The sequence below is a fragment of the Thunnus maccoyii genome, chromosome 11, assembly GCF_910596095.1.
Source record: "Thunnus maccoyii chromosome 11, fThuMac1.1, whole genome shotgun sequence".
Classification (NCBI taxonomy): Eukaryota; Metazoa; Chordata; class Actinopteri; order Scombriformes; family Scombridae; genus Thunnus; species Thunnus maccoyii.
Genome location: NC_056543.1, coordinates 10532278 through 10662917, shown reverse-complemented (window position 1 = coordinate 10662917; position 130640 = coordinate 10532278). Strand labels below are relative to the sequence as shown.

The 130640-nt window shown below is 39.2% G+C and overlaps 5 protein-coding genes and 1 pseudogene across 5 annotated transcripts; 1 reads left to right on the top strand and 5 right to left on the bottom strand.

Moving 5' to 3' along the window:
• The first annotated feature begins 30581 nt into the window (after nucleotides 1–30581).
• cdk5r2b (cyclin-dependent kinase 5, regulatory subunit 2b (p39)) lies at nucleotides 30582–34885 on the top strand. Its single transcript, XM_042426488.1, has one exon. It carries the CDS (start codon nucleotides 32070–32072, stop codon nucleotides 32952–32954), a length of 885 nt encoding a protein of 294 aa, XP_042282422.1. The 5' UTR covers nucleotides 30582–32069; the 3' UTR covers nucleotides 32955–34885.
• An 8307-nt stretch (nucleotides 34886–43192) lies between these two features.
• Nucleotides 43193–46371, bottom strand: fev (FEV transcription factor, ETS family member). The gene is made up of 3 exons (XM_042426846.1): nucleotides 46319–46371; nucleotides 45556–45627; nucleotides 43193–44308 (listed from the first exon to the last, which is right to left on the bottom strand). Exons 1-3 carry the CDS (start codon nucleotides 46365–46367, stop codon nucleotides 43767–43769), a joined length of 663 nt encoding a protein of 220 aa, XP_042282780.1. The 5' UTR covers nucleotides 46368–46371; the 3' UTR covers nucleotides 43193–43766.
• A 4914-nt stretch (nucleotides 46372–51285) lies between these two features.
• On the bottom strand, nucleotides 51286–64095 carry cryba2b (crystallin, beta A2b). The gene is made up of 6 exons (XM_042426585.1): nucleotides 64039–64095; nucleotides 59220–59424; nucleotides 53187–53372; nucleotides 52141–52282; nucleotides 51761–51903; nucleotides 51286–51652 (listed from the first exon to the last, which is right to left on the bottom strand). Exons 1-6 carry the CDS (start codon nucleotides 64052–64054, stop codon nucleotides 51505–51507), a joined length of 840 nt encoding a protein of 279 aa, XP_042282519.1. The 5' UTR covers nucleotides 64055–64095; the 3' UTR covers nucleotides 51286–51504.
• Nucleotides 64096–66456: 2361 nt separating this feature from the next.
• On the bottom strand, nucleotides 66457–73291 carry umps (uridine monophosphate synthetase). Its single transcript, XM_042427161.1, has 10 exons — nucleotides 73045–73291; nucleotides 71112–71265; nucleotides 70643–70767; nucleotides 70325–70512; nucleotides 70069–70166; nucleotides 69667–69827; nucleotides 69461–69578; nucleotides 69152–69327; nucleotides 68935–69049; nucleotides 66457–68047 (listed from the first exon to the last, which is right to left on the bottom strand). Exons 1-10 carry the CDS (start codon nucleotides 73204–73206, stop codon nucleotides 67869–67871), a joined length of 1476 nt encoding a protein of 491 aa, XP_042283095.1. The 5' UTR covers nucleotides 73207–73291; the 3' UTR covers nucleotides 66457–67868.
• Nucleotides 73292–78075: 4784 nt separating this feature from the next.
• Nucleotides 78076–113585, bottom strand: fn1a (fibronectin 1a). The gene is made up of 49 exons (XM_042426075.1): nucleotides 112829–113585; nucleotides 111702–111827; nucleotides 111442–111579; nucleotides 111016–111147; nucleotides 110692–110829; nucleotides 109677–109835; nucleotides 108954–109151; nucleotides 108615–108797; nucleotides 107646–107822; nucleotides 103828–103983; nucleotides 102554–102682; nucleotides 102018–102161; nucleotides 98545–98666; nucleotides 98280–98448; nucleotides 97705–97890; nucleotides 97382–97510; nucleotides 97051–97140; nucleotides 96729–96923; nucleotides 94182–94460; nucleotides 93378–93641; nucleotides 93040–93134; nucleotides 92481–92649; nucleotides 92260–92346; nucleotides 91695–91886; nucleotides 90730–91002; nucleotides 90025–90139; nucleotides 89800–89870; nucleotides 89624–89713; nucleotides 89180–89446; nucleotides 88958–89074; nucleotides 88394–88582; nucleotides 88151–88306; nucleotides 87915–88028; nucleotides 87440–87709; nucleotides 86869–87080; nucleotides 86172–86259; nucleotides 85811–85993; nucleotides 85591–85680; nucleotides 84933–85124; nucleotides 84741–84830; nucleotides 84048–84156; nucleotides 83655–83868; nucleotides 82994–83164; nucleotides 82759–82897; nucleotides 82350–82517; nucleotides 81096–81221; nucleotides 80659–80765; nucleotides 80229–80348; nucleotides 78076–79494 (listed from the first exon to the last, which is right to left on the bottom strand). Exons 1-49 carry the CDS (start codon nucleotides 112956–112958, stop codon nucleotides 79426–79428), a joined length of 7527 nt encoding a protein of 2508 aa, XP_042282009.1. The 5' UTR covers nucleotides 112959–113585; the 3' UTR covers nucleotides 78076–79425.
• Nucleotides 113586–119226: 5641 nt separating this feature from the next.
• On the bottom strand, nucleotides 119227–120558 carry LOC121906534 (annotated as a pseudogene).
• Between the last annotated feature and the right edge of the window lie 10082 nt (nucleotides 120559–130640).

Genomic DNA, 130640 nt, shown 5'->3' with positions numbered 1-130640 from the left:
GACGTCGGTCAGCTACTTATCTTTGGACAGAGCAAGGCTAGCTGTTTCCCTCTGTTTACAGTCTTTGTGCTAAGCTAAACTGATGAGAATAGCGGCATATTTAATGTGCAATAATGGTATCAATTTTCTCATCTAACTATTTATGTTAGATGTGGTATTTTTGATGCATTGTTTTTGAAGTATTGAATTTGTATTCCTGCTATTTTCTATGTACTTTATTGAATTATTGATTGCTTTGAGATGTTTATCACCCTGGGTGGGTCAGATGGTTAACCACACCTGTCAGCGTAGAGCTTGTCAGCCTATTGGTGTGCATGATATATAAATATGGGTGTGTTTTCCATTTTTACAAACATTCTGACCTGACAAAGATTGAAATGTTGTCCAGATTAAAATTTGTTGGCTTAGAGTAAGTGTGCAGGCGTTACCTTTTTTCAAGAAAGCAAATACACATATTTCCCAAACTGTCAAGCTATTCATTTAAACCTTTAAAAAAAAAACTTCAGAAATTCAGTCATAGCTACAATTGAACTATGGATATATTTTCTTTCTTTGCATATCTTTGTTGAGATCCTGTCAACACTGCAGCCTAGCGCATTTGTGATTATTTGAGCATACGTCATGCACATGCGCATGTGTTTGCATGAGTGCATACATGTGTGGGTGTGTCATTGATTCCGTTACACAGTATTCCTGGTCATAGCATATCTTAATTATCCCGAAAAAGTCAGATCTGTATACATTAAGCAGTTCGAGCAAACCTCATAATCCAAACCCATAACAGATTAGTTTGGATTCTCTCTTTTCTGAGGTTTAATTTTCCCCAGCCACAAATTGATGTCATGCTCGTCAGCTCCCCTCCCATCTCCTGAGGAAGGCAATGGGAGATGATAGTCGGCTGTTGCCAAGTTACAAAAGGTGAAAGGTTAAGGAATGCCTCTCCCTGTGATGGTGTTTTCGGAGAAGGCCAGTGAAAGTACCTCTCACTCCTGGATACTTAGAACATGCTTGTCTTAGCAAAGAATCAAACGATGATGATCGGGCTCTGTCTGTGTTTGTCTCTTGTCTCTCAGACTATGCCTTCTCTCCCTCTCTCATGGTTTTATCTCAGTGCTCCGTAACATGTCTCTGCTTCTTCACCTCAAGTTCTGGTTTGTCTTGGTATCCCTCTGGCATATATCTGTGTCTCTGTCTTACTTTCTTCCATGTCCATCTTTGTATTTCTTCTATTAACCTCCTCACATTTCACTAGTTCAGTTGTTGTGTGCGTTAACAGATTGTTCTGGCTTAAATGGTCTACTACCGTGTGAAAGCCAACAAAACATCACTCGTCCAAGAACATGGAGACCCAGACACACAAGTCGGCACACAGCAAAGTCAGTTATACTTGTTGATTCAAACATGATCAGAGACTTAAAGGAGACTTGACGTGGTCTGATGTTAACACAGATCTTTTCATAAATGGCAAACTGACAGAAAACCTAAAATGGTCATCCAAACATCCAAGTTTCCTGAACTAAAATGATCTTAGGCAGCTTTTCTCTCACCAGAAAATGAAATTTAATCCCTACTTGGCATCATATATCGCGCACCCACAGTTCACTGATCAAGTAGTTTAAGTTATGCCAAAGCTCATCTCTGTGTCTCGGTATCGCACATACAGCCTTGTTCTGTTTCTGTCACTCCCCCTCTCTATCCATCTCTATTACCCACACACACACACTCACAAAGAACCAAGGTCATTATGGAGAGCCACTGAGCCAAAGACGATCAGAGAACACAGGGCAACTTAAGCCAAAAAACCAAAGGAGCACGATAAGTAGCCTTTACATGGCCTGATATTATCATATCCATGCCTCATTCATAACAGCCAAACTGATCAAAAACCTTGAGTTGTTCCAAAAGGTCATCTTTGGGTTCAATGTAGGTCAACCTAACCCATGAAAGCTTAGGGTCATGGGAAGCTGCAGTTCTTGGCTTGACTGGATAGGAACTTCACTGACAGGTTCTCTTGGAGGATGTTTGTAAAATAGCAGACCACTGATACCACAGTAAAGAGCAGCACTCGGTGACTGCGCCGTACATCCTGGGCCAAGGACATGGCGAGCACATCATGACCAATGATCTGAACCAGGGAGGAGGCACTGAGAAAAGAGTGGAAGAGTGTGGCCTTTACTCTTGGTTTGGAGTAGGAGAGCATGTGTGTGAGAGAAAGAAAGAGAGAGAGAGAGAGAGAGAGAGAATATGTGCCTGTGCTTTAGTGCGTTGAATTGGTTTGATTACATTTGGAGATAGCAATCAGCTCCACTCCACTCTGTGCTTTATTGTGTTTGATGTCCGATGAGCATCCACACGGAGCAACTCAACACGCATAGCCTGCTAAAGTAGCTACGCGCAGACATGCACGCACACACACATGTCGGAGAGGAATCTCTGACAGGGCACCATTTAAATGACATATTCTGGGTGAGTTCTTGTGTTTTTTTCCACTGTAATGCCAACACTTTTAATGTGATGTTGGCAGGACAGGTGTGTAATGAAAAACCGCCCTGACACCTGCTACCATCATCTCTTTATATCTCATTTGTCGATCTGTATCAGCCTTGATATCTCTCATTTTTGGTGGCAAGTGGCTTTATTTGTAAGTAAACACATTTGGAAATGCTCAGTGTGTGTGTGTGTGTCTGTGAGTGATTGTGGTGGAGAGGCACAGCTTTCACACATGCGCACAAACACACACATTACACACACATGCAAATGTTTGACTTGATGCCGTGGAAACGGGCAATGTTTGGTCCTGATAGTTTCTCTCTCTCTTTAATTGTGGGGAAATGGGTTTCAGATGTTACTGCGCGACTGATCACTTTGGGCCCTGCTCGGCCCCGTCATGTCCTCCCAAACCACATCAAGGAGCCCTGGCCTGATGTGGAACGATAGCAGCCCAGCGAGGGAGGCCCACTGTGGGGCTAAAATGCTCCTCTGGGTGCCCTTGCAATAACAAGATCCACATTAGCAGTAGCCGTGTGATCTGTCTGCTGTTCTGCTGTAGACAGACCACTGATTTGCTGCCTACCGTTCGATATGTAATACTACTTCTAAAGAACAAAAAAATCGACAATTTGGTTAAAAGATTTAAGTTGTAGTTTGCTGAATGTGGCATATTTCAGAGGTAATTTGTTGACATATTTGTGATATATTTGATTCCTGATAAGAACAACTTTTAGTGCTAAAATCAATGTTGGTTTTGGGAGCTTCTGTGTTTTCTCGCCTGCTGCACAGGATGTCGGGCGCTGTCAGGCATTTAGTGCTTTGGGAAAGAACATTTAAGCAGGTCAGATACTTTACTGCACCTTGACCATACTGCAGATTCTAGTTTAAATGGTTCAAGTGTTTACTTTTCCCCCTACCATGTTAATATTTGCGGTGACAGTCAATCAAAAGAAATCTAAAAAGCTATATTCAAAACTTTACTATCAAACTAATGAAAACTGTCCTCCACATATTTTCAGCACCTGTTGAAGAGATGGTGGATCCAGTGTGGGTGTAACAAACCCACATTCCAGTAATAGAGCCTTTTGGTTGCTTTGGTTTGTTTTCCTTGGATGACTCCTTACCCCTGGGTGAGGACTCTGGTAATTCACATGGGAGAGTGTAGGGGTTGATGTCATGTGTTCCAGCTTTAAGAGCGGGAGAAAAAGAGTTTGACACAAAGACAGAGAAAGAGGGAAATTCAGGATGCAATGCTGCCCTCTGTTGTTGGGTACAACAAGGATAATATGTGACTTATGGGCAGTGAAACAACCTTTTTTTGCAAAATGATAGCAGGCATTTACAGGTCTTACCTCCCATGCAGAAAGCAAAGATGAAAGATGCCACTGAATCATGGTGGAAAGTAATTAAATACATTTTCTCAAGTCTCTGCTTAACTACAATTCTGAGGTACGTGTGTTTTTGAATGTACACTTGCCATGCTTGTTTATCTTCTACAATTTCAGAAAGAAATATAATTTTTACTCCACTATTTTTATTTGACAACTACTAGTTAAATTTCAGATTAAGATCTTACATTAAAAAGCGTATCACTCGCTGATAAAATACAGCGGATTGTTAAAGATTAAACCAGTGGTTCCCTATCGTTTAGGCTTGTAACCCCTTTCAAAAATAACATTGTCTACTCAGATGTCTTGAGTTTTTAGCAGTTCAACCAAAGAGAGGTTTGCCTCCAAAAAAATGAATTAAAAATTTGTATAGCAGAACTTTTTCTTCTTTCATACTCCATTAATCACAGTTCGACCCTCCAGATCCATATCTTGTGAACATATGGAGGCCAATCCACAAAACCAGACTGCTTAACCTCAGCCAGCAGTAAAATGCTGCTTACAGTACATATTACATGAATCACTATCAACTATGTAAAATATAATAACTTATTAGTGCAGGGGCCATATTTTACATTGTGGTATTGGTAGTTTTTTTAAAGTAAAAATCTTAATACTTCTTTGACCACTGCTCTGTATTTTACTGTACACTATTTTGTTAATTACTAATTATTGATGTAAACTGCTGGATTTGACATAAGATCATTATTTGATTGATAGCTTATAGGTATAATTTTTGGGTAGAGATTTTTGTCTGTATTTCTTGTGTAATTTCCATGGGGACTGATTTTTATTCAGTCATACTCCATGAGTATTTATTAATCGATTTATGAGTATTATGCCATTTTGTTGCATTGGCAACAGGAGGAAATGAGCAGCACAGTTGTCCTTTTTCCTACAATCTTCTTTCAGCTCTTCCTGAAACAGCCTGGCATTCCCTGGAAACCCGGAAGATGTGGTCTTTTGTGTGTTCTGGACCCTGTGTGTGTCCTGGATTGTACTTCCAGTTGGAGCCACAGACGCTCCAGAGACAATTTTGGCGCCTGACCCATATTTTTTACGTTATGTTATCTCTTTCTCTCAGAAGATTTGTTCTCACAGATTGTCATGAGTTCATCTGCGCTTTATCTCCTCCTAAACAAAACAAATGTAACCTCCAGAAATAACAGTGAAACACAAGACTTTACAATTTTGAATCACTCATACATGCTTTCTATTGAAAATCAGACATTGCTCCGATCTGTATTATGAAAGCTTGGACAACAACAAGGGATTCAGAGGAGACCAGTGGTGATCAATCAAATGAGGATACTTTTCACAATAAAGTGACTTTTTTTTGTTTTTTCTTTTCAATTCACATTCTCAGACACACAGAATACTCGTCTGCATGTTTGTATGTGTATCTTTATGTGTGTTTTTGTGCTAATGTGACAGTGGGATGGAGAGAGAAAAGGGGGGGAGGAGGATAAAGGAGGGAGGGGAAGTTAAGATAGCCACCAGTTGATAGAAATGTATCAGCCAGCTGGCCAGCAGCCGCAGGACTGCGGAGCTCTCCCTGGTCTCTGGCTCAGAGAAAATACAACAGCCAGAGGCAAGAGGGGGGCTGAAAAGGGTCTGCAGTGGAGCTCAGAGGGCAGTTGTTTTTTGTTGCAGTCACAATGGATATTAAGAGTATTTTCTTTGTCTGTATTTTATTTGGCAGCAGTTGAAGAGCAAATGGGTTTGCTAGATTGTGAGTTGGACTTGCACCTGCAACTTTGCAAACACATTACTTTGTGTGGTGAGCCCTCAATTAATGTACACATAACAACAACATTTCAGTCACTGGGATTTACTCAGTGCAATAATGTAAATATATTGTCTCTGTTTTATTTTAAATTTACACACAGAAATTCCACATAAACCTGGACAGATCACAGCTCCTCTGCCCTGTTGGCATGATAAGCCCAGAGACAAAAACATAAAACATCTGTTACCCATATTTTGTGATCCTTCCAAGAGGAGGTTACTCTAAGAAGGTCATCATCACTTCAATCTCTGTCTCTTTCCACCCCGACTCACTCCCTCTCTTCCTCTTGCTCTCTTTCAGTAGCTCCTATTGAGCATCAAAGCCTCCACACTCTGTTCCTACGGAGCAGGAATCTCTCTACTGTGTAAACAGGGTTCCAGTCCTTTCCCACTGTGAAACAGATTGGATTTGAACCTGCGTGTGAACCTTAACATCTATACTGTACCACTCAGCCAAAGGGAAATTGGGGCGTGGGTGGAAAGAGAGTTATCTTGTTTTTGGGTCTAATTTACAGTCACAAGCAGAAGAAAAGCATTAAAAGAGAGACTGATCGTGAGTTTTCTAGACACGAATAGTAATATCCCTGTCAGTATTTTAACACATTGGCACTGCTCTGTAGCACAAGTGCTTCCAATTCATTATACGTGAATTTATTTTGGATTGATCATCTTTGTAAAATAACTTGTTGAAAATCTTGGAGTTTTTAAAGCAATCTGTTTCTGCCCTTCTGTATGTTGTTACCACTTGTCACTGTTGTTATTTTCACTTCATTTTTAAAGATTAGAAATGGCTTTTTTTAGATGTGTGCCATGGTTTTCCAGACACAGAGGAGAGGATGAGAGGACAAGGTGAGGAGAGATGGGTTTATTTTGGAAGAACAAAGAGTGGTTGGTAGGATACACAGCATGCCATCAAAGGCAGGGATTTGATGACAAGCAGAGTGTGTGTGTGTGTGTGTGTGTGTGTGTGTGTGTGTGTGTGTGTGTGTGTGTGTGTGTGTGTGTGTGCGCGTGTGCCTGTCGTGGTTTTATCTACAGTATTCAGCCATTTTTATGAAGTGGGCTTTGTCTAGTGAGGACCGGGCAATGAGAATCAACCCTGTATGTATATACATTCATGTACACTTTTCATGTTCACGTACATGCTTGCACGCACACACACACATACACACACTTTCTTACTCACAAGACCGTTTTTCCTCATCACAAAATATTGCCTCACAGCCAGACAAGGGTGCACTCTGGTGGGTATGAAGGGTAGTGTCACATAATCTGTGCTATGTATCACAGCATTTGCACTTCTTTAATTTGGGCTAAAAAGAACATGTTGCATACAAACACATTACACCCAAAACATTTCTCCCTTAAATTCCTAGAATAAGTTTTTCCAATTTGAATGACAGTATTTGCAGTATATTCTGTCTCCTCTTTTCCAACACTTTGTCGAGGGTAAGCAATGTCTGCAATCGTCCTTTTAGACACATTCCCCAGTCGTTCAGTTGCAAACTCTGGATATTTTGGTTCTGTGGATTTGCACAATGCTTGGCCATAACATTGGTTTGTCAAGATGAAACCACTGGAGCCTCTGTCTACAAAACAGATTGCTTTGGACTGGCCTGAGGATTAAACCTGTGACTTTGGGATTTCGATAAGGAAACACTAAACGCAACTAAATGAATGAGCACTCCATGTTCAAACTTAACAAGATCTGGATCTCAAAGGGAGAAAAATGGCTGTTCTTGTTATTGTGACAAATATGAACATTAATTTCAACTTTAAGGAGTCACAGTGAGCTAACAGTGTACACTAGCTGGATTGTATAATTATTTCCAGATGAGTATGTGCATTTGATTTTGTGTGTGAATATGTTCCATACACATACTTACATGATGATAATACATTAAGATATAGTGTTCTTTCCACTTCAATGTGTGTGTCTGTGCACGTGTATATGAGTGAGCGACTGAGATTAAGTCTGTGTGAGTGTCCCCATCCGCCTTTTGGCTGCTCCAGATAAGAACATCAAAGCATTTGAATGCTTATCGTCCCTTGTTCTAATTATAGCAGTGAGCCACAACAGCACAGGACAGGACTGCAGGCTGGTTTAACATGAGAGGAAAGACCTACATCCACCCATAACCACGTGTTTGTGTGTGTGTCTGTGTGTGTGTGTGTGAGACAAAGATCATAGCCTTTGATCACCTGGCTGTGTTTGATTGAATTGGTACAGCGTTGAAGCCTTGTTTTGATATTGCTGTTTTTTTTTTCTTTTGTTGCATAATTCAATAGGAAGCAGCAGGTGGGGTTGTTTAACACCAGATGCTGCTTTTGTCTTGTTACATGTTACATGTGTCTGAACAAGATGCCCACATTAGCTGCTTCAAAGCTGGCAACAATCATGTTTGTTTTTTCATTGACAAATTTTTAATATATGTAACTGTGTAGTATCATAAAACACTCAAACCTGACTGAAGATGTTCGCTTGTTGGGTTGAATTCATCCTTTTCGATATTTACAATATTGTGTTTGTGTTTTCCCACAGCAAAATTGTGCACATGTACACTTTATGATGAATATGTGTTGATGAGGCTGTTTCACTCTTTCTGCACATATTATGTACACCACAGGTTTTCAAAGTCTGAGACTGTGGCCTTCCCTCAGACAAAGCTTGGAAAAAGATGCGCCTTCACCCCCTTTTAGTTTACTTGCCTAGTTTCGCTCAGTTCCTGGATGCCTATGGGATCATGATTATGTTATTTGATCCCATAGACACTCATCAGTTGAGCCAAGATAACCTAATATTGCTATTTGACATAACGTCAGACTATACCAAATACATGAAAAAGTCAGTCCTAAGGCATTTATTAGTTTCTGACTCTGGGAAAGTTGGAAAAACAGTAAAAGTCCCCATAATTCTCTTTCTCTTTAACCGAATCACATACATTTAGGCTATTCTACTATTCTTACGTTTCATAACTAATGTAATATTTTTTCACTTCCATTCACTGAGCCTCCCCTGAAACTTTTTGGAGCACCCCTGGGGAGGCCCGCCTCCCACTTTGAAAGCCTCTGATGCACACCATTATGATGACTACAAGTGTGTTGTACAATGGGCAGTGTGCAGTTTGTTGGTTGATGGCAGTCTGTGCATGTACTGTAGGTATTGTGTTGTGCATGTCTATGAGTGACAGTCTGTGTATGTACCGTACATACTGTATGCACTATGTTATTTGAGTTTTTTAACAGCAGACACTGTGTGTGTCCAGGACAAATTTCCTTTAGGAAAATAAAGTCTATTTTATCATATCTTTAATCAAGTATCAGTTTCAGATCTCTTCCTCCAGCAGAATATGACAATAGCTTTAAAGACTGTAAATAAATCCAGTATGTTTTTCTAGTAGGGAGTTTTCAGATCTTTTACTAAGGTAGTAAAGGACAAAATTACAAAAAGCACAATTAGAGAGGAACATGTAACTAACATTTACATCACAATGAATGCATATTTATTATGATTATAATCAAATTATAATTGTATTATTATAATTATATTATTCAATTGGAGTATGTATTATCAATGTGTGAACAGATAAGAAGCATTTTATTGTTGTAGCTGGTGGAGGTGAAACTAATTGCAACTACTTTATACACTATTGGATGTGTAAAATTTTAATCTGTAAATGTAACAAGCAAATATAGCTTGATAAATGTAGTGGAGTAAGACATACAATATTTCCCTTTGAAAATTTGTGGAGGAGAAGTGTAAAGTATCTAGTTCCCATATCCACAGTGACACATGTTTGTTTTGCTGTAATCACTCCTCCTGTTCATAGTGGACATTAAGAGATCCCTTCATGATGTCATAATGTTCAATGTAAGTGATGGGTGACAAAATCCACAGTCCTCCTTCTGTGCTAAAATGTATTTTTAAGTAAGTTTATTTGAAGCTAATATGAGGCCGTCCAAATTAGTCATTCTTCTAGTCTAGTAATATCTTTCAAAATTTAGCGTTTTTGTACCAAATCCCCTCTTTTTGTTAATATCCTTCCACTGCAGCTGGACAGGAAAACACTGTCGAGACAAAAAGAGGAGATTTTTTTAGTTTACTAAAAAGACTGTATCTGTGGAAAACTTTATTTGACTAACTCAGACAGTTGAAGCCTCATTGAAGCCACATTGTAAACACTGTAAGCGCATTTGGAGGGGATCTTCTAATGGCCAGTATGAACAGTAGGAATGATTACAGAGAGCAAAACCTGTTTCAATGTTCATTTGGGCATCTGACTATTGTTTTAAGAAATGCTTGAAAAATTGTGAACCTATCCTTTACAGTCTGTGTAAAGGAAAATGAGAGATTTCTTTTCAAGCATTTTATACATGTTACAAAATAATTGCTGATAATGTGAAAAGACTGAACTATGTAGTACTGAATTGTGGAGTTAGAGCGTTTTTCACCATCTCTGTATTCAGGACCTGAAATGGTGACTCTGACGTAGAGTTGTGACTGACATGACCCCCTGTTGTGCAGCTGGGAGGTCTCTAGCCAGAGGGAGAGCATTTGCCAGTCAACACTTCATCAGAAAGCATGGTGTGAGAGGCAATTGCGCCGAGGGTGACGGCCACAATGAAGCTGCTTTTCAGCAGAGAAGGGGGTAACGTTAAGGGCACCGAACTCCATTGAAAAAAATGACAATTTAACATGCCAATGACTGGTGATGGATCGATTACATATTTACTGAACCAAGTCCATATTTACCATCAAAATATGTGCAGAATTAAACAGTGGCTCCTAACATTACTTTATTTTTAAAATATCATCCATGTTGCTTGCCTTACACCTACAAACAAGGCCTATTTTAAATTGTATATCTTTATATGGGAGTTTGGTTTGAGCGTTGTTAACCGTTCAGATGGGCCGTGCTATCTGTGGTCTGACAAACTCAGAACACATATTTGTTATTGTTTTACATGGACTTTAAGTACAGGAGAGTAAATGTACTCAGTTACTTTTCACCACTGCATGTCTGTTGATTGAGATGCATCAACTCAGCTTTATATGATCCTCATGGACAGTAAACATGCACACGATTGTATGTCCTTGATTAAAGTGTCTTATGTTTGTGCATATTATATTATTATCATTATATTACATTATATTATTATATTACATTAGAGACTTGCTAACAGCTGTTTGACAGAGCTATATATACCAGCTTCATATTTCTCAAAGAGAAGATGAGTCTTTCAGGGATATATTATAAACTGCCCTATTCAGTGGCGTTAACAATCCTGCTTTGTCATGGATGGGAAAATATGTGAATATCATGGCCATGCAGCTGCAGACAAGAGGAGGAGAGGCAGCTCTTTTACAAGTCGGTGACATTCACAGTGACCCACCTGTTTCTGTGTGTGCATGTGTGTGTGTGTGTGTGCGCGTGTGTTTGTATGATCCCACCTGCTTCTCTCTCACTCCGCTCTCTCCCTGGATTGTATTTTGTCTCCACCTGCCTGTGTCAGCCATGCTAATCCCTCCCACCGGCTTTGACAGACACATGATAAGACATGACACTTGATCCCTTTAGTACCGTTTGATCTGCCCAACACACACACACACACACACACACACACACACACACACAGTGATGTGAAGATCTCCTGTTGAAAACAAGTTTAGAAAATACAGATTGAAACTAATGGAGGAAGACTGAATACTGAAATACATGCAAAGAATGAAATTCTGCTAACAGTACTGCTAATAGTGCTGCTGCTACTTCTACTGATACTGACAGTACTACTAACACTACTGCCTCATCACTACTATATGAGATTAAAACAATCTCATTACAATACAAATACTTGATTAAAATTCAAATAAATAAATTTGCCTCTCTGCCTCTCTGCAAAAAGTAGATTGTTTGACTACATACTGTGAATGTAATAAAGTAGAAGCTGTGTTATCAATTATCGTGTTTCTAAGTTATGATTTAAACAAGATTAAAGCTTCATTCAGACAGAGTGAACATTATAGTGCAGAATGAAATATCCACTGTGCTCCTCTGTAATTGAACTCATGGTTCTGGACAGCATTTTAACCATGGGGAAATGACAGGATATGGTCTGTAAAAGACATGGACTTTCAGCAGGACAAAGCCAAAAGAGAAAGCCAAAAGCCTCCCCGGGGGGGCGCCGGAGTACTGAAGGTGAGGCAAAGATACCGAAAGATACTGATACCAAAAATCCTTCTCGGAGTCATAACTCAGTCAAATCTTAACACACAGACATGAAACACATATTGATATTGTTCAGTGTGACTTACACTTTCCTGGAATATCATTATGTCTGATGTTCATTGCCAATATACTTCCATAAATCCACTTAGAAATCATTGAAAAATATGTTTCATAACTTGCATGAGAATCATCACAATTTTAAAGGATATAGCTATCAATTTTCTATATTTTGCTTATTGTCAACAAATTTAACATGCAAAGTCAAACGAGCAAGCCTGATATATCTTCCTCTGTGCCTTAGACCTTTGTTATTGTCCAAAAACTATTAAAAACACAAATCATTGAGGCACACCGCTGCAGTTGGTGACATGTCCCTCAGTCCCGATGTTTGCAGTCCATTTAGTTTGTTAAGAAAAGTCTCCAAAGACTAATAACAGCCATCATGTTTTCAGTCTCCAGAGAGCATTTCCTGTACTATACATGTGCAGGAACGCTGTTCTGTTTACAGAGTTTCGCTAACTTATTGTGCTACATATCACAACCTCTTTGTACTTCTTTGAGAAATTTACAATGTTGTACAATCGCGTGGAAAACATGTTTGTTTCATGTGTTAATTTGAGGAAAATTACAGTCTCCTCATTGTTCAGATAAAATAGATCTCGTCTCTTCAGTGGAAACTTGAGTGACGTACAAGTCACATGCTTCATTTATATCATCATTTATTCACTGTTTCCTTTTTCTTTTTATCTTTTTTTTTTTTAGATATTTAGACTTTCTTTTACAAATTCAGATTTTTCTGTTTTTAATACGGGAATTAAAAATGCAAATAAAAGCAGGTGTATGGAAACACACCTGCAGAGAGCTGAATCATTCAATCAATCAAACTTTACACTTCAGTAGAGATTTAGCAGAATCAGAAGATCTTGAGTACATTAACACAAATAATAATGCTGATTTTGTTCACCCGAGCAGATTTTTTTAGTATAGTTCATTTATTTACACAAATAAGAAGGAACACAAAAAACTCATAACACAAAATTCTTCCCCTATTTGGTACCCACATCTGAATTGGTCCTCACAAAGAATCTTTTAACAGAAAAAATGGCACTTGAATTTTAAAATTAAGACATATAGCACAGGAATTAGCTATATGGTTCTTCATCTGCAGTCAAACTTTGCGCTGGCATGCAGCTGCTCAGGCTCATAAAATATCTTCTCCTCCATACTGACCATCCAGACATAAAACCATTTCCTAAAACAGACAAACCCTTGTCAGGCTAACTGTAGTGGGTAAAAGTAAAGAATACCACAACAACGACATACATTTCTACAAAAAAATATTACAATATGATAGAAAATATTTCTCTTACCAAGCATGATTACCCTGGGTGTGGTGGGTAAATTCATTTCCATCTCGACAGACATCTTGGTAGAATATCTCACTTGCCCCTGGTGGGGCTAATAGTTTTGTTGTGATTAAGCAAGTTTTTAAGATCTTCACCCCTGAGACTAGACTAGACTTCAGTACCTGTGAGTGTGTGGAAGTGAGTGCAGAGACCTCTTTAAGTAAAAAGAAATGGCTACCACTCTTCAATCTCACATAAGGTAGGGGCAGTCTGTCTTTTAGTCTCCAAGGATTCTGCTGTTTATCCTTCTGGTAGAGCTCTTGGTTGCCAGTTGATGCAGCCGTAACTATTCAGTTCAGATCTCCCCCTTTTGATAGCAGCATCACCACCATTTTCACTGGTAGGTCTTTTCCTAGGCTGTCGGATTCTGCTACTGAAGTTGTCTCTGCTGACATGTTCAACTCGTTTTAAATTGTTTGAGTAGGAAATAATAACCGCAACCTAACTGCTCACCGTCCACAGTCTTATCAGCAAAGGTATAATATAAGGATACTAAGATACAATAGCTCTGGCTGACTCCGCACAAGCAGCTCTGTTGGGGTTGGAGCAGTGTACTCGCATAGCTTCCACAATAGTCCTAATCATTGTTCTTGTGTCTTCTGGGTAAGCCAAGGCACCTCTTGCCATGGCCTGTGAAAGTCTTCCTATCATCTTCTCCCATGGAAATGGAAAACTGCTGATCCAAGAGGCTTTGTTAGTATATGGTTGTGTGAAAGGAAGTTGACTTGATGCTTGTGCAGAATGGAGTGAAATTTGTGAAGCACAGGGATTGGGTAGTTTCAGGTTCCTCCGGGTGGTTTGAAGAATCTGACTCCAAGAACAATTCTACATTAACTATGCACAGATGGAATATTTATAGAGTAATAAATGCAGGCTCTGAAGTTTCTGTGAGAAACAAATTCAGAGAGCTTGGGGAAATCATACCCTGGCAATGAAATCTAGCATTTCAAGATTTTTCTCTTTTTTTTACATGTTCAACACTTATGACTAAGACAGGTCTTCAACCATTAATTAAACATATGTTCTCATCTTTTCTGAATGCGTTGATGAGTCTTCGACTCTGTGTTGGAATTAGGAAAGGGTTAATGTCATCAGGTCCGACAAACAGGAGATCTTCTCTCTTTCTGACACCAATAATGTCTCTTAGGTGCCCACTAGGTACCCTTGCTGTCTCTTCATGCAGTTCAGGTAATGCCATGTTAATTTCACGTTGTAAGCTGTCATCATCCATATCTGCAATGGTTTAAGGGGAGGACATTGAATGATGCAAGGAGACAACAGTCGGGGCTGAAGATTTATACACTGGCAGAGGATATTAATCACACAAACTGTCTGCATGAACACATATGAATGTTTTTTCAGAATTTTGTAGGCAAGATCAATCAATAAGACAGACTGAAGCATGTCCAAAACAAAGTGTACTTTGTTACTGGTCAGAGTCACTGAGATTTTTCCAAAGTTATGTTCATTGCAGTTGCATGTGTCAGTACTTGTCTTTCCAAATTCCAATCAACTTGTTGAAATGGCAATAAAGCACTGAATTATCTTAATTTTAAATTTGTAACGCTTGAACACGTTAAAGTGCTTACCACGAAATGTCTCAATTATTAATTATATTATTCAATAAGGAACAGGGATGCAAACTCATCAAGGGTGAAAAAGGTGACAAAGATGCAAACCATAGGCATGCCCCTGGGAAGAATTTTTTTTTTTAAATATCAGCTTTAAAATGTGGATTTAAAGTCGATTTTAGTATAAGGATATAAGGAAAAACTCAACCTAGAATTAATGTAATCTTACTGCTACAAAAGTAACATAAGGAGGACATCAGTTCCAGGCACATAAAAACAACAAAAGCAAAAAAAAAACAGTCAAGAGAGTAATAGAAGAACAAGATTTATTTTGTCCCTATTCAGCTGTTGTGCCTGGCCTTTAAACACACCCACCCACAACCATGTGTATGTTAAGAAATTTCACATAGGCTTGGCTATGTTGCGAATTGGGCCTTCTAGTACAGAGAAAATAGATTATATAAAGCAGGGATCTCAATGATTCATTGATTATTGTTTAATTGCTGTTGTAATAATTCAACTGATTAAAAATATATTAACCGATAATGCAGAAGATGAGTGACGTGCGGTGTAACTGTCAGAAAAAAACTCACTCGGAACTAATAGCTAAAGTTGAGTGACACTCTGTGTTTAGATATTCCAGACTGGTCTGACCACTATAATCCTCTATGCTGGTCTGTGAACAATCCCATTGGCTTGTGAGAGGGACAATCTTAGAAAGGCAACATGGGTGCAGCGCTCATTGTTTTTGTGTTTTTTTTTTACACCATTGACATCCACAAACAAGAGAGAATGAATGGGAGGTTATCTCTCACTCTCTTAACACCCACTCCCCCACCCCTCAATTTCAAAAACTCATAGTATCTACACAATTCACACAAATTACCTATTTTGGATTCAAACAGCAACAAAAATGTGACAAGTTTTGCACCCCTCAAGGGATCTATATAGCTTAAGTTGTGTTTTTAAAAAAATGCAAAACAGAAAAACTACCCTAAGATAACTGATTCTGACTATAACACTAACCCTAACAGACACTCAAACACTGCATGTATGGAGACTTCTCTCCCCAAAGTCACCAGAGGCAAAGCACCTAAAGTCAAGCTAAAATCTTAAACAATAGCACCTTCGCTAACGATAATTCTGAACCAACTCAAAAAAACAACACTGTAAAAGCCTTTTATGTTTTTTTTTTTACCTTTTAACTCATTTACAGACGCAATACACTATGTTAGAGATATTGTTTTTTAAAGTTTAACTATTAAATAATATACCACAGTTGGTAATATAACAGTATTTTAGCAGGTAAAACAGCACCAGCAAGCTGAAAGCTATAGATCACGTTTAGCTGCGTCTCTAAATTTCCAGACTCTAATTTTTGACTTCAAATAGTTTTGAATAGATGAACTGCACTGGCAAAACTTGGGATGGACCATTATTTTTGAAAAGTTAATTTAACTGTATTTTAGCAGACTAACCAGCACTAGCAAGCTCAAAGCTATAGATTAACATAACGTTAGCTGCATCTGCGTACAAATTTCCAGATTCTAATTTTTGGCTTTAAATACTTTTGAATAGATGTCTTTTACCAGTTGTCTTGTCTTGTGAAGAGTTGAAGCTATGGTAGCACTCAGCACGACAGAACTGCACTGGCACTCGGAGGGAAAAAACTTGGGAGGGACGTTGGCCCTTAAAAACACAAAAAAAACAAAATAGGCACTACCTATGCTGACGTAGCTAATCTGCTCTTTTGTACAAGCTAAGACTTATTATAAACACTGATATTACTATGGTTTTACACTGAAACACCAAGCCAGACAGACCCTCAGAACCAAACAAAGCTAAATTAATTAACTAGGATGTAAAGAAAACAAAAAGACACGCCTTCTTTCCCTCTTAAAAATTAACACCAAGTCGACAGGGTGTCGGTGTCACAGCAAGGCACAGGAATGGCGTTGCTTACCGTATGTGTTGAGGTTCACACAAACTGCAACAGACGTGAGCACTCCTTCCCCTTTTCAATAAAGTGGCTATTAAAGTGGTCCAACAATAAAACAACGAAATAGTAGCTTACTAGTCCAAATGTCGACTTCTAACTTCTACCATTAGGCTTAACATTAACCAAATATCACACATTTTAACTTTAAGCTACTGCCAGTGATTAGTGCTCATAAGTTACTTCCTTTGGTAAAGCCAAGCAGTCAGGTCAGGGGAAGACATTTGCTCTTAAAGCAGGTACATTTTAGCAAACAACAGAAAACTTTCCATGTTCCTTAGCAGCTCACTGACCCTATGGTGCCTGTTCAGTTGTTTTTCTTTTTCACTTGAATGGGGCAGTTAAAAACACAGTAAGTATAGTTGACAGAAAAAAACACTATAATTAGCAATGAATAACTCACATTGAATTAAAATAAGGGTGTGTGTTGGTCTATTTATAAGATATAAACACACAAATCCCTTACTTACCTCAAACTACTAGAATAAAATGCTGGTTTGGCTTCACTCTAGAAGTTTTCTTTAGAATTAATCTCAAACAGCACTGATTTTTTGTCAGCCAGTGATGAAAAATATGGGGGGAAAAGTTCATTTTATGGTAGGTTTATTGGGCATTTTGTGGTATTTAACTGTAAAAAATACAGCAAAGGCTAACAGTGCATAACTGTGTCAAACCAGAACACACAAACATCACATACTGGATAAGTATCAGTAAATCCACTTTGAAATCATAGAGAGAAAAAATATACCCCTCATAACTTGAGATCTTCAAAAACCATCATATTTCTGACTTTTTCTCCAGTAAAAGTTTTTACAGCTATATCCATGCCTGTGTATAAACTGGAAGTGTTGAGAAGCGAATGCTGCATGTATGAATGATGTCACTAAACTCATCGTTGCTAGCTGATACAACAATTACGATCAGCAAATGTTCGGCACTACATTTCTACATGTTTTGACATTATTAAGGCTCAGAATGTCCCATCAGCATGGTTCTTATATCCTGGAAACCCTGAAAATCTTCTCTATGCCTTCATATATGGATATTTATGGATATCTACAGGAAGAAATGAAAAAAGAAAGGAAAAAATATATGACTAGGTGACACATACAGTAGTGACTCTGCCATAAGACTATAAATAAAAGAAATTCAAAGTATTAAATGTCACTGTTTGTATATCAGTGCTTTTATCATTTAATCGTATGTCTGAGATGTCAGACAGCGTTTAGCATTTCAGCAGGCACCATCTCTGACATTTCCGATACAGCAGGAAACTTGAAATGTCAGATCAGACATCATCAATACACCAGACTCACAGCAACACAAACACAGTTCATGCATGTAAAAACAAATCAGAAAGGAAATGTAAAATGTTGAAATATTTTTGACAGTGATGCAGGAAATTTGGCATATTTTAAGAGATTTCAGAAAAAAACTGAGCAGACTCAGAAAAGATTTATTGGACTTTAATAAAGATTGAATTCAAATAAGAGCAGCGAGATTCTGCAGAGATTTAATAAATCTGAAAGGCATTGATGTCTAGTTCTGCTCTCCGTAGCTGCTCTGATCTGTAGCTACAAGACAATAATCATCTTGTGCGCATGCGTCGGCACTGTGGTTGTCCACCAGAAACTTTCATGAATTGACTTTTATTCAGTTTTAAGCCACATTTTTCAGTGAACTTTTTATCTTGGTCATTTTTAACTGTATCTTTCAACCAGATGACGGATTTTAGTCATCGGACGTCTGGATCTTAAGTTATCAGAGAAATAAGCTGTGCAAACGTTAGCAGCAGCTCAGCTAACAGCCCCTCCTGGACGTCCTGTGTCTGCCGAACACTTCTTAAAAGTGGAGATTTTATGCTTCTCTTTGTTATATATGTTGTTTATCTGCCGTGCTGTTTCACACAAAATCCACAAATACAGGGAGCACCAGACTCATGAAATGTCACGTGACTCGAGTATTGTAAAACACAATGCACATATAAATGCAGGGCGATTTATATCTGTAATTCTTTATCTGTGCCTCTAATTTACAACTCATATTTCATCATTTGTATGTCAACTTAACATTTTTAAAAGGAAATGTATTTGTGAATCTCAACTTATTCATGTGGATCCTTTTGAGACTGTTGTACCACGCCATGTGTGTCACACAAAATCCACAAATGTAGGGAAGACCAAGTGCTTTCCAATAGATGGTGATAATGTAACATTTATGGATGGATTATACTACTGCTACTACTTGAATGTAGTAACCACTTGCCCATGAAATTATTTCTTGTTTCCTGGTTTTGGCATAGACTGTTCTGCTGTCAGAGTATCTGAGAAGAAAGTAACATTAAGTCACATCAACTGCACACAACTATCATGTACCAGAGTCAAGTACAGTTTACCAAAGACCACTATAATCCTCTATGTACAAGTACAGTCTACTACAGACAACTACAGTCTGCTAACAGACAACTGCAGTACCAACAAACATCTACTGCTTTTATCTTTGTTTCTCAGAACCAAAGTCTCGAAATGAAGACAGAAGAGACAGACAACATCAAGAGCTTCTAGAAGGAGGAGATGATCGCAAAATGTGAGGCAGAGAGAGAAAAACTCTTAACTGCCTCTCAGCAGAAAGAGCAGATGCTCCAGGTGAAGCTGTAGATTCAGGAGGAGGGCCTGGAAAAGGAGAAGCAGCTGGAAGAGCAGCTGGTGCTAAGGAAAGAGAGGAGGATCTCTCTGAGAGGCTCATGGAGATCTCGAACCAGCTGAGCACCAAACAGACTGAACTCCTCTAGAGTGAGAAATCTTGGCAAATCAAGTGCGACGCTCTGGAGAAGAAGTACACAAAGGAGCTAGCCAAGAATGAAGACAGGTGGGAGGCCAGAGTGAAAAAGATGGAAGAGTGGATGGATCAACAGGAGAAACAAGAGGAAGATGACAGGTTTCTGGTCTCTCAAGAAGAAGGCCAAGACCAAAACCGGTCTGGCTGAGGCACGACAGACAGAGGTGAAGAAAAGAAAGACTGAGAAGAAACTGAAAGAAAAGGAGGAGAAGAAAAAGAAGGGTTTTTGGAGCTGGATGCATAACAAGGAGAAGAGTGACAGCGACAGTAAGATGGAGGAAGCTGCTGGTTGTTTGGCACAGGCCGGACAGCAGTAACTCCGTCTTCCTCCCTCATTCACCTCTCCATACTCCCTCCTTTCCCCCTCTACCTTTCCTCCATCTTCCTCACCCCCTCCTTTCCTTATTTTCCCTCATCCACACAATCCTTTCTGCCATCTTCCTTACCCCACCTTCATTCCTTTCCTCTTTTTCCCTCACCCCCACCCTCCCTCCTTTCCTCCATCTTCTTCACCCTCACCCTCTCTCTTTTCCCCATCTACCTTTCCTCCATCTTCCTCACCCCCTCCCCCACCCTCTCTCCTTTCCCCTGTCTACCCTTCCTAATCTACCTAATCTTCTTCCATCTTCAGGGCAGCACACTGGCTCAGTGATCAGCACTGAAGACTCACAACGACACCTCCACCTCCATCTGTCCAGCTGGTTGTTTCTGTGTGGAGTTTGCATTTTCTCCTCATGTCTACGTGGGTTTTCTCGTGGGACTCAGGTTTCCTCCCACAACCCAAATACATGCAGGTTAGGCTGACAGGAATCCCTGAATTCTCTCTGTATCCATTAAAATTTAAATAAATAAATATGACTACCTCTCTACGTAAAAATATAATAGTACAATTGTTTGACCGTATACTGTGAATGTAATAAAGTAGGAGCTGTGTTATCAAATATTATGTTTCTAAGTTATGATTTAAATAAGATTAAAGCTCTATTCAAACAGAAGGAAAATTACAGTGGAGAATGAACTATTCACTGTGCTCCTCTGTAATTGAAGTCATGGTTCTGGACAGCATTTTAACCATGGGGAAATGACAGGATATGGTCTGTAAAAGACATGGATATTCAGCAGGACAAAGCCAAAAGAGAAAGCCAAAAGCATCTCAAGGGGGGGGCGCTGGAGTACTGAAGATGAGGCAAAGACACTAAAATATACTGATACCAAAAAATCGTAATCCTTCTCGGAGTCATAACTCAGTCATATCTTAACACACAGACATGAAACACATATTGATATCATTCAGTGTGACTTACGCTTTCCGGGAATATCATTATGTCTGATGTTCATTGCCAATATACCTCCATAAACTCACTTAGAAATCATTGAAAGATATGCTTCATAAATTGCATGAGAATCATCAAATCTCTGAAGGATATAGCTGTCAATATTCTATATTTTTCTTATTGTCATCAAATCTAATGTGTAGAGCCAAACCTTCATTTGCTTTCATAATATGTGGATATTTGTGCTAGATTGAAAAGTTCTATACATTAATACAACATTTTTTTTTTTTTCCATAAAAAGTATCCTAGAGCATGCATAGTATGGAATTTATGAATAGTCTAACTTGTCCTGAAAAAACAATATATGACATGCCTTGGTGACACATACAGTATAGTCACTCTGCCATAAGACTATAAATGAAGGAAATGTAAAGTATTAAATGCATTAGTGTGGAGAGAGATGCATGCTGCAAACACTTGCACAAATGCTGCTACTTACTTAAATACAGTACACAAAAAATCCTGCACAGGAAGAAATGAAGAAAGAAAGGAAAAAATATATGACTAGATGACACATACAGTAGTGACTCTGCCATAAGACTATAAATAAAAGAAATTCAAAGTATTAAATGTCACTGTTTGTATATCAGTGCTTTTATCATTTAATCATATGTCTGAGATGTCAGACAGCGTTTAGCATTTCAGCAGGCACCATCTCTGACATTTCCAATGCAGCAGAAAACTTGAAATGTCAGATCAGACATCATCAATACACCAGACTCACAGCAACACAAACAAACACAATCTATGCATGTAAAAACAAATCAGAGAGGAAATATAAAGTGTTGAAATATTTTTGACAGTGATGCAGGAAATTTGGCATATTTTAAGAGATTTCAGAAAAAACTGGGCAGACTCAAAAGAGATTTTAGAGGGATTTAATAAAGGTTGTTTTAAAAAAGAGCAGCAAGATTCTGCAGAGATTAGGTAAATCTGAAAGGCATCGATGTCTAGTTCTGCTCTCTGTAGCTGCTGATGTGTTTCCTCACTCGCATTTAACACAAACATATTATCTAATCCAGCACTCAAGATTCATGGCTCTAGCTGATATTTGACTTTTGTTGATGAATCAGTGTTGATATAGAGCCTCAGCGATCAGCCGATTAATCAATCATCAGGAAATTTGTCTCTGATAACCAATTTAACCTTTTAGTTTTTTTTAAAAGCAAAAATGCTTCTCTTTGCCATGTATGTTGTTCGGTTGTATCAGTATGTGTTCAGCACCACACACACACACACACACACACACACACACACACACACAGGCAAATTTCCAATACAAACAAATTGATTCCAGCTGTGTTTCATTAAATAATGAGTGCTACAATTTCCTTTAGAAAGTCAACCTCTTACTAACAAGACAAACAACATGAACAACAAAGCTTTTATAATTTACCATTTATTGTATTTTTATGAATGTATATATATGCATTGCTTGTAAGCAGCAGTTTCATTTTGTTTTGTTTTTTTCTTTTTTTACTGGGTGGTAAAAAATCCACATAGGAATCAATACTCAATAAATCACTGTCATATGTAAATGGCAGTAAACAGGAAGAGGTTGTTTTTACTGTAAGGTCTGTGGAAGACATTTATAACGTGCATTTAGTACAGTTTACACTGATATTGAAGACTGATTTGATCTTTGATAATACTGTAGAGATTTGTGTTACTATATTTATTTGCACTGTGGGGGAATCAATACTTCTGCTTTACATACTTGTCTTAACAATGTAATGAGTATGTATACAATACAAGGAGGCACTCAGAACAACATGAACACTTTCTGGTAAACCAAATCCATGTTGACTAGTTTCACCTTGAGCTTGAGTGACATTAAATGAAATGTTTGCATTATTTTTCTATCTCCTGTATATTATCCATGTTTGTGCCTGTGTCATATATCACAACCATGTGTACAAACATTAAAAGTCAGGAATTTAAAGCATTGCAATATCTTTTTTCCTACAGTATCAGTGTTATGAGGTGGTTTCACCATCCACTGTCTCCCTGCTTACTCCCACTGTCCTGCTGGCAGACCCTGACTTAGTTGACTGGAGAATTCTGTCACTAAAGCTAATATTAGACAGATATCTCAGAAACCTTCACTCCTTGTCTCCTCAGCTTTTCACTAGAACTAATTAAATGCTAGGATGAGGTGGTGAAGTTGCCTGCTAAAAGGAAATGTCACCAGTAAGCCCTGTCTGACAAATATTTCCACATTTGCAGATAGTTGGATGTGACTGCCCTCCAGTGGTCAACCTGCTACTTGTCCACCCTGAATAGGCCTTGCTGCTTGTCTAATAACATTAATGATAGCTCTGTTCCATGCACAATAACAGGACCCTGAAACCACAGTAGCTAAATGGAATTCAACCATCATGTTTTTACTGCTTTTCCTACTTTGTAATGTGAAAATGTCCTCAGTGAAAAAGGCATCTATACAGACAGATTCAGACGAGATTGTTTTAGACTGGCTGTTTTTTTGAAATTATGTTGCTCAGTTCCCAGTAATTATAAATGCAAAAAGGGCAAAACAGCATCTTGATTAGTCTCATTTGACTGTATGTACTATATGTGTTAAAAATATAATGTTTTGATTTGACTTTAAATAATACTCTTGTCAAATAGATACAGTATGTTTGCTGGACAGACACAAGTAGAAAAAGCAAATGGCCACACTATTATCCTATTTACATACACAGTTTGTTTCCTTGAAATTAAAATAGATAAATTAACGGGACAACTATCAATCAATCAATTTATCAATCAATTTTTATTTATATAGCGCCATATCACAACAAAAGTCATCTCAAGGCACTTTTCACATAGAGCAGGTCAAGACCGTACTCTTTAATTTACAGAGACCCAACAATTCCCCCATGAGCAAGCACTTGGTGACAGCGGTAAGGAAAAACTCCCCTTTAACGGGTAGAAACCTCAAGCAGAACCCAGCTCTTGGTGGGCGGCCATCTGCTTTGACCGGTTGGGTTGAGAGAGAGAAAGAGAGAGGGAAAGGGGGAGGGGGGACAGAAGAACATCAATCATAACAACAACAATAAGTATAAGCATCAATAGCCAGGGAAGGATGCCATCAGGACTGTGAAGGACCGCAAAGGCTTGGCCCAGAACCCAGGGTTTCCTGTGAGATGAGAAAGCACAAAAAACTCTGGGGAAGAAGCAAAGCAACTACAAGGAATTAGTTTCTAACTGCTTCGGAATCCAAAAATAAATTGATAAATATATAAAATAGAAAAAATTTACATCAAGCTGGTATTAATGGTAAGGTGGTTAAGTAAGTAGCCTAGTAAACCTTAACTAATTACACATTTTGATTCAATACGTTAAAAAACTCTTTGGTAAACTAGATAACAACACAGACAAGACTATATGTAGAACATATACTGACCTAAAAGTATAGATTTTAGGTAATATTAATGAAAACAGGTGCTTTTAAAAAAATCTGTGCTTTTTTTTTTCTGTAGATGAATTCTGAAAATGAATACATTACAGTCAGCTCAGGTTAAAATATTCAATGTGGGTAATGCAGAAGACAATAACAATTGCTGCAGCTGCCACAGTTAAACTAAAACACCACCAGGGGGCACATTACCACAGAAAGTGGAGAGAGAAATTTCCATGTCCTCCCTTCCTACATCATCTTGCATAATATGTGCACACAGCAGCTGACAGTTTTGATGTTTTAGCTTTTCCTTCCCGCTCAGTCAGCAATAGGCTTTGATAACCCAGTCATTATACTGTAGATGACAAGTTTAAGTAGCTGTTATGATTCAATCTTCTTCAACATCTATTCATTCTGCATAATATGACATACTGGATTAAATAACATTGTGAACAATGGGACAGAATTCATAATTGTATCAAAATTGCTATATTCATTATTTTCCCATGTGCTGATAGATAGTACTAGATGTTCTGTCTGTCTGGTTAATTTACTCATCAGATGTTCCCTTCATCCTGGAATGAATCATTTTAGTGATGATCATCTGGAATACAAAACAACTCCACATGGTGTGTGTTTGTTGTTATCACTACATAAAGTATTGATGTAGGAATCGCAATGTAGACGCCTTGCATCTGCACTGCCAGGCACTGTGGTTGATTGTTATTTATGGCTCTATATTGTATTTAATGTCTCACCTAGCTCCTTGAATTTCCATTTTTGCCTCCATCTTTCTCTTTGTGAGTGTCTTCACCACCGCAGGATTTTTTTTGTTAAATAAATGCTCCCATCTTCTTTCCTGAACCTCTTCCATCACTTACAAGACACCTTTCTCTTACCTTCCATTCCTCTTCTTTACACCTCCTCTCCTGCTATTTTCACCCCTCCTCTGTGACTCAGAAATTAGCAGTTATGTCAATTAATGGTCAAAATATTTGATGTTATTAAACTTCCCCAATAGTAACCTAACCAGCGCAGGAACCTTGCACAGTTAGTTGAAATTAATTTTGTTCCAGCCTGATGTACTCTTATATACTCTTATTTCCACGTTTTTTTCATATTTTTCTTCTGAGGAGAATATCTGCCCTACATTTGCAGTTGTGATATAACTTTTGCATCTTGTGAGCACAGTTGGAGTGAAAAGTCTTGTCCAAAGGGCCACTGCACACAACCTAACCTGCCCAGCAGTAAACAGCAGACATACAAGGTTAGCAACTAGCTAAAGAATCAGATCTTTCCCTCAGGAGTTTGTGTAGACCAAAATCAGAGCTAAAAGAGTAAAGGCACCTTTAGACTGTGTGACAACATTGTTCATGTAAGTGTATTGCATGTTACATTGCGTGAGACACCTTTCATAAAATCTTGGTTACAGTATGTGTCAAACTGTATGATATCAATTTGAGGCTGAAAAAGCTGAAACAATTTGGAAAACGCCGAAAGGTAGAAACCTTATTCAGAAAACCGCACTTAAGAAATGTCATGCCAGCCAGTGTATTCTGTGTCATTTCATGTCATATTCTGATGTTTTGTTTGTAGATATTGGTTGTAACAGCAGTCACATTGTGAAAATTTGCTCTAAAATTTCTGATGCTGTCCAAATTTTGCTGCAGACCGTCTTCGGTCACCAAAGTTCCAAATCGATCGTCAATGAACATGTCTCACAGTATGATCCACAGTTCTGGATTGTCGACCAAAGATTTTACAGTGTTTCTCTCATGATTGTCAGCTCCATAAAATAAAATTGATTTTCACTATTGACACATGCAGCTACGTTCAGGAACATTTCCGTCTTGCGCCTCTTCACACATAACGTGGCAATGCCAGAATAGATGGGACAAGGGATAGTCCAGCAGATGGCAGTAATGCAACACTTATGGATGTCAACCACCATAAAACTCCACAGAAGAAGAGGGCAAACCTCAAGAGGCTCAGATCAAACTTTCAAACTAGGCAATACTGATCAAATATGAATCAAGATTGTGTTACTGCATTGCCTATTTCTCACCTCAAATGTTTCCAGAAACATATTTTAACCCAACTTGCAGTACGTCACCTACACGTCAAGTGTGATTGGTTCACTTGTTCCACGTGAAAGCATCTTTCGTCAGACGGATATAACCCTTTACGTGCTTGTCCCTGCAATGTTACTGCTTTCATTCACAACACAGTCATACCGACGTTTTCCCTGATATGTTACTAGGTCTTGAGGTGGGAAATTGGCGGTGCAGATTTCCCTGAATATTGATCTTTGCTCCCATTCACACATGACCCCATGCAAGAAATGTTCCTGAACATTTCAGGGATAGACTGCATGTCTGAAAGGGGCTTTACATTCATCAAGTCATTAAAAACATGACTTCAAATAAATGCCAATGTTGCTCTGTGTCTGTTGGATGAGCAAATAGGCAACTGTTTGCCTTGCAAACACATAACAACTTTATAAGATGATAATACTGTATGTCAACATTGTGTTTACAGTTTGTTCTGCTGTCCCCAAGTGGCCTGAAAAATCGGTTAATGCAGCTTTAATCCAATCAGCAACTACCTCAGCTTGAGGCTGAAGCCAATGCAGAAGTATCTTAAAGTGCAATGCCAAAAAAAACCCTGGCTCTAATTGACTCCTACACAAAAAACGCCTCTCTAGAAACTTCTCTCTAGAAATACTAGGTCAACAAGTCATTATGGTCTCAGTCACTGAATTTTGTAATGGCATGCTTTACATTTCATATTCAAAACATATAGGCCTACTGTGTGAGGCATTTGATTACCTAACTACCCATTTGCAAAATTACATAAGCATAATATGCTATGAAAGTGTCCAGAAACAAAAATAACTAAGATTAAAGACAAAGACAAAAACCCTCCCACACAGGACCAGACCCAACTTGCCACGGCTCTCTCAAGTGTTGTCTTCCTCTCACCACCCTAATCACCCAAACCTATGATTCATGGACTCTTGTGGTTTCCTTTGGTATCTGGATAGTGATATCTAACAGAGCCAGCTTGATGCTCCATGTCTAATATATTGAAATTATGCTTCTCCTCTGTCACATCCTGCTCTGTTTTGTTTGATTGTGATGAAAGAGTGTTGTTTGATCAGCATCTGATTTATGATGTGTTGATCAAACGTTGGCATGATCAAAAGAGTTTGTGTGAAATGGGTAGCACTTTACAGTTATGGCACATTATTGTCTTTCATCGTAAACTGCTGAGTTTCATTTAAATTACCTTTCAATCTTTCATCTCTTCACAGTCACTTTGGTTGACAGTTTCAACAGACAGCTTATTGGTGATGACAGTCATGCCAGAGTTTAATCATCCTTATGATACACATAGATGATGGTGGTAATGATGATTAGATCATGCTGATGGTGTCTATTGTCTAAGTGATGATGATGATGATAATGATGATGATGATGATGATGATGATGAGGGAAAGTAGTGTATATGGGATAATTAGTAAGATTGTAGTATAATTTAACTAGGTTACTGTAGTATCCATATCTACCTTCTCTGCAGCTAAAATCATCAGATCCAAGTGTAATATTTGTGTTTTTGCTTGTCAAAATGTTTTATCCGCAAGCTTTGGATAGTTCACTGAATCCTCTCTTAACTTTTGACAAGACCTTGCAGATAAATTGCTGCAGGATTCCAGATATTTCACATTGCCAATAAATTAGCTGTATTATGCTAAACTTAGTACATTCACACTGTGATTGACTGCACTGCATCCCTTGGGCCTCATGGTTCCTCACCATTTACTATCCGAACTGACAAGAGATCAAACGCATGTGGAGAATGCCAGGAATTTAGTCAAACTCCACTAAAGCTCCTGGGAGAAGGAAAGAGAAGGAAAGAGAAGCTATAAAAAGCAACTGGGTATACTCTTATTTCTCTCTATGTACTTATAAAAGATTCACCTCTTTTTTTAAAACTTTATTTAATCAAGTTAGTCTTGTTGAGATAGAGTCAATAAAAGCAAGTACAAGTCATAAAAAAGATCATAAAGATTTAGGAGAATAAAAGAATCTAGCTTGAGTGCATTTTGCAGTTCATTCCAGTCAAAAATGCACACAACCTGAGTCCAGTTCAGCCAAGATCATACATAATGTATGAAATATCTAAGGATAAGTATCAGATTGTGTATTGTAATTACAAGATCTAAACGAGCAGAGAGATGTGAGGTAGTTTGGAAGCTTTATCAGTAAAGCTTTATAGATGTAGATGAATATTATGAGATGATTATTCCTTCCTGTCAGTAAGGAAGTTCATCCAACTTAATGAGAGTTTAACTGCTAAAGTAATGATGGCATAGCTTGACACTACAAAATATCTCCATAATAAAGTAACATAAATGTTTACTGAATAATATTATGGTTTAGAAAAAAAACTTTAATTCTACACAGAAAGACTGGTTTTAATTTGATTTTTGTGAGTCAAATGTTGAATATGAATCTTTGAATTCTTAGTATTTGTATGACTCAATAAGAGTGATATGAGTACCATTAAAGTTCTGGTTTGGTGGATGTGGGGAATAACATGTAGGTCTGCATTTAAGATAATCTGTGGTTAAAAAGTGATTACCGGAGAGCATCAAAGGCAGATTGAAGATGGGTCTGGGTTAGAATGGAGCCTGGGGCATAGGAAATCTGCGTGAAAATGGAGGTACTACTATAATGAAAATCATGATGTAAGCCCTGTGGCATCCCATTACTGATGATAAGAGGACCATCAGCAACAGGATGAGTTCTCCCTGTAAGGTCAGAGTGGAACCAATTGAGTTCGACATCAACCAGTCCTACAGATTGTAGTTTGTGATCAACAGTATAAAATGCTTTTGAGACGTCAATAAAGAGAGTAGCACAAAATTATTCTTTATCCATAGGAGAGACAATGTCATGGATTACTGAAACTGCAGATGTTATTGTGCTGGGACCCCAGTGAAACCTGACATCTGTGGCTGTAGAAAATTCAGTGAGTCAATAAGAAGTTCAGATATTGGACTGTAGTTGTTGAGATCACTGACAAATACAGTACAACCACGACACTTTCCATGAAGCTGGAATTATACTTGTTTAGTTAGTAACCAAACTGAAAGAAAACTTGCAGTCAGAAAAAGAAACTGAGGATTTGAGGCTTCCCACTGCTCGTCAGTTACTGTGATTATCTACGGATGAATCAGCAGAAGAAGAGAGAATGATCTTCAGCCCCGGGCAGTCTACAGTTTTCATTCAGAGTAGAAAAAATGCACAGCTCATATTTATTTCGCAAATGTAGTTGGCATTTCAATAAATTGGATTTGGGGAACTATAAGAAGAAGTAGGTTGGAACACAGTTTGATAGTAATTTATCCCATAATCCTCTACAGTTAACTCACTTCTGATGACTCCATGGTGTTACGCTTTCAGTGCTATTAGTATCTGTTTCCATTTCAAGTTGAATGGAAAGATCAGACAGCAGTCATGTAACTTAGTGAAGGGGTGCCAGTTCTGATTAAGGTAATTGGATGACCCTTGAGTTTCCTGAGACATGCATGCACTCCTACAGTCGCCGGGTGTGTGATTAAAACTGACCTACTACACAGTTGCTACAAAACACTTTTTACCTCAGTAATAAAAAATAAAACATCCCAAAGACAAGCCCTGATCAAAATATGTATTCAGATGTACAGAGCTGTCAGTACCTGGCAATTTAAATTGTACTATGCATAGTTCAAATACTCGGAAGCTGCGGCACAAACACTTTGTACACATTTCTTTCCAACAACTCTTCAGGGAACATTCTTTTATAAACATTAGGGAGAAGAATGAAGTGTTTGTGTGGTTTCAAATATGTTGAAACCAGTTCAGAAGAGAAGTTTTGTAACCTTTATTGAACACACACAACAGCACTGGGTTTGTTTACACACAGTATGATTAGACTGAGGATATTTCTTTGCTCTCTAATTTGTTGTTTGTACATCAGAGCACAAAGGACTTGCAATATTATGAAAATCTTGAGCTTGTCAATTCAGAAACTCCAGGGGATATGGATTTCTTATGCAAAAAGATTTATTGACCAAAACAAACTTGATCGACCAAGGATATAGCAGTTACAATTCAAAGTGCCGGTATAGACCCAGTAAAATGCCACCGCAAATCTGAAGGAAAAGACTCCAGGCGACCTTGTCCCTATCACAACATTGCTATAATATTGTTTACTTTAGCGCTGTCTCTATGGCAACAATAATAAAGCCAGGTCGGCTTGACTGGGAAGAAAAAGCTGTCTGACCTTCACAGTCTGCTTGTCTAAGGGGCATTTCATACATGGCACATATATGAAAATAGAAGCATTTCATATATGAAACATGTATGAAAATTGCTTCTCATGCAATATGTGATTGGTAATGTCTCCAGCTCAACAAATCCCTACATAAACAACACCAGTGGTGGAGCAACTGAATTTGAACAAAGGCTGCTGGTCAGTGATACCAGGAGCAAAATAACATTTATATGTATATAGTTAGACTTCCTGGTATACATGCTGGTCTAACAGGTGACACACCATGGTGTAGGGACTAGTGGTGCACCACATCACAATGTGGAGAAATCAAAAGGATGACAAACTATATATTTTAAGTGTGAACTACATAATTTGCAAGTTATAATCCAATATGAAAATGTAGGTCTTACGCAAGTTTTTGCCCAAAAAAAGTAAAAAGTAAAAAAATTTTACACTGATGTTCAGATGTCAAATAAGATGATTCTACAAGGCTTGCCAAATGATATTAAAGGTGTCCCAAATATTGTTGCTCTCTGCAGCATTGATAAAATGATTATTCTTGATTTCAATGTGTGAAACGTGTGAAATGTCAACACAGTGACAGTGTTACTTTGAACTGACTTAACTGTTGATCAACGTTTCTCCAAAGAGAGCATAGGTCAATTATTCCATAACCATAGACTATATTAATTTAAAAACAAAAACAAATACACCTATTGTATAGTAATATATTATTGTATAGTAATATACAATAGGCCAATGAACATATGCCACATCTCTCACCGTTGTTGGACCTATTTTGGTGAGGGGAAAATAGTCTGATTTATAGATAGCAACCATTTTCCAAAGTTAAGTGGACTAGTGGAGAGGGAACAAGAATAGTACTTGACACCTGTATTTAGGCTATCATCAATGGCAACCTTGTACTGAACTCCTACTGATTGGATCATTGATTGTTTTCTCTCATTGGCTGGCTCGGCTGTCAGTCAGGAGCTGCACTTGCTGGTTTGTTTAAACCCCTTGATTTACGCAGGGCGACTAATCTTCGCTCAGACTACATTCACAGGATTGTGGCGCAGCGTCTCCACGCCGAGACGCAGACAGAGCATCTGTTGGATTACAACTTCACTTTGAAGACGAGCTCCATCTTCGTTCCCTGCCGCACAGGAGTGATTACTTGGAATGAATAGACGTGTAAATGGAGTTTAAATCGTTGTCGTGACTATTCTTCACCGCCTCGCACCTTGCAGACTACTGCGTATTGAAGTTGAAGCAGCATCCATACCTTCGCGGCTCTTTCCTGTGCAGACATGGGAACCGTCCTCTCCATATCTCCGGCGTCAAAGAAGGCATCTATAATGGATGCCGACGTCGCAGGAGATGGAAAAAACGATAAGAGCCTTAAACGGCACTCTATGTTCGTATCTCTGTCTTGGAAGAAGCTGGTGACCAATTCGGCCAAGAAGAGCGCAAAGAAAGTGACTCCGAATCCGCTGCCCGCCCGTGAGCTCCCGTCCAGCCAGGTGGCTCAGCTCAACAACGAAAACATCAAGAAGACGCACCAAAACGAAGAGAAGAAACCCAAAGCACCGATCCCAGTCCCGGTGCCCACGGTGCCTACGCAAAACAACGAGGCTGTCAACCAAAACGGAAGGCTCTCTACGGTCCAGAAACAACCCAGCCGCCTGTCTCTGCTGTCCCCCAGGCGGATAGTCATCCAGGCTTCAACCGGGGAGCTACTGCGCTGTTTGGGGGACTTTATGTGCCGCAGGTGTTATAAAGTGAAAGAGTTAAACAGCGGAGAGGTGATCCTCTGGTTTCGAAACGTTGACCGGACTCTTTTGCTCCAGGGCTGGCAGGACCAGGGGTTCATCACGCCGGCTAACGTGGTGTTCGTCTACCTGCTTTGCGATGATACAATAGAGGACACCGTTGACAACCCCGCCGAGCTACAGGGCACCTTTCAGACTTGCCTCTACCTCGCATACTCCTACATGGGCAACGAGATCTCCTACCCACTCAAGCCGTTCATGAACGATACAAACAAGGACGTTTTCTGGGACACGTCGCTCCGGATCATCAACAGGATGAGTGCCAAAATGCTGCAGTTGAACGCAGACCCGCACTTTTTCACCGAGGTCTTCCAGGACCTCAAAAACCAACGGGATAGCAGCGAGCCAATCCTGGACCGCTGACATGGAAACAAACGGACACTTGTGTGTATTTTTAAAACATGAATGTTATGTGCAAAATCACATAACTGGGATGGTTTTGAATGTAAAGGCCAACGTTGAAGGCTTCTCACATCTGGGCTGAATCTCTCTCTAATGGTGTTACACAACTTCAGTAGGGTGTTTAGGCAACAGGAGTTTTCATAAATGCATGCCAATGGTAATATTGTCCTATTCTGTCTTGTCCCTTGAGTGATGCAGGGATTGACTTCGCGTTACAAACTTCTCCTTAGGTGACATTCAAATCCCCATTTCATTCATGATTAGCCCACTTTCTGGGTTAGTGAGTGGATGTCGCAGTAAGGTGACCGAGGCAGGACTAGAATAGACCCGTGTTTGTGAGGAGTGGAGAGGCGGAGCTGTCCGAGGTACTGACCTGTGCAGTTATTTCTCCCTTTGCTCCCTGCTATTTGAGTCACTTGGCCCCACAACAGAGCCAAGTGTGGCTTAAGAGGACCAGAGTCAGCCCAGTGCACCTTCAGCACATAAGCCTAAGCCTTGTAAGAAGAGGTATAGCTACAGTATATTGTACTTTTAAAAACTCTGAGCCACCTGTCAACACAGTCACATGCAACAGAGCATGTTTCTTTAAGCAGACAAAACACTGTAGATGTTCCTCTCTGGGTATAAGAAAACATCTGCAGACTTTATCTAGATGATAAAACACTATGCTGCATGGCTATCTGCATATCTGATATGTTTCAGCTCCTCTTCTATGATTAAAACCACCAATGTCTCCATAACGACCACCTCACTTTGAATTAAAACGACTTGGTTTTGCCTACCAAGATGACACTGTAATGATGCACTGTAAGTAGGCAGTGGGTTCAAATTTAGTGTAAGGGTAGGGGGCAAAAATGGAAAAGTAGTGAAGGGAGTATCTTCTCTCTGGAATGAGATAAACCAAACTAAATGGGCCTGTAGCTGGCCATATAGCAAGAGTATCAATCTAGGGCCTCTGTTGTGTATTGCTTTATAATATATTGCAGAGGCTAACATTACTAGAGACTGAGAGGAATGTACAGTTTTTCAAGAGATTTTTGCAAAATCTCACGTGTGCCAACTATTATTTAATCTTGGCCTGATACTGTATGGTTTACATGTACATATCCCACATTTACTCTTTATTTTATTTCCCTCTGCTTGTTTTGAAGATGGCTGTATATGATGTAGTTCAAGCATAAAAACAAATAGAGGTCAATGGTCAAATAGTCTTTTTTTGCCCTTTTCTGTAAATGTGTTCTAGGGCTCGTTTCGCTGGGTTCAGTTCAGCAAAGACAATTTCTCAAAATGTAAATATTGAATGTGAAGGGTGTCTTGTTGTTAAGTGACAGAAGACTATCATTTGCACTTGCGTGTCAGACACTATAAGCTAAAAGAGATTTGACTCCTACTCTGAAACCAAGCTTACAGGGCAAACCTGACAGTCACTATTCAGTATTATGGTCCTTTTAAAAGCTCATTGTGATGTTGTGTTGTGAACCCATTGCTTGGAGAGTGGAATGTAATGCTGCTATTTTGCACAGCTGTGAACAAAGCTTTGGATGTTTTGCACAGTGTTATAACATAATGGTCATGTACCAGTGCTTTATTCCAGGCGCTGGAGTGTTTGCCATTAAGTTTGCAGTTAATGTCACCAATGGTTCTAGGATGATCATCTGTGAACTAGATCTTTAGTACAGTTTTTTTTTTTTCCTGTGTTTCATCGATGGAAATTGGTATTTAAATGTGTAAAGTTGAACCAGTGTGTTGTCATAAAATAGGTTCCTTGATAATGCACTCTGGTGTTGCACCACCATTGATTTCACTCCCTCTACATGTTATGTTACAATAAAAGGTCAATACAATAATTGTTTATGGTGACCACATTTAAATAAATCCAAACTTATGTAGGATCTCTTGTCTCTCTTGCATTCACTTCATTTAGTATTTCTGTCTTAATGTAGAACATACTTTATTTATATATCTTTATTGGCTTGTGGCCCATGTTTGTACAAACCATGCAGTTTGCTGAAGCAGTAATCAACTTGGACAGCCTCTTATCCACTCACACCACCCACTAATCCTTTGATTTGCAGGGAACTCTTGAGACAGGCTTATGCAATAAAATAAGTCCATGACGAATATGCTTACTGGGATGTTACTTTAGGTTGCCATGAGACAGAAACTCAGGAGATTTCATTGGTTGCCATGAAACTGAAACTCATCAGAGAGAAGTATTTTCACTTAGAAAGGATTTTTTAATATACTGTATTTGTACTAAGATACATTTTAAAGAGATATTGACACAAAGACAAAATGTTTGGAGGTTTTACATCCTCACGGGTTTACGCGTATAAGCAAATGGCAGGTATATCTTTGTGAGACCACCTCTGTTTCTTTTCCAGATTATGTCGCAGTTCATGTAGCAGTGTGATACAATGGACACAGTGAAGCATGCTGGCACATATAAAGGATATATTTAGTTTCCTGTCTGAGTGTCTTGGGTATTTCAAACGGGGCCACATACTGAAATGGGAACACAGACACTAAACAAAGAAAAAAAGTAAGTTGTAAAAAAAAAAAAAAATCACACTTTGAAGCAAAATCTGCAACATCTCATAAACTGGGCTCACACATTTTAGGTATGTGCAAAATTGGAAAGAATTAAAGAGAAATTATGAAATATTTCCTTTAATCTTAATTGCATTTAATATTAAAATGTAACAGATTAAACCGTTTAAAAAGCTTCCTAAGATCTGAGCATTTGTACATTGATGATGTACTGTATGTGAGAATGGAGCTGGATTGATAAGGGTTTCCTCCTGTTTTTTGTGAATAAGCCATGTGGGCTGCGGGGTTCCTTCATATGATTGGCTAGAATCTGCTGCAGTCTCAGAACTGTCTGTGACTCTCTATCTCTCCCTCTCTCCCTCTCTCTCTCTCTCTCTCTCTCTCTCTGTCTATGTTATTGGAGCATATTGTATCTATTTACAGAGCAAAAACAGAGAAAGGTAGACTGAAAAATGACAAAAAAAAGAATCATGACAGAAAGAGAGCAGGAGTGAAATAGTTTAAGAAGTGTGCAGGTGGAGAGAGAGAGGGAGAGAAACTGGAACGGGGAGAAAGAAAAAAGGGGGGGGGGGGGGTGGCAAATGAGAACACAAAGAGGGATAGAGAGGAGAGACATAGACAAACTTCCTCTTTAATTTACTGCCATCTTATGTCAGTCCTGTGGTAATAAAAAAATAGGATCAAACCCTAATTTTATTCATCTGAACTATTTAAATGGAGCTATGTAAAGGTGAAACGTAAGCCACATTAAGTACTAATGCTGTACCCAACTAAGCTCTTTGATGTCTGAAGAAAGGAAGGAAGGAAGGAAGGAAAGAAGGAAAGAGGAAAGTTATGTTTTAAATAAGCCTTACATGTACCAGTTTTGTTTTTGTTGGCAGAAACATTACAAATTGTCAAATGATTGATCCACTTTTAGTGGCATAAAGACAAAAACTCTAATTTTGAAACCTGAAAAGAAAAATACTCGCTCAGTTACATGACCTGTGAGGTCTTTCTTGTCATAGTTTCATGTCATTTTTTTTCTCAAGTCTTAACAGGTTGACTTCATGGTAGACTCCTGCAGTAGTGTTATGTAATATTCTCCCAGTGCAGTGTAGCCAGCCTTCTCCTCACTATTAAGATTCAACCCAGGTCTCCTACATATCTGTCTGCCAGCCTGCTTTCTGCATTCTTCTCTGCTGTGTCTCTATAGTAACAGCTAGGTAAGTGAATGAGAGCTGCACAGAGTGAGCTGTGTGTGGTTGCACGTGGGTTGAACAACTGCACAACACATGCAGACTGATTAATAACGAGACATGCACACAATGTTTCTGAATGTCTGTCGGCGCGGGCATGTCTGTGACCCTTCCACATCCAGCCACTCTGTCACTTCTGCTTCAGCGCCTGCTGTATTTACCACTCACCTGCATTTACCTTCTTTATCTTATTACTAGTAATGAAAATAGAGCAACAGTACAATTTATCCTCTGCTTTACCAATGTCAGGCTTTCAATTACATTTCAGTGTACAGATTCTCATTATATTTTTGTGTCGTACTGACTAGAGTTGAGAACTTAGATATAGCAGACAGTGTTGAGAAGCCTGGGAAAGGTGTTATCATGCCACAGTATCCTTGGTCATATAGAAATACTCCAGCATATTCTGGTTTTCTCAAATGTCGGATGAGGTTTAATCCAGGTTGTTTACCTGCACAAACACATAACCAGAATACACCAAAAACCTAATAATAACCAGGAAACTAGATTGCTCATAAACACACTCATTGTGTGTAGGCTGCAGTCCTATTGAAGAATACATTTTGCATTCTGTATTTTATTTTCCATTACATAATACAGTGGAGTCATTCTCTTTAAAGGTCTCCTGCTTTAATATGTTTAGACCACACACCTCGCCTTGAAATAGAGCATGAAAACTGATGGTTGCATAATGCCTTATTTTATGTAGGTGTTGATCAACAGTTTCTTGATTGCGATGGCCAAATAAATTGCATGATGTAAAATGAAGATTGATGTTAAATTGTCTCTTCAGTTGCCAGCAACGCTAGTGCAAGACAAGGAAATAAAAGATGTTTTTATTGTCTTGTAACTTGTAATTTTACAAGTCTTAAAGCAATATTCAGCTGACCATATGAACACTGAAATTGGCTTTGCTCGCTGTAATCATTCCTCCTGTTCTGACCATTAAAAGATCCCCTCCAAATGCACTTGTATGAATATAAGTGATTGGGGACAACATCCACAGTCCTCCTTTTGTGCAAAAGATAATATGAGGCTTCAGCCATCTGAGTTAATCAAATCGAGTTAGTACTCTCCACAGTTACAGTCTTTTTAGTATAAATGTGTGTCCCTGTTGAACTGCAGTGGAAGGATCGTAACAAAAAGAGAACATTTGGCTCTAAAAATACTGTAACTTTGAAAGATATCTACTTGATTTGACTAATTTGGATGACTGAAGCTTCATATTAGCTTCAGATAAACTTATAAATACATTTTTGCACAGAACTGTGAATTTTGTCCCCCATCACTTACATTGTAAGTGCATTATGAGGGGATCTTTTATTGGCGGGAGGAATAATTACAACAAGAAAAACCTATTTCAATGTTCATTTGGGTACCTGAATATTGTTTTAAGACAGACAGACTAATTAAACATATCCTTTAAAGTCCCCTTCCACTCAAAAATGTGTTTAATCTTGTTCCTACCATTGAATGTTTGCAGAATGATGTAGTTTGACACTAGAAGGCTGTTTTCACATTCATCTGCTGATAGTTAACATTGTAAACATGTTCTGTCTGGTCTAACATTCATCACCTTTAGCTGAGTGGAAAAAAAGACCAAATCTGGACCAACTGTGGGAACACCCTATAGGGATTATGTCTATTTTGCCGTCCTCTTGCGACATAACCCCCCTGCTAATCTCTTTAACTAGATTACCCCAGCGTCAAGTTACACTGAGACACAGTTGGTTAACACTTTTACACAGCAGGGTGAAGTCAGGCTTAGTAGGGAAACTTAGGCCAAAGATTCTTAATTAAGATCATTGTTTGTTTCTGATTATAGTGATTTGTTTCTTGTACTGCCATTTGATGTATATGTTATATAACTATATACTGTCATGCTTATATGACACTTTTTATATTTAAATTTAGCTGTTATATAATACGTAACAGACACAGAACTGTGTACTAATTCCTTCATTCACCACACACCTACACAGTGTTCATTGTTTTGCTCTTTATTTTCAAGTGAATCATTTCACACCGCATGAATCTGCATGATTATTCATCCATTTAGTTTTACGTAACAGCCAAAATCCCACCCTGGATTTCATATAGAGGTAATCCAATCCGAGTACCATTAACCAAATTGACAAATTAACATTTCAGAAGCAAACCATCACTGGTTTCCCGTCCTCCAGTTTTAATATTTAACACAGTTGGGACACTCGCTGAATTTAAACTCATATTTCACCAAAATTGTAGCTTTCATAGCCTTGAGCCTGGAAGATTTTTGATAACGGTTTAACTCATATCTGGAAACGTCTGGAAACACAGTCTTGTAATAGAGTCTTGTAATAAACAGCTCATCAGAAGCTTGTGTTGAATGATTCTCCATCTTGCCATCTTAGCATTATCAGCAGGGAGGTTTGGTGATTCTTGAGTTTTTCACTTATTATTATGTTCACATATACTTACTATATTTTCACAAGGACTAAAGCTACCAAGCTCTGAGCAGAATATGAATTATTAAACCATTCCCCAAGTGTTTAAAGGGGATATTCCGAGTCTCATGATGAAATGGATACATAACAGAAAGTTTCTTATATTTCTTATTTTTTTAATCCCAACCTCCCTGAAACACTTCATCAATGTCATGTTTTGTATTCATTTATATGAAAAAAGCATGAACTTTCCCAAGCATGACATAAATACAGATGGGAGATTTGGCCGAGGTTATTTTCGGTTGTTTTTGTCTCTTTAGTTCACAGAATGTAGGTCTGTGTCTAGACAGGTGGGTGTCACATGCAGTGGTCCAAATTGCTCTTCTTCTACCTCTCTACTCTCTCTTTTCATTCTTCTTTTCTTTAACTCTATGATTCCCTCTCCTTTCCCCTCATCTTCTTCTCCCTCCCTCTTATTCTCAAGTCTATTTCAGAACCACACGTAGGTGTGCTGTACTAATTTAGCTGAGCCTTCATTACCACTCTCTCCAGCTGGAAGAATGACTCACTGACTTCAACATTCACACAAAACCCACTGACTGCCTTGCCCTGAATCCTAATAATGCTCTTGTGTCTAAAATAGTGAGACCTATTTTTTCACTGGATATAGGACTTATGAATACCTGTCAGGATATAATGAAAATTATAATAAAAATAAGATGTAGAAAAGTGATTTTAAGAAAAGTTACAATCTGCAGTTTTAAGTGTTTTACATGCAAATTGTCTCATTTATTTCCCTTAAGGTTCTTATTCCACACTGTTTGCCAGTGTCATGTATATTCTGTATCGCCACAGGGTAGAATTTCAGCCAAGTAAATTCCAGTTTCCGCCTACATGCACTCGAACTGAAGTGCAGGCTTGAGGACCAGCTGCCTGACAGCATAACGTTTAAAACAACAAAATTAACATCATCCTTTTCATAATGACCATTATTCTTAATTTATTCATAGTAAGATTTCACAGCAACACAGCTCATTGTCCATGAATGCAACACCGTCGCCCTCTGTTAGCTCTCAGATGTCGGAGCTTTCCACCATCAACTGAACGCACCTCCTAGAAAGCTTCTCAAAGCAAGTCATGTCTGAAACTTTACAAAACAATGATAACAAAAAGTAAAGATTGCCACATGCTCAGTGTGTGATGGATTACCTCAAGCAGTTTAAGTTGATTTTTACACTGACATGACCTGAAATCGCAGGCTGCCCAGAATATAGTATATTCATAAAATATAAAAATGACGGCATGCTTTGGAAAAAGACCTGTGGGGATGTAAACCACAGGCTATGTGCATTGTAGAAGATAGTTAACATGATGCAGAAACACCTGCATGATCCTGTATGATTATATAACAAGGAGTTATGTCCATATGGCCATAAACAATTGATAATCTGAGAGAATTTTGCACTGATTTGGTTGGCAATTTCATCAAGCAATATTTAGACATAACTCAGAGATTTTTAAACTGATCCTGTCTTAAGTCTAAACTCCTTGTCTTCATTAATTTTGACTTTTCAAAATTATTTACACAGAAATATCAAATATCATTTCTTAGTCCTAAGTAACATTAGTACCAAGATATTATCTCGTCTTTCTTTCTTCTCCTCCTCTTCCTCCTCCTCATTCTTGTTTTCATCTTGCTCCTCTGGCTTCAACATTCACACTGTTAATCCTGTGGCTTGCAGGGAAAACACCCACCAAGTTTGTTATGCAAGAAGAAGAGAGAGGATGAGTGCTGCTTAGCAGCAACAATAGGCGCAGCAGATTAGTAGCAGAGCAGTTGGCAGAGAAGACGATTACAATGTTGAGGAAGTGACTGAATCCCTGTGGAGTTTCTACTAAGCACCACAAGGGGCGAACAACATATCAGTTATACACACCTGTGTGTGCCTGTGTGTGTGTGTTTGTGTGTAGGGGTGTGTGTGTTTGTGTGTGTGTGTGTGTGTGTGTGTGTGGAAGGATAGATACTGTATGAAGATAGAGATAGAGATGCTAGTAGTCTGTAAAAGACATAGGCAAGAAAGAGAGTGAGAGAGAGAGAGAGAGAGAGAGAGAGAGAGAGAGAGAGAGAGAGAGAGAGAGAGAGAGAAAAGGTCACTCATTCACAACAACAGTCTTTATGTGTGTCCTGCATAGCAATAGGAAAGAGTTGGGGTCGCTATTGACAACTGAATCTCTCTCACTTCACTATCACTATCACTTTCAGTTGGTTCATGCTGGGGTTTCTCTATACTGATCAAAGCAAACATTACCTCTTCAGTTAGAATTGTCTTTTCAAGATTATTATACAGGTAGATGCACTATTTCCATCTTTTATGATATAGGCATAAAACTCTCGTGTCCATTGAACTGCTGGATAATGTTGAGTCCAGACATACTGTACTGTACATACGTCTCTGTGGACCCGCACTGTGATAAAATGATGTCTGGGGTTAATCTGCTATTTGCAGATGTTCTGTTCTATATTAGACCAACCCTGTTAACACCTAGTTATATAAGCAGTGTTCTGATATTGGAGGAGTTACAGTGCCCCCATGTGGCTGCAAGCTTTATTGTCTCAATTTGCCATCAATCGATGCTACATCATCAGAAGCAGCAGCAGCAGCAGCAGCAGGACAATTTCATTTATTGTTTGATGGGTCAGTGTCATTGTGTTGCTAATGATACCAACACGTAAAAACAACAAACAACAAACAAAAAAAAAAACATTTTAAAGATTATCTAGCAATGTGGTCAATTATACTAAAATATATTAACATTTAAAAAGTACCCTACATTGAATGGGAATTGTTCTAATTTTATTTTATATTTAATTAAAAAATATTACAGCTGTTTGACTTTTTTCCTGCTTTCCTCAGCAATGTAACTACAAACCTATCAAGTATCATTTTCATCAAAGTTAAGCTACATCTACATGGCATCTGGATGTCAGTGGAACATTCGTATTAAATGTATTACAGTAAATAATCATCTATATATCACTATAATCATTTTTTTAGCATTGATAAATAAAATGAGTCACTAAAACTCTGTTAGACCGTTTACAGCTGAGCTAGAGAAATTAAAAGGGCAAATAATTCAGGCTCCACTCTGCTAGTAAATCTAATAACTGCATGCCTGAACTATTACTACTACTACTACTACTTGGCAGAATTACTCACCAACACTGCATGATATTGCTCACCATGAGTGAACATTTCTGTGGTTTCTAATCTTGCCGTGTAACCTTTTTCCATCATCATCATCACTTTATTCAATACCAATCAGCACATTCAGCAACAACACATTGTCTGTGGTGTTTATATGCTTCCAGACAGAATTCACACACATGCTGACAAAGACATTCATCAGTCCATTTTTTTTATTATTTTTCTTCATTTGATTTTCATTGATGCAGTTGTTTTAGCTGAGCGCTTGTGAATGAATGCATTCTACATCACTAAAAAGCAGCTATAGTCTGAGTCAGACTCAGTATTTACAGAGCAGTTCATGAATTCACAGTTTCTGTTACTATTTATGTCATAGCCTACAGTATTTCACACAAAATACAACTTTGTACCTTTGTACTATGGTTTTATACATTTTATTGCAAGTGGGTCATGCTTTTATTTTATTTCAATGAGAGTTTTCATGAAGGACATGTTGTAACTTTATTACACGTTATCTGATTTCTACGCAAACAGGGAGTAAAGTGATAGTATATTCAGGAGACTGTTGCAGTGGTGATATTTAGTAAAAAATAAATAAATAAATAAAAATCAAGCAGTCCAACAGGCGTTTGGCCATTCCACAAGACCACGAGATGGCGCCAGTAGTCTAATAATAACTGGTGATTTGCTCCCAGGTTGGTGCAAATACATCCACCTGTATGTAAAAACGAACCACTGAAGGAAGGATGAGATACAGCAGAGGAACAGAAAAGGATGAGAACTGATAGGTATAAAACAGACAATCTGTCTTTCATTATCTTTTCAAATTATTTAATATAATTTGTTCATTTCCTTAAAAAAAAAAAAAAAGAAAAGAAAAAGGTCTCATACAAGGAAACCTTTGTTGATTTCCGATTTAATTTGACCAATCCTGGCATGAAATTTAGGAAAATCGTGAAAAATTTGGGCTCTTCATGGTTTAAATTAAACTATAACAATTGAAACACGACGCGTAAAAGTTCAAACCACTGTGTGTATTTTAATAAAAGGATGGGTTTAATAATTTGTGCGTGAAAATATGTCTTAGTTTAAAGTTTAACCGGCCTATATTATTTTCTGTTCGTTTAACTACAAGTTTTAGTCGTTTTGATTACAAATTCCAGCAGCATCTAATTTCATATGGATCATTAGTTACGTGTGTATGTCTGAAAACGTCAATATGTAACCAAATTGAGCCAAACATATTTTCAGCTAAAAATGACCAAAACCGACTTTCTCTGCTCTTTTCCATCTGACCTCGGTCATTATATCATAACTTGTGGTGTTTATATTCTTCCAGCTTATCTGAAATAGTCAGTTGTAATGGTTATTGATGTTAGTCAAAGTGTTGATGTTGTTGACACAGCTGATGTGGGACGGAGACACGGTGCCAAAGGGACCCGGAGTCTGGAGATTGTGGCTGTGATACAGGGCCGCAGATGGGGAACCCGGCCAGTAGGAGAAACCCGACGGCCCCACGCCGGGAGCAACGAGGTTCAGTTTGGAAATCCCGGAGAAGGGAATCGGGGAGAAGTTACCCTGAAACTTGTAGATGGCCTGCTCCGTGGTGGACGGCTGGCATACTTGCGCCAAGCCGTGGAAATCAAACTTGTAGGCATATCGCTTTCCGTGGACTTTGGTCATGATGTTTTTGTCATAGTAGTAGCGCAGCGCCCGGCTCAGCTTGTCGTAGTTCATGTTGGGTTTGCTTTTGCGTTCCCCCCACCGCCGGGCCACCTCATCCGGGTCGATGAGCTTGAACTCGCCGTTGGTGCCCTCCCAGGCGATGCACGACATGTTGTTGCTGTCAGAGAGGAGCTCCAGCAGGAACTGCCAAAGCTGAATCTGCCCACTGCCTGAGTGAAAATAAATGAAAACAATAACAATAAAGTAAAAAAAAAAAAAATTAATGATAATTGTCTCAAAGCAAGATGAGAAAAATAACCTTGTTTAAAGCAATGGAAACCATATCTGAGCAGCATTCAGAATATAACGGTATTTGGTGGCTTTTAACATAACATATTATCATTTTAATCAAATAATACATTTTCAACCATCAAGCTGTTTGGATCTTGTCAGCAAACTGCCAACAAAATTCCAATGCAGGCGCATATATAGGCTACATTTACATGCGTTTTTAGTTTACATACATGATCCGTTTTCTGTTATTTAAAACATTGTATGTTATATGTTAATGTATCTTATAGACATCATCATGCAATAGTATTTTCAAACCTTACGTTATTGTTGTTTCTGTTAGTTATATCTTTATTCCTTATCTATATGAGGACCTATATTGTTTATTATAAATATAAGTCCTGATCTGGGTAGTCATCTCAGTCTACAGGATACATATTTATTCACATTCCAAAGATAATATTTTTCAACAGTTTTAATTGAAAAATGTCAAAACCTGTTTGATTTTGTCTTTTGGAAGCTGTTCATGCCGGTTCAACATCATTATATCAGTGTAGGATAATAAAATGTGTCAGTGGAGCTGTGGAGGAATGACAGGTGGATTCTGCTGTATAACAGGTTTTATTCTAGTTTGGTTTTTTTTATCTTTATTTAATTTTTTATTTGTTTTGTTTTGTATGTTTTCTTGATATGATTCATTTTTGAGCCTGTGAACGGATGAGACAAAATCTAAGACAAAATGATTTGGGGAGCAGAGCGCGTTATGAAGTTACATATATTCAATGCTATAACTGAAAGAAAAAAAATGCATATTTCCATCACATAAACCGTTATTTAATACATACATACAAACATAAAGAGATGTAAAAACTCGGAGTTTGAGTGTATTAATTAAGGAAATAATATTCTTCAACATAACATCATTTTAATCCTGCTATAATAGTTGATTTATTTTAATATTATTATGGTGAGATGTATCTGTAAGCTGACGTTTTTTCTTTTTTTTCTTTCTCTTTTTTACATACTATAGTTAAAAATGGTACCTAACAATAAGTACATGTGTGATGGAATATAGCTAATTGGAAGATGCAATAAGATGATAATTAATATTAGATAACTGCGCACTTACATGGTGATAATAGTGTTTATTATATTTCCTTGCAGACTCTTGTATCCGTTTTCTTACCTTTCTGTACTCCTGTATTTATTGGACCCCAAGATGTTCCTTTGCTTTCTTTCAACAGATTTTCTGTTGGATCTGAAATCAAAACAGACACATTTTAAGCATCATCAGCTGCCTTTACCTGCCTGTTCATAAAATTATTACAAGAGGGTTTCTGGAACAGCAGGCCTGTTATCTATTTCATATCTATATCTATAAATCATCAAGACATTTATGCTGCTTTCATATTCTAATCTAAAAAGAAAACATCCACGGAATTTTCTTGTAATTCTGCCAGATAAAGAACAAGGTGAAATAAATATCTTTAAACGGATTTCTTGAAATCTGTTTTCAGGGAAATAAAAGAGAAAAAAAAGCAGTTTCAGTTGAGGTGATTTGTTGTAAGATGGTATAAAATTGCATAAGATTAAAGCTGGAATTAAATCTTTAAAATATAGAATATCTCAATAAAAGTTCAAACAGATTAAAATCCTCATTGTGTCCCCGTCCAGTCGGAGTCTAATGCGTGAAGCATGCGGGCTCCCTCTCTCATTGCGGTCTCCTCTCCGAGAAGCCAGGAAACGCGTCCAGGAAAAAGGATTTCCGATTTCCGACAAAAGAGCAGACGGGCTTTCAGATTGAAAAGGCTGAACAATGCTGTGCCCTGGCAGCGGAGCAGCACCACAGCCTCTGGACACCGGGCAGAATTTAAAAAAAAAAAAAAAAAAAAAAAACCTAAATCATAACAGGTTATTTCTATAATTCTTCACGGGACTAAATGACGAACCTGAGAGATACATGTTGAACATGAGGTTTCCTCCGCAGTCCTGTCTCATTGTGTTCAGTTGTTCAGAAAGGGTTGGATTTCATTTCGTTGGTGGCGGAGGAAAAGATTTTTATTAAACTTTATCTCATAACTGTGATCTGGAATAAATGCGGGTGGACAGATTGAAGTTTCCCGGCAACTGTCACCGGCCCCCATCTCTGAGACAATATTCAGACAGCAATTTCCCCTGGTGCATTGCTTTAATTAAAAGAGCAATTTACCTCTGTCAGCCCGCCTGGTGCCCACAATAAAAAGAGGACGATAGAAATTCGGCCCTTATCAATCCACCATCACAGTTTAATAAAGTTTCCGCGTTAAGATCTGAGTTTCTATGGTGAATTGAAGTGTTTGACATGGAAACCAGTTCAGATCCTCCTCACTTTTCCGCCTCTTTACCTCTCTGCAAACAACAAAGACCTGTTTCACGTTGGAAAAGAATATTTACCTTGAAAAACACGCTTCAGTGCACATGAGAAAACAAGAACATTTCATCCCCCTCACCCCTCCTTCTCCCCCTCTAACCTTCTGTTTGTGGGTTTAAGGTTATAGCCTCAATCTGAGGGTAATGAGGTTGTAACTCTAAAACCATGGTTTCTGATGGTCACTGATGCTTGACTCATATTTTTCTAATCATTTTGTTTTTTAGAGGCAGTGGACTGTGAGTTGCTGCCCTATATTCAGCTTTTAACCCTAGATTCAGTAGAAGTCCATTTGAAAATATTTGTCACTAATATAATATGTCACTATATAGTCTACACACCCTTTGTACATTTATTTTTAGGGCGACATTTAATAGAATTGACACAGTCATGACAGTTTCACAGCGGTCTTCCTTTCAGACATAACAACTCAACAAACATTTATTTAGGTGCAAATAATGAAGACGTTATACACACATAACATGAGAGTGATGATACAGCACAACACAGTGTTTAAATGTAATTTGAATATTTGATTAAATACATTAATTGAGTATTCAGCGTGATCACTGCATACCTGTATTGTTACAACTGGTGAAAACTGCAGTGAAGACAAACTATAGCTGAAGCACTTTTAAGGTGTTTAAAAGTAACAAATACAAAGTTAAAGTGGAAATTCTTGTAATTTATGAGCGTGTCAGATACTCTGGTATGATAAAAGCTTGCCCATAAATATCTAAAAGGAGGGGGTGTCCTGGTGACTTAGGGTTTTTAGATGTGTATCATGTAACTGCTTCGTCCCTGGTTTAATTCTGGAGACTTTTGCTGCATCCTCTCCCTATGTCTGCCTGTCTACATGTCACTGAAAGCAATCTATTAGAGGAAGAAAGGACAATGAAATACACTGTCTAAAGAGAAAACTCTAATGTGCAGTTCTGCTGGGCTTGTGTGTGATTTGGCATCTTGTGTTTCCTGCTGTAAAATGTAGTTTACGTGTCATGACATAAGGAAACAGAGCAGGTTGATCAGTAATATGGCAGGTCTGCTATCACGGAATCAAAAAGCATACAACCCTGTGTTATGGATTGTAAACACATCAGAATAAATTCACTTTCTGCTCTGTGAGATCACTTGGATTCTCATAGCGTTATCTTGAAAAAAGTCTTGAACATATTATTGTTTCATTAAGTCTCACCAGAGACACCAAGAATAACTGACAAATAAAAAAACTTGTGTTTTACCTGAACCACACCCAAACAATAAATCCCATCTTTTAAAACTAAAATTCTGAATATCTTGAAATTAAATCACCACACATTTACCCAACAGCGACTATCAATCATACTATCATACCCTTTGTATGAGAAAAACTTACTGTCAAACAAAAATTAAGTGAACGCAGCATAAAAAGTCTTAGTGCCAATCATACTTGGCACATTCAGCTCTCTGAAGCGAAAGTGAATCATCCGCTAATCATTCATCATCTATATGACGTGTCACCTGACTGAGCACAGACATGCACAAATGCACCTACAGCAGAAAAAGTAGAGTATAAGGCTTTATATTCATATGACAAGGTATTGTGTTTTCTCTTACTACATAGTCAATAACAGCATGAAGGTTCTTACATAATATATGGCCTCATAGGCCTTTGATTGTCATTTTACAGTAGTTTACAGAATTTAATTGTAACATATTATTACAAGGTTTTCTGCCCCGGAAAAGGGGAGAAAATGCATAAACGGTCAATAATAACCTAACCAAAGTAGGAAAAAGCACATTTTTTATGGTCCATCCTTATGGGCAGACAGGTGGATTTCAGTCATATGGTGGCGATTCCTCAGGGTTGGTTAGTGTGTCTCTGGCGTCCCAGACTTGCTTTAGCTGCCTGTGTCAAAGTATAAGTCGCAGGCAACTTAAAACAAGCCTCGAAAGCTGGACAGTACCCATTGACGGAGACGTAGATAAATCGGTGGGTAAACTGCAGTCAGTGATCAGCATGAGGGAAGAAATCCGCAGACAGGAAGAAGAAACAAATACATGTTTTCAGAAAAGAAGTGATTTGTTTTATTCCTTTGCAAACTCTATTACTGTTATCTCATTTATATCAATTTGTTGCTGCATATTAATCTGGGTTTATAGAAGTGTTTACATCATAAAGAGTCAAATCAGTAGCCTGCAAGTAAAACTAAGACATTTAAAAATTGAAAGCATATATCCCAAAAATCTTAAATCCACATCCAAGAGTGTCGTATCCAATTGGTTTGCCTTTGCTAATGGCATCTGTAGTCATTTTAAGACCGGATGGATGTTCAGCCACATTTCTACGATTAGAAAAATCTATTATAATTCATATTAGTGGTGTAACCAATCATAACAATGCCATGAAATTATAGCTGTCACCAAAGTTCCCTTGTAAAGCCTGGAACTTACCTTGCTGCTCTGAACTGTGTGGCCAAAGTACCTCAACTTGCAGCTCACCAGACTACTCAGGTGTCACTCCTCTATAAGCCATGGTGCAGCTGTTTTAATCAGCCTGCAGAGGAATGTATGTTTGAGAAAGGTGTGTGCGCACAGTTACACATTTATCAAAAGATCCTGGTCTTTTGGGTGTGGGACTGTGATCGGGTGCAGGCTTGTGGGTGTGTAACACGGAATCCCACGTCCTGGACAACAGGAGGAGTGTGCGTGGAGGTAAACACACTCCAGGATCCATGATGGTGTCATATTAGAATAACCAAACAAACGCTACGCTGCTTGACTTTACTTATGAACTACTGTTGTTGTGAGCAAGGTTGTGGCTGGTGGTTAAATCATTAAAATATATAAACCATGTTTTATACCTAAATCAAAAATCATTACGCTGTAGAGTGGAAAGTCATAGTGTTAAAAAATGTTCAGAATGCTGAGGGCCTCTTCAGGGTTTAGTAATTGCAGGTAAATAATGTCTTTCTGCATCTCTTTATTACATCTACATACAGTACTATGCAAAAGATTTAGGCACTTGCTCTTTAATAATGTTTAGATTCTTATCCATAATGCAATACCATCAGAAATGTGTCTGATTGGTCCCAAATTTATTGTGCAGCATGACAATGACCCCAAAGACTCCTGCAACAGATGGTTTGGGCCCCACAGAGCCCTGATCTCAACATCATGGAGTCAGTTTGGGATCACATGAAGAGACAGAAGCAACTGAGACACCTAAATCCACAGAAGAACTGTGGTACATTCTCCAAGATGCTTAGAACAACCCACCTGTCAAGTACCTTGAAAAACTATGCATAAGTGTACTGAGGAGAACTGGTGCTGTGTTTAAGGCAAAGCATGGCCACACCAAATATTGATTTCATTTGGGTTTCTTCTCTTTACTGAACATTGTATGAAGTTAATTTATTAATTAAAAAAGTACCTAAGGGTTTTCCACAGTATATCTACATCCCCCCTTTGTGATTTGTATAGATACAATGTAACTATTAGTATAAACTGATATATAGACATCTACAAGAGTTAAGAATGATGACTGTCACTTGGGTTAACCCAAGTTTTTTTCCACATTCACTTTCTTATAATAAGTCGTATAAACAATATTACTGAGTATGCCTTCACAGAGGGTCTGAGGGTAAGCTGAATATTCAAACAGGGTTCAGCACCTTGGACAGTGCTTGTGCACCTCCTTTCCGTTAATAATTAAAAACATCACATTGATGTCATTTCTTTCTCAGAGGACCTCTGTTGACCTTTTTTTTTTGAACGACTTGAAGAGTAATTAAACAGTTCAAGTAAGGACGGTTGCATGTGTGCTAACACCATGGAGCAGCAGCCTGTACAAACTATAATGCCTCTGGGTTTGTTGATATTTTAACTCTTAAGGCTGCACAGTACTCTTGTGACATCAAGTAGGATAAGCACGCAAGAGCAAGAGAATGTCAATTTGAGTTCATTCTATTCTATTAATTGTATTTTTCTACTAAAAAGAGGATTTGCATGCAATATGTCCTATTGAGGTGTATATATCTTGTTGAGTGCTTCACAAAGGCCAACTTCTGCTTATCTGCTTTTCATACAGCTCTTCACTTAATGGGTCATTTTTGCAAATTATAGTCGAATAGTTGAACAACAAATAATAGAAACAAATGTGATCTCGTGCTCTTGTTTATTGGAAATAAGAATACAGTCTGACAAGCACAATATTACACATCCTAAAGCCTATAACAGAGAGATTTTAATCAAATCTTTCCATGTATCCTCATTATAAGGCTAAATATGTCGTTTTAAGAACTATTTCTGATAATAGCCTGGTCTATGTAGCTAAAAGAGAATAAGGGACTCTGATTTTGCAATACTTGTGCATCTGTGGTATGTTTCTGCCATAACCAAAGGTGCAAAATGATTGCTAGCTCAATGTAGCCAATTATTGCTGTCAGTTTTTCTGAGCTTTTGATTTTGTCTTATTTATTTGGGATGATCATTTTCAATGTAAAAAAAAAAATAACAACAAACAGTCTATAGTTTTGAAGAAAAGCCTTTATTTCCTATTTCAAGAACATGCCTTAGCATGGTAGTAGAAGAAGGTACTTAGATATCCATACATGCAAAGCCACAGAGTGATAGAAAGAGTTTGTCCATCTACTGGTCTGTGACAGTGGTCTGTCCGGGTTCAAGTTGAGGAAGGAGATCAGGAAAAGTTCTTTTTTTCAGGTTGAGTCAGACAGGTAGAGTGGAGGCTTAGTGCTGGATCCTACGAATGGACTGCACCTGGTTGGTGTGAGCCTGGGTGCTGTACTCGTTGTAGTTTCTGTACTCGCCTTGGTGTCTGTCTCTCTCCAGGATGTACTGGTAGCCACGGTAACCGGGGAACTGGTAGGCCACCCAGCTGCAGAGAGAGAAGAGGAAAAAGCAGAATGGGGATGAGATTTTATGCTGGAAAAGGGGGAAATAGGAGACACAGACCAATAAACAGAGTGCAAGGTGCATAACTTACGCTCCGGAGTTGATTTTGATGGAGGGCACCTCCTTGCTGCACCAGCCCATGGCCTGTAGGGAGGGGTAGTCATCGCACATCTCGAACTTACGGCCCTGGAAGTCCTCACACTCGTACAGGGTCACCTTGCTGTCACTGTGGTTCTGTGGAAAAAGAGACAAAGACTGTCAGTGTGGAGGCTTATATCACAGCCAAATCTGAGGGAGATGGGAGACATTGCAAAAGCTGCTATTAATTAAATAAAAATAAGTGTGCAAATATATTTTCACAGTGATGACAGGAATAGGCGGTGGTTCCTGTGAGGAGGGGTGGGGCAGGAAAATAAGCCACTTATGGTAGTTGACAGAGGGTGACTTAGGTGGAAGGATGTAGGAACTTACGGCGCACTTGATGGGTCTGAAAGACAGCATGTGCTCGGTTCTGTAGCTGCTGTTTCCACTCCAGGCCTCGTAGCGGGGGTAGTCTCCCTTCTCCAGGATAAACTGCTGTCCCTGGAACTCGGGGTACTCATAACCCACCCAACTAGACATAGTAAAGATGCAGAGGAGAGAGAAAGAAGGAAGAAAAGGATAGAAATGTTTAGGTTAGGTGAAATCATTAAAACCAAAACCAGAGAAGCTCCCAAATACTCTCATAAAGTAATACTGAATCACTAAATGCAAAGTAGTTTCAGTGTGACAAGAATAAAACTCTCAAATTTGTTAAACAGTACCGCCCAACACCCACAGTATGGCCTCGAGTGAAAACAGCATGCAGCTTCTTTTGTCAGTGGAAGCACAAAGCAAACATTAAATACTGCTGCTCCTGCCTCCACCGCCGCCGCTGTTGCTGCTGCTGCACCCAGGGCGTTTTATCTGATCGCCAGTCAGTCAGCCAGCCATTCTGGCTCACAGCCGGCAGCTGCACACAGCCAACTCATATCGCAACAGGGTCACACTTGGATGCGTGTGCACGCACATGCAAGCCGTACATGCCAACCAGCAGTGTAATAACACTGAAGGCTGTAATTTATATTGTGTTTTGTTTTTTCTGCTTCTTGATCATGTGTGCTTTAATCAGACTTTATCCAAGCAGATAAAACAGAACTGGAAGAGAAATAAATAATATGGCATTATTAGATATTATTATGGCAAATAAATGGGTCTTTGTTATACACAGTTTTGTTTTTTTCATAAAAACCAAGAGGAAGACCACAGATCAACTTGCTGTAGAAATAAACTCACTCTAAACTTATTCTGATACTATGCCTGCATTTAAATCATTCTTCATTCTTTATAAAGATAATATTCATCAGCTTTACTTGAATATCCAAGTTTGCAAAAGTCAAGAGGTCAGGAAGTGAAAGTGATCATGTATGGAAGAGTATATGCAGAACTAAAGATGTCATGATCGAGAGAAAAGAAGAAGAAAGCCAAGGTTGACTTACGGTCCGTTCTCAACCTTGATGGAGCGGATCTTGTTGAAGCCCCTCTCCATGATGTTCTGGCACTCCAGCATGAACTCGCAGCGCTTTCCCTGGAAGTTCTCCTCCTCCCAGACAGTGATCTTGAACTGGCCCATCTGCTCCATCTGTTGAGTGTTCATGGCTGCTGATATTCCCTTGGGAGTTAATCTGAGGAAAGTAAAGAGTTGGGTTTTTTAAGTTCAGAGATGGAAAATCAAAGCAATTTATCAGTTTATCAGGATAGTTCCTGACAACCCTCATCTTGATTAAAACAGATACAGGTTAATCAGATTTAACCAAATTTGTCAATCATGTTTTTACTATCTTACAACTACAATCTTTGTATTTTAGCTAAATAGATAAAGTACTGGTTAATAAGGTTCAAATGTGCTATGCCAGTGCCCTTTTATCATGACTTTGCTCTGGAGAGGAATATCTGTTAAGGTCCCTCTCCAAAGATGTCACAAGCAGTGAATAATTCTACTCATTTGTCATTTTCCCATTTCCCCACAGTACAAATGGTCTCTGTTTTCATTGAGGAGATACACAGATGTGTCTCCTGCCCATAAATTGTACTGGATAACTGTACTGAAGCAGTTCTACATAACAGCAAACCACATATCTGCAAGTGAAAGCCAGAGGGCATTTCATTTCTAACAAGAGTTGAAAACTATCCCAAGCCCAATTTGTTAAAAAAACATGAGCTGGTTTGAGAAATGTTAGCATAATGTTTGTAGGCCAAACACCAGTAAGGCATCATATTGCCAGCTTTCCCTACTAAAAGGGCTGGTGAGGTTTAAACCAGTTAACCCCAAAAGCAGAGTATGAAGTGGCTTCTATGTTTTTACTCTCTGCAAACCGGTAGCAAGTCAAGCCTAGTTGTTTAAATGCACCCATAGCTATCTATCTATCTATCAAGCAGGGTTTTTGCGGCATCTTGGTGGCTGTTGGGCTCCACCCCAGTACACATAGCTGTCACCTGATTGCAGTCTCTTAGCTGAGTCTGAGGCAGTGTGTTGATATACTTACAGACAGTACTGAGGTGGGACAGATCCAGTATAATCAATGTCGGACAGGGGACCCCTGCATGTGTTTTTATAGGGCCAGGCCCCCTGGACCTACGCCACTCCATTTGCCCAGCAGCCTTGCACACTCAGCAGCTGAGCGGCCTGCTGAAAAGGGAGCATTAGCCTCGTGCTTTGTGGAGGCTTCAGAGCACCATTGTCCTCAGAGCCCCAAACTGACTTAGTCATCAATATGGCAGCCATGGTCAGTGGCAACCTGACCCAGGACTATACAATGGTAACGCACTGACACAACAGTTTGATTGGGGTGGCAGGATAATAGACACATTCTGGGAGCTGATCCCCTCTCTCTCTCTCTTTCGCTCTCTCTCTCTCTTCCCTCATACACACACACACACACACACACACACACACACACACACACACACACACACACACTGTAGGTAAATTGGAGGAGAGGTGGGCAAAAGGGACAAGACATCCCACAAAGTAAGCTCCATGACTTGTGCCAATCTTATCTAGAGGGCGTCCTTATAATTTTCTATTCTATCTTCCATGTTCTCTCTTGGGCGATTTGGAAAGAGTCAACTGGTTGAAGTGCTGCAGTAAAATAAAAAGCTACAGTAGCTTTGTCTGAACTTGTAAAACAAGAACTTTCTGACCAGGTCTGTTTGGTCTGTACTTTTTTTACATAACTACATATATTTCAGTCTTTGAAAGACAGCAAATACACATAATTGGATGTAGTTTTGGCTGCAAATATAACGAATATCATCCTTTTTCACATTTCATTGACTTTTAACATCAATAATCATGAGAGTTAAATATAAAGACCGAATGAGGGAAAAAATAGTCTTAAGAACTGAGAACATTTTCAATATAGAAAATTAAAACATCACAAGTCTTTAGGCTTTTCAGCCTTTTCAACATTTTTCTCAACTAATCATATTTAAAAATGATTTTCTGCTGTACTTACAGATATGTGTTATTTAAAGAAGCCATTTACACCATCAGAAAACATGAATGATTATACAGTATGTACTGTATAATACTGTATGTTATACAGTGATATATTAATAGATCTGTGAATTAAACTGGGGGTGATACTAGGTTCCAATCCTATGTTTTGAATCTTATTGTTGGGGCTACTATTTCTACAGTGATTACAGATTTGCCTTTGTTGTTGCATTTTAGCAAACAGCTACTGAGAAAGGTCACATTGGCACTGTTAACATTACAAATGAAAATCATTTCATTTTCATGTACACTACCATCCTCTTGTGGGCTCATTTACAGTCTGTCAGTATTGTTTCTTTGTCTTTGTGTAAAGCGAAATTCTTGCTGATAAACATTTAGACACACATCTTTATTTCTATAATCCAATAATTGATATACATGAATGCATTAAGGAAATTTGAAAAAACAAACATTTTATTTATACATATGTTGTTTGGTCTCTTTCATTCACTGAACGCTGGTTCTGTATCACATATAGGGTTTAAAAATCAGGTATTTCTTGTCAGAGTAGTCATGTTTTTTTCTGACTTTGCCTTGCATATTTTGCAAATGTTTTAATACCATTGTGACAACACCCAGAGTGATGTGTCAAGCAAGAAACAACATTAGTGATACCTTTTCCTTCATCATGGGTGACATCTAGTGGTGAAGGCATTTATTACATTCAGGGTGGCACACACCAGGAAAAGAGGCCTACTCTATTTAAAATAATGGTAAATTTTATCATCATGGTACAAAAATTGATTAACCAATATATTGCTGGTTTAATATTCAGACATCAGCCAATAGTTTGGATTTGCAGCACAGCAATGACAGGAAGTAACAAAGGACTAAAGTGACGTTTTGATGGAAGTGTCTAATGCCAGAAACATCTGTGACAGTGATAACAACAGTCCAGCCATGTGTGGGAGGATTGTCTGGTTATGACTGTGTGTGTGTGAGTCAGTGTGTGTGTGTGTGTGTGTGTGTGCGTGTATGAACAGCTTTCTCATTGTCTTCTGTTAACCCATTCATTCTTCTTCTTCTTTACGTGTGTGTGTTTGTGTGTGTGTGTGCCCCCCTGAGCAGGTGATGGGCAGGTGAAAGGACAGGCTTTTATAGACACAGATGTCGTGTGTTTGTGTGAGTGTGCTACTACCTGAACTATTAGTGTGTGTGCGTGTGTGTGTGCGTGTGTGTGTGTGCATGTGTGTGTGTATGTGCGTGCGTGTGTGTGTGTGTGTGTGTGTACATGTGTGTGGGCTTTTTGAGGGTTAAGACTTGGTTTTAGGGATAAGGTTCGAATTGTGTTTAGGTTAGGGTGGGGTTGGGGTTCGGCTTTTGGCATCAGTGGGGTACCTCACACTTATAGAAAGACAAATGTGTGTGTGTGTGTGTGTGTGTGTGTGTGTGTGTGTGTGTGCGTGTGTTTGGGTGGATGCATAAAGAAGGTCTTTCATCTTTCTTCTCCAGGTCTGATAAGCTGAATCAGCTGTAGGTCCCTCCCCCCCACTACACACACACACACACACACACACACATGCACACACACATATACACACACACACACACACACACACACACACACACACACACACACACACACACACACTAATTTCCCTGTTAAATGCAGTGGGGGGTATTTGCATGCGTCAGGGACAGTGTAGTCCAGACCAGCACAGAGCTGGCACAGTTCTGCTTTGAATCCTTATCTCACTGTATAACAAATCCATTCACTTCTTCTCAGTGGTCATGTGACACCTACTGGGCACATCGACTGGTCACTATCATTTTATATCTGTTTTTTTCTTCAAATATAATCATTACTGAATTCCTACTTTCATTTTGAAGCATCGGCAGCAACACTAAAATCATGCTGCACTACTGCACTGCACCAACAAACAGGGTAGTTTGTCTAATGATCTACAAGCTGCAACAGCAAATTTGGACACTTTGACACCCATTTAATGCTATTTTTTATACAGTTAGACATCGAAAACAACTGCTACTGTTATATGTGTGACTGACCATCATCACTACTACACTCTACTACTACTACTATCTACAGTAAGTGTAATGCGTGGGATTCAGTAAAAGTTAAACATCACCTCTGTGTGCGTTCATGCGTGTTAAGCACATCAGCTAACACAAAGACAGACTGTCTCATTGTGGTCACTAACTCCTCTGATGATCTGATTCATGTCATATACAGATGTGTAGCTAATAGAATCTAGTTTAGCATCAGGAGTTCTAGGACATTTTTGTCTTCATCTTTTATTTTGAGAACTCATAATCCACCTTGGCTGGGGACCAGATGTATTTATATTTGGAGCAGGTCAAAAGTTCATCTCTACATTTGACTGAGGCAGTCAACTGTGACACATTAGGGTGATAATTTTCTAATGGTTTGAGCCATTATCTGATGATTGCTCTGCATGGTGGTGTAATGGTCACAGAATATCAGATCGTTTTACTATACCAGGTGCACCATGCAGTAAAGTGCAAACACTGTTTCATTGTGATGTTTCTTAACTCTTACATACTGTTCATGTCAAATTAGATCCATATTATTTTTGATGATGGTACTTTTTCTTTATTATTATTATTTATTCATTTATCTTCTATTTTTTCTTTTTCTTTTTTTCTTATTTATTTATTTACTGACTGGTTTGTATACTTATTTATCTATCTTCTATTAAGTTTCATTTCCCTAAACTAAAAGATGGTTCTGCATAATGGGCCTATCTCATACTGCGCCAGGTGGCTGAGGGGGCTCGGAGGTCCTGACTGGTTTGGACAGCTTGGTGTCTGAGGGCCTGTTCCCCATTTAACCCCCCTTCAAATAGAAAGATGCTCCTCAAACCCAAATGACTGGACCCCTCCTGTAGGTGTGGGGGCAAGCTCCTACGGGTCTGGGAGCGACCTAAAGCAGGAGGGAGTAATGAGAGCAAGGAAGGGGGAGGAGAAGAGAAAGGGGAGTACGGACAAACGAGCGAACCAAAACTATACAAAGATGTGGTTGGATAGGAGTGGAGAGGGGGAGAGAAAAAAAAAACAAAAACGCTGTCCTGACTCATCCTGGTTCACCCTGGTGCCCAACCAGAGCTTAATTAAGGATTAATCACTTATTTATTAATGACTGAGGAGGTAAAGTACCATTCAAAAGGTCGGACACACTTTCTCATTCAACTGAATGGGAAAGTGTGTCCAAACATTTGACTGGTACTATATTTATGAAGGAAAAATTGATGTATTGTTCAGACTAATTATGAGGGGATACTGCGAACAGACAATACATAGTAATAATGAGCCTGTTTACAATTTTAGGGGAGGTTTCACAAAAACTATTGATCCTTGGGAAGTTCTAGAATCCTTTTCCATCATCTTCAAGCTTTCAAGCTCGTTCATCTTGATTAACGTTCAGCTATTTGAGATTGAAATTACATCAAGATTTTAATTCGCAACTCCATAATCATACAGTGCACTCACATTTGATCGGAAGCTCCCATACTTTCACACATGTGGGTGTACTCTACTCTTCTCAGCAGCCAAATGAGCTGAATTGTGGTTTTTTTTGTTTGTTTGTTTTTTGTATTGTTTAGTAGCTGTCCAACTACTGTCTCACTCTCCAGGAATTTAGTGAAAAGTCATATACTGTCTATTTATTAACCAATAACATTTATTTATTGCCACTGATACATTTTATATGATCATGATCACTTTTAAAAGGCTGTAACACAACACACAGACAGACGCACACACTTGTACACATCTCAAATGCAGAGAATAAACACAGCACTTATCCTCATCTCTTAATGCAAATAAAAGACGCAATATTTCGGGATATAATATGATATTCAGCCAATGGTGTGTTGTACTTGTATACTTGTAGATTGGTTGGTTGTGCTGCAGGATATGTATTAACACTACTAAGTGAGATGCTGTCTTCTGTGTCAGTGTGAGTCAGGACTATTTGAATAGTCAGTGAACGCACCTGCACACACATACAAACGTGTTTGCATACAAGCACACACACACACGTGACTGTTTGTGTATCTGTCCTGAATGCTGTTCTTCAGGTGGAAGGTTGCCGTGGAGACTAATCCAGGTAAAGATGATGTGAGCAGGACATCTGCTCTTACCGCCTCCACTTGTCTCTCCGCTGATATCTGAGTGGACACCCAAGCAGCTGGATTTAGCTGTAGGAAAGAGAGAGAAAGAAAATGAAGATTATGATGTTTTCTGTGCTAGTGGCCGTGAATTATCACTGAGATGAAGTTGACAAGCAGATAGAAAGATAATTGGTGTTGAATTTTGATGACAAACTGTAGTTGACAGTCTGGTGTACAAGCAAATAGAACATGGAGACAGAAAAGAGAGAACCAGATGGGCAAAAGCAAGAATTGTTGCCACCAATATTTGTCACTAATTTCATTTTCTGTGCCAAAAAACAGCTTATTTCCATGGCTGCTCAATGAACAAGATACTCTAAGTTTAGAGTAGAGAGAGTTTAACACCTCACAACTCTCTGGGCTAACTTTTTCTGAGATCTTAAATGTTATCATCACTAGCAAAGAGGGAAGGTAAGAAGTAGCCAACCAGGCGAGGGAACAAGCCTCAGGCATTTGCATGACTCTTGATTATCAGTAACTGTCAGGAAACAGCACACAGCATACAGGCAGCGGACACACACACACACACACACACACACACTCACACACACACACACATACACACACAGACATAGCCTCTGGGAAGCACTCACTCCACCATTTACAGATAGTAGAAAACAGTTTGGCAGGCACCACAAATGTAATCATGTTCCTGCTGTACAGATATAAAAAGTGGTCTTAATGATACGGATACAAAGAGGACACAAATGTGGCTCTGCAGAGCAGAGTTCATAGGGTCACATATGGGGCTGCAGGAGCCTTGAAATAGAACCAGGCACTAAGCTCTGGGGTCACTTGGTTGTCGAGTCAAGTCAAGTGAAGTCAATTTTATTTATATAGCCTACAATCACTAATTTATCTCAGATGGCTAAACCTTTGACAACTTTGAAAAAGAAGGGAGCAATCTCAGGGTGGAATCCCTCTTTCAGGCACGCAATAAGTGTCCCATACACAGAGTGGATTGTTGTAGCAGTAATAGATGTACCATATGGATAAACAGAATGAGATTATCAAGTAAAGTGCATAACATAAGGTAATTCAGTGCTGGTGAATAATATGTGCTAAAAATGTTGCACATTTAAAAACTTCTCACAACCTCTTTGTTATGCCTCTTTTCCAAAACTGCATATTTGTCATTTCTACTGAGTTGTCAGCAGTTCTGAACTGTAGAAACACCATTTTGAGAGTGTGTATGCTTTTAGCTGACTAATAGTCCTAATAGGAAGGATATAATTCACCTTGTGTTTGCTATGATGAGCTACTTCACAGGTATTGTAGATTACTATCAAACAGAGTAAACTAATCTAAGTAGGATATCATCTGTTCCAAATATGGGCTATAGCAGTCTTTCTTTTTGTGTGTACTCAAGTGAAAAGAGTAAAAATGTATATATATATAAAAGCTAAATTCTGCAGGAAAATGCATTAATTTAAATGAGTGTTCCTGCTGTTTGACACAGATGAGCTCTGTCAGTCTGTCTCATGTTGCTTTGAAAACTCACACAGAAAAGTGTTGATTGGAAGGCCTCTTTTAAAGATGACAAATCATTACTTTATGGTATTCAGTGTAATATTTGCTGCCTGTGCCACAGTGTTTCAGGTGATGATTTACTGGTAAACTGGTGGGTTTTTAAAACCGTTTACTACATTAGAACACACTATACAATTCAGACCCTTTTCTATTTTACAGAGAGAAGCTGGCAGCTAAGCTTCCACGTTGAATCCTAAAGAAAATAGCTGCAAGCTAATACGGCTCCTGGAGCTGGGAGAAAGGGTGTAACAGCAGCAGCAGGACCAGTTAGGACAGTCAGTTTAAATCGCGGCAAGGTAACCAGGATACTGAGGAGTGTGAGCTTTCCCTTCCTCTGCCGTTGAACAAATATTGACTAGAGCTTTAAGCAGAGGCAAATAAGCTCTCAGGTAAAGAATGACATGTAGGACAGACTCTCTCATGATGTCTCTTGTAAGATGATTATAACTACATGAGATATTTTTTGAGATAATAAAGAGTCATGGGGATTTACCAAAAACAACGTGAAGGAAATTATCTGCATGAGTGACCAAAACTTTAAAAATATGTACATCAAACTATCACTATCACTATATATTGTGCATGAGACAACACGGTCAGAGTCACAATAAGATTCATGTATCCAAATGCCACAGAAGCAACATCCAAGATTACTTTTAATCGTATGATGTGTTTGATTTTTAGTCAAAGAGGCCGTAAAAATAGCAGTTTTTGAGATCGGAAAATTGAGATTGCATGATTGTGTTTAACTTGTGTGTCACTGTTGGCTCAAAAACATAAGGCAGTGTTTAAGTTTTAAAGAACTGAATTTATTGGGCAGACAGTTAACAATTAGTCAATGGTTAAGTTGCTCAAGGTTGAATTATATGGTGTTTTGGTGCAGAGTATGTTGCTCTGGATGTCATTTTTTCTGAAAATAGTGCAACTTCAGTTCCACTGCTGAATAAAAGTGTTGTAAATTGTTGTAACAATGTTTATGCTGCCCTATTGGCCACTCTTGAAAATGTTAATCTCAATAAGACTTTTATCTGGTTAAATAAAGGATGAATGAAAAAGAAAATTTAAAAAGTTCACATAAAAGTCAAAAGGGCCGTTTACTCTTTAGTAAGATGGAAAGGTACTGCTTTCTGTGGATACTTGCAACACTGGGTTCATCAAGTTATTGTCTTTATGAAATACAGAACTTTTAGACAATTTCCTTTTAATTAAAGAGTTGGATAAAAAAAGGGAAAAAAATGTTTGCCTTTTAACATAAGGAACAATAAAAATAATGAATGGTAAAAGTGTGATGGCTGAATGCTGCATCATTGCATCCAAATGACATGACAGATGGCCCATATCAGATGTCTGCTGTGTGTGTGTGTGTGTGTGGTTAATGTTTAGTTAATGATTAACATAACCTTCCATTAAGCCATCTCTCTGCTCGCTGGTGCTAGCCTGCAGCCTCAGCTCATGACGTAGGAAGTGGACAGTAATGAATAGGCCCCCAGTGGAAAATACATGCTGTCATCATGAATGTGCCAATGGGAAAATGATTATCCAAAGAGCACCCAAAGGGAGATACTGAGATAATCTTCCCTTCACTATTGTAAATGTCAACCTATGAACACAAATGATATGATATAAAGCAGGGATTATTCAGACGAGAAATTAAACAAGCAACTAAAATTAAACAGTGAACAACTATTACTTGGGCACGCTCCCAATGTCAGTTACAGGTTTATCAGTAGTGACGCTGAGCTGCTGTCTATTTGGCAGAACTACTACTGAACTGAACAGACAGGTGTGTCTGTTAAGACCCAACAGGTTTTAGATGAACATATGGATTTATGTGAGACTGGAATTAATAATTTTACTTTTTTTTAATAAGCACAAAAACAGGAAAACACATGCTGGATTTAAACTGGAGCATTTTTTTCTTTAAACTTCAAGCCTTGATAACATCACTGTTTCTGTCAACCTATTTCACCTGCTGTAGCCTTTTGCTCTTTGCTTTTCTTTCCTTTCTTTTTTGGGTAAATGATTGTGACCCCACAGGTCAAACGACATGTTGCCTCAGGGCTGCCATTGCTTTCTTTAGAGCATTGTCTGTTGGCAGCTGTATGCAAATAAGGCCATCTACCTATTCAGTGAAATATTCTCTACACCTGGTGCTTCAGGTACTGAAACTATATTATTATTATTTTTTAGGTCATATGAGCTGAAGCAATGGTCCTGATTCCATAGCTGATGTGTTTTCTTAGATTTTTTTAAGTTTGACTTTTGTTTTTCATCACAAAAATCGCAAAACCTGGCCTTACCCATGTGGGTATGTTTAATTGGGGGGATCTTTTTAAAAGAACAGACTCCTTAAAAACAATTAACATTCCATAATCTGTCTGAATTAGGCAATGTTAACAACAGCGATGTTCTTCGGTGACGAAAAACAAACTTTGTGTCTTTTTCCAGTTGCCAACCCGTACCTGCATAACGCGAGCCGAACGAACAAAACTTCATCTTCAGGTATTGTACGTGAGGCTCAACGTGAAGCAAATACGGACATGAAAAAGTCACAAAACCGATCACAGTGAGAAGTTGGTCCAGACCGAGATGTAGCTACTGAGCGCGTAACAGCTGGCTTCTCTGCTCTCAGGAACACCTTTGGAGGAGATTTGGAAAAGTTAGAACAGCGAACAAAAGTAAAACCCACGTTAGAATGGATACTCTGAAAGAAATGGAAAATGAATGAAAAGCATCATAGCCTACCTTTAGAAGAAGAAACAAGGCAATAAAGGTAAGTATGCGCAACCTTGAGCAGGTTTGGCTCACCTTTTACGCGCACTGAATGCGTGCTGTTTGTAACAGGTATACACCTTTTATACCTCTACATGCTCTCCCTCTCTCTCTCCCCCTCTCTCACTCACTCACTCACTCACTCACTCTCCCTCTGTCTCTCTCTCCACCCCTTATGGATGAAAAAAGAGAGAGAGGATCCTCAGGGAACGCACAGACACCTGTCGCACGGTGCGTTGCTCTGATCCAATATTGACATAAAGGGGGAGGTGAACACACACACACACACACACACACACACACACACACACACACACACACGAGATGAATTATTCTTACCAACCCTTTCCTCCATCCACAGCGCCTTCCCTCCTCCTCTGTGCCAGGCAACGTGTCTGACCTTTATGCCTGCGGTGATCAGTAAAAAAGGCTCATTGTAACGTAGCTACCTGGCCGACTTGCTCAATTTGTCATATTCGGCGCCTATTCAGGCATCATTTCCATATCATATGCCTTGCAAATGATATTTCTGCTGCTGGTGGCTGACCTTGCCCTGCAACTTTGTGGAAAGCTGGTTGTGGAATCTTCCTTAAATGAACCTGGTGTTGCGAAAGGGAAAATGTTTGAGGTTCCAATTAGATCAGTCTAATGATAGACTTCATTTATACAGCACTTTGCAAAAGCGCTTTACATGTTCAACCAGGATGAAAACATTTCAGGGACTGCAATGAGGCAAATAGGTAAAAATTTTGACAGTTAAAGATAATACAAAATGGAATAAAATAGCCTACCTAACAATAATGTAACATAAAAACAATGATATATAAGCTGATAAGACATGTTGCAAGTAAAAGTGTGTTTGCATTAATGACAGGCTTTAAAAATAAATAAATAAAAAAAGATAAGATGATTCTGCAAACCTCAGACCAGGCAGGGGCTCTATAACAAGCAAAAGGGGAAATCGACCCTGTCTCAGAGCAAACATCACCCCAGTCAAGAAATCAAAACTTGAATTAATGACATGATAAGGTGACAGTTTGGGAGATTGTCTGATGAAATAGAGTGTGACTGTGTGTTGTTTTAGAAGTTTAAGCTAATTATTTTCACTTGAATGGTCTCAATGACTATGAACATTATGTGGTTTACTGGACCAAAAAGGAAAAATCACCTTTTGAGTCTTTGGGTATATATTTATGATCAGTCTATTAAATTGTTAATTGACATAACAGTCCATGAATAACTAATGACTTACATGAATATTTAAAATTAGTTTGTAAATGATTGTAGGCTAAAAGTAGATTTAATTTGTCAACTAACAACAGAAACTTTTCCACACAACATGGCCTCTTGTCACTGCTCTAGTTGGACCATCCATGTTTCACAGTAGCACAGACTTAGCATTGCACTCCTATAAAATTCAATAAATGGACAGTTTTAAGATAAAGGATCAAAATTCAGAGCAGCAGAACCATCTTTTTTTAATTTCAGACATTCTTCTTCCTTGTCAAATCCTGGTGTCTACATTACATTACGTGACTTGACTTGATTCACTCAACTGTACAGTTTCGGTTATGTTATAGATTCATGTATCCTCGAGCCATTAATCCGTAAACAGAAATGAGAAGTGGGCTACAGAGGTCCCCACTTCTTTCTAACTCCACACCCCCAGATTTTGTTTTCATTTTAAAAAGTTGTAGTCTGACATCCCTTGAGGTAATTTATGTGAATTCACGCAGCCACAAAAGGCTTTATATACTTTTTAGCACATATGTAATCGTAACCCTCCTTCCCCCCAAGACCTGTAAACAGACTTCAGTGTGCAAAATCCCTGATTGAAAAATAAAAATACAGAAAAAAAAATAAAATAAAATTGAAAAATACATGATATGCACATAATGTTCATTTCTGAAGTTTAACTGCTGGACACAAGTAGTTGTAAGTTGCATACTGGACCATGATCGGTGTCTAAACAAGACGTAATGTCACAAACCATGCTGGTAGGTATACAATTTAACTCAGATTTAAGGTGAGCACAGAAAAACTTTCCTCCTTCAGAAGATGAATGTGTAAACAGTTTTCTGGTGTCAAACTCTGCACATACATCGTTCTGCACAGTGAAGCTCAAACATCTGACTGAAGGAACTAGAAGAAAAAATGCATGCATTAAATGTAAATGTGATAATTGACTGTGCATCAATCACAGAGTCTAATTGTTCTGGGGAAAAACACTCCATATCCCATAAACAAATAGATCTATAATGCAGTAATGTAACTGGATGAAAACTCAATATTATCTTTTGCAGACTTGAGAACTAGAATGACGTTACGACCATATGTTTGATCATATAAAAGGAAAACTGCAATTTAAAACTAGCATTATTTGTTGCAAAACTTTTTACAGGTGTAAAATGTTTTGTTCAATGTAACGTTTTACAGTTGAAGAAATATTCTGAATACATTAGCCCTATTGTGATATATATTACTGTCAGACAAAACATTAAATTCAACCATATTGCCGGTGCTGGAGTGTTCCAATGTCATCTTACAAAACACATAACACATAAAACACAACATTTACATTGAATTACAGTAAGCATCAACATATTCAGTAGGTGAGCAAAATTTACTATAAAAGGGATTTTTTGACATTTAGGTTTTATTGAAGGTTTTAGGCTCATTATGCAAAAAAAAAAAAAAACAACATTGCATTTCTTTAGTTATGAGAAGAAACTAAAAAGCCAAAGAAGGTCCCTGTTGGAGAAGAAGATGAAACATTTATTAAACAAATCAAGAAGAAAACCCACTGACTCAAACATGAATGAACCATTTCACTGCATGCAGTAGTAAAAGCACAACAGTCATGGCTTCAGGACACACTGTTTGCAAGATGCAACTTCTGTCCACATGTGAGGGAGTGGTCACAAACTGAAGGACTGAAACTTGTTTATCAACTGTTTTTTTTTTAACCAACAGTCAAACTATGAAGAACAACTTCCAGACTGGTTGTTTGAGCTGACGCATCATATCACATATCAGAATTCATCTCTCTATAGAAAAAGAAATGCCTCACATGGGTTTCTGTCATTTTAAGTTATCAGTATGGACGGTAGACATTGGACGTAATCAAGACACACTTATGTCGACTAACCCAAGCCTAAATCAGCACTTCCACATCTTGTAATTCACAATCTAATGGGGCTACACTCATCAAATCATTCAAACTAATATTTAAATTATTGCAGCTGGTGAAAAATACATATCAAGTAGACTGTTCACTGCTCAGAGGGTCCAGGGCATCTCGAGCAATCAGGCAAAACAAAAGCCATCATTTTGTAGTTGACCTATTCAGTTCATAATGTGAAGTGTTCCCTCAAAAAGTCAAGAAACCCTTCATCCACTACTGAACTGTGACTGATCCACCTGTTCTGTATACTAGAAATGTTTATGTAACAAGTAAATAAGGTTTTGAGGAATTAAAATGTCTGTCTCTACAGTATTACTGAAAATCCCAATTGGCTGACTCTGAATACAAAATATTTTTGATTGCATGCTGCAAAATGCCCTGAATTTTAACTTTAATACTGCAGTCATAAGAAAGGAGACACAGGAATGGTGTGTTTGTGACAAAGAAAAGCCTCAGTTTGCCTGGAAGCTGTAGTCTTTGTCAAGGGAATGACACCTTGTATTTAGCGTTTAGCAGGCTACTGCACACTAACAGTGCAACTCACTTAGAAAACAATCATGGATTTATCTCCATTTGCAACTCTCCATGGTTACCTGTAAATAATACTAAACCCTTCACCAAAATACTTGACCTTGTCAGAAGTACCAGAGCAGAGCAAATCAGATGCCGGGTCAAGTTGAGCAGCTTATTAATAGGACAGAATCAAGAGTATACATAAAAATGTTCACCGGTTAAGTGTTACATTCCCCTCAACTGCCCCCTTGCATGTTAAACTGTGTAGGAACCCGTGTTTTGATGTGGCAGTGTGATGTACAGACGCACATATCTACATATATTTCTATGTATACAATTATGTGCACACTGGTGTTCCTGGGAGATCTAAATCTAAATAAAAACAAAAAAAACCCTGATCATCTGCAGAAGTCCTCGTTAGCGTGGTAGCTTAAATTTTCAATTAGACGTAAAGATGAAGATTTTTTTGCTCCTATTGGCCACTCTGACCCAGTCTCTTCATGTAAGCCTTCCAGCCCGACTTTCTGTACGCCTCAGCGGCTTTCAGCCTATCAGGAGCCTCCAGGATACCCCGTCCGACAATGATGACATCAGAGCCTTTGTTGCAGATAACTTCCTCTGGAGTGGTGTACTGCTGGCCCAAAACATCTCCTGGTGTGGAGGGAGACAGGGAGAGGGATGGATGAGAAGGAGGTGCTAACTGTTCAGTCACTGGTTACTGAGAGCAAAGCCAGCAATCATTTTTTGTACTACGGCACCACCTTGTGTTCAAGAGGAATCACAACATCACAACACACAGAAAAGTGAACATATCATTGATACATTTTTGCTTGAGTGGTCTAAGTTCAAGGCTTCAAAGAGAAGTTACATAATTAAAATCTATCCATGAACACTAACATTTAAACACATTGTATTGTTGTGTTGGCTTTAGTGCATTGGATTTAAAATGAAACAATGATTATGACATTAATCTGCTGACTCAGGTTTAGTCAGAAAATCCTTACATCCATATGAAATAAACAGTAATTTAGCCATTTTTTAATACACTGGTCCACAAAGACAATTACACAAATTTAAAAAAATGTCCTAAAATTGGAGTACTGTGTCTAACAATGACTAATATGTCATACCCTGATGACTGTTTGGGTGTGAATAGCTCACACACACCCTTAAAACTGATAGTCAGCACTTTAACCTTATAGTAATTGTTTTATTTCAGAGCTCATGTGGTGGGATGAGTCACTGTCCAAATACTAATGGACCACACAGTACAATATGTGCCTCTAGGGTTGAGACACAGTAGGTACATTACAACACATCATGAATCAACTCCTAAAAGTCATGAACATTGCAGATTATTGGTATAACATGTTAATGTATGTATGTTTAGCTAGGTGGAATTTTCCTTTACAGACATGCTTTCAGTTTCCTTTGATTAACTTCAACTTTAAAATGTAAAATGCCAGATTTCTGTGAAAATAATTAAAAGCATTAAAAAAAATGGCAAGGGAAGTGAAATTAAAAAGCATTTAAATCACCTCCAGCCTGCATCTGCACCCCGGGGGTCATGTGGATCAACTCTGGCCTCTTGGTGATCTTAGAGCCACAGATGAACCCAATCACAAAGTCTGACTGCTCCTCCGCCATCTTCACCTATAAAGACAGATAACAGAGATAAAACAGTGGTGTAAATGATAGATAGACTGCAACTTTTGAGGAAAGGAACCTGCTGAAGTTAGTTAGTGACATGCTTACCACTGTGTTTGTGTATTCACCAGTGGCCAGAGACCCCTGGGAGCTCATCTGTGCTATGAGCAAGCAGCCTCGGCCCAGAGGCTTTCCTACAGAACCCAGACCCTTCACAACACCAGGCCCTGGTACTGCATGAGCATTCACTATGTGGGACCAAGATGAGATCTGGTACAAACCACCTGGAGAAGAGATACATGTACATACCGCTAAGTTACTTAAAATATTAACAATACACAGTTTGTAAGAGTCATTTAAAAAAAAACAGATGAGACATGAAACATGGAATGACAAAAATAATGTTAATCTTTTCACCTTCATACTGATGCTTGACTGTGTTCCCAATGTCAGCAAACTTGCGATCTTCAAAGATGAGGAAGTTGTGATTCTCAGCCAAAGCCTGCAGTTTCTGGCTGAAGGCCATAGTGTAGTCCTTTCAGCAGACAGAACAAAAGCATCAGTTTATTTGTCCTGACCTGACAATTTTGTCTTTGTGACAAATGGACTGGTTTCACTCCTACCTTTAGGATGTCTACATGAGTCTTCAGCACACACATCTTCGGACCTAGAGAGTCCGCCAGCTGGAGCAGCTCCTCGCTGCTTGTAACATCAGCAGACACACAAAGGTTAGACTGCTTCTCCTCCATGATCTTCAGCAGCTTTGACGCCAGGGGATGAATGTCTGAAGACGAGAGGAAAAGAGAAACTATATATGAAGAGGTTCATTCAAGAAAGATTAAGTGTTTTGTCTAGAGCCTTGATGATAAAATTAAAATTATACTTCCAAAACATTTACTACAATATTACAACAAGCATAATATTTTCAAGTGGAATGTATTTTCATATGCAACAATGAAATACTGTCTTTTATATTTAGATAGCCATACTGGTAGAGCATTTGACTAAGTTTGAAGACTACATACTTGGTAGTTTGGCTCTGTCTGCGTAGCTCAGCTCCAGGTTCTGTTCCAAACATGGCTTCTTGGTGGCAGGAATGCCATTGCCATTCTCCTCCTTCGGGCTGAAAGAGGCATAATCAAATTCTTTATAATCATAAAGGACCTCTTTGAATATGAACTCACTGTAATCATAAATAAACAACAACAATAAATAACAGGACAAATCTATAAACACTACATGCCAGGAAGCAGATCCTCTCCCTCTCGTGTTACGCTGTACCTGAAAGTGTTATTGTCCAGGATGAACTTGCGGACGCTCTGGGCGGTTTGAGCGTCGATGCGTTCAGCGGCCAGCATCACGTTAAGCAGCTTGAACATGGAGATGATAGGATGGAGCTTGATTCCCTGAGACGCCAACATCTCCACCCCACCTTGCTCTCTGTCCATCAGTACGATGGCATCTGTCACCTTTAACAAATAAACCAATTATGTTAAAAGAGAATTACATCCACTGTGGCCAGTTTTTAAGATCAGGAAAAGGACTCACTGCCAACCAAATCATATTATCATAACTAATGTTTTCATGTTGCTACTGCACCTTCAGTCCCTCTTTGTAGAGCACTTCAGCAGTCTCCAGGATGCTGGTGCCGCTGGTCACCGTATCTTCAATGATCAGACATGTGTCCCCCTCACGGCATTGGCCCTCCACCATACGCTTGGTCCCTAGCGGGGTTACATGAGGAAACTTATCAGTACTAATATCCTAAACAAACAGACATGCTTGACTCCGACTATTTATTAACCCAGAGAAGCTCCTGGAAAAAGTTCCTGAAACTGCTTCAATCACATGTGGCCAGACTGACTTTGTGGAGAGTGAACACAAAGATCAGGTTGTTTCTTATTAAATGAGCTTCTGCAATGACAGATATAGCCGTCCAGATTAAAAGTCAAGTGATCCACAATGGGGCACTTCTTGAACACAAATCTTTTCACGTGTAATAACTAGTTCAACAAGGTCAGCATTCCTGAAAGTTTGTTAAAGTCTGACTATCCTTCTTGCCACCTACCATAGTCCTTGGCCTCCTTGCGCCTGATAAGCATGGGCAGTTCATGTCTAGAGCAGATAATTGTAGCTAAAGGCAGGGCTGTGTATGGAACGCCACACACCGAGTCGAACTGTAGCCCCTCGTCTTGAACTCTCTGATAGATGAGGCTTGACACCTGGAGATGTAACAAGAGAAAAACGATCAAGATTTTTAAGTGGCAGCAGTTGATTGATGCACTACTTTCTTGTTGTTTATGCTATTTCTTATGGACCTGTCTACTTCCAGCTGTTTCCAACTTTGATTTTTTATTTATTTATTTATTTTAAAAATCTTCTGTCTAGTGCATCTTCTGTGTCATTGCACTTGTGACTCGTCAGCCCCTTTCACACATGCAGTCTATCCCTGAAATGTTCAGGAACATTTCCTGCATGGGCTCATGTGTGAATGGGAGCAGGGATTGATATTCAGGGAAATCTGTATCACCAGTTTCCCACCTCAAGACCCAGTAACATTTCAGGGAAAACGCCGGCACAGCTGTGTTGTGAATGAAAGCAGTAAGATTGCAGGGACAAACATGTAAAGGGTTACGTTCATCTGACGAAAGACAGTTTTACATGTAGCGAGTGAAGCAATCACAAGACTTGACGTCTGGGTGACGTACTACGAGTTGAAACAGTACACTAAAATATGTTTCTGGAGATATTTGAGGCGAGAAACAGGCAATGCAGTAACATAATCTTGATTCATATTAGATCAGCACTAATATGAATCACTACTTTGAAAGTTTTGCCCTCTTCTTCTGCTGAGTTTATGGTGGTTGGCATCCATAAGTGTTACATTACAGCCATCTGCTGAACTGTCCCTTGCCCCATCTATTCTGGCATTGCCATGGCTTGTGTGAAAAGGCACAAGATGGAAATGTTCCTGAATGTAACTGCATGTGTGAATAGTGAAAATCACTAGCGGTACCTGAAAGGTTAACCCAGTAATTTACCGGGAACTATGTGTGAAAGAGGCTTAACGCTTGATTGTCTTGCTTCATTTATAAGTTGCTTTGGATAAAAGTGTCAAAGCGCCAAATGACAAACAATGTAAATGTAAATGTGGTGGCTGCATGACAAAAGCAAGTCACACAGGAGACCAGAACATCCAGTGTACCTACACATGTGCTGACGTATCATTTTTCCATCATTCCTACAAGTTCCAACACATTGTATGTCCCTGATAATGTTTAAACACTATAAAAGGGGATGTTAATGATTAGTTGTAACCTGTTAAACTGATACCTTTAAAAGGATATAAATTCAACTACTTTCAGCAAAACTAGGGTAATTTGTGCAACCTTATATTAATTTAAGGTTGGTAGGTATAACTTATCAATTAACTGAATAAGAGAAATCATAACATTTTGCATGAGAGTATACAAAGAGTTACCAGTTTAAAGCAAACTTGTTGCCCAGTCTAGTTCAATTTATTGCAATAGCCCTTCAATAAAGTGCATATCTGTACAGGTAATAATGTTCAATGTTGTTGACACTGTGTTAAAGAGATGCTGATACAGCTAACTGATCATTATTAAAGCTTAGTAAGTGGTTTTGTATTGGAGTGCGTTCTTACATTGATGGAAGTTTCTAGATTATTGTGCAATTTATTGACAGGCTCATTCAACAGCTGCAAAATTCGTAAAGTTATAGTTTTCTTGTAAAAACTAGTTTGCTCACTGAATTCACTGAAATTCTTTTAGTGTGACTTTTGGACTTTCAAACTTTAAATGCTGATAAGCTCCCACGTGCGTATCAAAACCAAATCACACCCAACACCCTGTAATTGACATTTATAACGTGAGTATGTGCCACGTAACCTGCAGGCTGTCATTAATTTGTCTCCTTTATCAAACACTATTTAAAGTCCAACATCAGGTCGCGCGGCGCGTAGGACACCAGCACGTGCTTACCTGGTTCATGAGCGCGGGGTAGGACACGAGCACTCTCAGGTCGATATAAATGGGTGTCAGCATGCCGCTCTTCAATTTGTATTCTCCAAATTTCACTGCGTTCACATCGTGCAGCTTCAGGATTAAACTGTCGATACAAACGTTGTCCGTGTTGTTGTCCATTTGGAGAGTTGGCCCGCGCTTCCTCTTACTCTGATTTCCACTCTACGTTTCCTCTGAGCTTCCTCTGAGGCAGCAACGTCACCACGTCCTCCTCCTTCTTCTTCTGTCACTTATTATTGGCAGTTGGCATTAGCTTTCGGGCGCATTAGCGCCACCAACTGATCTGGAGTGTGGACTAAAGATATTATCTTTCTATCTCTAATATTTCTACCAAACAAATAATTACAATCAAAATAATAAACAAAATAGTCATAATTAAATAAATAAAAGGGAGTTAAATGAAAATAAAAATAAATAAACAACTTATACTAATATTTCACAGATTTTAAACAGGGAACAATGGGGTTGGCAGCATAGACCAGGGTTTCGCAACCTTTTGTAACTCTAAAAAAATTCCAAGTCATGGTGGGATGGGTGAGAGGCTGACGTGCAGTAGCTGCTTTCAGTTTGTTCCTTGCCTTTGATTTTGTGACAGTCACATTGACTGTACATAAATAGGTGGCACATAAATAGGCCCTGACTTAAATAGGTGGTGGTGAAAGGCAGCAGAAATTTGATTGACCGTTTTGACAGAGAGGGATATTGACTTGCAGCCAGTATCCAGAGTGAAGCAAGGTCAACTTGTGTGAGCTGAAGCTTCCGGCTGCTGTCTGCTGATAGTTCCATCAGTTCATTTCCCAACACAGCGGATAGAGATGTGTCTTCTGAAGCAGGATCCACAGAGAAAGTTAGTTAGCTAACAGTGGCAAACATATTTGTCTCTACCTAATGATGTGTCATGATTGGCGTGGTGATATTAACATGTAACTGGTCATTGAAATTAAGCATTTTAATTTGACGTTTTTTTTGTGAATTCTTGAGCACATTTAGATATAAAAATATCTAGTTTTGTAATTAACCAAAAACTAATACATTTTTAACCATTTGGCAGTACCACTGTCTGCGCTGCCCACTAGATGGCACTCTGCGGCCCACCTGTGGGCCACGGCCCAGTGGTTGAGAATGGCTGGCATAGACTGTAAAAAAAAAAAATGGATGTAGTCAATGTGATGTCACCATGGATGTATTATAAGAGCTGGATACCAGACCAAAAATGGCGCCCATTCAATCCTAGAAGAATTGCTTGCATGGCATATTTGCTTCTGTGTTTTGTGCGGCCCACTGAATATACTCAGTAGTGTTTCTCCCGCTGGCTCCGCCCGCAAGTTTCCGCTCTGCCCATAGACTTTACATTGTGATGACATCACAGATTTTTAAATCGCTTTTCTTGGCTCGAGGAAAGTTTTACAAATATAAAATCTCCATGGATCAAAAAGTCATAATAGAAAGAGTCATAACTGACCTTGTTTGTAGTTCAAGGTGTCCTGTCAACAGAGAGAATGCAGGTTTAAGGCACTTCCGCATTGGCTTCACTTTTCAGACCAGGAGCTACCCGCTTGGTTGGTAGTCACACTTTTTACTTTCATTTCAATCCCTCAAAAACCATATCTTTAATAGATTCCCTTTGAATGTGTAATGGAAGCCCAAAGCCCAGTTCAGGCCAAAGATTCATGACGAGATTAAACTGTTTTAGAACGTTGCAGGGAAAAGTTGCAACGGTGTGAACTGGCCCATCTTAGCTCAACTGAAGCCGGCTAGTGGCATCACCTGTGACTCAGCTTAGCAAGTCACCGGTGGCTGGTTTTAGAACATAAGGCACGTCACCTGTTTCAACAGTAAATCAGCTTGTAGCAAAGTCAGCCGGTCAAGTCATTTACAAACTGTCTAATGGTTGAAATGGTTTGGATGGAGGAAATGAGAGCCTCGACCCTCTTGTTTTTTTGTTTTTATTTCATGTTTTCACCGTTTCATCAATACTAAAAAATGCAACTGTAGCAAGTAACTCACTACCACTGTCTTCATTCATATTTTAAGATGCTGCAAATTATATCCAGCTACAAAAAACCCCTGAAAAGCCGGCAGTTAGAACATAAGCACAGAGAGTCGTTGCTATGGAGACGATACATCATCTTGTTTAGTCGCATTGACTCGAAACAAAAATGAAATCTAACAGCCCTCCAAATTGACAATTCAAGTGAAGTGTAAAATGTGGTTTTTAATATGTAATAAAACCTCAGTAGGGTTTTTTCATTTATCTTGTGATTTCATAATATAAATGTAGAGATTCACAACGTATTTCTTCCTCTCGATCTGCCTCCCAAGATGTCTTTATCAGCTACAGCACAGACAACTGGCAGACGACCAAGTGGCAAGCTGATTTGTGTTAAATAGATAACCAGTTTGTAGACTCCTCCAATAATTGGCAGGTTGGCACATTGCAAGTAGTTGCAAGTTTCAACTTGTCTCGTCATGAATCTTTGGTCTGAACTTAGCTTAAAGTGTCAGGTAGGAATAGAATGACCTTACTCTCCTTAAGCTTATTCTGTTCAAAAGATGTGGACTGTCAAATATGTCCTGTGCACTTGTGACAACCATCCCCATTGTGGGGTTGGTAGTCACACACTATGGGGCTGGTTGTCACTATGTTATTTTAATTAAGAAAATAATGGAGTCAACCTTTAAAATGAATTTAAAAAGTTTAATTTCATGTTGAATGGTCTTAAAATTGAACATTCAACATTTATTGAAATTTCAGTACCAACAGCACCATTTTTTAACTGCGCCCTCTAGGGAGTGACATCTAATGAATGTGACAACCAACCCCATTCTCCCCTATTCTAGTAGGAGTTTCCAACACTGTCACCTGAAGATTTTTTTTAGAGTATTACTGATATTTTGCTCTCCAATCTTTCTTAGCGCATTCTTCAAAACTTGAAACATACTTCTGGCAGTACCATAAAACATGGTCCACTTTTTTTTCCTCTCCACAATATTCACAATTTCCATTATTATGCTTTCCAGTCACATAGAGAGAACTCTTTAGGCCAGTATGACCATTCCTTAATCTCATTATAACTCTCCCCTCTTTCCTATTAGACCGTGCGCTCCTCACTAATGCTTTAGTTTTAAAAAGATATTTTAAACTTTACTTTCTTTCTTCCATTCATTCTGCCACCTCATTTAGTTTAGTCCCTTAATCACCACTTTAGCTTTTAACTTACTAATATTTACATTAATGTCATTACTCCCACTCTCCAAAGCCCTTTTTGCTGCTTTACCCGCCTTCTCGTAGTCACCACTTCCACTCTGGTTTCTTTGGAATAAAAGCGTCATTGCCACAGGCGAAGCCGCACAGTCAGCAATATGCAACCCCACATCTTTTACAGCACGGATCAGCAATTAGGTTCAACCATGGGCCAGTTTTTTTCAGCACTGCACTGTTGGGGGGCCTACATATAGGTGTGGTAAAAACAAACCCTTATATGTTCTGTTCTGTTCTGTTTATTTTAATTCATTCAAGAATAGTTTGATGTATATAACAGTTTTAGGGTTGTATCTGATGGCAGATTTCATAATTCCAAAAAAAGACTCACTAACATAAACATTACATTACACTACAAGACTAGAAATGTAATTAATAATTTATCCACACACAATAAACAGTGGCCTTCTTCATTTATGGTTGAAGCAAAGTGCTGTTATTGACACAAATATATTCTGCTCAGATTGGCCAAGTTATGTTTTGTACCTTTATTATTCATCTGGTAGGTTTATAAGATGTTACAAGGTGAAATCCATCGAGATTTACATGCGCCTTGTGTGTATCATTTTCTACCGAAGATTTAGGAAGAGTCATGTAAGAGATTTGACGTAATCAATAGAAAGGAAAACTATCTTTGTCAGAGGGACCACTTTGGCCCATAGGCCACTATTTGGCTACCACTGATTTACAGTATAATGGATGTAAATAAGTGTTTTATAAGTTTTTTGGATGACATGTCATTACTCTGCAGTGAACATTGTAGGCCCAATCTCTGAGCATGTGTGAAATCTAAAAGTTCAGCAAAATTGTTAAGGGGTTGTAGTTTTTGCCCTTTAGCTATTAGTGTTTAGCTGATAAATAGGACAAAGTTATGGTCAAGGTTTGCCGGAACCCCCTGCCTCAACAATCCAATTGATTAGACAGTAGATAATCTATTATAGTCTGAAATGGCAGATAAGCTGTTAGCCTCTGTAGTTAAAACAAATGCCACATTATAATATTTATATTACTTTTTTGACACAATTTCTTGGTCTAATATTTCACCTAGCACCCCTTTAAATAACTTTTAAAGGTGCAAGATACGACATTCAGCCCCACTAGATGTTGCACTAGAGCACCAGCATCTCAGACCAAAACAAATGTGTGTGTTGTTTACTCAAAGTTGGGAAAAAAGGTGATGACATATGGATCAAGATTATGTTACTGCATTGCCTATTTCTCACCTCAAATGTTTTCAGAAACATATTTTAGTGTACTGTTTAGTTGTAATATGAGAAAGTTTGTGACCTGGCCACCATGTTGAAGATGGACATGGGAGGACAGGGAGGGAATCACATGCACTAACACGCACATAACATAACACACACAGAGGGAGTGTGACTTCATTTTCTGCTCAGGACACCATTACTTCTCTATATCTTTACATAGCAAATAGTTGTTTGCTGACATCTAGTGGGAGTGAATGTCGTATATTGCACCTTTTAATTCTGTACGAACCAATGGGAGACTCTGCAGGGTAGAATGAGACTTCCGCTAGAATTTCCTTTTTTTGCGCTGTCTAAAGTCTAAAGCCCTGACTTTCCATATTATTCTGATACATCTACATCTAAGGTACTGGAAAGCTAATTCAAAAGCTTAATTTACATAATAATACATAATAAACAATTCAGATTTGACCAAACCCTAACATATTCACTCTCCCCCAACAACAACAACAACAAACTGGCTGGGATTTTGTTCAGTTTATTAAAAAGATTCAGTCCACAGTAGTTCAGAGTTTGGCACCAACCATAAAAAAAACAAGTTAATCAAACAAAGTGTACACCCCAAAATAGCATTGAACAAAATGCCTGAATAAAAAGGGATAAATAAAAGAAATTCATTAAAAATTAAAAAAAAAAAAAAAATTACAAACATTTTGTTAATTAAAATACATCTCACCTGAAAATAATGGTGAATTTTCCAATACATTTTTGTGAGAACAGGTTTAACTTTTTGGTCAGTCAACTTTGGCTTTAGATTTGTTAGGTGCTTATATAACACCCACAGATGACCCAATAACATTTACATGGTGACTTCAAGAGCCTGCGCTGTAATAATAACGAGGCAACGGGTTTTAATATTAACTCAAAAGTAGCAGTGCTTATCTTTAAGGAAAGTCTGTTGTGCTTGTCATTTGAAGAGAAATCCTAGTGACCAACTGCTTTGCTCATCACAAGAGCAGAATACTGACCACAAGGAGACAGACAGGACACTTACTGCACAGCTTTTATGACGGTAACCCCCTTCATTACAAAGAATTCTGATGCAGGTTGATAAAAAAAACTGTCCTGACACATTTTATTTAAAACTGACTGTGACTGTCGTGTCTGTCGAGGTTACTCAAGCTGAGACTGGAGCTGTGGATGTTGGAGTGTGTATTTAACAATAGAGACAACAACTTTGGACGACAGTGTATGGCTTTGGACTTTGGAATTTCATTACAATAAATTTTAAGGGGAAATGCAACAAATATGGCTACAAATAAGTCAATTATATGAAGTCCTGTAAGTCCTGTTTTGAGCGGTGTGTATTGTCTTGGTCAAAAGAAGCGAATTGTCATGGAATGTTTTTAAATTTGAACAAATAAAAAAAAAAAAGACTCGATGCAACAGTATATAAGAATACACAACAATACTGCATCTGGTGTGTATGTGTGTGTGTGAGTGTGTGTGTGCATGTGTAGCCTACAGTGTGTTTGGAGTAGGCAGGTTTGAGGTGATAAAGCAGCAGGATTTGTGCTCTGGCAGATTTGTGTCAAAAGTTAATTTGATGAAGAAATCCTTGTTTCTGTCAAAAAAAGAGACACAGCCAACATAAAAAGTTGGATGGATCTTTGAAAAGGCACAGAGGTTTGGTGTAGAAAAGTCTTGTTAACGCACTAAAATTTGCAGAGAGGACAACCTTTAAAAAAGGCACAGGTCTGATTGAAGTGCCTTCTTTTAATGAAAGCAAGAGGAGGTGTCCTTCTTGAAGTGGTGGCAACGCTGTAAGGGGTCTCACTTCTTCATCCTCCTTTACTCGTCCTCCTTTCTTCTCTACTCTGAGGGGCTGATAGCGTCTGCAAGCAACTCCGGCCTCAAACATTCAATTGGACACTGGATGTTCTGGAGAGCAGGCAAGGGCAGGGCGAGAAAAGAATAGAGGAAAAGAAAAGAGAGAAGAGGAGATGTTTAGTTTATTAGCTTGTACTGGATGGAAATCTATGAGAAATAACAGATCTACAAAACTAACTCGTTTTGTATCATTTCAAAAGGTTATTTAAGTTGTACAATTAAAAGGAGTGCTTGACTACCAAAACAACCAGCCCTTGGGTGAAAACTGACTTTTAGAACAAATGTGCTACTGTTTGGGGAAATATAACATTTCATACTACTTTTAATCTGCAAAATGACAACCCAGAGACATTTCCATGGATTGGAGGAAGACAGAAATGGATTTGTGGAGGGGAAGTTGCTGTGGTTTTTGAGTTTTGATGAAATAAGGGTGAGTAGATAATGGTGAAAACAGTTTGTAGAGAACTAAAATACAGTCATGCTCTATGCTAGCCATAGAAATATACAGTGACATGGCTTCCAACTGTGACACATTTTGATAAAGCAGGTATTGTTGAATTTAAAGGTTAAGGAGAGATGAAAGGATGAAAAGTCACATTCAATTCACGTCTAAGTTGTTGGAGTACTGTATTTACATCATGTTTTCATTTGTGACTAAATATTAATAATAATTTAATGGTTTGTTATATTCGTAATTTACATTTTTTGTAGGTGATTATAAGAGTGATAAAAATGAAAATAGTGGAGCAGAATAATAGTATTAAAGCTTCTAAAGTGATACTGACCAGTTTGCGTAGAGCGTTTTCTCTGTAGCGGTCAAAGACATCTGGGCTAACAGGTTGAAGGAGGTCAGCGTCCACATCGGTCGATCCTCCCGGCCTTCTGCAGTTCTCACAACGCCAGCCCTAAAGAGGGAGCGGGAAAGGTTTGTGTAAACACAAAAAACTCAGTTTGACAACAAGGTCTCCATCATGCAGCTCTGAGGGTAGCAAAACACTTGAATACAAGCACACATACAGTACCAGTCAAAGGTTTGGACACACTTTCTCATTCAAGTGAATGGGAAGGTGTGTCCAGACTTTTGATTGGTACTGAAAATATTAAAGAGAGACACATACGATCAGAGAATATGTAAGTGTAGTTTTAACATTATCCATGAAGCAGCAGAGGGTAGATTTGCATGCACACACACACACACAGACAGTGTTATCCCACCTGTTGTCCTCCGTAGCAGGTACAGGTACAAATGGCGCCCAGGTATTCCTTCTGCCATTGGTTTCCAACCTGGTACATTTTCCCATCATCATAACATGTCGACTCATCTGGTGGATGATAGTTACATATTAAAGATCAACAGCACTGGAGTTTACTAATTGAATTCACATAATTGAGGATCCTTGTGTGTCCAGGATGTGTGTGAACCAGGAAGAATGATACATGTGTAATTTTATGCATACTTAAATCAATTAATAACAAACTATTTAAAACTATTTACTACTACTTACAACTTACTAAAAATGTGAATTTATGATTTTTTGATGCACTAAATTTAAACAGAATCATCCTGGATTAAAGTATTGCAGTCTGACATGTACATGTTTGTAAGTGTAGTTGTGTTTCTTTTGTGTGTGTGTGTACTGGTCCATACTTACGGGGTTCACATTTAAATTCTCCCTTGCCATTGCCCAGACAGGTGCAGCTCATCATGTGACCGTTCTCAGCTTGGCGATCCCACTTCTCGCCGATGCGGTAGTTATTACCGTTGTCATGACACCACTCTGAAGGAGAGAGGGGAAGTAAAAGGGAAAGAGAGGATAGAGAGGATGTAGATCGGAGTGAAATGGCAATGACGAAAAGAGTATGGAGGAAAGAGAGGACGTTTGTTAGTTAACGTAGAGAGGGGCCAAACAAAAATTCAGAAGTTTAAACTTTCCTCCTTCACACTGCGGAGAAAGATTCACGGAATTCACAGATCCTTTTTCCCACAGTATAATATCACAGTCTCTATAAAACAAGTATAAAACACAGTATCTAAAGTTGTGCAAAGAACAGGGATTCATCTTCATTGTGCAAAATATATTTGTAGTTCAAACATGAACACCTCATTAAGACTGAGTGAGTTCGTGTCGTCACATTGTCCCAGCGGGGATGCAAACCTATGCTGATGATGTTCTCAGTTTCTGATATTGTCATGTTAGCAGTATGGACAATACAAATAACTGAGAATGAGTTAGCTTAGCTTAGCTTAGTTTTCTGCCCTCTCAGTGTGATGTTTGCACAGTTTACAGGGACAGAGCAGAGACACCAACATGGGCAGACTACAGGCAGAACTGCTTCAGTTAATATGGAGTTGATCGTAACCTGTAATACATTGTACAGAAATCATTATCTTTATGATGTATCTGTGTAGGAAATAGTATCAGAAAAGTTGAAAAAGCAATTTGCTGTATATGATCTAGTTATCATTACAAAGGCTGCCCATGTTGTGATCTTATTACTGCGTACTACTGCACATAGAACGTGAACTTTACAATTCTATGGCTTTTGAACTAGAGCTTAGGAATTTATAATGTGTATAATGTATAATGTATTTATTAAAAATCTCCAAAATTAAAGTAATTTGTATATACTGGCATTCTGATATGATGCCATTTTGGCTCCTCTTATAACACACAATCTCTCTAACGTATAAACAATATGTACACAATCAATCAATCAATCAATCAAATTATACAGAAAAATACAGATTTTTGTGTTCCATATAACTGCACTAAGTCTCGTCTGTGATTTCTTCATTATATAAATTCCTCTTGAGTAAATCACATAGAATTATTTGACTTCTAATTCCATGGTGTGTCGTTGGGTGTTTGCAAAGCATGCTGGGAAAGGGTTATTAAGCCACTCACTGGATGAATCACACCTAAAATGGCCACTGCCCAGGCCAAGGCAGCGGCACCACAGCTTGAAGCCTGTCTCAGACATGCGCTCCCACTCTGAGCCCACCTCATGGTAGGTCTGTGTGAATGTGTCATAACACACATCCCGGTTGGTGGAAATGGGGATGTCACCTGGAACTATGGGATGGAAGAAAAAAATACGTTAAGAATAGCACCTGGTGATGTGGTTTACCTTGTCCTTACTTATTTTGACACAAGAGGACACACATAATATGCTCTATATTTTGATTTTAAAGAAATATCAATTAAATTAGTAATACTGATATTTTTTTAGTGATCTTTGTGTATACACATTCTTTATAGGAATGTATGTTACACTTAAGCTTCATGTGAAGAAAGTCAGTGTGGATTACTGTACCGGCATTGCCAACGTTTATGACTTCCTCCAGAACCTTCTCTTTAGCTCCGCCCCTCATGGCCTCCACTATGACATTATAGGAGGCTCCAGATGTCAGGCCAATCAGTGTGGCGCTGTTGGAGGTGCCAGGAAGACGCATCTATATGAAGGGAGAGGTGGTTAATAAGAGGTGTTGACTTCCCAGAAGTGAATACAGTATGCATGTGTCTGACTGTGTATGTTTAAGTATGTATACCTGAAAGCTTCCTTCCTCTGTGTGTGTGATAGGATTACAGGACACCTCATACTCTGAAGTCTGAGGGATGGGTTGCCAGGAGATGGTTGTAATTGTCTGTGCTTCTTGGGGGAAATCTGTCTCATTGTCAGGGAAACCAAATGCAAGACCTGGCAGATGTCCATCACTCACCTATAAAATCAAAGATACAGAATACAGATAGTGTGAGGTCAAAATACCACTGAGCAAGAGTCGGTTGCATTGTAATATAGTTGTGTGACTTGTTTTATGGGTTTCAACTGAAGCTCACACTGGTCTATACCTCGCTTTTAAAACCACTTTTCTTAACCTTCCAACGTCTTTTCCACTGTAAAAACAAAGACAGTTACAGCTATTCCTTACATACACTGATTTCAGTGTATGTACTTCCTGTTCCTGATTCAACTGCAATCCTGAATTTAAGATACTAATACATCTTATAATCTATCAACATGTACATTACCTAAGATATTTTTTTAATTAACAGTTATTACAAGTATGAATGACCTTTCACCAGATTTTCACCGGTCAAGTCACTTGAGAAGAAGATAAGCGGATGTCTAAAGTGTCGTGGATGATCTTCATTAAAACAATACCATGAAGTACATCAGATTTACAGCAGATAATTTAAAGTCTCACGCACTTTCACCAGGGGTACTCTGTTTCCATCAGGGCCTGCTACAGGAATGTAGACCAGGGGTTCTCTAAGAGTGGGTCTCTGGCCTTCTTTTGGTCCACCGTTGGGGCCAAGACCGTTATTAGGGCCAAGGCTCTGGTACTCTGTGTAAATGTGCTGACCCTGCTGGCCTGGTTGGTTCTGGCCACCAGTACCAGCCAAATGGACATGGTTGGTGGAGCTAGACACACAGACAGATAAAGAAAGAAGATGAGAAATATGAACAGGATAAACAGGATAAAAATGGTCTTCTTGAGGTCAAAAGTGCTATTTTACTCAATATAAATTTTTGTGTTTTTCATGCTGGACTCTAGCCTAAATAATAATTGCAGAAATCAGCACCATTATACAGGTTCTTACATCTTGTCATCATAGGGCTCTGGAACATCCAGGTGGTCAGTGCTGGGTCGGTGAGGAACAGGAAGTTGAGGCAGCTCTGGGACCAATAGTTGATGATCTGTCGATGGCTCTGATTGGACAAGAAACATACGTATGCTGGCTGTTAGAAGCAAGCGAGGCAAAGCAAAAGCACACATCCACTAGCTGCATTTTTCACAGAAAAAAGAACAAGATGGTTGGTTGGTTTCACTGTGCTCCTATTTAAAGAGACAATGAAAAATACTGAAATTCTACTTTCACAGCAATTAAAGAAGAAAGCCAGCAGGTGGCAGCACAGCACAGCACTCAAACTGCAGGAGAAGTACAAATTGATCCTCATTACTTTTACAATGTTTTTGCAAAAAGAAATAATTAGTGCTATTAAGGCTGTATTTTTGATAATGAATGTGAACAAGAAAATCTGATGAAAAGTGCTAGGTCTGTGAGACAAATTATCCATTACATCAGTCGTAACAAATAAGCATAATCAGACCCAGTAAAAAGGCGAGATTACTTCACCTAATTAAACACAAAGTTGCAATTCTTGGAACAATTCCTCAAAGTGGGTAACATAAAAACAGCCTATAATGTTGGATTTAATGGTTTTATTGTCAACATTTTTGTGGCATGCCTTAATAGCAGCTTGCTTTGGAGATGGATGGCTGGCATACTTACGGGTTCTGGCTTTGCCCACTAGAGGTGTGCTTCTCAAAGCATTCTGCAGGGCAACAATCTTAATGACATATTCTGTTCCTGGTTTCAGACCTAAAAACAAACAACAAATTCATGATAAAACATTATGAACATTTGTCACATGTTTTGATCAATGTATTTGCATGCATGTTAAATCTCTTGTTCCACACTCACCATTGATAAGGGCATAGCTCTGGCCTGCATGGGGCCTGGGGGTGACTTCTCGGGGCAAACCGCCAGCCTCCTCATAGGTCACATAATACCCAGTAACCCCTGGGCTGCGGGATGGCTCCCAGGTGAAAGAAATGCTGTGAGCGTTCAGGGAAGTGAAGCGGATATTGGTGGGTGGGATGACCACTGGTTTGGCTGGAAAAGACAGACAAGCAGAAAAACATGTATCAAATACAGCCACATGTTTAGATAATCAGCAGTAACCACACTCATACTGACTACACCTAGTATCAAAACACAGCATAACATCTGCAACTTACCAAAACACTGATTTGTATTAATTTAATTTTGGCCATTTAGCATCATGAAAAGGCAAATAAAAAATGATATTTACATCTTCTAGTTAACTGGAAAATTTAATAATGCCAGTTTGTTATAAAATTGGAAGCAGACTTTATTAAGTTGTAGTACAATCAATCACCAATCAACTGGATTTTTCTAATTAAATACTGGAATGCATTTGAGTATTCCACACTGATGAAGTCAATTGCTGTTGCCAGTTCAAAAGCTGAATATTTTTTTTTACTATCTGTGCAAAGGGTTACACTCAAAGTAGTTTAAAATTCTTGCCTGAAGCTTCAGGACAATGGTTAATGGTTACCTGTGGAGGCGGTGAGTGTGAGAGGTGCGCTGCGTCCATTTCCTTTCAGTGTATACATGTTGATCTTATAATTGGTGCCGGGCTCCAGACCTGAAATGTAGACAGGAAGACAGGAAAATGAAGGACCCCAGATGTGTGTGTAGCGTTTCTTTGCGATTTTAGATTATTCTTACAGCTGTGAATTTATATTGTGTGTGTTTACATTCTCATATGTGTGTACCTGTGATAGTGTATGAGCGCAAGTCAGGGCTGATGGTCCTCTGGATTGGTAAATAGCCTGTAGAGGAAATAGGTGTGACCTCAACCAGGAAGCCAGAGATGATTTCTGTCTTAGAGCGCCAGGTCAGAGTGATGGAGGAGTCGTTAACGTCAGAGATACGTACGCGGCGAGGGGGGCTGATATCTTGAGGTGGGAGAGGGAGAGAGAGAGAGTAACGAAAAAAAGGGGTGGGATGGTGGACGAGAGAAGAGGAGAGGAGAGAGGGTATATATTTTTAAATCACTGGATGAAAACGAGTGGCTTTTTGCACAACACAATTCTTATTTGTCAGACTGTCATAACGTTGGAGCTAGAGACTTACTCTCCAGTGTGGTGACCTCTCCTTGGAGTGGCCTGCTGGTTAGCGAGTTTTTCAAGGCATAAACATGCACCTCATAGACAGTTGCCACCTAAGAGAAATGGGGAAAAAAAGAAATAGAAGGACTTCAAATCAGTCGCAATGTTTTGCAGTCTACACTTGCACTAAGTGTAAGTATACTGACTGCAGCGACAGTCATAACTTTATCTATGATTACTTTATGTATGTGTATTATTTTATGTCTAAAAGAGGTAGTAATGGTAGTGGATTAGTAAGTGCACATGCCTCTAAATCTGTGCATGTTTGTTACAGATCCAGACAGTTTCCCTACCACTTAAAATAAAATTTAAGACCTAGGCATGTCACATGCTTCCTCCTCACCATCTCCTTAAACGTGTTAAGTTAACACAATTAAACGGGATCATACCTATTTGTTTTTTGGTCATTTTTGTTCAGCAAACACACATTATGTATACTTTACCTGTCTGTTGACCATTTTCCAAAGTATGCACTAATTTTTCATATTAATAATGCATCAGTGAAGCAGGGACTATGTTCACTTTGTTGTATTATCAGTCAAAAGCATGATTTAGGGTTGATTTTCATACTCATTTCCTAAGGATTGTCTACTAACACATGAAACTTTCATTGACTTATAACTTCTTTTCAACAACCAAAAAAAGTCCTTCACCACACTCACCATGAGTCCAGAGATATGTGCCTGTGTGGTGTCCGGGGCCAGGTTAATCTCTTTGGTCGGTCCGCTCTTGTTCTTAGGGTTCACCACCACACGGTAACCCGTGAGGCCGGTCAGGCCAGATAGTCGGTTTTCTTGACCGGGTACAGCCCAGCGCATAGTGAAAGAGGTAGGGCCAACCTGGGAGAACTCGAGGTTGGTGGGGGGTGAGATCGCTGGGTGGAGGAAAGAAAAGATACAAGATGGTCAGAGAGAGACTGGAGAAGGGGAGCAGTGCTCCATTTTAGCAGGATTGAGGCAAAAGAAGATGATTAATTAGTTCCGCTCCTGTGCCATGTGCACCCCCGAGAAACAAGAAAAATAATAGCTGCTGCAATTTTTGAGGATGTATTGAGGTATCAAACCTCAAAACTGTTTTGTACTAATCAAAAACTGTCAAGTACCGAAAGAAAGAATTTACATATTAATACATTACAGCCCAAAATAACATTTCTATTGGGTTTCTGAACTTTGTCACACTGTATCTGCCATATTATTTATCAGATATTAATTGAAAACTAATTTCCTTCCATACCTGTAGCTTGTGTTCCAACCAGTGGTGTGCTGGCCGTGTCATCATGCAGGGCAATGACCTTCACAGTGTATTCAGTGCCTGGTTGCAGACCATAGATAACAGTGGACTCTGCATCTCCTCGGGGAGCAGGGCGCAGCTCTCTCTCACCCTCCTCTGAACTTGAATACAAGACCCGGTAAGATGTAACAATTCCCTCAGGACTGTCCCAGGTGATCCGCAGTGAGGTGGAGTCAATGTCTGAGAAGGTCAGGTCCTTGGGACGGTCTACATCTAAAAAAGGTGAGGAGAGCGGAGAGAAGGGTGGCAAAGTAGAAGGGGCAGATTATATAATAAATATATGCTGAAAATTCAATCAAATTAATATGCACCATACTTTGACATAGTAATCTTGACTCTAGAACAGGAAGTTTTTCCAAACAAACACAAAATGAAACACTATTTCACAAATATCTCTCTAGAAATGGTAAACCCTTACTTGTTAAGGCATTCACCACCAGTGGAGAGCTCTCTCCATCTTGTCCCAGAGCATAAACACTCACAGTGTACTCTACTGTAGGCATCAGGCCTGAGAAAGTAATCTCTGTCTGATCTGGATAAGAGAAGCAATAAATTAGAAAAACAGGATCATAAAAACTTTTATGTTTCTTTCTTATCAAGCTCTGAAGTAAAGACAAAACACTACATACTAAGGATTTTGGTCAAATACAATACCTGGAGCCACCACTTCAGAGAAAGACAGACCCTGTCCGTTTTTGGGGACCCCAGTCACCCTGTATCCCTTGATCGGGCCCTGCGCTGGGCTCCACCTCACTGTGACACTGTTATCATTCACATTCATCACTTCCATGTCAGAAGGAGACTCAACACCTAGGAGAAGAGGATGGAGAGATGAGGAGGAGAACGCTAGGAGTGGAAACAGAGGGAGGAAATACTTGACTTGGTTTGATTTCTTACTTGTTCTCCCTTGGTTCTGTGAACTTGTCCTGTGTGTGACATAGATCGGAGTGCTGGATGCGGGGCTGTCTCCTCTTCCAGTTACAGCGTAGACGGTGATAGTATAGTCAGTACCTGGCTTCAGGTTATTGATTGTTGCGGTAGACTGTGAGCCAGGCACTGTGAACTCCTTAGGATTACTGTGACCTCCTGGATAAGGGTTGACAATGTGATAAATGTTAGAGAAGCCAATATTTGAATAATCAAAAGACAAGTGAACATATAAAGTGATGGGAGTAATTTGAAAAAAAAAATATGGATATAATTTTCTTTCAGAAAGAATAAAATACTTTCCATTCCTGAATACAAAATTTATACTAAAATAAGACTGTATAAACAACAAAAAGAAAAAAAAGGAATAAGGAATGTGTTTCTTGGCAAATCAAATCAGTCTCTTGAGGCTTAATTATCATCATGGTGCTCAACTACCAAACCATAGCAGCCTATTCTTCTGTTGGCTGGACTGATAGAAAGTTATCCCATGTTACCTTATTTTATTCTGCTCTTAAAACTATAACTACCCACCTGTCTCTCCATGAGTGATCCTGTAGTAGCGCACAGTGACAGGAGGGGAGTCCCAGCGGACAGTGATGCTGGTGGGGGAGGAGTCTAGCACCTCCAGGTCTGTTGGAGCATCGGAGACTGGAGAAAAGACAAACAGAACACATTAACAACATTACAATGACTATAATCAAGACAGTACTGGTGTTATATATAAACATGGTGAGTGACTGAAGGATTTCATACTTGTTTTCTGTGTCCCACTGAGCGGCAGGCTCTCTTGTGTCCCACTCACTGCATAGATGTTGACCAGGTACTCAGTGTCTGCAGTGAGTCCTGTTAGAGTGAAGTGGTTCCTTGAGGGGGGCAGCCTCTCGTCCTTGGACCTCCCACCGCTGACCATCTGGTAACGCATACGATAACCTGTGATTTTGCTCTGGGGAGCCAGCCAGTGGATGGTGAAGGAGTTGGTGTAGATCTCAGAGAAACGCAGGCCCACTGGTGAATCCAGAGCTGAAGAAGGAGGGAGATATAGGGAAGAAAAAGTTGAATGAAGTTTAGGGAAGAAATCTTGAGCAAACAGTGCAAAATGAAAAAAAATTGACAAAGGATCTCATTTACTTTAAGATTCCAGTGCCTGTTTTTGGACTGATATACTACTGGTGTCAAATCAGATCAGGTAAGACTCACCTGTTTTCTGGGTGCCAACGAGTGGTGAGCTCTCCCTCTGCTCATAGACACACACCACGCTCACCAGATACTCGGTGTTAGGCAGCAAATCTGTGGAAAGTGAAGATATAAATATAAATGTAGTCCTTTGTTGGTCAGTGCGTTGTTGTGAATTCACTGTTTTTGCTAGAACTTACTCCTCAGCACCACGCTGTTGGTTCCTGAGCTGGTTTCTGTAATGTCATCTTCATCGTCAATGGGATGATACCTGAATAATAAGGGGATGAAAAACAATGTGTTGTGTCTGTTACATTATGTGTTTTATACAAGAGTGTATTAAAATCAATGTGTATTCAAGATAACATCTGAGTCAGAAATAAACAATATTGAGCTTTTGGAACATTTTATGTTTATTCTCATACCTAATGAGGAAGGTGTTGATGTCAGCGTTGTTGGGGACATGGGGGGAGACCCAGGTGACTTCCATACTGTCTGGTCCAACCTGGCCAAAGCCCAGATTTGTGGGGGCTGGTACAGCTATTGAAAAAAATACAGTAGCTTGATTCAGGATGTATTCATAAAGGTCATGGTAGATTTACAGATTTGTTGTTGCTTAAGTAAAAGGTGATCAGAGAAATGTAATCATTCTATAAAATAATGAGGTTGCAAGAGTAAAGCAAATAAAGGGAGAAAAAAGAAAATGATATAAATAAAAGAAAAAAAGTGTTCATACTGTCATCTTTTAAAAAGGGAAAAGTCTGTTTTTTTATGTGTTCGTGTCAGTCTAAATCCCTGTTTGAAGTTTTACGATACTGTAAAAGTGAAAGAACAAGCAGCGTTTGCATTGGGGGGCAAAATGAGCCTCAGTATGATAAAGCCCCTCAACTAAAACCAGATGGTGCACACGTGCACACACACACACAGACAGAAGATTATTAAACTGACAACACAGCATGTAGTGCAATTAAATCAGCAACTTTTAAGATTTGCTTTGAAGAGCCGTGTCATAGGGTTAATAAGAACCTTATTACATTATTTAATCTCAACACACACAATATGATTTGTGATTTGTGACCCTGACAGGCAACTCAGATCACATCTAAAGAACATGTGGAAACAGATCTTACAAGTCTGTTGTGTGATGGTGGTAGGTTCGCTCTCGCCATTCTCCGTCACAGTGATCACGCTAATGTCATAGTCGATACCAGGTTCCAGCCCGTAGACCGTATAATGACCAGTCGTTGGCTGCACAAAGTCTTCAAAGATGGGCACGCTCTCGCCGGCTGCCACCACCGTGATCCTATAACCAGTGATGGCTGTGGTGTTGAGTGGTGACCAGTTGAGGCTGATAGTGGTGTCACTCACGTCATCGAAGCTGAGGTCTGTCAACCGTGGGACTCCTGTATAGGTGGAGCAAGGATTGGGGGGGAGTGGAAAGAAATAGAGAAGACAGCAGAAACACCAAACAAACAAGAGGCAAAGGCGGGAGGAAAGGGAAGTGGTTGAACACAAGGGCCAGAAAGGGGAAACCAACAGACAAAAAGACGGACAAAAAAGTAGAAGCAGTGGTCAAGACGAGCAGCGAAAACTGTCCACTTCCAGTATAGTGAGATATTCAACATATCACACTAATGGAAGAGATAATGCCATTGCTGTTTTTTCCTGATATATATTCCCATCTGGTGAGGTTTCAACTGTTATTCAATGAAGCATCTCCATTGAAAAATCTTAATATATACCCAGAAAATTAAGCATTAGTGTTGCAAACAGTCCTGGTACTGTTTCTCACAGGTTAGAGCAGCAATGCTGAGAAAACTGAGCTAGTATCAGTTAAATGTTGAAAGCTGATGTGCTATTTAAACATATTAACTTTCAACATATAGTGTTATATGTGTTTTATAGTGTTAAAAATGTTGCTTCTACTGTTAACAGAAATTCACAAAAAACATTCTGAACTCACAATGCAAATATCTAATGTATCTCCACATGGTCCTCTATGTCAGTACTTTGCAGAGTTGCATGAAAATCTCTGAAATTATGGTTCATTTGACTTTCACGTGTCTAATATACACACTTTATCTCTCAAACTCACCTGGTGTAATGATAGTTGATATGGGAGAGCTCTCCATATCATCCTTAACAGTCACAACACTGACATTGTACTCTACTCCTGGACTGAGGTTGTCCAGGGTGCAGGAGTTCTCCCCTGCCTCCACAAACTCCTCCAGACTGTTTCCTTGCTGCCCATTGGTGGGAGTGCATGTTACTCTGTAGCCAGTGATATCTTGGAGGGAGGGAGTTGGAAAATATACAGAGAGACAGAGGGGAAGGTAGATGTGGAGTGGGGGGCAAGAGAAAGAAACAGAAGTGGATGCATCATGAGAAAAGATGAGGTGCTAAACAGAATGACATTTTCACTTCAGCATTTCAATGAAATTTTTAAAAGAGCTGTTTGATAAAATCAGATTAGCAACATATTGAGAGACTGTGCCTCACTGACAGATGGATAAATCAGTGAACAAAAGAAAAGCAATCAATCAACCTCCAAACAAATTTACATATGAGATGCACAGATTTGATTTTTCACATTGTGGTCAGCGTCACCTACTGATTTCTTTTTCATGCGCATCTAGGTATGCAGGTGTGTGTGTGTGTACCTGGTGTACTGGCTCCGCTCCATTGGACAGTGAGCTCTCCAGTGCCTGGGTTGGACTCCAGGTTGAGATCAGTAGGAGGAGACAGAGCTGGAGAGGAAGAAGAAAGAGAGGAGTCAGAGGAGAAGGAGACGAATAAAAACAAAAGGAGGAGGAACAGAGAAGCTAAAGGCAAAAAAAAGAGAATAAAAGGTGACAGTGAATATTTATTGGTTTATACTTACGTGTAACAACACGGCGTGTGATTGGGGTTCCCTGCTCATGGCCGTTAACGATTGGCTGAACGCTGTAGGTGTACTCCACTCCCGGAGTCAGACCAGAAACGTATATACTTCCTGAGTCAGAGGTCACATCTCTAGGGGCTTCTCCGCCCTCACTGGGACGCACTGTCAACTGAGATTAATGTACAAAGTCAGAGAAGAAGGGATACAGGAGGTAAAGGTCAGAGGTCAATGTTTTCCCAAGAACATGGAAGCCAGCAGAACATTCTCATCTCTAGTGTGACATATTCTGACCAATCAGATCTATCCCTGAGGTTTGTAGTTCCAATGTCAGCTAACTCCAAAGGGGCTTATCCTGACGCAAGAGTAACTGGGATGTGCTTTAAATAGCAACCGTAAGGAAATCATTTGCGTGTAAGGGCAAACACACAATCCTGTTGCTGATTTTAAGAGAAAGAAACCATTCTTTCTCATATGGGTTGCAGAATATTAAAAAAAAAATCATGAACAGTGAGCATATTATACATTTCCTCCTCACATCTTAACTTTGTATGTTGTGTACCTTGTATCCAATGCGCGGTACTGGAGTCCAGGAGATTATAATGGAGGTGTCAGTCACATCAGTGCTGAAATGTGGGGCATTACCCATTGGTGGGTCTACAAACACACAGAACACAAGTGTGTTAGGATCAGTTTTTGTGTCATGACATGCAAGAAGATCCTGTGTACACGTATATGTGGGTGTTTGCATTCACAAGATCACACCTCTATTTCCCCTGAACTGTATCTTTCCAACTTTCCAGAAAAATCTCACTTTGTCAAACAAATACATTACCCCTTAAGCCAACGCAAAGTGACCACAGTGCTTTGTACTCATTTGTTAAGGACTCAGACACTCACTAGTTATAAACACCGCAGTCTCTCCTGCACTCAGTGTATTGTCTTGCTCTGCATGCAGTGTAGCAGTGTACTTCGTATCAGGCTTCAGGTTGAGGAGGGTGTATTGAGAAAGGCGACCAGGCAGGCGCAGCTGCTTAGGGTTAGAGCCCTCAACAGTGAGGAAGAGACGGTAGCCACTGATTTTGGCACGGGGGGCAAACCACAGCATCACGGCACTGTCATCAGTCACGTTGATGAAATGGATATCTGTGGGAGCATCAGGCTCTGAAAAGAGAGACATCAATAAACACATTGTTAAAAAATGAGGGAAACATTAAGGTTTTGAGGACCATCGCAATGGTTTTGCATGTATTAGCTCATTATTACAGACAACTATTTTCATAGCACACCATACGTTTCCACATCACTGTCCTTTGTTCCACATAATTGTAGTTTCAGTTCATTGTAAATATATGTAGGTATGAAAATCAACTTAAGATTCATCAAGTTTTGTCAAAAAGTTATGTGATAAACCCAAATTCATTTTCACAGTGTCCATGTTTGCTCATTGTTTGTGTTCCAGGTTTGATGCCCTGACAGTACAGCTAAGATATCAACAAGAAATTCCTTCATCAAAACTGCACCATCACAAAATTATAACATAAGCAAAGGTAGCAAAATGATTGAGATGTTCACTGAGATGGATCCACCTATCAGTCAGGCAAGTTTGAAGTCTGTAAACATGACATTCTACATAAAAACTAATTTTGTACGTTTATACTGTAGTCATTTCCCTGTAGGCTTGAGGGTATTTGTCATACTCACTAGTGGTTTGCTCCCCAATAAGTGGTAGACTTTCCTCTCCATGGTGAATGGTGTAGACACTGAAGCGGTAAAGTGTTCCAGGCTGTAGGTGTGTCACTTCAATGTAGGAGTTTTGACTGACAGGCAGAGTCATCTCTCTCTGGGGGGTACCAGACTCATCCACAGGGACCACTGTGACTCGGTAACCTGAGACTTCGCTGGTTGGGCCGGTCCACGTCAGAACGATCTTCTTATCTGAAACCTCATAGAACTGCAGATCTGTAGGAGAAGTCACTTCCTCTGTGGACAGGAAAAAGAAAATTCATATTCAAATGTTAATTATTTAATGTCCATATAGATGAAAGAACATTACCAACATTTGCTCACATTGTTAAGTAGCTGTTCAGCACAAACATTCATGTACATGTTTCAAAAGGAAGCAGTGCACCCGACACATTTGCCAAAAATGCTTCTCATGGTTCATGCTAGGGTACACATAATGTATGCGTATTAAAAAGGTGCAGTGTGTAGGATTTACACTGCACAACCTATGGTGGCCGTGAAACCTTCAAAAAAACACTACGGGCCCTCTCTAGAGCAAGTGTTTGGTTTATCCATTCTGGGCTACTGTAGAAACATGGCGGTGCAATATGGCGGACTCCATGGACGAGTACCCGCTCTCTATGTAGATATAAAGGGCTCATTCTAAGCAAACGAAAACACAATGATTCTTATTTTGAGGTGATTATACACCAATTAAAACTTAAGAATATTATATTCCATTTCTGCCAAGTCTGTTCTGCTAGATGCCACTAAATTCTACACACTGGTCCTTTAATGTCTTTCACTTGTTCTGACTTAAGGAAACATGCATCTGTGTAGATTTAGCTTAGTGCTGAGTTAGTCTAAATCCCAACTGTGAATAGCTAGAATAGCTGGAATAAATCTTATGCAGCTGTTAGAAATAAAGCTGGAGAATGCATGAAGAAAATCAACCGCAGCTCGCCACAATACAAAATGTAAGCTTAGATTAGAGCATACTGTTTAGATACTGTGAGAACTATGTTTAGTATCAGTATCTCACTGATGTGTTTTTATATCACAGGAGATTTAAACATATTTAAACACAGCTCTTGAATGTCGGTCAATACTTTTCTTCCATTTTAGCTCTTATGATGTATTCCAATCAAAGCACACACTGGTTTATATACACATAATTATATCAGGTGCATGACCATGTCAACAGAATTTCTGAAGGTGGCAAACCTTCACACTGCTTCATATTTTGGACAGACTGGATGGTAGGACATATAAAAATACCTTCATAAAGCAGAGTCCAGAGAAAAGAAAGAAGACTTATTTGGCTTATGGAGGCAAAAGGCAAAATGAGACAACAGTATGGAGAGGGAGAGGGGAATAAAAAATAAATCAAAAAGCAAAAGTTCGTCATTGAGATGACTGAATGAATGGAGATGTCTGGACTGTGCGTGAACCTTTTGTCATTACAAATGACTCAGACCAGATTTCAGACTTTGTCCTTTTGCCATTTGTGCATCTGCTACAGCGGAGGGAGATTCACTTGTCTGTCCAAAGATGGCAGCACACACACTCTCAACTAGGTCATGTATCTTTATTCCATCACGCACGCTGCACAAACAAGCACACACACTCACATATACACATTTCCAGCATCTGCGCAACTGGGCCAACAGCATGTTGGACCTGGCAGACTGAGAAGTTTTACATAACTCCAGTCGAGCAGAATAAGGGCGCAACAGCTGTGAACTCAATGACTTCACTTTCCAATGGAAAACTCTTCTACTATTGAGAATTTGAAACTTCAAAAATCGCTAAATGGGCCACAAGATGATTCGCAAGTTTATTCAGGAGGGTGGCCTTATGACAAGAGTAACAAGTCAAATTCACATGATTCAGTGAACAGAGCACATGATCCAGTGATGATTTTAAAGGGTCAAAATCACCAAATAGGCAGTTTCTTGGTCACTGCACACCACTCCTGGTGCTACCAGAATAAAAAGGGACAGGATTTCCCATTACTGATTAATCTCTGCATCTTTGAAAGCACCCACAACCCCTCCAGATACTATGAAAATGATTAGACCAAAGTGCCAAGTGTTTTCTTTCAAGAAATGTATTGTGGTCTCTTGGAAGCCACTTTTTCTACTTAGGCCAAGACAACATTTTGGAAAATATAAGCCAATAACAGAACAGTGGTTTTCTAGAGGCTGCAAAAGTACACAGACCAAGACTTGAGCTGGTGGTGAAGATTAAAACAAGAAAAAGAGGTTTGGAACAAAACCCTAAACACACATGGAAACAAGTGTGGGCTTAAAAGAAAAATTAGACATACTGTATATATAATAGATTGTTCCTCCAGAAATCCATTCAACTAGTCCAAACACTTTTCCTTCTGGACAAGCTCTTTCTTTATCACTCTGTCTCTGTCTTGTTCTCTCTCACACAGACTCACAAACATACACTCACAGAAAAAGCAACCTTTTACATAATGAGTAGGTCCCCTTTGTTGCACACATCTCAGTCATTTACCTGGCAGTGGATCTCCAGATGTGTTGACCTGTACAAAGATAGGCTCACTCTCCAGGCTGTCCTCCACAGCGTAGATACTGATGTTGTACAATTTCCCAGGACGAAGGTCACTCAGAGTCACGGACGTGGCTGTATCAGGGAGAGTCAGCTCTGTGCTTTCACCTTCCAATGATGGTGTGTAGACGACACGATAGCCTGCATGGAGGAAGAAACCATAACAGTAGTAAACAGATGCACAGGCAGGGGCTCAATTTAGCAACAGAGTGGTGATAGATATTGGCTGGGACTCGTAATACTCTCAGCTCTGCTTGCTATCACATACCAGTGATGGGAGCCAGTGGTTTGTCCCAGCTAATCATTATTGAAGTTTCTCCCACCTCCTCCACTTCGTGGTCAGCAGGCGCATCAGGTGCTATGGAATAAATGGAGAGTAAGTAAGGGAAGGAAAATAAAATTAAAAAAAACCTCTTCATTTTTACTGGATCATTTGATTTTATAATCACTGGCCCACGTTCATTAGGCTGTTTTTAGGTCCAAAACAGTATTTCAGTCTAGCAGCAGTAATTTTTTTGCCTTATATGAGAGAGAGAGAATACCAGAGAGGAGAGACGGGAATATGAAATTACAGAAAGCACGTGTTTTTGTGTACTCACCAGTGGTTTGTGAAGTAGAAAGAATGAGGTTGTCCTCTGAACCTTCTATAACCTCATAGACATTAACAGTGTACTTCCTCCCAGGTAGAAGCTCATTAATGTTCACTGAGGTAGCTGTACGTGGCAGGTCTGATAGGAGAAAACACATATATTTAACATTTATGCATTAGTTAAGTAAAAGTGAAAATTTGATAAATGAGGGTGATTATCTTTCTTCAACTTAAGTGCATCTCAACTATTGGAAGCCAAATTACAACACAGAATATTTTTGCCACTACTCTAATACAAAGCAAAACTATATATGTGTGTGCATCTGCACTTACCAAGTACAATGGGTTGTCCAGTGCTCTGTCCCAGCTCATTAAGCTCATATTCGACTCTAAAGCCAGAGACTGTGTCAGAGGCGGAAACCCAGGAGATGACAAAGCTGCTGGAGGTAATTTCTGTCACGGACTCTGAGGTGTCAACCACAGGTGGAGGTGGGGTGGTCTCGCCTTGTGATGTAGCCACTACAGGAGGGACAGAGAAAGAAAGAGATGGAAAATTTGAAAGTTGGCTACTTGCTGCTTCTGACATCAGAATTGGCAACACTGGCCAAGACGCACTGGAAAGATAGATTTTAAATTTCAGTGAGGACCTCCTGGTCAAATAAAGATTCATTTTAACATAAATAAAAAGGCACTTTTCAATATCATCTTCATATTTTGTACATCGCACATGATGGAAAGTTGGATAGGATTAGACAAACATTAAACAGTGACATGCAGAATAAAAAAAATCACCCACATCTAAACTGTCTTCCATGGAAAGTGTAATAAAATAAACAGGACACAGTTAAGACTGTCGGTTTAACGGTGTTGTGGCAACTAAGCAAACACTGTTGACTCTCTCAACTCACGTGATCCATAATTGGTGGTGAAGTCAAAGCGTGTGATCTCTCGACGTCCATATCGCAGCACACTGATCAGCTGACCCTCATAGGTAATGCCCGGCTTCAGACCAGAGATGGTGTAGGAGTTAAGATGACCAGGGATCAACACCTCCCTCCATGGGGTTTGAGTATTTTTCTGTAAAATGTGATGATGGGAGGTTAGAAAATGACCTAAGTGAGGGTTATTAAGTTTAGCATTGCTATAGCTTTGATGCTCAATAAGTAAACTCACCACTCTCCATTTGAGGATGTACTGGGTGATGTGAGCAGAGGATGGGGCATTCCACTGAATAGGGTGGGAGTTGGGTTGGTTTCCAGATTCTGTTATGATTACTTGGACAGGACGATGACCACCTGGGTGAGACAACAGAGGTGGTAGATATAAGGAACAAGGCAGATCAGATCAGACCACAAGTTTCACTGTCTGTTAAAGAGTGAACACATCATCAAAACATGATTGTGGGCACAGATTATAATAAACAGGAAGATTAATTTCCAATGTTGTAAATATCAAATATCTTAATTAAATCTTACCATGATAAGAAGAAACAACATCTAGGCTACACACAGACTCTTCTACAATCTGAGAAATAAATCTCGAGTCTTACATAACACTCTTTCGCAGCGAGTGTGCAGCAGAACACAGACAGAGTGAGGAAAAACTAGCACACCCTTGTGAGATTCCAGCCCAGATTTCAGCAAATGGAGGGGAGAAGTCTTTTAGTCTACTCTCTCTGCTTTTTAAACCTTCTCCACGTCACCTTTCCTGCTCTTTTGCAACTATTACACAAACTATTACACAAATTGCACAAAAAGCAAAATAACTATGCAGTGAAAATCTATCAATAATCTTCAATAAAAGCTCCCTGTATTAATGCCCTTAATTCTCTCATAGTTTTCTTTGACAGACATAACATCCGTCCTTCAATTTCAATTCTCTAACCTCAGTTCAGATTTGTGTACTTTAGACACTACTCCAAACATCAGTTTATTATCAGAACAATCAAAAATCTTCATAATGAAACTAAGTTCTGTTATAATAAAGATAAGGAAATCTTTAAAAATGTGAATCAAACATGATAATAAAAATGCTATATCGCCAAAACATTTATTTACAATCTGATATGACCTTTTGTTAAATATAACCTGAAACATCATGGAAATATTTGTATGGCTTAAATTAATCGACAAGTGAAGACGAAACATATGCTGAAACCACAAACATTGTTGGAGGCAATGAACAGGATTAAGAAAAACGTGTGTAATCAAATGTGTATTTTGTGTCATTACGACATCTGACAGCCCACTGGATAGACTTGATATTTTTTCCCTGCAAAAAGTGGTGTACCAATGAATATTGGTTTAGCAGGTTAGATACAAAGGAAGAACAAGCTCAACACTGCAGTATCTGTTCTTGTTTCGGAAATGAAAAAAAGGGTATCAAGTCATCTTTAATGTAAACATAAGTCATGTGGTGAGCAGACCCCTGACATAAGCTATGCTGATAGAAACTGGTAGCTTCTATAAAGAAGTGAGGTTTTCTAACCACTTTTCCAAATAGCAGACCTGTAATCAAAGTTTCTGAGCAAGTGGCTCGGTTAACCAGAAGTTGCTAGCAGATACACAAACCTCAAAAACAATCTGGGACCAATTACTGGCTATTACAGACCCACAGGCCACTAGCGGGGGTAAGGGTTACATAGAATCAGATGTGGGACGTGCATGAAAACGGATGCGCACTTGCAGTGAATATATACTACATGAACACACACGCACATTCTCCCAGAACTACATATGACTGTGTGTAACTTACAAGCGCACACATGCATGCATACATTCACCTTTACTTTGAACACATAGACACAACATTTATACTTGATTCAGACAGATGCACCGCAAAGTGGTGATAAGGACGACAGTACAAGGAGGTGATGTGGAGGGAATCTTCCTAACAATAAGAAAAGCCCCAAAAGATTAAACTACATCGCAGACAAGGAGAGATAAACGCAGATTGCAGAAAAGAAAACAACACTTATAAAAAAGATCTTATCAATACGGGGCTGAATCTGAGACTCACGAAAACCTTTTAAAAAAGGCCTGCACTTGGGTTTTCCATTTTTACCTTTTACGGTGTTTTACTCAGTAAGCTAACTGACTTGGAGTCTGGATCTGCCTCTTGCTGTCCTTAAATGTTAGCATGCTGTATTTTGTATGCCTAGGCACACAAGCACACACGCACACACACACACACGTACACACACGTAGCAAGTTCGCAGCTGGTTGCTATTATAGCCACTTACAGCTGAATAGTGCCCTACATTTTCAATCTCTCGTCAACCTGCTTAACACACAGCAAATGAGTAAGAAATCAAATGTTCCTTTACGTAAGACTTGTCAAACCTTAAGGTCTGTTTCCACTAGCGCAGCTTCACAGCCTCTCCTGGAGATGTACTAATATATTTATGCATGTTGTGGGAGATTTTAAGGTTCCTCAAAATAGCAAAGGCATACCTCAAAAGCCCATTATACATGTGCACCACTATCTTTATGAAGAATTATAGGGAAATAGCAACTTTATGGTTTATTCGGGGATGCCATAACAAGGAACCAAGAAAAGCTACAGAGAACTACAAAAAGCTACGACTTAACAGGATGAGTATTATATCTAATCCTAACTTCAAATTCCAGAGAGAAAAGTGCCTAAAAGTTTGAACAAATTGCTCACTGGGTAGCACTTTTGTTGACTGTAATGACAAAGGGGGCTGACAACAGACACGTAAACAAAAGGCCCAGAAGGGAGACAGACCAACATAGGAGGTAACTTAAAGTCAAAACAAAACTGTAAGACAGATTTTGCTGTAAAATGTTGGTGTGCAGTGAGTCTGTCTAGCAAAGCTTGGTTTCAAGTCAGTAAGAATGAGGTAACATGACCATCATGGCTACATAATGTTGTGTAATGAAGCTTGACTCAATGATCCTAGCTAAAGGCTAAACAGAGTATAAAACTCTAAGACATGACAAGGTTAAATCTGAAGTGATTGCTAAAATCCACAAAATGGAAAACTGATGTTTAACAGGCTTTAAAGTTGTGTGTGTGTGTGTGAGAGAGAGAGAGAGAGAGGGGTGGCGGGGGGGGTGTACACACACACTTGCAATGTAGTGTTTGGTACAGCTGTGGTAACGGCACAGGCGATGTACCACATGCTAGCAAGAACAAAGGCTCAGAGTTGGGGTGTATTTGTAAAAGAGGAAATCACACCCCCTCCCATCTCTGTCTGTTTCACATCAAAGTCAAGAGCCTCATTTTAAAAGGTGACTTAAACAAACATTTTTCATTGTTCATTCTTCACAATCATTTGTGAAGTTAGCTCATTTTACCATCAGTGGTAGCGTGGTACTAAACACATCCTCACTGAGGTTTAAACATCTATTCATGAATGGAAAATCAAATCAGAGGCTTTTTATAGGTAAAATAACCTGACACGAGTATCTGTTTTTGACTAATCCAGCGAATTAAATACAAATAAAGAATGAACACATACCTGATAAATTAAGCTCCATCATCACATTAATGCAACAATCATATAAAAATCCAATACTGCCATAAAGCTGTCTTGATGATTGATTTGCAACGTTGCTCATCATAACCTAACACGCCCTGACACCCTCACATCATCCGATCCCAATGTATATTTATCATCTTACCAGGGTAGGACTGCTGGGGCTCGCAGCTGAGTTCTCCAACGCCGTTGCCATAGCAATAGCACTTGTACATGATTCCATTGATGACTTTATCCCAAGACTCTCCGATCTGATAGAAAGCTCGCGTCTCTGGCTCCTGGCACTGGTCTGAGGGCAGAGTCACAGAAAAACCAGGTAATGCAACAGGTTCTGCTGGCAAGAGTTTTGGAGCTAACACAAATGCTGTTACCCTTAAATATCATTTTTTACATGTCAGGGACTGCAGTGTGCATATATCTTTTACAGAGTGAAAGTGACGCAAACACATAAATATAGTGAACTATCGAACCAATTGTCAAATATGTAGCTTGAGTGGGGATTAGTCAATATTGGACAATTATTTTCTCTTGCTCTCTCTCTTTCTCCTAAAGTCCAAGTAGAAAGAAAAACATTCACAAGTTTGGACTATTCAATCAAATATACGTATGTTACGAATTAGTCAAGACTGAGGAAACACTGACAAAATGGTAAGACATAAATCTGTAACACGGTAAACCCACCAATGGCATCACACTTCCAGCGGCCACGCCCCTGTCCGAAGCAGGTGCAGTTCATTGTGTAGCCTTCTTCATGTTGCTTGGTGAAGGTTTGGTTCACCTCGTAGGTCAGACCATCCACAATACACTGGTCTACAACAGACAGAGAAAAAAAAATACAGATATAGAAAGACATGCAAAGACATGGAGGGGCAAAGGCAAAATGAAACTTCTTTTTTAAGTATGTCACTGCTTTTGCACATCTGTTCTGCTGAACACTGTCTGTGTGCATACCTGCCAACATTAAGGTTTCAAAATACGGGAGGTTTTTTCGGCGCGGCGGGGGGTGGGGGTTGGTGGGATGAAGAGTTAGATGAAGGGAAAGATAACATTTTACTCAAGTTGATGACAACAACGCTCATTACTGTAAGTGCAACAAAACTGTCACAACTAAAAAGCTAAGAAGTACCTTATCAAACCACCTGTTCAACAAGCATAAACATGTAGAAAAGCGATATTTTGAACTGCTTTGCCCACAGGTTAAGCTAATAACACAAAAGCTGTCTGTATGTAGCCGTATGTAACTGTTTATCTGAGTTTGCCACGTATCTTAAAATTTGGCAAATTCTTGTGAACTTAGTTGCTGGCTGAGACAAACCAGCCCCTCCTCTCTGCCAGCTGTACCTGCAGGCAGTGAATGACATCAGCCGTAGAGGGAGGAGGACGGAGGACAGACTGCCTGCACGGAGAGCAGCTGTGCACACGCCCCTGGAATCGGGTTGTGGTGACAGATGAGTTAAAATTGTATGTCGTGTGTGGATTGTGTGTGTAGACTGTGTTTAATAGACAATCCAGTGATGTCAAACATACAAAACTTATGGATCCATGTGTCTGACGATCATTCATAATAAAGGTCGAGGGCCATGCAAATTACGAGAGTTTCCCAGGAGAAACAACAAAACGGGAGCACAGCAGGAGAGGGAGTGAAAAAACGGGAGAAACCTGGGAAAAATGGGAGTGTTGGGTGTGTCTGTGTGTGTTCAGAAGAGTGTGTGTGTGTCTGTGTGGTGCAGGTGCAACTGGAGCCCCATAAAGGGCTCATCTTTAACCTTTTGGCAGTTGAGTGATTATATCACACATGACCTTTCACCTCTTCAGTCAGACAAGTCTCATATTACTCTCTAATTATTACACCATTCACAGACACAAAAACTACCACCACATCAACTCTCAATCACCTATTCTTCCTCTTTATAACCCATTCTCTCTCTCACTCACACACATACACACACACATACCTTTAAGCTGGGAGTAGGCAACGCAGCTCCATTCTCCTCGCCCATTGCCGACACAGGTACACCGCATCATGTGACCCAAAACATCGTGGCGTTTGTCCCACTGGTCTCCAATGCGGTACATCAGCCCTTCGTTGGTTGTACATACTTCTTCATGGGCTAGAACACACAAGGCAAAGCCGATTACAAGAGTGTAAACCAGCAAGTCGGGATCCTGATTTACTCCTGTTTCAGTGTTTAATTATGCTGAAATGCTGGATTTTTCAGAAAAGTTTGGACTTTTGGGGGAAAACTTGAAAACTTAAGTTGAAAACACAAATTTTCACCACCCAAAATGATCAGATGCACACATCATAACACATTGTATACGCCTATGCATACCAGCATCAAGATAAAAGCAGACACACACACACACTATAATGAATGATCCCCCATAGAGATCACTCATTCTACCCTACACTTACAAGGCTGTAGAGGATACAACCACCACTGAACATCTGTGTCGATAGGAGGGAAAATTTCCCTGGATTGAAAGACAGAAACAGCTGTCTTGTGCCTCTGTGTTGCGGAATGATTGTGTGTGTTCACCATGTGTTCTCCATTAATTAAAAGAGTGAGTAGTTGTTATCAGGAAAGGTAGAAAGTTTATGTAGTTGAGTGGGACAAGCAGAGACCTGCATCCATGTCCGAGAGTCTGCACGAAAAGAAAGTGCAGAAAGTTGCAGATTAAATAACTGATATTGCTCTAATGGAGGCGCTGTAGAGCAGGTAGAGGAGCAGACAAAACTGATATGCATGCATGCCCATGTATATAGGCTACATATAAAAAGGAGGAGGAGGAGGAGGAGATAGATGGCAAATCCTCTGTCTTGGAGCCCAGCCAGGGATTTTCTGACAGGCAGAGTTTGGACCAGAGCCAGGCCATCTGGTTCCTGGAAGTAAAGATCTTTTGGATTCTGTTTGGTAGCTGTGCAACATGACACTAAAGATGTTTAGGACACAGTGTGGGACAATCAAGTACCAGTTTAAGATATGAATTGGTCAAGTCAAGGGCTAAACCTAATTTAGACTTTTGAATTATCACAGCAAAGGCTGCTGAGATTCATGTCATCCCTAGAATAGTTTTGTCAGCATGAAACTCTTTCACTTAACATTCACATACACAGCTGAGGACATATATTTTCCATTGATAAAAACGTATGAACATAATTTAATAGAACATTTAAAATATGGATAAATCATTTCTTCCCTTAAATGTTTATTGTGTTCATTTCTTTCTAAAAATAAATGTGAAAAAGTATTACAGCCCAACATTAAGTGAAAAACACATGTGATTTCTGTTTCAAAGTGAGTTTTCCCTTTAATTACTATATAGTCCTTCTCTTGTGCCCAGTATGGCTTGTGTCCAATGTTCTTGACCACTTGTGATGAAATTATTGGAGGCTGTGTCTGGATGTGCTTTCACCCCGCCCTACAGCTTGAGGGCGATCTGGTGTTTTTTTACAATTTGAAATCAGTCTGTTTTCTAGAAACAGAAAGTTTTTAAACTTGCTTTAATCTGTTCCAGTTACAAAGGGTTATCCTGGGTCTGAATGAATTTGGCCCGAACTCAACCTTGTTGTGAAAACCCCAAAAATCAATCTACATTTAAATCTCTGAAAGCAGCCATTTAAAACTTAACTGGCTTGTTTAGACATATCAGCCGACAACTGTGGGGGCCTCAACGATTCACTCCAAGAAAAACAGATTATCACTCAAACTGAGATACAGAGGAGATGAACTAAAAGATATGATGCTGATATATGTGGCTGAATTTGAGAAAGAGCTTTTTAGGTGCAAAACAGAAACTTCCCCCCTGATTTTGAAATACACATAATTATAGTCATGTTTTGAGGTTTTTTTAGTAGTGGATCTAATGATGTAAATGGTGCAGTTTGCATAAGGGAGGTGAACCTGGATTTGGTCTGATGGCAGTAGACTGCTTCTCTACCATCCCAAGAACACATGGCAGACACCAGATTAGCCTTTCCAACAACCATTGCAGAAGATTACCACAGGTGGAGGAGAAGTTTAAACATCACCATTAACATCTCAACCACCATGTTTGTTTTGACAATCCTTGTGAAGTCATTAATGTCAATATCAAAGACCCCCTGGTGCACTGACTACTGGACTGGTTTACCACAGACAACCTGCTCTGACAAAGGCATGAACGCTCTTTTCCCTCTTTAAACCTTTACAGGGTGTTTTTAACAACTGGGTGTTGGCCCAAAGGTGGCTCCCAGGACCTAAGAAGACACATAAAGAATCCTGAAGAAAATTATAGCCTTAAAAAACCTGTAAAATTCGCACAATGTATTATCCCATTGCTTGCTATGCATTCACCAAGTTTATCATAAAAAGCATGACAAATGCTGTTCTGTAGGCTTATTGTACTACATGTGATCATGTCAACTCAAAACATCTGCACATATTTAAACTCACTGACTTCAGACTTCAACAAGATTCAAACAGTTGAATTACTTAGAGCATACTCGATCTGTTTTGCCACTCTGCAAAGCAACTAAGAGATAAAATAAAGTACTCCACTTTTCAAAGACTCAGATAAGTCATGTAGATGTTTCCAGATTTTACAGTCTGCTGCCAAACAGATTTTTCCATCTTCCATCTGTTTACTTTGAAGTCTAACAGAGAGTTTGGCAGTACTCAGAAGATTTTTTTTTCCTTGTATAAATCGGTGCTTCCCTTCCTTCCTGTTTGTGGATATTGTGTTGTAGTGTCTGTCACTACATCTAACTACACTCAGATTATCTACACACTATTCGGCGAAAACATTCATGCAATGCCTGGGATAAACTTTAGTGTTTCTCTAAAACTATGTTTAAAGGCATTTTCTAGCTTGGATTCCTCTTTGAAGACTTTCACAATAATGTCAAAGACTTGCATTTTTTGTGACCACTCAGCCTTGTTTGCATTAAGAGGCTTTGCCGACATAAATTTGTGGTTTCTAAATTAGACTACTAAGACCTCAACATGTATTAGCTCTGATATCTACAGAAGTCCTCTAGATTTTCAGAGATTGCACCCCTCATTTTACAGCCTGTTGGCATCATCATTACCATTTCATTACTCCTTCACAGACGTTAGTGCAGTGTCAATGACCCCCTGGTGTTTCACTGGCTTCAGCCCCTTTTGTTACTCATAGAGACCTAATTGACACCAATTCAACACAACACACTTCTTGCAAGGCAAGTGACTTCAATTTGGCTACGCTGTAAATAAAGGTGTAAGAACTGTAAATTAGATTTTGTCTGTGCCATCAGACCTGTCTCTCTTTTAACATCACTTTGATAATAGCTTTTATGCAAATTAAATTAAGTCACCCATCAAATCTTTTCATTGTCAAAGAACAGTCTTAATACAAAGGCCATGTCATCTCCTTGATTCAGACTGAGCAGAGATACATTTGAACTAAAACTGGGAGGGACTTTGCAATTAGCCGTGCTAATCACATTAGTTGTCCCCATGGCGAGTAAACTGCTGAGTGGATCCACATTTGGCCTGGTGACATTTGGTTGTTCTATGATCTCACTGTCCATTTCTGAGAAGCTTGCAAACAAGCGATTTAAAAATGGATGTGCCAAAAAAAGACTTTTAGAAGTTCTTCTTTTGTTTCAAATAGACATTTGAATGGCATCCGTGAATTTAATATAAAACAGTGTGGACTAAAAAACTTCAAACAGCACCTCAAGACCCAACATTTGGATTCTTTGTCCCCTTCCCTCCCCTTCTCTCCATCACACACACACACACGCACTTACCAGCCATGGGACAGAACCCAAAACGTTGTTCCTCATCATAGTTTGTTGTGGTGCCACACCATTTCATGCCGTCTCTACGCCCATCTGCAGTGCAGTCAGTGTAGTTTCGGCCATTGTAGAGGAAGGGGAACTGGCACAGAGCACCATTGGAATTACCGCCTCGTGTTGCCACAATCGCTATTGAAAAAAAAAACCCAAACAAGATCAGTATTCAAATACGTATAAACCCCATGCCTATAGAAGAGATTTACTTTGTATTTAACAAGATAAGTTTGTACTAAGCATAATAACAAATGTAAAATGTCATGCAGTTGCTTGTTGTTGTGTTCCCACCATGATTCTCTTTATCAAACCATTCAGTTAAAGAAAAACCAACTGCTTGGTAAATTTAGCTTGTTTTCTTTAGAAAAACTTTAGCACACACTGAGTAGGCTATTATATTAGTGGTATACTTGCTCAATAATTTTGATAAATAATCATATAAACTGCTGGTAAGTGAGGTCTGACACTAAAACTAAAAGGTTTTTATATCTGACTAATGACTGCTGTAATAATGATACAGACAGGCAGGAGAAACTTCCTCACATCCCAATGATATGATAGGACATAATTAAAAGTTGAAATGGGAGATTTGCTATCAACAGGCTGTTGGTCATTTACATTCAAATAACATTTACGAGTTAGGTATTTCTTTTCAGAGGTAGCTGTTAGCTAGCATTACCAATCTGAAAATTGTGACATAAGGAGAACAGCTGGACTGTTTATTGATGAAAGACTCATTACTCTGTTTATCTCTCTAAACAGTAGCCCACTCTCTATCATTTCCAACATCAAAATAATACAAACAAAAAAATCAGTATTCAGAGAGAATATTAACCCCACAATAGCCAAGAGTTTTAGTTTGTAGTTTGACCAGAAATACCAGAAATAATATTAATGAGCCACAACTGACTCAAATTCTTGGCTCACCATTCTTCTCTGTACAGAAGGAATATTTCTCTTCTGCATCAAAGTCAGAGGAGATGGAACACCAGAGCTGTCCGTCACTTCGTCCATCAGAGGTGCAAGAGTGGTAGGTCTTCCCCTTGTAGACGAAGGGGAACACACAGGGCTGACCGCCAGAGTTGCCACCGTATACTGGAGCTGGTCCATCTGGAAAAAGACAGGAACACACACAAATACAGCAAATACTACAAGACATATGACAACACAGGTACATTTTTGTCAATTATGGCCATTGTTGAAGACAAGTTTGCATCAGTAATTACCGGTACTCTGGGACACTTAAGACAAAAGAAAATCTCTTACCCCATTGTTCACAGCTGATTCCATTGCCCAGACAGGTACAGATCATCTGCTTGGTTCCCTGGTTCTTAATCCAGCGATGGCCGACAAAGTATGACAGCCCTGTATCTGTCCGACAGGGTCCATCCTGAGGTTGCTCAGTCACAGTGGATGGTTGGTAGACCGCAGGCTGGATGTTAGTGACTACACGAGAGCCAGTGCCTGAAATGGAACATTGGAATCAGGTCAGGGATAGCAATAATATCAAAGAGAAACATAAAAACTTCCAAGATGAAAAATTACTGATTAAAACAACACAGAGCATCTTTGAATATGCAAGTATAAATGGAAAATTTCTTTGCTTAAAATAATGCCTTGCTTTCATTCTGACTGCAAGAGGCCTGCACTGGGTTATCAATGATAATGTCCCATTCACAAAAAAAATATGCTTTCCATTTGAGTTTTTTTTTTTGACTGTCCCTGAGTCACTATGAGCATATGTTTCTGTCTTCTACCCAATAATCACTTCAAGCCACTTCAATCACATTTTTCCCCACTAACTTTCCACTCTTCATTCCCCTGTGCCCTGTCTCTCCTTCTCATGCGGTCATGATCATGAGTTACAAGACACATCTTTCTCACTTCAACACATGGCACTTCACATCCCCCCCGCCTCACAGCATCTGTCTCTGGTATACATTCTTCTCTCCACACAGACAGCAGGACAAGGACGTTATCAGTTCTCACCCAGGCCAGTGGTGTGAAGTGAAGCGTGTCGCTCACACTTCCACTCCCCTCGGCCATTCCCTGTGCACAGACACTGGAGCAGGTTGCCTCGGGCATCGTTCTTGGTCCAGGTATCTCCAATACGATAGGAGGACAGAGTATCCTGGTCGTTGCAGCGATCTAGAAGAGAAGAGAATGAGATGAATTCATTAGAAAGCGATCAGAAAACAAAGTTCTTCTTTCTGGCCACTAGCTGTTATCAGTGTCTGTGCGACTATGTCGATAAGTTGTTGAAGACAAGCATGATAACAATGTATTTATGATGTCCACAAAAAAAGGCCACCCTGAAGCTTTGCATGTGACAACAAGCCAACAGGCAAATGTATTCATTTTCATCTGTTACATCAGCCCGTCCCATCAAGGATGTAAGTAATGGTTCTAATTAGAAACACAGCTCGCAAACATTTCCCCCACAGCCTGTTAAAGTCCTGCAACAAATCAGCAACACTTTGCCTTTGGACCTGCCAGTAAGGCTAGAGAGTATATATGTGTGGCATTCAATGAGGGGGATTATACTGATACTGATGTGTGTAGACGCATGTGACTTGTTGCCATGTTTCAGCAGTAATTAATTTAATTTTCTGCTTGTGTGGCTGTCTCTGACCCAGTTTTCACTGTCTGCTCTTGACAAGTAAAATTAAATATGTGTGTTTACAAGATAAACAATAAAAGAAAAAGGATAATTAAGGGATTTGACAGCGTGAGGATGGTTGAAACTGACAATGGTCATGTGATACAAAAAGAAAATCTTGAAGACGAACGAATGCAAAGAGACAAGAAAAAAAAAGCTGTAAAAAAAAAAAAAAAGAATTACAAGGACTTTTCAAAGCTGGCTTTTGAAAATGAAGTACCTGGATCTCTCATGCAGGTAGAGTGGCACAGACAAGATTATTCAACAAAAAGGGAATATAGAAAAATAAATTATAAGGAGGTGACAGATCGATATAAAAAAATAAATATACAAAGGGTTTCATACTTCTAGAAGTACATGTGATGCGGCCACTTCCTTCTCCTAGACAGGTGCAGTCCACCACCATCCATCCTTGGTATGGCTTCTCCCACGTCTCCCCAACAACATAGGATGTTCCCGCCGCGTTGTCGTAGCAACGCTCAGCTGCAGAAAACGAACACTTGCTGAATCACTTTTACTTATATGTTTACTAATCAACCACTGTATACCAAAGACGCTTAACCCTACAAAATATGAATGATGAATAATTCATCATCCTGAATTTTCAGCCGGTGACTCAAGCAGGCAGATACAGTGGTTTGTGAGAGAGTGGCTGTTTGAATGACTCACAGACAGGCTTGCAGGTCCACTCTCCCTTGCCGTTACCCAGACAGACACACTCCAACATGTAGCCTCCTGTTTCATGGGGTCTCTGCCAGGTGTCACCTATCTTATATGAAGCCCCTCCCTCATGACAGCGATCTGGGTTGACAGAAGAAAAAAAAATGATGAGTTTAGGGAAAGAAAGCAAAAGAAGACAAAGAAACTCACTCAGACATTTCTCCCATTATTTAACCACTCACAGCTGCACACCACCAGTTGTTAATCAGCCATGGAGAATATGGAGATTAACCAGTTTACTGGCATCAGTCTGGTAGACTAGCGGATATCCAGAAACACATGAGCTAGGATGTGTGGTCTGGGGTTGGAACAGTTAATAGCAGCAGCCAGCAGGGCAGCTCCTCCTAGAGAAGGCACACGAACACACTAACTTACTGGCAATGGTGCAGCTGATCTTGCCCCTCCCAGATCCAATACAGGTACAGTCCCAGATCATGCCGTCCTTGGGTCTCTCGTAGGTTTCTCCCACAGTGTAGTACTGCTGGTTGATCTTATCATAGCATTTCTCCTCGGCTTCAGAGAGAAAACAAAAAAAGAAAATGCTATGTGTTGTTTTGTTTAAGGAAGAGGGACAGATGTTGGAAATGATACAGAGGAGGTTCTTTATTACATTAAATCACTACACACAAACTGACCTTCAGGTTTGCTTTTACACTTGATACCAGCAACTCCATGGCAGGTACAGATCAGAGTGCTACCCAAGTATGGGCGTTCCCACTGGTCATTAAGGCCATAGAAATGACCGTTCTCTAAACAGCCATCTGACAGGAGAAAAGGAGAGCAGTTTTTTGAATGCAGAAAGTTTGGTACAAGCTAGAATAAAGCAGCAGGAGAACAAATGAAAAAAAGCACCCACTCCCCTTGTTCCTACACCAAAACACATAGGGAAAATGTGAGAGGGGAAAAAAAACACTCTCCACCCATACACACCCACAAGCACCGTACCTGGTTACCAAGTCCTTTTTCAAACTGGAAAAACAAACGCAGCTACTGGAAAATGGTCTAACTCTAACTACAAAACACACCAGCCAGTATCATGGTTTTAAAAGACAAAAGCAAAAATAATTCCAAGTGAACGCTAATTTGAAATCAACATTTTATTGAAGGACAGGACTTCACTCTAGTCTGTGAAATTGTTAACTTGACTTCAAAGGGTCCCCAGGCTGAGTAATAAATCATTTGCACAGAGTGGAGAATAATATCCACTTTCCCCCCCCCACCAGGCATGTTCTTTGTTCACATCTCATTACTTCACATACCATGAACATCTCTTTTCCACCCAACTTTTATTCTATTCGTTATTTAAGTTTCAAATGGAAGCCAAATGTTTTTTTTCTCTCCTCCCTTTTTTTCTGTGAGGCTTTGATCCTTAGTATTCACACAGATGAAACTGAGGAGAACAGAAAAATTGTTGGGATGGAAACTAAACCAGCAGTCACTCTAAAATCCGAGATTACTTGAACAAACTATGATTATCATTTTGTGATGTTTATAAGTCGGTTACACAATGAATCACCTCAACTATGATGTTTCCAAACGTTTTACAGTCTACTATAGATAGACTGCAGGCTATAATATTACATTGCATCCCATGGCAACAACAAAAAGTGGCAATTAACTTTTCAATAGACATTTTCTCATTTACTGTGAATCACCCTGAAGCCCCTCGGTGACCTTTGGTGTCCCCCGGACCCCGGTTTGGAAACCGTTTCCTGCAGTATGAAAGCACTTTTATTTATAACTTTGGATAAAACAAACATACCCTGAGATACTGAGGAGACGTGATGCGGCTGCGACTGTCGCCGATTCCTGTGCTTCCCTTGGGGCATGCAGTTCACCGCGCTCCCGATACAGAGCGCAACCAGCACCCTGGCTATAGTGCTGCCGGACATAATGCGAGCCACTCGGCGCAGTTACTACAGGTTCTCCTTGTGCAAAGTTTATTTCACCAGAGACGGAGAGAAGTCGGCTCCAGTGCAACTCTTAATTAATGCCGCGTTCTTGATCTTCCCGTTCAGTCCGCTCCTCTCCAGTCTGCGGCCCCAGTGTGCAGGTTTACCAGTCTGTGGGAGTGATTTATCTGGGCATGGCTTACTTTCAGCCAGAGGAGGGAGGTCCAACAAAAGAGACCGACTACCCACGCAGCATGAAGTGAGGCAGACAAAGATGGTTTCAGAAATCCCAAGTTGTAAACTCTGTTCTTACTAGTATGAACAAAGGTTATGTCAAAAATGACAATGGTTGTCCCATTAATGGTCCCTTAAATTTAGGACCTTTTGGCCTCATGGATGCAACCCTGCTCTCAGCTGATCTACCTAGAAATGTCATTAAAGGAGACAATGAACTACTCAAACAACCTGCAATGTTACTGTTGTCTCAGTCATGGATTCAGTTTATCCAAGTTGTGTTTAAGAAGAACTTGGTGTCCTTTAATATTGATTGTTCATGCAGAAAAGGACCTGTAAAGTCACAATGGGCTAAGTGTAGAGCTGCTGTGATTAGCTGATTAATCGATTGGTCAATCATTTTTTAAGAATACTGCTAAAATTTTCTGATTCCAGCTTCTTAAACGTGAATATTTTCTGGTTTCTTTAGTCCTCTATGATAGTTAATTGAATATCTTTGGGTTGTTGGTTTGGACAAAACAAACATTTAAGGTTGCGTCTTGGTCTTTCGGAAATGGTGATCAAGAAAATAATTGATAGATTAATTGCTAATGAAAATAGTCATTAGTTGCAGCCCTTGCTTGTGTTATCCTTTTAACAGGGCAGATGTTTTTCTGTTTCCAGCTATCAGACCACACTACAATGACAATTCAGTAGATGTTAAAGAAGGTGTAAAATGATTATCATTATAAAAAAAGCCTGTACCACTTCATTTTCATACTATCATATCTATGTCTTGGTTGCTAAATTACATCATCCAGTGTACCCTCATTACTTATCCATGCTCATTTAAGCAGTAGATCTCGCTGCAGTTGATGTTGATGCTATGCAGAATATTGGCCTATAGGTTTTACACAGTTGGAGTATGTGATCTGCAGGAATTAGGTCACATGGCGTAAGTGTCTGGAAAGTCTCCAGTAGCCTAAAGTTTCAATGTCTGGAAAGTGTTTATGTGTCCAAGGGTTTTATTGAAGTGATTCTTCTGTGATACAGACTAACTTGTGTAATATGCCGAGTCAAGAGACCACTCTTTTTCTCGCTCTTGCGCTCTTCCTCTCTCTTGCTTGCTCATCACTGTCCTTCCTGTTATTATCAGTTGATTCTTCACTCCTGTGCATGCCAGAGGCGCCCCTCACTGGCTCAGTTGCAATGTGGTTGTCCAGTTCAAGTCCTCAACACCATTTAAAGCAAGAGGGCTGCTCGTCATCTGTCCATGAGTTATTTTCCTTAGCAACTGCTTTGTTCTGTACTTCCAGGTGTTACTTGGTTGGTGAAAGCCTGCGCTACATTCAAAGTTTGTGCATTTCCACATGTTGGAGTGCTGTCTGTTGTTGTCAACTAGGCATTTGTGTTTTGTTTGTCAGATGGAATATTCAGGTTGAGTTTTCTTTATGACGGTCTGTTTATCCTTTTTCCTCCATTCTGGTTGAACTTTCTGTTGTAAATATTGTAAACAGTGACTGCTTTGTAAATGGAAACCTAATGTCTCTATTTTGCCCAATCACTCATCTGTCTCTTATCTCCGGGGTTGTAACTTCCTATCATGTTTTCAGGAATCTCGCTCGGCAAGTCCCTGAATTTCTTTTGAATAACAGCATGACTTCTCCTATATATGTGTCATATTTTAAAATAAATATTACACATATGGAAGATGGAGACAAGTCAATATCATGCAGTTAAACAAAACTGAAAACAATCTTCAAACCTTCCAAGAGAGAGAAAAACATACTATATATATCAGTGTTTCCAAAAATCCATGATGACATTAAAAACAGGGTTTTGTATAACATATAATAAATCGTCTGATCTCATTTACTTCTTTATTTTCTTTACCAATTCCCCAATCTAATAAAACAATTCTTTGTTTTTCTGTAGCATTATGTTTCATGAAATGTATGAAATGTAATTTACATCAGCTATTTCACATTTCATAGTTTTTCATTTGGTTGCAGCAAGGTCCTCTCACTGAGTGCTGACTTGAGTCACATTATTTTATATGCTGTTTATTTTAAAATAACATACATTTTGTGGATAATCACTATTAAAATTTCAATACAAACAGCAATACAAACTATAGAGCACTTTGAAAAAAGTTCAACATCTGCCCACCTCCAGCTTATGATGACTTGTGTTTTAGTCAATGAAAAGAAAGAAAGAAAGAAAGAAAGAAACTTCAAACAGAAAGAAATGCTATGAGCAGCAGAAGGTAGGTCTGACAGTGGATTTGAGTTATTCAAAAATGATACGGTTCAAACAGAAAAGATGAGCAACAGAGATGCCTTTGAGGAACAAGGACTGGAGAAACTACTCGGTTTGTTGTTGACAGTTAATGTGTAGTTCACATTCTAAAGCAATTTGCTCACAAAGTCATCCAATTATGACAGTAATGAAAAACAGCACACTGGGTGTCATCATTTCCTCTGAAATGACATGAGCTCAACTGTTACAACAGTAAAACAGATAAATCAGTCAGCTGATAAATCAAGTCAATTGAGCTGTGGCCAAAGGGGAGTGCAGGCTCTCCTACCAAGGCCATGTGGATTTTCTCATCTCTCACGAAATCTGTGGAGCGTAGGCGCATTTTCAAGGTGTTAGAGGGAGTTTTTTTGTTGTCATCATTTGGCTTTAACACTGTTTTTTATTGAGCATTTGCTCCACACTAGTAGACGATCGGTTACGGGGCATGTCTTATTTGGATACGCATTAGTATAACGACCCATCTGTTGCATTTTGTCCTACTGTTTGACTGGGGAATTTGTTGGTGGTGTTGGCTGACACACAGATTCAAGACTCATCAGATATGTTCCCGTCATACAGTATGAATAGGTCATGTGATTTAAAAGGATGTGCATGCAGCTCATCCTGACTGAAGCACGGCATTCACCTTCAGTGAGGGTATCCCACATATGTTACCAATTAAAGGCCTGCTTTCTGCTTATCTCTCTTCCTGCATATACAACTAGTTATTCCTCCAATGAGGTGAATCTTTCTGTCTTTCCATTTATCTCCCCCTAAACCCATTACTTCCATATATGGACATGTTTGTTGGATAGCGATGTCAGGCAAAGGTGGTGAGGTGAAAAGGTCACCTGATACACTACTTGGCGGCAGCAATTTCACACTTTGAATGCATTTTTCATTTCCCGTGAAATCGTTGACAATATATTTATGTGTTGAACTTGAACCTAGAGCTTTTGGCAACAGAGTTTTTGCAAAGTTTGTACCACAAGGGAACAATCAACTTCAGGCCTCATAGCAGAGGAAAGGAAAACAACAAGCATCACGGCATTGTGCTGTAATAATGAAGTAATCATAGTCATATCAAACTTATGTAGTGAGATAGTTATGTTACATTAAAACTGCAGCTATCCACTGAACTGAAACAAAATGAAACTGTTAACTATCAGATTTAATACTTCCACTGGTTGGTGGCTTCTATTAGTGCTCTGTGATTCTTTCATCTAATACAAGAATTTCACACTTTGACATTCTAAGTCTGTCCAAAACATGGTAGTAGTAGTAATAGCTTTTTCCCCAAAAGCTTAATCCTTTATATACATACATTCTTCATCTTTTATCCTTCCTGGAGGGGAGTTTGGTCCCCCAAACTCAAAACACATCCCTGTGGTCACCATCTCCAAACCACATCTGCTACTGCAATGCTGTGATGTGAGATGATGAGGCTGGAAATCCCAGTTTAAAGCTATTATCTGGTTACTGTGCGACTTAACTGCTCACTGTGGCTTGACATAAAAATACACAAACATTCTTATGGTTAAATAGACAGGTTTTAAATAGTGATTTGCCATTAAAAGCGAATCACACAGGTTGGTCGCCATGGTAATTGCAACAATTATTTCCAGTATGCTGTTGACAGGGACAATAAAACCCTGAGCTTGGAAAAGAGCCTATCTACATTAAACCTTTCCCTGGTGGTGGCCTTATGCAGAAGGTGTAAAAGCTTCTTGTCGTACAGCATATGCAGCGTATGTTATGAATTCATGTAGGAATTTGTCTGTCTTGACTGCAGCAAACTTCTCCACTGGGATTTAGAAAAGAGGATGCAGACAATGACCCTTACTAATCATGAAAATACAACTTGCAGTTTTTGCATGTTTGGAGTGATCCTGAACTGGGAAGAGAAGAAAAGAGGAACAAAATTGAAAGGATAGAAAGAAACCATAGAAGAAATTAGGATTAGAGAGAAAGAAAGTTGTAAAGCTTAAAGTTGAAATTGAAAGAAAACGACGGGACAGAGAAAGCAAAGTGTAGAAATCTCTGGGAAAGTTTCAGTTTGAGTGCAAGACTGGAGGTAGTATGAATAGTCCAAAGAGACAGTGGGAGAGTAGTGAGGGAAAAGCTGAGAGCGAACATCAAGTTGAGAAATGTGGGCAGAATAAGTGAGGTTTTATGCCGATGTGTGGAAATCATATTGTAACGCTATGATTGCATTACACAACACATTCAGAATGATCATCCAGAGATAGAGGACATGGGTGAGGAAAGAGGTCACAGCTGCAAAGTCTCTGTACAGCTGCTACACAATTTCATCCAACTTTGTCTCGACTCTTCTCTAAATCGTCTCAAAATGTTGAATGGACATCTTAAATTTCCCAAGTCTGGTGTCCCCTTCTGTCTTTCTTTCTCACTGTGGTTTAGCATCTTGAATTGTCTTGTCCTTGCGTTGAATAACTGGCCATTCCTCGCATATTATTGTAACATCCCAGAGGAGTCTCCGCTGGCTTGTTCTTCTCTTATTACACTATTCTTTTCCAGCCTTCCTTTCATACAGTATTCCCTTTTTATGTTTTGCATTACTCTATCTGGCCTCCTCTGTTGTAATGTCTCTCTTTGCATAGTTAGTTGTACTTTAATGCTGCCTCTCTTTAATTTTTGTGCCTACTCCTCTCAGTTTCCGCTCAAATATATGGTGTTTGTTGGGGTGACAAACACAGTACAGAATATGAAAAAAAAATCAGTTTCTGCAAGAAACAAATATTTTCCATTGTTTTGTAGCACACAACGCCTGAGAATGCACACCTATACTGTATGATTTATTGTACCACAGTTGATCGTTAAGCTGTATTACATTTCAGGGCTGCCACTTTCAAAGTCAAGATGGATTACATTGTATTGGTCGACTAGGGGGTCACATCCCAGTCTCCTTCAAATGGAGCTGAGAATTATGGACCCTTTTTTGCCAGAGTTTGGATAGAGAAAACTGGTCTTGGTGTTTTCAAACAACTGGACTCTGGTTCATTTGCCCACTTTAGTTTTATTGGTTTATCAATTGTACTTGTGTGTGGACCAAAACAACCATGAGGCTACTTCCTCTAAAGGGTCCCAAATTCTGGAGTAGTTTGTTTGCGGTTCGAACATGATCCGACCTCAATTTGACCCGACTGCATGGTGGAGTCTGCAAGTTTGAGCTGGATGGCTCCCATAGCCAGGTGCATTATTTCTGTGTGAAAAAGACAGAAAGCAAGGGGAAAATGCAACAGGTTTACCAACTTATCCACTGGACAGAGTAAACAAACTATGGAAACAACCAACAAACGCATTAGAACTGATAAATGGAAATTATATGAAAATCTGCATGTTTAGCACTTACTTTTAACATTGTTTGCCAGTTGTCCAGAAGTACTGAGTACATACATCTGCTGATGCAATGAACACATTTTCAGTGCTGTTCCTGGAATGATTGGGTGTTTCAGGTCTTTCAACATCATACGCCCTCCTCCACATGATTCAGCCAGGGCTGACAAAACGCCAGCTGGTGCCCAGATAGCTAGCTAATTATGACTCCATGGCTCCCCTCTTTGAGCCACGGCCATCTTGAATCTCTCTCTGCCGCATCAGTGGTACTGCGGATGGCTCCCCTCTTCCTCTTTCCCTTGATGCCCAAGTGACTGAAGCCTCTGGCCAAAGAACAGGCTGAAAATCCTCTGCATCATACCTCCACTTGGAGACACCTTGCTCTCCATCCAGCCTTCTGACAGTTGCTGACCAGTCTTGCATACTTGGAGAGCTTCCCTTCAAAGGCCTCTTCCAAGCAATCTTCCCATGGGACTGTCAGCTCCAGCAGCACAGCTTGCTTAATGGACTCAGACACAAGGACAATGTCTGGTCTCAGGGTGATGGCTACAATGTGATTTGGGAACTTCAGCAGCTGTTGTTGTGGTGGTGTCCGTAGAGTGTGATGCTGCTCAGGATCTTTGGCAGCCCCAGCCATCCCCTGAGGTGGTTGCTGACTCTCCTCTATAAGGTCTTGACTATCAAGATCAGAACTGCATAGACAAGGAGGGGCCACAGGATTCTAGCAAGAATGCCATGCTGATAGACCCAGGCTTTGAACTTACCAGGTAGGCCAGACTTGTCTGGGGATTTCGGCCAGCCATCCAACTCAGTGCGGGTCCACTGGATGGATGACGTTTCCCTCAGAGAGCTGTCAAAAATCTTGCCTAAGCTCTTGACTGGCTTCTCTGTGATGGTTGGAATGGCTGCGCCTGCGATGTCAAACCAGAATTTGTCCTCCACCTTTCCTTACTCAGCACCATGGATCTTGATTTGGCTGGTTTGAAACGCCTCTGGGCCCATTCTATCAACTTATCAAGCCCCTGCAGAATCCACCAGCAGCATGGGACTGATTCTGTGATCCATGAATGGGTGGTTGCTGTTGAGCAGAATTTGTTCCTGGGCCCTCTGCACTCCAGTTCAGCAGACTTTGTGAGCATGTTCATGGGAGGACAGCGTCACAGAGATAGTTCACCCTGTGATGATGCTAATTTCCACCCTGTGACAGCTTGATGTAATTGCTCCCAAATAGACCCTCATCCTGAAGTTGCTGTAGTGATCAGCGATGATGTTTCTGATTCTGTTTGGGACGTGATGTTTGGTCAGTGTGAGCTGCACCAGCTTGTGTGGGATGAAGCCATATGCATTTGCTAGCTAGCTACAACACTGCCAGATTACCGTTGTTCTCTCTGGCCTCCCTGATAAGCTGTGTCACAACACTTGTGTGCTCTAGACAGCCTGGCATCCCTGAAATGCCACCATTCTTGACTGATGTGTCAATGTAGCTGTTCTTGGCCAGGTAGGTGTACAACTGATTGGAAACGGCACTCAAGAAGATCTTTGCCTCAACACACAGCGGGGAGATGATATGGAACTGGTCTATCTGGGTGGAGTTCCCCTCCTTCATGATCCACACTGCTTCAGTCACTCTCCACTGTTCTGGGATCTTCCCCTTTCTCCAGAAGACTTGCAGGATGTTCCACACATGCAGCAGGAGTTTTGGACAGTTCTTGTACAATTTGTACAAAGTAAAACATCACCCCTCTTAAACATGTCCATTTTACCACACTCTCTGTAGTTCAAGGGCAACTCACTGGTAGTAAAATTACAAATAGAAAACTTTATAAGTTGATGAGGAATCTCTTGGTACATCATCATTTTTGGCTAGGGGTGGAAACTCATACTGATGCTACGGTGTATCCTCTGTAGACCATTTGGAGGAAGGGGAAGTGGGGAAAAGGAGGAGGAACTGCAGGTTAAACTTTCAGTCCTGCAACATCTACACCTTTGTAGGGAGGAGACCTTTGACACAGAGTACCATTTACCTTAATTTTTAAAATATTTAGTCATGCATTTACTGTTCTTTCTTCATAATAGTTGTGTCTCTATTTATGTTGATATCATTCTACACTATGTGCACTTTATGTATAATACACATTTGTTATGTGTCTAATTCCAGAAACCCTTGAATTAAACAAAATAAAACAAATAATTGTCTAATCTCTGTCGAAATCTCCTGTTTCTCCACCCACCTACTTTTCTCTCCTCTTCCTCCTCCTCCAGCCTCCCCTCACCTCTAGGGAGATGAAGTCACAGTCTGAGGAAAGATGGAGTGATTAGGAGTTCAGACTCCACACTTTTCTTGGCTGGGTTAGTTCTGTATATCTTCAGAAACATCTCAGAGTTGACACTTAGTATTTATACCCATTCAGACCTGGTTTGAAATGTAGCATAAATCAGTGTGCAACTGAGTAGGCTAAATTATTATCCTGCATCCCTTTAGTAACCACTGGAGCAGCTACTGTTGCCATTAGTCTCTTGGTGTCACAGATGTTAGTTTTACATCATAAAGGCTCTTTGAACATTTAAAGAATAAGTAGTTCAAGTGGTAAATTATCCCGTATGTGAACATATTACTACAACACACAGAGATGTAATGTATGTGTTGATACCTGTGTTTGAATATGCATATTTGAGTTCATATGTAGTGTATACATTTGTGTGGGTGTCACCCCCCAAGGAGATTAGGAAATCTGCCCCCTCTGTGCAACTGAAGTCATAGCCATTTGGTTTGGGGACGTGCAGAAAAATTGCAATTGAGCCCAAGAGAGCGTGAGAGCGACATGGCCACTAACCACCACCACAACCATTAGTGCTACAGATATGAGTGATTCAGATCTGTCACCAGTGAATTATTACAGATAGACCGGAAACCTCCAAATGTGTCATGTACACCTCATGGACCAGTCCCGCTGTTATTGTCATGGGAATGAGGACTGTTTTCTTGTTTTTAAACATTTGGAAAGTGTGACAGGCAACACTTGAATGAGCTCTCTGAGTCTGTGCTGTGGCAACAAAGTTTTACGAACATTACAACATGAACGCTGTTTCAAAAGTGTTTATTTGGGGAATTTGGTCATTAAGGCTCACATGTGCATTTTGTGAGTCTGATTCTTAATCTTTTTTGCACCCACTCTCTCATCTCTCTGACCCCACCCTACTTTGAAGACCATTATTATAGTGACCATTTTAAGCTTAAATCAAACTCAAAGTGGGAAATTTTTTCTTTCCTTTTTTGTTTCTATGTAACAATATCTGATTATAAAAAAGAAATTGGATATAAGTTGATAATTTTCAGATCGAAAAAAAAAGTTCTTACTATTAGTCTGATTTCCTGTAGAATAGCCAGTATGTATTTTTATGTACTGTATCTGTGTCATTTTAAAGATATTTCTTATGAGTTACCTGTAATCTTTTTGTAGACAAACAACACATGCACTGTCCATTACTGAAATAAGTTTTTTACTACAACTTCATGCCTCCAAAGATACAACTGTTGATACAAACCAAATTACAATTGATGGTAAGCTGTACAAACCCAAACCGTACAAGAAATGGAGATACAAGAAAGAAACTAAACCTGAGCTGCACTGACATATCTGTAACATCAAAGAACAAATACACAGAAGTAAGCTGCACTTAATTGAAAAGCCAATCCATAGACTAAGCAGCTGTGTTCTGAAAGCAAACAGCCAGTAAGTGCAAACTGTGAGTGTTTGATTATTCAGTGAGCGTACTGTGGACTAAACACACTATGGAGATGAAGTGGGTTAAATTTGCTTTTTCAGGGTTTATGAATGTATCATATTTCCCTCTTTCTCTCCTAATACTGTTTAAGCCTATTTTTCTCCATCTTTCGCAACACCCCACTTTCCTCATTTCTTCCCAATCCTTTGTCCCATCTCTCTATCTCCCCCCCACTTCTCCTGCTAAACAAACAGACAGATGATGTCATTACTGCAGCATTTGGTTTATCTCCTGGTGACAGACCATAATGCACTGAGCTGTTGACCCCCGCAGGGAATCCAAGCGAGAGGAAGTTAGAAAAGTCACAAGGGGGTATGTTGTGTTTGTGGTTGGGATGTGTGGGTGTGTGTATGTGTGTTACAGCCAACAGATCTCACAGACAGATGCAAATTGTTCTGTGGGATTGAGTATCTCATAAAAGTAACATAAAAGTGCATTGAAACTACACCTAAACTCATTCTCCTGCAGTTTCCCAGCAGCCATCTGCAGAGGCCATTGAACACACCTCTATTGCATATAATAAAGATCAAGTTGATTTAAAGCATTGATTCTTAAAACAGCAGTATTTGTGTAAAATTATTTTTCAATCAAGTGAACTCAATACCTTAATTAATTAATTTAAGTTGACCAGATCACTTATATTTAACAGCCAATGGACTGCGATTTTCAGGACATGCATGAGTGTCTTCTGTTCAAATATGTCAGTATGGTTCATAGTTTCTAATTGCAACAGTGGTGAGTTTTCCAGTTTGACTGATGGTTAAAAATATTCAAAATGTTCAAAATATTGAACTGATTGGGATAGGTGGTCAGTCTCACTCTGTTAATACCCCTGCATGTTAATTACCACTCTGATAAAGCCAGCATCCATATTAATTAATATCTATTTGTGAGATAATTGTGCAAGGCAGTGGTCACCATCCACAAGCAGTTTCTGCAGTGTATTTGGCATCAACAGCACGAGTCATTCTCTCTATATCTGCTTTCAGCAATTACATATTGTTACTGTATTTTATTATATTTATCATAGAAAGTGGATCATTTAATTAAGATGATGAGTGTTGTTTGCTTGGCCAACGCTGTCTCCTAGAAATTAAGTTAATTTACAACTAATTTCAACAGTAAATACATTTTGGGGTAAACGTAATGCTGTCCTGATTAAGTTTTTTATCAATGTACTGAGGAACATTGTTAAGTAACGTATGAGGCAAGTCGCAAAATGTTGATACTGAACATAGTAAAATGTTCACTGACAATGTATTTCATTTGTTGTCTTATAATATCCGCTCATAGCAGTTGTGGTCTTGGCTCGGTAGAGAAAAAATCTGCAATAACTTGAAGTGTGAGACATGATATTTTTGTTCTATTTACATTTAACCAAAACAACAATCTTTCCCTAACCTTGACCAAAGTGCTATTGTTGCCTAAACCAAACCACACACAGAACTGATGAGAAACATGGTGCACTTTGTACATCCCCCAACCACTCTAACCACCTCTGTTTGACTTCTTTGCAGTGAAAAAGAAAATGTTGCGCCTCCTTCACTCAAAAAAATGTTTGCCTTTGAACATAATCCAATGTAACTGGGAAAACTAAATAGCAGTACGTAATTTGGGACACAGGGTTGGCTTGGCAGCATAGTGTGCAATTATAGGAGGAACGCAGCTAATAGCAACTCAACAAGCTGCATGAAATAGCATCATTACAAGTTAGATGAGAAGTGATCCATTTCACCCTGCACCCTACTATCTATCTCACCGATATAATCAATGACTGCATGGGTGAAATGTTAGTTTTAACATGTTGCAATTTCTGTTCTGCTGCTTTAGGGTGCTAATGTTTCTAGAGAAAAGCTATTTTGTGAATCAAGATTACAGCATTTTGGTGACGTTCTCACTCACACATTCACATTAGAGCTGTGTCTTAAGTTTGCCAAAATCATACGCAGCTATTTCTGTCATTCATTTATTGTGGTCTAGAAAAGGAGATATAACATTGTTTACATTTTCTGGAAAAAAATTAACTTGGGGTCCAATTTTAATCTTACTGTTACCCTGTTTTTAGTTCAGACCCAGACACAAACACTGTCTTAATTTATGTGCAGAGGCTAAAATCACTATATATGGCAGAAGTTTTTGTTTTCATAAGTCTGAGCCTGCGTCTGAAATTTCGGTTGCACAAATCAACCTCATGTTTCTTTTTTTGTGTTGGTTCCCAGATTAGGTTTCATACACAGAATTTCTTCTGGATGACAATACTTTGTTTTTCCTGCCTTTGGTAATTGCAGTAAATAGACGCAAGAAGGGGGTTTTGGAATGTAAACTTCCTGACAGATTGAAAAATTGTACCATGTATTGGCGGTTGAATGGACTAAAATCTCTTTGGACTGCAAACAAAAAAAGATGCATTAGCCCAGACAATGACCTATCTGACCCTGCTGTCCCCTGTCTGGCCTGTAAATAGTTAACATCCTTATTTGCATATGTGTATGTGCAGGTTTTTGAACAAGGCTTATGCAGGAGATAAAGATATCAGAAAAATGCCTGTAAAATGTGTAATTTATTTAAATATGTTTCCGAGTAGCAAAATGTAACGTCACATAAGAATCACAGGGAAGTTATGTCCACATTTTTCATGCTTACAAGCGATCAAAATAACAACTATTTTAAGATGTAGAAGTACAATTTTAATGGAATGGATTTCTAACTATTGATTGTTTTCCCAGGACTAAATAAAGGTACAAAGCTCATGTTACCACGGGAAATTCAGATGAAGGTTTCCATGGTTACCCTCTAACACTTGTGAGGAATTCCAGAGTCATAACTTGACTGGAGAGTAGAAAGCACCAAAAGGAAAAGGGGGGGGGAGTGAACCAGACTGAATGGAAGAACGAGGTAAAGAGAAAAAGTGAAAGAATTAGAATGAAAGAACGCAACGTCCATTGCCAACGTGCATGAATTTGGTTGGTGTTTGGTTGAGCCATTTCAACATCCTAGAAAAACAGTTACTAAGCGCAGAGGGCATGGAAAGTAGGGACAGCTGGGAAATGATGAATTCCCTCAAACGTCTGAGTCATAGACAGTCACGTTTTACTGTAATTAGAGGTATATAACTACAGATGGAGATGTTTGGGAAGACTTGTGTGTATATGTGTGTGTGTGTGTATTCATGTGAGTGTGTGCTGGATGTAGCAGCAAGAGAAACTATTGGCATGGGTGTTTTTTGAGGGATATCTTTCGTTGTCACGCCACATTTTTTCCATTCCTCAGCCACAAGGGAAACCAAAGCTAAAAAAGTTTGTAGATGATACGTGACAACACAATGGACAGTAGACTTACACATCATTTGATTTCACTTCCTTTAGCTACATCTTATTTTTTCACTCTTCATTTTTTGCATGAGTGTGTTTTCGGTTGTCATGGAAGAAACTTGTAATTTGTTGCATTATGACAACAGCTGGAGGAAGATGAAGTAGCTTTACATGAGCTGTGACATCAACACAGATTATTCCACCTGGCTCAGCAACCCACTCCATTAATGCCATATGATCCATACGACCCACTTGGACATAATACAGATCTGACACAGCACAGTTTTCATATAAGAGAGTGAACACAGATTACTTGACGCAGGTTTTTCGATTAGACACATGCTGCCGTAGTTTGACAGCTCAATGTAGTAGCTGTTCAAAACAACACAATTTTTCCTTCATTTTAACTCAGATGTTCTTATGTTGATTGCAAATCCCACATGGTATTAAACTACTTTCTATAAGATATATATATATATATATATATATATATATATATATATATATATAAATATATGTGACAAAGTGGGTGAGAATACACCATTTGTCCCTACTTTCACCATCAATGCCACATAGCTTATAAAATTTAACCATGCTTGTTAATTGTTTGTTTAGCCATATGTTCATGATCAATCTGTAACTTGCAGACACATACTATCCCGGGTTTGTTTGTGGTTTGCATTATGTTTGGTTACAGTTCACATACCAGCAACATTTTTGGTTAAAATAAAACACAGACAAGTATTGTTAAGTTTAGTTATTGTTTATTGGGTTAGTTCGGCATTTCATAATTCTTACCATACCCACCATGTGCTCCACAGACAAAAGGAAGAGGCACCCAACAATGGCCTGTATTTATACACTGGGTGGCATCATTGGTGATGTCACTGGGTTGGATAATGTGGGGGATGGTAGTAAATTATGTTAAGTAAGTTAGTAAGTATTTACTGCGACTTTGATCTGTTTATGTATGGTTGCAAGTGTGTTATATGGTGAGCTATGGAAAAGTGTTTCACCATGGAGGTTGGTAAGATTGAATAACTTCTCTCTTATCTCTTACCTGTTTTTAGGAGAGACATGGGATGTACCTGCAGCAATGGTACAGCCCAGATTGACTCTGAAGGACTGCTGATGGAAGGGTCTATTTAAGCAGTTGCTTTTTGGCTGTCGGGGGGGTTAGTACATCAGTGTGTAGCTGTGTGCACATGATGATAAGTTAATATAAGTTCAGTTGTTATGAATTGAGTTTTGATCAGTTAAGCCAAGTTAACTATTTAGTTGTTTTTTTGTTTTTGTACATAATTTTTTTTTGTTTTTGTTACATGTGTAGCATGGTGCCACTTTTTCTTGTAAATAAACCACCTTGTGATACCTGGACAAGGTTTCCTGTGTCAGGCTACACCATATATATATATATATATATATATATATATATATATATATATATACATATATACATATATGCTTGCTGTCTGCTAATGTGTTGCTAATACAACAGTCTAAGTAACTGTTGAATTAAGCTACTGTTAGGATAACTGTTATGTATTTTACTCTTGTGGACCTTACATGCACTGTAAGTTTGTTAGAGTATTAAGTGCTGTCCTTTATGGGGACTTAATGTTGATCTTTACTGGTGATACTTTGTGTCTTCCTAGCATAAACAATATAACTAAGCTAATCTGACAGCTAGAATATACTTTTGTCTATCCAGTTTTTTTTCCAGTATATTTTTCTGATGCGTAATCAGCATCAAAGAATTTGTCATGTTTTCACAGTGTCACACTTGCTTCCAGTGTAAACCTCAAAAGCAATCTGCTGTTTTTAACCTTCACTGAAAGTGTGTTCAGCTTGCTGCATAGCTGTGCTCCTACACATACAGTGAGGGCAGAAGAACCTCCGTCTTCTCCGTCTGAGTGTTACATCATAACCTGCATGAGTCAGTTTGGTCTGAGTGGAAACCAATGAATGGAAACAGACTGGGATATGCATACACACAGAAGAACACACGCACTCTTCCAGATGGTTCTATAGCATGGTACTAATCTCCCCAGTAGCACTGGAAAGACATCAACTATAGGCTGTTATGACAAGGGCACCAGTGTTCATGCTGATGTAATGTGTATTAATGTGTGTGTACATCTCACTGTGTCATTAATGTGATCAAATGTGGTACTGCATGGTTACACTATGTTGGTGTTCATATGCACATGTATTATCTTTGTACTATATCAAGAAACATTTTTAGTTACTTCAGTAGACATCTGGATAAGCCATCAACAGTTATGAAATCTTTGTTTGGTGAGGAAGACAAAGGGAAGAAATGAAGACTATGTAATGACTATAATATGATAGGAGGAGGGATGGAAACGTTTAAAACCTTTAATAAATGAAGTTAAAATGGAACAAAGAATTTCGCAAATAAATATCATAATACCCTCCTTCCTCATTGTGTTTGAACACGATGTAACAGTTTGAATTCCTATATGCTTAAGTCTTTGTTGAGGGAGGGGATTTACATCTACTGCACCATGAAAGTAAAGAAGCGTGTGTGTGTGTGTGTGTGTGCAGTAAAAAGAAGAGATTAAGAGAGAGTTTTGGTTCCTTTCATGTCTTTGGAGGGGCTACATTATTAGAAGAGCCTCTGTTCCTTTGCTACCTGTCCAATGAACCAGGGCAGATAAATCAGGTCACTTCTTTTGATGTTGTGCAGTGACCTGCCCCAAAGTATCTGCTCTGCTATCAGAACAGAGGAGCAACTGTTTTGCTTAAAGCCCGGTTCACTTAAAGCTCTTTATTAATCCTTCTGATAACTTATGGCGTAGAGAGACAGGAAAATGAGAAGGGACAAATACCACATTGTTGATGAGTCAGAAAAGAAAATACAACCATGAACTGTAGTTTCAGGATACACTGGGCTCCAGGCCAGTGTGATCCTGACAAAGATAAATGGCGCTTTCTTATCAGTACATTGCTAAAGCGTCTTATCCTGAACCAGTGGGAACAGAGCAAATCACCACACACATTAGTTTTAACTGTTTTAACCAGCTTTTAATGGTATTACTGGGTGTAAATTAAAATACAGAGCAATGCTTCCCCCAAAATCCACCTACAGTAACCTTGCAGTTTGGTCAAATAAGTTAAAATATATAGTAAATTCAAAGTAAAAAAAAAAAAGTCCAAAAATTTTCCCCTTGAGCAACAAATACTGATTCATTTTCCTGTTGCGTCCACCCACTTTGCCTTACGTTTTTTGTGGTTTGTGGTTTGACTTGCGCAGCATTTCCTACACATTTTGAAAACACATAGGTGACCCATGAATTAACAAATGCAAAAGACTCTAACTGGTACCTTCTGTAGACATCTGTGACTGCAACACAAAGATAGATGTTATCAAGATGGAAAACCAAATCACAATATTTTTTGTTTTGTTTTATCTCAGAATTTTATGTCACTCATGTTCCCCTACTGCAGACTGTAAAACTGAAAGAATTAGTAATTTTTTCAACTCAGATGAACCCAACCAATACCAGGTTAGCTTCTTTGTATCTGTGAGTATCTCACTGTTAGAGCAGTTTAACAAACAGCACAAGGCTGCAATGTTGATTGTTAGATTATGTGTCTAGGGAAAAAAAAAACAATGATTCACCACTTCATGGCCCCTTCTGGAGACTCTTTCCCCACCATAGATGGACATAAACTGCTGGTCTGGGTTTGTGTGTGTTTATGGGGGGGTGGGGGAGTGGGGCCCAGGCATTGCAAAATTATCGCTTTGTTTTTTGAAACAACACACTGTATGTCCACTGTAAAATGACACTCATTCAAAAGAAACCCCTCACTTTGCCCACCAACAATCCCAACAATACAAAATTTTTCATCAGTAAAAAAGAAAACCACACACACTGTAAAGCCATATATTGGTCACTGATGTAGTCTTATAATCATTTTTATGTTACAAATAACCGTTAGAGACCAGGGGATTATCAAAACATTATTTCCACTAATATGTAATTGTATGCACTTTAAATAGACTGTAAAAACACAACAGTGGCTGTGCAAACAGTGCACTGCTCCATGGGTTCTTTTCCACCAGTGTCAGAGACACTGGAAAATGCTTCCAATGAATCTAACAAAGCAGTGCAGACCTGAGATGGTGTTTTAGTTGCTGCCACAACTGATTTAAAGGTGCCCTGTGGAGTTTTCTTATAAACAAACAAAAGTTATGTTTCCATTCAGTGTTACCCAACAAAACACATTGTGTGTGTTCTTGAGGTCTAACGAACATGTTGAATTCATTTCCTGCCTCATAAAACATAAAACAAAGCTGAACATTTTGAAATTTGCATCGTTTACAACTCTAGCTGACTGTCCTCTTCTGTCTTTTGCTGGCCATTGCTACCTTTCTTGGAGAATTACTGTGTATGTAGATCAGTGATAGTGATCTAGTGATGTAATAGTTGGAAACCGTTGGCAGGACTGTGTATCGTGTCACCTGTGTGCATGTATGCATGCTAGTGCGCCCTCGTGCGCATGCAAAGGAACAAACAACACTCACTCACTCAAAATATTGCTCCAAAGCAATATGAAAAATCTTTGTAAAGATTCTATCATTCAAGTGCATATTTAAACATTGTTGGCCCACAGTTTGCAAGACCCAACTAAGATTTGAGGTATTCAGTACATGTATGAATGAATCTCTATCAACGAACCTCAAAAGTGA

Excerpts from the sequence above, each read along its gene's own strand:
- fn1a (XM_042426075.1), bottom strand. The coding sequence starts at position 112,958 with ATGTCCGGCAGCACTATAGCCAGGGTGCTGGTTGCGCTCTGTATCGGG. Across the intron at positions 97,141-97,381 it reads TTCTACTTCACAAACCACTG|CACCTGATGCGCCTGCTGAC; the intron begins GTGAGTACACAA and ends TTTATTCCATAG. Across the intron at positions 82,898-82,993 it reads CAGAGGAAGGAAGCTTTCAG|ATGCGTCTTCCTGGCACCTC; the intron begins GTATACATACTT and ends CCCTTCATATAG.
- umps (XM_042427161.1), bottom strand. The coding sequence starts at position 73,206 with ATGGACAACAACACGGACAACGTTTGTATCGACAGTTTAATCCTGAAG. Across the intron at positions 69,579-69,666 it reads CTCATGTAGACATCCTAAAG|GACTACACTATGGCCTTCAG; the intron begins GTAGGAGTGAAA and ends GTCTGCTGAAAG. Across the intron at positions 69,328-69,460 it reads AGTCAAGCATCAGTATGAAG|GTGGTTTGTACCAGATCTCA; the intron begins GTGAAAAGATTA and ends TCTCTTCTCCAG.
- fev (XM_042426846.1), bottom strand. The coding sequence starts at position 46,367 with ATGAGACAGGACTGCGGAGGAAACCTCATGTTCAACATGTATCTCTCA. Across the intron at positions 45,628-46,318 it reads GTTCAACATGTATCTCTCAG|ATCCAACAGAAAATCTGTTG; the intron begins GTTCGTCATTTA and ends TTTTGATTTCAG. Across the intron at positions 44,309-45,555 it reads AAATACAGGAGTACAGAAAG|GCAGTGGGCAGATTCAGCTT; the intron begins GTAAGAAAACGG and ends ATTTTCACTCAG.
- cryba2b (XM_042426585.1), bottom strand. Across the intron at positions 52,283-53,186 it reads ATCAAGGTTGAGAACGGACC|TTGGGTGGGTTATGAGTACC; the intron begins GTAAGTCAACCT and ends TACTATGTCTAG. Across the intron at positions 51,904-52,140 it reads TCAGACCCATCAAGTGCGCC|AACCACAGTGACAGCAAGGT; the intron begins GTAAGTTCCTAC and ends CTTTTTCCACAG.
- cdk5r2b (XM_042426488.1), top strand. The coding sequence starts at position 32,070 with ATGGGAACCGTCCTCTCCATATCTCCGGCGTCAAAGAAGGCATCTATA.